Raw genomic sequence first — 144,179 nt, forward strand, 5'->3', positions numbered from 1 at the left:
ACTATACCGGGGATACGCTTATCACAATGCCTTTCTGGTCTGTGCTGAAGCAGGGCATTCTGGCAGCCAAGTGGCTTGACCTTTATTAGTGAGCCTGGTTACCCCCTCTCAGAACAACAGACTTAGAAATCGCCAGCTCATATACAGTGCATAAAATATATTTAGATATATACCCTTATACACCATTTTAATAAAAAATATCACAAAATTCTTCTACAGTAAGTCCCTCGGGAAGAGTGAATGACGCGCACGTTCATTTTCAGAGCTCCTAGACCTTCCTATAAGAAGTTAGCCAAAAAGTAGCTTCGAAAAACGCTTAGGTTAAGTTTCAGAGTTGCTTCTAATGTACCGAAGCTGGACTTAGACATAATGTCACTCTCACAACATTATGGCTGGTTGGAGACAGTCCGAACCACAAGTACCGGGTCCATGGTTCTGGGCGTATACTGGGGGGACGGGGGGGACTCCCATTAACCCCTGACTATACCGGGGATACGCTTATCACAATGCCTTTCTGGTCTGTGCTGAAGCAGGGCATTCTGGCAGCCAAGTGGCTTGACCTTTATTAGTGAGCCTGGTTACCCCCTCTCGGAACAACAGACTTAGAAATCGCCAGCTCATATACAGTGCATAAAATATATTTATATATATATACCCTTATACTGTACACCATTTTAATAAAAAATATCACAAAATTCTTCTAAGTCCCTCGGGAAGAGTGAAAGACGCGCACGTTCATTTTCAAAGCTCCTAGACCTTCCTATAAGAAGTTAGCCAAAAAGTAGCTTCGAAAAACGCTTAGGTTAAGTTTCAGAGTTGCTTCTAATGTACCAAATCTGGACTTAGACATAATTTCACTCTCACAACATTATGGCTGGTTGGAGACAGTCCGAACCACAAGTACCGGGTCCATGGTTCTGGGCGTATACTGGGGGGACGGGGACGACTCCCATTAACCCCTGACTATACGGGGGATACGCTTATCACAATGCCTTTCTGGTCTGTGCTGAAGCAGGGCATTCTGGCATCCAAGTGGCTTGACCTTTATTAGTGAGCCTGGTTACCCCCTCTCGGAACCACAGACTTAGAAATCGCCAGCTCATATACAGTGCATAAAATATATTTATATATATATACCCTTATACACCATTTTAATAAAAAATATCACAAAATTCTTCTAAGTCCCTCGGGAAGAGTGAAAGACGCGCACGTTCATTTTCAGAGCTCCTAGACCTTCCCATAAGAAGTTAGCCAAAAAGTAGCTTCGAAAAACGCTTAGGTTAAGTTTCAGAGTTGCTTCTAATGTACCGAAGCTGGACTTAACATAATTTCACTCTCACAACATTATGGCTGGTTGGAGACAGTCCGAACCACAAGTACCGGGTCCATGGTTCTCGGCGTATACTGGGGGGACGGGGACGACTCCCATTAACCCCTGACTATACCGGGGATACGCTTATCACAATGCCTTTCTGGTCTGTGCTGAAGCAGGGCATTCTGGCAGCCAAGTGGCTTGACCTTAATTAGTGAGCCTGGTTACCCCCTCTCGGAACCACAGACTTAGAAATCGCCAGCTCATATACAGTGCATAAAATATATTTATATATATACCCTTATACACCCTTTTAATAAAAAATATCACAAAATTCTTCTAAGTCCCTCGGGAAGAGTGAAAGATGCGCACGTTCATTTTCAGAGATCCTAGACCTTCCCATAAGAAGTTAGCCAAAAAGTAGCTTCGAAAAACGCTTAGGTGAAGTTTCAGAGTTGCTTCTAATGTACCAAAGCTGGACTTAGACATAATTTCACTCTCACAACATTATGGCTGGTTGGAGACAGTCCGAACCACAAGTTCCGGGTCCATGGTTCTGGGCGTATACTGGGGGGACGGGGACGACTCCCATTAACCCCTGACTATACCGGGGATACGCTTATCACAATGCCTTTCTGGTCTGTGCTGAAGCAGGGCATTCTGGCAGCCAAGTGGCTTGACCTTTATTAGTGAGCCTGGTTACCCCCTCTCGGAACAACAGACTTAGAAATCGCCAGCTCATATACAGTGCATAAAATATATTTATATATATACCCTTATACACCATTTTAATAAAAAATATCACAAAATTCTTCTAAGTCCCTCGGGAAGAGTGAAAGACGCGCACGTTCATTTTCAGAGCTCCTAGACCTTCCCATAAGAAGTTAGCCAAAAAGTAGCTTCGAAAAACGCTTAGGTTAAGTTTCAGAGTTGCTTCTAATGTACCGAAGCTGGACTTAGACATAATTTCACTCTCACAACATTATGGCTGGTTGGAGACAGTCCGAACCACAAGTACCGGGTCCATGGTTCTGGGCGTATACTGGGGGGACGGGGACGACTCCCATTAACCCCTGACTATACCGGGGATACGCTTATCACAATGCCTTTCTGGTCTGTGCTGAAGCAGGGCATTCTGGCAGCCAAGTGGCTTGACCTTTATTAGTGAGCCTGGTTACCCCCTCTCAGAACAACAGACTTAGAAATCGCCAGCTCATATACAGTGCATAAAATATATTTAGATATATACCCTTATACACCATTTTAATAAAAAATATCACAAAATTCTTCTACAGTAAGTCCCTCGGGAAGAGTGAATGACGCGCACGTTCATTTTCAGAGCTCCTAGACCTTCCTATAAGAAGTTAGCCAAAAAGTAGCTTCGAAAAACGCTTAGGTTAAGTTTCAGAGTTGCTTCTAATGTACCGAAGCTGGACTTAGACATAATGTCACTCTCACAACATTATGGCTGGTTGGAGACAGTCCGAACCACAAGTACCGGGTCCATGGTTCTGGGCGTATACTGGGGGGACGGGGGGGACTCCCATTAACCCCTGACTATACCGGGGATACGCTTATCACAATGCCTTTCTGGTCTGTGCTGAAGCAGGGCATTCTGGCAGCCAAGTGGCTTGACCTTTATTAGTGAGCCTGGTTACCCCCTCTCGGAACAACAGACTTAGAAATCGCCAGCTCATATACAGTGCATAAAATATATTTATATATATATACCCTTATACACCATTTTAATAAAAAATATCACAAAATTCTTCTAAGTCCCTCGGGAAGAGTGAAAGACGCGCACGTTCATTTTCAAAGCTCCTAGACCTTCCTATAAGAAGTTAGCCAAAAAGTAGCTTCGAAAAACGCTTAGGTTAAGTTTCAGAGTTGCTTCTAATGTACCAAATCTGGACTTAGACATAATTTCACTCTCACAACATTATGGCTGGTTGGAGACAGTCCGAACCACAAGTACCGGGTCCATGGTTCTGGGCGTATACTGGGGGGACGGGGACGACTCCCATTAACCCCTGACTATACTGGGGATACGCTTATCACAATGCCTTTCTGGTCTGTGCTGAAGCAGGGCATTCTGGCATCCAAGTGGCTTGACCTTTATTAGTGAGCCTGGTTACCCCCTCTCGGAACCACAGACTTAGAAATCGCCAGCTCATATACAGTGCATAAAATATATTTATATATATATACCCTTATACACCATTTTAATAAAAAATATCACAAAATTCTTCTAAGTCCCTCGGGAAGAGTGAAAGACGCGCACGTTCATTTTCAGAGCTCCTAGACCTTCCCATAAGAAGTTAGCCAAAAAGTAGCTTCGAAAAACGCTTAGGTTAAGTTTCAGAGTTGCTTCTAATGTACCGAAGCTGGACTTAACATAATTTCACTCTCACAACATTATGGCTGGTTGGAGACAGTCCGAACCACAAGTACCGGGTCCATGGTTCTCGGCGTATACTGGGGGGACGGGGACGACTCCCATTAACCCCTGACTATACCGGGGATACGCTTATCACAATGCCTTTCTGGTCTGTGCTGAAGCAGGGCATTCTGGCAGCCAAGTGGCTTGACCTTAATTAGTGAGCCTGGTTACCCCCTCTCGGAACCACAGACTTAGAAATCGCCAGCTCATATACAGTGCATAAAATATATTTATATATATACCCTTATACACCCTTTTAATAAAAAATATCACAAAATTCTTCTAAGTCCCTCGGGAAGAGTGAAAGATGCGCACGTTCATTTTCAGAGATCCTAGACCTTCCCATAAGAAGTTAGCCAAAAAGTAGCTTCGAAAAACGCTTAGGTGAAGTTTCAGAGTTGCTTCTAATGTACCAAAGCTGGACTTAGACATAATTTCACTCTCACAACATTATGGCTGGTTGGAGACAGTCCGAACCACAAGTACCGGGTCCATGGTTCTGGGCGTATACTGGGGGGACGGGGACGACTCCCATTAACCCCTGACTATACCGGGGATACGCTTATCACAATGCCTTTCTGGTCTGTGCTGAAGCAGGGCATTCTGGCAGCCAAGTGGCTTGACCTTTATTAGTGAGCCTGGTTACCCCCTCTCGGAACAACAGACTTAGAAATCGCCAGCTCATATACAGTGCATAAAATATATTTATATATATACCCTTATACACCATTTTAATAAAAAATATCACAAAATTCTTCTAAGTCCCTCGGGAAGAGTGAAAGACGCGCACGTTCATTTTCAGAGCTCCTAGACCTTCCTATAAGAAGTTAGCCAAAAAGTAGCTTCGAAAAACGCTTAGGTTAAGTTTCAGAGTTGCTTCTAATGTACCGAAGCTGGACTTAGACATAATTTCACTCTCACAACATTATGGCTGGTTGGAGACAGTCCGAACCACAAGTACCGGGTCCATGGTTCTGGGCGTATACTGGGGGGACGGGGGGGACTCCCATTAACCCCTGACTATACCGGGGATACGCTTATCACAATGCCTTTCTGGTCTGTGCTGAAGCAGGGCATTCTGGCAGCCAAGTGGCTTGACCTTAATTAGTGAGCCTGGTTACCCCCTCTCGGAACCACAGACTTAGAAATCGCCAGCTCATATACAGTGCATAAAATATATTTATATATATACCCTTATACACCATTTTAATAAAAAATATCACAAAATTCTTCTAAGTCCCTCGGGAAGAGTGAAAGACGCGCACGTTCATTTTCAGAGCTCCTAGACCTTCCCATAAGAAGTTAGCCAAAAAGTAGCTTCGAAAAACGCTTAGGTGAAGTTTCAGAGTTGCTTCTAATGTACCAAAGCTGGACTTAGACATAATTTCACTCTCACAACATTATGGCTGGTTGGAGACAGTCCGAACCACAAGTACCGGGTCCATGGTTCTGGGCGTATACTGGGGGGACGGGGACGACTCCCATTAACCCCTGACTATACCGGGGATACGCTTATCACAATGCCTTTCTGGTCTGTGCTGAAGCAGGGCATTCTGGCAGCCAAGTGGCTTGACCTTTATTAGTGAGCCTGGTTACCCCCTCTCGGAACAACAGACTTAGAAATCGCCAGCTCATATACAGTGCATAAAATATATTTATATATATACCCTTATACACCATTTTAATAAAAAATATCACAAAATTCTTCTAAGTCCCTCGGGAAGAGTGAAAGACGCGCACGTTCATTTTCAGAGCTCCTAGACCTTCCCATAAGAAGTTAGCCAAAAAGTAGCTTCGAAAAACGCTTAGGTTAAGTTTCAGAGTTGCTTCTAATGTACCGAAGCTGGACTTAACATAATTTCACTCTCACAACATTATGGCTGGTTGGAGACAGTCCGAACCACAAGTACCGGGTCCATGGTTCTCGGCGTATACTGGGGGGACGGGGGGGACTCCCATTAACCCCTGACTATACCGGGGATACGCTTATCACAATGCCTTTCTGGTCTGTGCTGAAGCAGGGCATTCTGGCAGCCAAGTGGCTTGACCTTAATTAGTGAGCCTGGTTACCCCCTCTCGGAACCACAGACTTAGAAATCGCCAGCTCATATACAGTGCATAAAATATATTTATATATATACCCTTATACACCATTTTAATAAAAAATATCACAAAATTCTTCTAAGTCCCTCGGGAAGAGTGAAAGATGCGCACGTTCATTTTCAGAGCTCCTAGACCTTCCCATAAGAAGTTAGCCAAAAAGTAGCTTCGAAAAACGCTTAGGTGAAGTTTCAGAGTTGCTTCTAATGTACCAAAGCTGGACTTAGACATAATTTCACTCTCACAACATTATGGCTGGTTGGAGACAGTCCGAACCACAAGTACCGGGTCCATGGTTCTGGGCGTATACTGGGGGGACGGGGACGACTCCCATTAACCCCTGACTATACCGGGGATACGCTTATCACAATGCCTTTCTGGTCTGTGCTGAAGCAGGGCATTCTGGCAGCCAAGTGGCTTGACCTTTATTAGTGAGCCTGGTTACCCCCTCTCGGAACAACAGACTTAGAAATCGCCAGCTCATATACAGTGCATAAAATATATTTATATATATACCCTTATACACCATTTTAATAAAAAATATCACAAAATTCTTCTAAGTCCCTCGGGAAGAGTGAAAGACGCGCACGTTCATTTTCAGAGCTCCTAGACCTTCCCATAAGAAGTTAGCCAAAAAGTAGCTTCGAAAAACGCTTAGGTTAAGTTTCAGAGTTGCTTCTAATGTACCGAAGCTGGACTTAACATAATTTCACTCTCACAACATTATGGCTGGTTGGAGACAGTCCGAACCACAAGTACCGGGTCCATGGTTCTCGGCGTATACTGGGGGGACGGGGGGGACTCCCATTAACCCCTGACTATACCGGGGATACGCTTATCACAATGCCTTTCTGGTCTGTGCTGAAGCAGGGCATTCTGGCAGCCAAGTGGCTTGACCTTAATTAGTGAGCCTGGTTACCCCCTCTCGGAACCACAGACTTAGAAATCGCCAGCTCATATACAGTGCATAAAATATATTTATATATATACCCTTATACACCATTTTAATAAAAAATATCACAAAATTCTTCTAAGTCCCTCGGGAAGAGTGAAAGACGCGCACGTTCATTTTCAGAGCTCCTAGACCTTCCCATAAGAAGTTAGCCAAAAAGTAGCTTCGAAAAACGCTTAGGTTAAGTTTCAGAGTTGCTTCTAATGTACCGAAGCTGGACTTAACATAATTTCACTCTCACAACATTATGGCTGGTTGGAGACAGTCCGAACCACAAGTACCGGGTCCATGGTTCTCGGCGTATACTGGGGGGACGGGGACGACTCCCATTAACCCCTGACTATACCGGGGAAACGCTTATCACAATGCCTTTCTGGTCTGTGCTGAAGCAGGGCATTCTGGCAGCCAAGTGGCTTGACCTTAATTAGTGAGCCTGGTTACCCCCTCTCGGAACCACAGACTTAGAAATCGCCAGCTCATATACAGTGCATAAAATATATTTATATATATACCCTTATACACCATTTTAATAAAAAATATCACAAAATTCTTCTAAGTCCCTCGGGAAGAGTGAAAGATGCGCACGTTCATTTTCAGAGCTCCTAGACCTTCCCATAAGAAGTTAGCCAAAAAGTAGCTTCGAAAAACGCTTAGGTGAAGTTTCAGAGTTGCTTCTAATGTACCAAAGCTGGACTTAGACATAATTTCACTCTCACAACATTATGGCTGGTTGGAGACAGTCCGAACCACAAGTACCGGGTCCATGGTTCTGGGCGTATACTGGGGGGACGGGGACGACTCCCATTAACCCCTGACTATACCGGGGATACGCTTATCACAATGCCTTTCTGGTCTGTGCTGAAGCAGGGCATTCTGGCAGCCAAGTGGCTTGACCTTTATTAGTGAGCCTGGTTACCCCCTCTCGGAACAACAGACTTAGAAATCGCCAGCTCATATACAGTGCATAAAATATATTTATATATATACCCTTATACACCATTTTAATAAAAAATATCACAAAATTCTTCTAAGTCCCTCGGGAAGAGTGAAAGACGCGCACGTTCATTTTCAGAGCTCCTAGACCTTCCCATAAGAAGTTAGCCAAAAAGTAGCTTCGAAAAACGCTTAGGTTAAGTTTCAGAGTTGCTTCTAAAGTACCGAAGCTGGACTTAACATAATTTCACTCTCACAACATTATGGCTGGTTGGAGACAGTCCGAACCACAAGTACCGGGTCCATGGTTCTCGGCGTATACTGGGGGGACGGGGGGGACTCCCATTAACCCCTGACTATACCGGGGATACGCTTATCACAATGCCTTTCTGGTCTGTGCTGAAGCAGGGCATTCTGGCAGCCAAGTGGCTTGACCTTAATTAGTGAGCCTGGTTACCCCCTCTCGGAACCACAGACTTAGAAATCGCCAGCTCATATACAGTGCATAAAATATATTTATATATATACCCTTATACACCATTTTAATAAAAAATATCACAAAATTCTTCTAAGTCCCTCGGGAAGAGTGAAAGACGCGCACGTTCATTTTCAGAGCTCCTAGACCTTCCCATAAGAAGTTAGCCAAAAAGTAGCTTCGAAAAACGCTTAGGTTAAGTTTCAGAGTTGCTTCTAATGTACCGAAGCTGGACTTAACATAATTTCACTCTCACAACATTATGGCTGGTTGGAGACAGTCCGAACCACAAGTACCGGGTCCATGGTTCTCGGCGTATACTGGGGGGACGGGGACGACTCCCATTAACCCCTGACTATACCGGGGAAACGCTTATCACAATGCCTTTCTGGTCTGTGCTGAAGCAGGGCATTCTGGCAGCCAAGTGGCTTGACCTTAATTAGTGAGCCTGGTTACCCCCTCTCGGAACCACAGACTTAGAAATCGCCAGCTCATATACAGTGCATAAAATATATTTATATATATACCCTTATACACCATTTTAATAAAAAATATCACAAAATTCTTCTAAGTCCCTCGGGAAGAGTGAAAGACGCGCACGTTCATTTTCAGAGCTCCTAGACCTTCCCATAAGAAGTTAGCCAAAAAGTAGCTTCGAAAAACGCTTAGGTTAAGTTTCAGAGTTGCTTCTAAAGTACCGAAGCTGGACTTAACATAATTTCACTCTCACAACATTATGGCTGGTTGGAGACAGTCCGAACCACAAGTACCGGGTCCATGGTTCTCGGCGTATACTGGGGGGACGGGGGGGACTCCCATTAACCCCTGACTATACCGGGGATACGCTTATCACAATGCCTTTCTGGTCTGTGCTGAAGCAGGGCATTCTGGCAGCCAAGTGGCTTGACCTTTATTAGTGAGCCTGGTTACCCCCTCTCGGAACAACAGACTTAGAAATCGCCAGCTCATATACAGTGCATAAAATATATTTATATATATACCCTTATACACCATTTTAATAAAAAATATCACAAAATTCTTCTAAGTCCCTCGGGAAGAGTGAAAGACGTGCACGTTCATTTTCAGAGCTCCTAGACCTTCCCATAAGAAGTTAGCCAAAAAGTAGCTTCGAAAAACGCTTAGGTTAAGTTTCAGAGTTGCTTCTAAAGTACCGAAGCTGGACTTAACATAATTTCACTCTCACAACATTATGGCTGGTTGGAGACAGTCCGAACCACAAGTACCGGGTCCATGATTCTCGGCGTATACTGGGGGGACGGGGGGGACTCCCATTAACCCCTGACTATACCGGGGATACGCTTATCACAATGCCTTTCTGGTCTGTGCTGAAGCAGGGCATTCTGGCAGCCAAGTGGCTTGACCTTAATTAGTGAGCCTGGTTACCCCCTCTCGGAACCACAGACTTAGAAATCGCCAGCTCATATACAGTGCATAAAATATATTTATATATATATACCCTTATACACCATTTTAATAAAAAATATCACAAAATTCTTCTAAGTCCCTCGGGAAGAGTGAAAGACGCGCACGTTCATTTTCAGAGCTCCTAGACCTTCCCATAAGAAGTTAGCCAAAAAGTAGCTTCGAAAAACGCTTAGGTTAAGTTTCAGAGTTGCTTCTAATGTACCGAAGCTGGACTTAACATAATTTCACTCTCACAACATTATGGCTGGTTGGAGACAGTCCGAACCACAAGTACCGGGTCCATGGTTCTCGGCGTATACTGGGGGGACGGGGACGACTCCCATTAACCCCTGACTATACCGGGGAAACGCTTATCACAATGCCTTTCTGGTCTGTGCTGAAGCAGGGCATTCTGGCAGCCAAGTGGCTTGACCTTAATTAGTGAGCCTGGTTACCCCCTCTCGGAACCACAGACTTAGAAATCGCCAGCTCATATACAGTGCATAAAATATATTTATATATATACCCTTATACACCATTTTAATAAAAAATATCACAAAATTCTTCTAAGTCCCTCGGGAAGAGTGAAAGACGCGCACGTTCATTTTCAGAGCTCCTAGACCTTCCCATAAGAAGTTAGCCAAAAAGTAGCTTCGAAAAACGCTTAGGTTAAGTTTCAGAGTTGCTTCTAAAGTACCGAAGCTGGACTTAACATAATTTCACTCTCACAACATTATGGCTGGTTGGAGACAGTCCGAACCACAAGTACCGGGTCCATGGTTCTCGGCGTATACTGGGGGGACGGGGGGGACTCCCATTAACCCCTGACTATACCGGGGATACGCTTATCACAATGCCTTTCTGGTCTGTGCTGAAGCAGGGCATTCTGGCAGCCAAGTGGCTTGACCTTAATTAGTGAGCCTGGTTACCCCCTCTCGGAACCACAGACTTAGAAATCGCCAGCTCATATACAGTGCATAAAATATATTTATATATATACCCTTATACACCATTTTAATAAAAAATATCACAAAATTCTTCTAAGTCCCTCGGGAAGAGTGAAAGACGCGCACGTTCATTTTCAGAGCTCCTAGACCTTCCCATAAGAAGTTAGCCAAAAAGTAGCTTCGAAAAACGCTTAGGTTAAGTTTCAGAGTTGCTTCTAATGTACCGAAGCTGGACTTAACATAATTTCACTCTCACAACATTATGGCTGGTTGGAGACAGTCCGAACCACAAGTACCGGGTCCATGGTTCTCGGCGTATACTGGGGGGACGGGGACGACTCCCATTAACCCCTGACTATACCGGGGAAACGCTTATCACAATGCCTTTCTGGTCTGTGCTGAAGCAGGGCATTCTGGCAGCCAAGTGGCTTGACCTTAATTAGTGAGCCTGGTTACCCCCTCTCGGAACCACAGACTTAGAAATCGCCAGCTCATATACAGTGCATAAAATATATTTATATATATACCCTTATACACCATTTTAATAAAAAATATCACAAAATTCTTCTAAGTCCCTCGGGAAGAGTGAAAGACGCGCACGTTCATTTTCAGAGCTCCTAGACCTTCCCATAAGAAGTTAGCCAAAAAGTAGCTTCGAAAAACGCTTAGGTTAAGTTTCAGAGTTGCTTCTAAAGTACCGAAGCTGGACTTAACATAATTTCACTCTCACAACATTATGGCTGGTTGGAGACAGTCCGAACCACAAGTACCGGGTCCATGGTTCTCGGCGTATACTGGGGGGACGGGGGGGACTCCCATTAACCCCTGACTATACCGGGGATACGCTTATCACAATGCCTTTCTGGTCTGTGCTGAAGCAGGGCATTCTGGCAGCCAAGTGGCTTGACCTTTATTAGTGAGCCTGGTTACCCCCTCTCGGAACAACAGACTTAGAAATCGCCAGCTCATATACAGTGCATAAAATATATTTATATATATACCCTTATACACCATTTTAATAAAAAATATCACAAAATTCTTCTAAGTCCCTCGGGAAGAGTGAAAGACGCGCACGTTCATTTTCAGAGCTCCTAGACCTTCCCATAAGAAGTTAGCCAAAAAGTAGCTTCGAAAAACGCTTAGGTTAAGTTTCAGAGTTGCTTCTAAAGTACCGAAGCTGGACTTAACATAATTTCACTCTCACAACATTATGGCTGGTTGGAGACAGTCCGAACCACAAGTACCGGGTCCATGATTCTCGGCGTATACTGGGGGGACGGGGGGGACTCCCATTAACCCCTGACTATACCGGGGATACGCTTATCACAATGCCTTTCTGGTCTGTGCTGAAGCAGGGCATTCTGGCAGCCAAGTGGCTTGACCTTAATTAGTGAGCCTGGTTACCCCCTCTCGGAACCACAGACTTAGAAATCGCCAGCTCATATACAGTGCATAAAATATATTTATATATATACCCTTATACACCATTTTAATAAAAAATATCACAAAATTCTTCTAAGTCCCTCGGGAAGAGTGAAAGACGCGCACGTTCATTTTCAGAGCTCCTAGACCTTCCCATAAGAAGTTAGCCAAAAAGTAGCTTCGAAAAACGCTTAGGTTAAGTTTCAGAGTTGCTTCTAATGTACCGAAGCTGGACTTAACATAATTTCACTCTCACAACATTATGGCTGGTTGGAGACAGTCCGAACCACAAGTACCGGGTCCATGGTTCTCGGCGTATACTGGGGGGACGGGGACGACTCCCATTAACCCCTGACTATACCGGGGAAACGCTTATCACAATGCCTTTCTGGTCTGTGCTGAAGCAGGGCATTCTGGCAGCCAAGTGGCTTGACCTTAATTAGTGAGCCTGGTTACCCCCTCTCGGAACCACAGACTTAGAAATCGCCAGCTCATATACAGTGCATAAAATATATTTATATATATACCCTTATACACCATTTTAATAAAAAATATCACAAAATTCTTCTAAGTCCCTCGGGAAGAGTGAAAGACGCGCACGTTCATTTTCAGAGCTCCTAGACCTTCCCATAAGAAGTTAGCCAAAAAGTAGCTTCGAAAAACGCTTAGGTTAAGTTTCAGAGTTGCTTCTAAAGTACCGAAGCTGGACTTAACATAATTTCACTCTCACAACATTATGGCTGGTTGGAGACAGTCCGAACCACAAGTACCGGGTCCATGGTTCTCGGCGTATACTGGGGGGACGGGGGGGACTCCCATTAACCCCTGACTATACCGGGGATACGCTTATCACAATGCCTTTCTGGTCTGTGCTGAAGCAGGGCATTCTGGCAGCCAAGTGGCTTGACCTTAATTAGTGAGCCTGGTTACCCCCTCTCGGAACCACAGACTTAGAAATCGCCAGCTCATATACAGTGCATAAAATATATTTATATATATACCCTTATACACCATTTTAATAAAAAATATCACAAAATTCTTCTAAGTCCCTCGGGAAGAGTGAAAGATGCGCACGTTCATTTTCAGAGCTCCTAGACCTTCCCATAAGAAGTTAGCCAAAAAGTAGCTTCGAAAAACGCTTAGGTGAAGTTTCAGAGTTGCTTCTAATGTACCAAAGCTGGACTTAGACATAATTTCACTCTCACAACATTATGGCTGGTTGGAGACAGTCCGAACCACAAGTACCGGGTCCATGGTTCTGGGCGTATACTGGGGGGACAGGGACGACTCCCATTAACCCCTGACTATACCGGGGATACGCTTATCACAATGCCTTTCTGGTCTGTGCTGAAGCAGGGCATTCTGGCAGCCAAGTACCTTGACCTTTATTAGTGAGCCTGGTTACCCCCTCTCGGAACAACAGACTTAGAAATCGCCAGCTCATATACAGTGCATAAAATATATTTATATATATACCCTTATACACCATTTTAATAATAAATATCACAAAATTCTTCTAAGTCCCTCGGGAAGAGTGAAAGACGCGCACGTTCATTTTCAGAGCTCCTAGACCTTCCTATAAGAAGTTAGCCAAAAAGTAGCTTCGAAAAACGCTTAGGTTAAGTTTCAGAGTTGCTTCTAATGTACCGAAGCTGGACTTAGACATAATTTCACTCTCACAACATTATGGCTGGTTGGAGACAGTCCGAACCACAAGTACCGGGTCCATGGTTCTGGGCGTATACTGGGGGGACGGGGGGGACTCCCATTAACCCCTGACTATACCGGGGATACGCTTATCACAATGCCTTTCTGGTCTGTGCTGAAGCAGGGCATTCTGGCAGCCAAGTGGCTTGACCTTTATTAGTGAGCCTGGTTACCCCCTCTCGGAACAACAGACTTAGAAATCGCCAGCTCATATACAGTGCATAAAATATATTTATATATATACCCTTATACACCATTTTAATAAAAAATATCACAAAATTCTTCTAAGTCCCTCGGGAAGAGTGAAAGACGCGCACGTTCATTTTCAGAGCTCCTAGACCTTCCCATAAGAAGTTAGCCAAAAAGTAGCTTCGAAAAACGCTTAGGTTAAGTTTCAGAGTTGCTTCTAAAGTACCGAAGCTGGACTTAACATAATTTCACTCTCACAACATTATGGCTGGTTGGAGACAGTCCGAACCACAAGTACCGGGTCCATGATTCTCGGCGTATACTGGAGGGACGGGGGGGACTCCCATTAACCCCTGACTATACCGGGGATACGCTTATCACAATGCCTTTCTGGTCTGTGCTGAAGCAGGGCATTCTGGCAGCCAAGTGGCTTGACCTTAATTAGTGAGCCTGGTTACCCCCTCTCGGAACCACAGACTTAGAAATCGCCAGCTCATATACAGTGCATAAAATATATTTATATATATACCCTTATACACCATTTTAATAAAAAATATCACAAAATTCTTCTAAGTCCCTCGGGAAGAGTGAAAGACGCGCACGTTCATTTTCAGAGCTCCTAGACCTTCCCATAAGAAGTTAGCCAAAAAGTAGCTTCGAAAAACGCTTAGGTTAAGTTTCAGAGTTGCTTCTAATGTACCGAAGCTGGACTTAACATAATTTCACTCTCACAACATTATGGCTGGTTGGAGACAGTCCGAACCACAAGTACCGGGTCCATGGTTCTCGGCGTATACTGGGGGGACGGGGACGACTCCCATTAACCCCTGACTATACCGGGGAAACGCTTATCACAATGCCTTTCTGGTCTGTGCTGAAGCAGGGCATTCTGGCAGCCAAGTGGCTTGACCTTAATTAGTGAGCCTGGTTACCCCCTCTCGGAACCACAGACTTAGAAATCGCCAGCTCATATACAGTGCATAAAATATATTTATATATATACCCTTATACACCATTTTAATAAAAAATATCACAAAATTCTTCTAAGTCCCTCGGGAAGAGTGAAAGACGCGCACGTTCATTTTCAGAGCTCCTAGACCTTCCCATAAGAAGTTAGCCAAAAAGTAGCTTCGAAAAACGCTTAGGTTAAGTTTCAGAGTTGCTTCTAAAGTACCGAAGCTGGACTTAACATAATTTCACTCTCACAACATTATGGCTGGTTGGAGACAGTCCGAACCACAAGTACCGGGTCCATGGTTCTCGGCGTATACTGGGGGGACGGGGGGGACTCCCATTAACCCCTGACTATACCGGGGATACGCTTATCACAATGCCTTTCTGGTCTGTGCTGAAGCAGGGCATTCTGGCAGCCAAGTGGCTTGACCTTAATTAGTGAGCCTGGTTACCCCCTCTCGGAACCACAGACTTAGAAATCGCCAGCTCATATACAGTGCATAAAATATATTTATATATATACCCTTATACACCATTTTAATAAAAAATATCACAAAATTCTTCTAAGTCCCTCGGGAAGAGTGAAAGATGCGCACGTTCATTTTCAGAGCTCCTAGACCTTCCCATAAGAAGTTAGCCAAAAAGTAGCTTCGAAAAACGCTTAGGTGAAGTTTCAGAGTTGCTTCTAATGTACCAAAGCTGGACTTAGACATAATTTCACTCTCACAACATTATGGCTGGTTGGAGACAGTCCGAACCACAAGTACCGGGTCCATGGTTCTGGGCGTATACTGGGGGGACAGGGACGACTCCCATTAACCCCTGACTATACCGGGGATACGCTTATCACAATGCCTTTCTGGTCTGTGCTGAAGCAGGGCATTCTGGCAGCCAAGTACCTTGACCTTTATTAGTGAGCCTGGTTACCCCCTCTCGGAACAACAGACTTAGAAATCGCCAGCTCATATACAGTGCATAAAATATATTTATATATATACCCTTATACACCATTTTAATAATAAATATCACAAAATTCTTCTAAGTCCCTCGGGAAGAGTGAAAGACGCGCACGTTCATTTTCAGAGCTCCTAGACCTTCCTATAAGAAGTTAGCCAAAAAGTAGCTTCGAAAAACGCTTAGGTTAAGTTTCAGAGTTGCTTCTAATGTACCGAAGCTGGACTTAGACATAATTTCACTCTCACAACATTATGGCTGGTTGGAGACAGTCCGAACCACAAGTACCGGGTCCATGGTTCTGGGCGTATACTGGGGGGACGGGGGGGACTCCCATTAACCCCTGACTATACCGGGGATACGCTTATCACAATGCCTTTCTGGTCTGTGCTGAAGCAGGGCATTCTGGCAGCCAAGTGGCTTGACCTTTATTAGTGAGCCTGGTTACCCCCTCTCGGAACAACAGACTTAGAAATCGCCAGCTCATATACAGTGCATAAAATATATTTATATATATACCCTTATACACCATTTTAATAAAAAATATCACAAAATTCTTCTAAGTCCCTCGGGAAGAGTGAAAGACGCGCACGTTCATTTTCAGAGCTCCTAGACCTTCCCATAAGAAGCTAGCCAAAAAGTAGCTTCGAAAAACGCTTAGGTTAAGTTTCAGAGTTGCTTCTAATGTACCGAAGCTGGACTTAACATAATTTCACTCTCACAACATTATGGCTGGTTGGAGACAGTCCGAACCACAAGTACCGGGTCCATGGTTCTCGGCGTATACTGGGGGGACGGGGACGACTCCCATTAACCCCTGACTATACCGGGGATACGCTTATCACAATGCCTTTCTGGTCTGTGCTGAAGCAGGGCATTCTGGCAGCCAAGTACCTTGACCTTTATTAGTGAGCCTGGTTACCCCCTCTCGGAACAACAGACTTAGAAATCGCCAGCTCATATACAGTGCATAAAATATATTTATATATATACCCTTATACACCATTTTAATAAAAAATATCACAAAATTCTTCTAAGTCCCTCGGGAAGAGTGAAAGACGCGCACGTTCATTTTCAGAGCTCCTAGACCTTCCTATAAGAAGTTAGCCAAAAAGTAGCTTCGAAAAACGCTTAGGTTAAGTTTCAGAGTTGCTTCTAATGTACCGAAGCTGGACTTAGACATAATTTCACTCTCACAACATTATGGCTGGTTGGAGACAGTCCGAACCACAAGTACCGGGTCCATGGTTCTGGGCGTATACTGGGGGGACGGGGACGACTCCCATTAACCCCTGACTATACCGGGGATACGCTTATCACAATGCCTTTCTGGTCTGTGCTGAAGCAGGGCATTCTGGCAGCCAAGTGGCTTGACCTTTATTAGTGAGCCTGGTTACCCCCTCTCGGAACAACAGACTTAGAAATCGCCAGCTCATATACAGTGCATAAAATATATTTATATATATACCCTTATACACCATTTTAATAAAAAATATCACAAAATTCTTCTAAGTCCCTCGGGAAGAGTGAAAGACGCGCACGTTCATTTTCAGAGCTCCTAGACCTTCCTATAAGAAGTTAGCCAAAAAGTAGCTTCGAAAAACGCTTAGGTTAAGTTTCAGAGTTGCTTCTAATGTACCAAAGCTGGACTTAGACATAATTTCACTCTCACAACATTATGGCTGGTTGGAGACAGTCCGAACCACAAGTACCGGGTCCATGGTTCTGGGCGTATACTGGGGGGACGGGGACGACTCCCATTAACCCCTGACTATACCGGGGATACGCTTATCACAATGCCTTTCTGGTCTGTGCTGAAGCAGGGCATTCTGGCAGCCAAGTGGCTTGACCTTTATTAGTGAGCCTGGTTACCCCCTCTCGGAACAACAGACTTAGAAATCGCCAGCTCATATACAGTGCATAAAATATATTTATATATATACCCTTATACACCATTTTAATAAAAAATATCACAAAATTCTTCTAAGTCCCTCGGGAAGAGTGAAAGACGCGCACGTTCATTTTCAGAGCTCTTAGACCTTCCCATAAGAAGTTAGCCAAAAAGTAGCTTCGAAAAACGCTTAGGTTAAGTTTCAGAGTTGCTTCTAATGTACCGAAGCTGGACTTAACATAATTTCACTCTCACAACATTATGGCTGGTTGGAGACAGTCCGAACCACAAGTACCGGGTCCATGGTTCTCGGCGTATACTGGGGGGACGGGGACGACTCCCATTAACCCCTGACTATACCGGGGAAACGCTTATCACAATGCCTTTCTGGTCTGTGCTGAAGCAGGGCATTCTGGCAGCCAAGTGGCTTGACCTTAATTAGTGAGCCTGGTTACCCCCTCTCGGAACCACAGACTTAGAAATCGCCAGCTCATATACAGTGCATAAAATATATTTATATATATACCCTTATACACCATTTTAATAAAAAATATCACAAAATTCTTCTAAGTCCCTCGGGAAGAGTGAAAGATGCGCACGTTCATTTTCAGAGCTCCTAGACCTTCCCATAAGAAGTTAGCCAAAAAGTAGCTTCGAAAAACGCTTAGGTGAAGTTTCAGAGTTGCTTCTAATGTACCAAAGCTGGACTTAGACATAATTTCACTCTCACAACATTATGGCTGGTTGGAGACAGTCCGAACCACAAGTACCGGGTCCATGGTTCTGGGCGTATACTGGGGGGACGGGGACGACTCCCATTAACCCCTGACTATACCGGGGATACGCTTATCACAATGCCTTTCTGGTCTGTGCTGAAGCAGGGCATTCTGGCAGCCAAGTGGCTTGACCTTTATTAGTGAGCCTGGTTACCCCCTCTCGGAACAACAGACTTAGAAATCGCCAGCTCATATACAGTGCATAAAATATATTTATATATATACCCTTATACACCATTTTAATAAAAAATATCACAAAATTCTTCTAAGTCCCTCGGGAAGAGTGAAAGACGCGCACGTTCATTTTCAGAGCTCCTAGACCTTCCCATAAGAAGTTAGCCAAAAAGTAGCTTCGAAAAACGCTTAGGTTAAGTTTCAGAGTTGCTTCTAATGTACCGAAGCTGGACTTAACATAATTTCACTCTCACAACATTATGGCTGGTTGGAGACAGTCCGAACCACAAGTACCGGGTCCATGGTTCTGGGCGTATACTGGGGGGACGGGGGGGACTCCCATTAACCCCTGACTATACCGGGGATACGCTTATCACAATGCCTTTCTGGTCTGTGCTGAAGCAGGGCATTCTGGCAGCCAAGTGGCTTGACCTTAATTAGTGAGCCTGGTTACCCCCTCTCGGAACCACAGACTTAGAAATCGCCAGCTCATATACAGTGCATAAAATATATTTATATATATACCCTTATACACCATTTTAATAAAAAATATCACAAAATTCTTCTAAGTCCCTCGGGAAGAGTGAAAGACGCGCACGTTCATTTTCAGAGCTCCTAGACCTTCCCATAAGAAGTTAGCCAAAAAGTAGCTTCGAAAAACGCTTAGGTTAAGTTTCAGAGTTGCTTCTAATGTACCGAAGCTGGACTTAACATAATTTCACTCTCACAACATTATGGCTGGTTGGAGACAGTCCGAACCACAAGTACCGGGTCCATGGTTCTCGGCGTATACTGGGGGGACGGGGACGACTCCCATTAACCCCTGACTATACCGGGGAAACGCTTATCACAATGCCTTTCTGGTCTGTGCTGAAGCAGGGCATTCTGGCAGCCAAGTGGCTTGACCTTAATTAGTGAGCCTGGTTACCCCCTCTCGGAACCACAGACTTAGAAATCGCCAGCTCATATACAGTGCATAAAATATATTTATATATATACCCTTATACACCATTTTAATAAAAAATATCACAAAATTCTTCTAAGTCCCTCGGGAAGAGTGAAAGATGCGCACGTTCATTTTCAGAGCTCCTAGACCTTCCCATAAGAAGTTAGCCAAAAAGTAGCTTCGAAAAACGCTTAGGTGAAGTTTCAGAGTTGCTTCTAATGTACCAAAGCTGGACTTAGACATAATTTCACTCTCACAACATTATGGCTGGTTGGAGACAGTCCGAACCACAAGTACCGGGTCCATGGTTCTGGGCGTATACTGGGGGGACGGGGACGACTCCCATTAACCCCTGACTATACCGGGGATACGCTTATCACAATGCCTTTCTGGTCTGTGCTGAAGCAGGGCATTCTGGCAGCCAAGTGGCTTGACCTTTATTAGTGAGCCTGGTTACCCCCTCTCGGAACAACAGACTTAGAAATCGCCAGCTCATATACAGTGCATAAAATATATTTATATATATACCCTTATACACCATTTTAATAAAAAATATCACAAAATTCTTCTAAGTCCCTCGGGAAGAGTGAAAGACGCGCACGTTCATTTTCAGAGCTCCTAGACCTTCCCATAAGAAGTTAGCCAAAAAGTAGCTTCGAAAAACGCTTAGGTTAAGTTTCAGAGTTGCTTCTAATGTACCGAAGCTGGACTTAACATAATTTCACTCTCACAACATTATGGCTGGTTGGAGACAGTCCGAACCACAAGTACCGGGTCCATGGTTCTCGGCGTATACTGGGGGGACGGGGGGGACTCCCATTAACCCCTGACTATACCGGGGATACGCTTATCACAATGCCTTTCTGGTCTGTGCTGAAGCAGGGCATTCTGGCAGCCAAGTGGCTTGACCTTAATTAGTGAGCCTGGTTACCCCCTCTCGGAACCACAGACTTAGAAATCGCCAGCTCATATACAGTGCATAAAATATATTTATATATATACCCTTATACACCATTTTAATAAAAAATATCACAAAATTCTTCTAAGTCCCTCGGGAAGAGTGAAAGACGCGCACGTTCATTTTCAGAGCTCCTAGACCTTCCCATAAGAAGTTAGCCAAAAAGTAGCTTCGAAAAACGCTTAGGTTAAGTTTCAGAGTTGCTTCTAATGTACCGAAGCTGGACTTAACATAATTTCACTCTCACAACATTATGGCTGGTTGGAGACAGTCCGAACCACAAGTACCGGGTCCATGGTTCTCGGCGTATACTGGGGGGACGGGGACGACTCCCATTAACCCCTGACTATACCGGGGATACGCTTATCACAATGCCTTTCTGGTCTGTGCTGAAGCAGGGCATTCTGGCAGCCAAGTGGCTTGACCTTAATTAGTGAGCCTGGTTACCCCCTCTCGGAACCACAGACTTAGAAATCGCCAGCTCATATACAGTGCATAAAATATATTTATATATATACCCTTATACACCATTTTAATAAAAAATATCACAAAATTCTTCTAAGTCCCTCGGGAAGAGTGAAAGATGCGCACGTTCATTTTCAGAGCTCCTAGACCTTCCCATAAGAAGTTAGCCAAAAAGTAGCTTCGAAAAACGCTTAGGTGAAGTTTCAGAGTTGCTTCTAATGTACCAAAGCTGGACTTAGACATAATTTCACTCTCACAACATTATGGCTGGTTGGAGACAGTCCGAACCACAAGTACCGGGTCCATGGTTCTAGGCGTATACTGGGGGGACGGGGACGACTCCCATTAACCCCTGACAATACCGGGGATACGCTTATCACAATGCCTTTCTGGTCTGTGCTGAAGCAGGGCATTCTGGCAGCCAAGTGGCTTGACCTTTATTAGTGAGCCTGGTTACCCCCTCTCGGAACAACAGACTTAGAAATCGCCAGCTCATATACAGTGCATAAAATATATTTATATATATACCCTTATACACCATTTTAATAAAAAATATCACAAAATTCTTCTAAGTCCCTCGGGAAGAGTGAAAGACGCGCACGTTCATTTTCAGAGCTCCTAGACCTTCCCATAAGAAGTTAGCCAAAAAGTAGCTTCGAAAAACGCTTAGGTTAAGTTTCAGAGTTGCTTCTAATGTACCGAAGCTGGACTTAACATAATTTCACTCTCACAACATTATGGCTGGTTGGAGACAGTCCGAACCACAAGTACCGGGTCCATGGTTCTCGGCGTATACTGGGGGGACGGGGACGACTCCCATTAACCCCTGACTATACCGGGGAAACGCTTATCACAATGCCTTTCTGGTCTGTGCTGAAGCAGGGCATTCTGGCAGCCAAGTGGCTTGACCTTAATTAGTGAGCCTGGTTACCCCCTCTCGGAACCACAGACTTAGAAATCGCCAGCTCATATACAGTGCATAAAATATATTTATATATATACCCTTATACACCATTTTAATAAAAAATATCACAAAATTCTTCTAAGTCCCTCGGGAAGAGTGAAAGATGCGCACGTTCATTTTCAGAGCTCCTAGACCTTCCCATAAGAAGTTAGCCAAAAAGTAGCTTCGAAAAACGCTTAGGTGAAGTTTCAGAGTTGCTTCTAATGTACCAAAGCTGGACTTAGACATAATTTCACTCTCACAACATTATGGCTGGTTGGAGACAGTCCGAACCACAAGTACCGGGTCCATGGTTCTGGGCGTATACTGGGGGGACGGGGACGACTCCCATTAACCCCTGACTATACCGGGGATACGCTTATCACAATGCCTTTCTGGTCTGTGCTGAAGCAGGGCATTCTGGCAGCCAAGTGGCTTGACCTTTATTAGTGAGCCTGGTTACCCCCTCTCGGAACAACAGACTTAGAAATCGCCAGCTCATATACAGTGCATAAAATATATTTATATATATACCCTTATACACCATTTTAATAAAAAATATCACAAAATTCTTCTAAGTCCCTCGGGAAGAGTGAAAGACGCGCACGTTCATTTTCAGAGCTCCTAGACCTTCCCATAAGAAGTTAGCCAAAAAGTAGCTTCGAAAAACGCTTAGGTTAAGTTTCAGAGTTGCTTCTAAAGTACCGAAGCTGGACTTAACATAATTTCACTCTCACAACATTATGGCTGGTTGGAGACAGTCCGAACCACAAGTACCGGGTCCATGGTTCTCGGCGTATACTGGGGGGACGGGGGGGACTCCCATTAACCCCTGACTATACCGGGGATACGCTTATCACAATGCCTTTCTGGTCTGTGCTGAAGCAGGGCATTCTGGCAGCCAAGTGGCTTGACCTTAATTAGTGAGCCTGGTTACCCCCTCTCGGAACCACAGACTTAGAAATCGCCAGCTCATATACAGTGCATAAAATATATTTATATATATACCCTTATACACCATTTTAATAAAAAATATCACAAAATTCTTCTAAGTCCCTCGGGAAGAGTGAAAGATGCGCACGTTCATTTTCAGAGCTCCTAGACCTTCCCATAAGAAGTTAGCCAAAAAGTAGCTTCGAAAAACGCTTAGGTGAAGTTTCAGAGTTGCTTCTAATGTACCAAAGCTGGACTTAGACATAATTTCACTCTCACAACATTATGGCTGGTTGGAGACAGTCCGAACCACAAGTACCGGGTCCATGGTTCTGGGCGTATACTGGGGGGACAGGGACGACTCCCATTAACCCCTGACAATACCGGGGATACGCTTATCACAATGCCTTTCTGGTCTGTGCTGAAGCAGGGCATTCTGGCAGCCAAGTGGCTTGACCTTTATTAGTGAGCCTGGTTACCCCCTCTCGGAACAACAGACTTAGAAATCGCCAGCTCATATACAGTGCATAAAATATATTTATATATATACCCTTATACACCATTTTAATAATAAATATCACAAAATTCTTCTAAGTCCCTCGGGAAGAGTGAAAGACGCGCACGTTCATTTTCAGAGCTCCTAGACCTTCCTATAAGAAGTTAGCCAAAAAGTAGCTTCGAAAAACGCTTAGGTTAAGTTTCAGAGTTGCTTCTAATGTACCGAAGCTGGACTTAACATAATTTCACTCTCACAACATTATGGCTGGTTGGAGACAGTCCGAACCACAAGTACCGGGTCCATGGTTCTCGGCGTATACTGGGGGGACGGGGGGGACTCCCATTAACCCCTGACTATACCGGGGATACGCTTATCACAATGCCTTTCTGGTCTGTGCTGAAGCAGGGCATTCTGGCAGCCAAGTGGCTTGACCTTAATTAGTGAGCCTGGTTACCCCCTCTCGGAACCACAGACTTAGAAATCGCCAGCTCATATACAGTGCATAAAATATATTTATATATATACCCTTATACACCATTTTAATAAAAAATATCACAAAATTCTTCTAAGTCCCTCGGGAAGAGTGAAAGACGCGCACGTTCATTTTCAGAGCTCCTAGACCTTCCTATAAGAAGTTAGCCAAAAAGTAGCTTCGAAAAACGCTTAGGTTAAGTTTCAGAGTTGCTTCTAATGTACCGAAGCTGGACTTAGACATAATTTCACTCTCACAACATTATGGCTGGTTGGAGACAGTCCGAACCACAAGTACCGGGTCCATGGTTCTGGGCGTATACTGGGGGGACGGGGGGGACTCCCATTAACCCCTGACTATACCGGGGATACGCTTATCACAATGCCTTTCTGGTCTGTGCTGAAGCAGGGCATTCTGGCAGCCAAGTGGCTTGACCTTTATTAGTGAGCCTGGTTACCCCCTCTCGGAACAACAGACTTAGAAATCGCCAGCTCATATACAGTGCATAAAATATATTTATATATATACCCTTATACACCATTTTAATAAAAAATATCACAAAATTCTTCTAAGTCCCTCGGGAAGAGTGAAAGACGCGCACGTTCATTTTCAGAGCTCCTAGACCTTCCCATAAGAAGTTAGCCAAAAAGGAACTTCGAAAAACGCTTAGGTTAAGTTTCAGAGTTGCTTCTAATGTACCGAAGCTGGACTTAACATAATTTCACTCTCACAACATTATGGCTGGTTGGAGACAGTCCGAACCACAAGTACCGGGTCCATGGTTCTCGGCGTATACTGGGGGGACGGGGACGACTCCCATTAACCCCTGACTATACCGGGGATACGCTTATCACAATGCCTTTCTGGTCTGTGCTGAAGCAGGGCATTCTGGCAGCCAAGTACCTTGACCTTTATTAGTGAGCCTGGTTACCCCCTCTCGGAACAACAGACTTAGAAATCGCCAGCTCATATACAGTGCATAAAATATATTTATATATATACCCTTATACACCATTTTAATAAAAAATATCACAAAATTCTTCTAAGTCCCTCGGGAAGAGTGAAAGACGCGCACGTTCATTTTCAGAGCTCCTAGACCTTCCTATAAGAAGTTAGCCAAAAAGTAGCTTCGAAAAACGCTTAGGTGAAGTTTCAGAGTTGCTTCTAATGTACCAAAGCTGGACTTACAGTAGACATAATTTCACTCTCACAACATTATGGCTGGTTGGAGACAGTCCGAACCACAAGTACCGGGTCCATGGATCTGGGCGTATACTGGGGGGACGGGGACGACTCCCATTAACCCCTGACTATACCGGGGATACGCTTATCACAATGCCTTTCTGGTCTGTGCTGAAGCAGGGCATTCTGGCAGCCAAGTGGCTTGACCTTAATTAGTGAGCCTGGTTACCCCCTCTCGGAACCACAGACTTAGAAATCGCCAGCTCATATACAGTGCATAAAATATATTTATATATATACCCTTATACACCATTTTAATAAAAAATATCACAAAATTCTTCTACAGTAAGTCCCTCGGGAAGAGTGAAAGACGCGCACGTTCATTTTCAGAGCTCCTAGACCTTCCTATAAGAAGTTAGCCAAAAAGTAGCTTCGAAAAACGCTTAGGTTAAGTTTCAGAGTTGCTTCTAATGTACCGAAGCTGGACTTAGACATAATTTCACTCTCACAACATTATGGCTGGTTGGAGACAGTCCGAACCACAAGTACCGGGTCCATGGTTCTGGGCGTATACTGGGGGGACGGGGGGGACTCCCATTAACCCCTGACTATACCGGGGATACGCTTATCACAATGCCTTTCTGGTCTGTGCTGAAGCAGGGCATTCTGGCAGCCAAGTGGCTTGACCTTAATTAGTGAGCCTGGTTACCCCCTCTCGGAACCACAGACTTAGAAATCGCCAGCTCATATACAGTGCATAAAATATATTTATATATATACCCTTATACACCATTTTAATAAAAAATATCACAAAATTCTTCTACAGTAAGTCCCTCGGGAAGAGTGAAAGACGCGCACGTTCATTTTCAGAGCTCCTAGACCTTCCTATAAGAAGTTAGCCAAAAAGTAGCTTCGAAAAACGCTTAGGTTAAGTTTCAGAGTTGCTTCTAATGTACCGAAGCTGGACTTAGACATAATTTCACTCTCACAACATTATGGCTGGTTGGAGACAGTCCGAACCACAAGTACCGGGTCCATGGTTCTGGGCGTATACTGGGGGGACGGGGGGGACTCCCATTAACCCCTGACTATACCGGGGATACGCTTATCACAATGCCTTTCTGGTCTGTGCTGAAGCAGGGCATTCTGGCAGCCAAGTGGCTTGACCTTAATTAGTGAGCCTGGTTATCCCCTCTCGGAACCACAGACTTAGAAATCGCCAGCTCATATACAGTGCATAAAATATATTTATATATATACCCTTATACACCATTTTAATAAAAAATATCACAAAATTCTTCTAAGTCCCTCGGGAAGAGTGAAAGACGCGCACGTTCATTTTCAGAGCTCCTAGACCTTCCTATAAGAAGTTAGCCAAAAAGTAGCTTCGAAAAACGCTTAGGTGAAGTTTCAGAGTTGCTTCTAATGTACCAAAGCTGGACTTACAGTAGACATAATTTCACTCTCACAACATTATGGCTGGTTGGAGACAGTCCGAACCACAAGTACCGGGTCCATGGATCTGGGCGTATACTGGGGGGACGGGGACGACTCCCATTAACCCCTGACTATACCGGGGATACGCTTATCACAATGCCTTTCTGGTCTGTGCTGAAGCAGGGCATTCTGGCAGCCAAGTGGCTTGACCTTAATTAGTGAGCCTGGTTACCCCCTCTCGGAACCACAGACTTAGAAATCGCCAGCTCATATACAGTGCATAAAATATATTTATATATATACCCTTATACACCATTTTAATAAAAAATATCACAAAATTCTTCTAAGTCCCTCGGGAAGAGTGAAAGACGCGCACGTTCATTTTCAGAGCTCCTAGACCTTCCTATAAGAAGTTAGCCAAAAAGTAGCTTCGAAAAACGCTTAGGTTAAGTTTCAGAGTTGCTTCTAATGTACCGAAGCTGGACTTAGACATAATTTCACTCTCACAACATTATGGCTGGTTGGAGACAGTCCGAACCACAAGTACCGGGTCCATGGTTCTGGGCGTATACTGGGGGGACGGGGACGACTCCCATTAACCCCTGACTATACCGGGGATACGCTTATCACAATGCCTTTCTGGTCTGTGCTGAAGCAGGGCATTCTGGCAGCCAAGTGGCTTGACCTTTATTAGTGAGCCTGGTTACCCCCTCTCGGAACAACAGACTTAGAAATCGCCAGCTCATATACAGTGCATAAAATATATTTATATATATATACCCTTATACACCATTTTAATAAAAAATATCACAAAATTCTTCTAAGTCCCTCGGGAAGAGTGAAAGACGCGCACGTTCATTTTCAGAGCTCCTAGACCTTCCTATAAGAAGTTAGCCAAAAAGTAGCTTCGAAAAACGCTTAGGTTAAGTTTCAGAGTTGCTTCTAATGTACCGAAGCTGGACTTAGACATAATTTCACTCTCACAACATTATGGCTGGTTGGAGACAGTCCGAACCACAAGTACCGGGTCCATGGTTCTGGGCGTATACTGGGGGGACGGGGACGACTCCCATTAACCCCTGACTATACCGGGGATACGCTTATCACAATGCCTTTCTGGTCTGTGCTGAAGCAGGGCATTCTGGCAGCCAAGTGGCTTGACCTTTATTAGTGAGCCTGGTTACCCCCTCTCGGAACAACAGACTTAGAAATCGCCAGCTCATATACAGTGCATAAAATATATTTATATATATACCCTTATACACCATTTTAATAAAAAATATCACAAAATTCTTCTAAGTCCCTCGGGAAGAGTGAAAGACGCGCACGTTCATTTTCAGAGCTCCTAGACCTTCCTATAAGAAGTTAGCCAAAAAGTAGCTTCGAAAAACGCTTAGGTTAAGTTTCAGAGTTGCTTCTAATGTACCGAAGCTGGACTTAGACATAATTTCACTCTCACAACATTATGGCTGGTTGGAGACAGTCCGAACCACAAGTACCGGGTCCATGGTTCTGGGCGTATACTGGGGGGACGGGGGGGACTCCCATTAACCCCTGACTATACCGGGGATACGCTTATCACAATGCCTTTCTGGTCTGTGCTGAAGCAGGGCATTCTGGCAGCCAAGTGGCTTGACCTTAATTAGTGAGCCTGGTTACCCCCTCTCGGAACCACAGACTTAGAAATCGCCAGCTCATATACAGTGCATAAAATATATTTATATATATACCCTTATACACCATTTTAATAAAAAATATCACAAAATTCTTCTAAGTCCCTCGGGAAGAGTGAAAGACGCGCACGTTCATTTTCAGAGCTCCTAGACCTTCCTAAAAGAAGTTAGCCAAAAAGTAGCTTCGAAAAACGCTTAGGTGAAGTTTCAGAGTTGCTTCTAATGTACCAAAGCTGGACTTAGACATAATTTCACTCTCACAACATTATGGCTGGTTGGAGACAGTCCGAACCACAAGTACCGGGTCCATGGTTCTGGGCGTATACTGGGGGGACGGGGACGACTCCCATTAACCCCTGACTATACCGGGGATACGCTTATCACAATGCCTTTCTGGTCTGTGCTGAAGCAGGGCATTCTGGCAGCCAAGTGGCTTGACCTTAATTAGTGAGCCTGGTTACCCCCTCTCGGAACCACAGACTTAGAAATCGCCAGCTCATATACAGTGCATAAAATATATTTATATATATACCCTTATACACCATTTTAATAAAAAATATCACAAAATTCTTCTAAGTCCCTCGGGAAGAGTGAAAGACGCGCACGTTCATTTTCAGAGCTCCTAGACCTTCCTATAAGAAGTTAGCCAAAAAGTAGCTTCGAAAAACGCTTAGGTTAAGTTTCAGAGTTGCTTCTAATGTACCGAAGCTGGACTTAGACATAATTTCACTCTCACAACATTATGGCTGGTTGGAGACAGTCCGAACCACAAGTACCGGGTCCATGGTTCTGGGCGTATACTGGGGGGACGGGGACGACTCCCATTAACCCCTGACTATACCGGGGATACGCTTATCACAATGCCTTTCTGGTCTGTGCTGAAGCAGGGCATTCTGGCAGCCAAGTGGCTTGACCTTAATTAGTGAGCCTGGTTACCCCCTCTCGGAACCACAGACTTAGAAATCGCCAGCTCATATACAGTGCATAAAATATATTTATATATATACCCTTAGACACCATTTTAATAAAAAAATATCACAAAATTCTTCTAAGTCCCTCGGGAAGAGTGAAAGACGCGCACGTTCATTTTCAGAGCTCCTAGACCTTCCTATAAGAAGTTAGCCAAAAAGTAGCTTCGAAAAACGCTTAGGTTAAGTTTCAGAGTTGCTTCTAATGTACCGAAGCTGGACTTAGACATAATTTCACTCTCACAACATTATGGCTGGTTGGAGACAGTCCGAACCACAAGTACCGGGTCCATGGTTCTGGGCGTATACTGGGGGGACGGGGACGACTCCCATTAACCCCTGACTATACCGGGGATACGCTTATCACAATGCCTTTCTGGTCTGTGCTGAAGCAGGGCATTCTGGCAGCCAAGTGGCTTGACCTTTATTAGTGAGCCTGGTTACCCCCTCTCGGAACAACAGACTTAGAAATCGCCAGCTCATATACAGTGCATAAAATATATTTATATATATACCCTTATACACCATTTTAATAAAAAATATCACAAAATTCTTCTAAGTCCCTCGGGAAGAGTGAAAGACGCGCACGTTCATTTTCAGAGCTCCTAGACCTTCCTATAAGAAGTTAGCCAAAAAGTAGCTTCGAAAAACGCTTAGGTTAAGTTTCAGAGTTGCTTCTAATGTACCGAAGCTGGACTTAGACATAATTTCACTCTCACAACATTATGGCTGGTTGGAGACAGTCCGAACCACAAGTACCGGGTCCATGGTTCTGGGCGTATACTGGGGGGACGGGGACGACTCCCATTAACCCCTGACTATACCGGGGATACGCTTATCACAATGCCTTTCTGGTCTGTGCTGAAGCAGGGCATTCTGGCAGCCAAGTGGCTTGACCTTTATTAGTGAGCCTGGTTACCCCCTCTCGGAACAACAGACTTAGAAATCGCCAGCTCATATACAGTGCATAAAATATATTTATATATATACCCTTATACACCATTTTAATAAAAAATATCACAAAATTCTTCTAAGTCCCTCGGGAAGAGTGAAAGACGCGCACGTTCATTTTAAGAGCTCCTAGACCTTCCTATAAGAAGTTAGCCAAAAAGTAGCTTCGAAAAACGCTTAGGTTAAGTTTCAGAGTTGCTTCTAATGTACCGAAGCTGGACTTAGACATAATTTCACTCTCACAACATTATGGCTGGTTGGAGACAGTCCGAACCACAAGTACCGGGTCCATGGTTCTGGGCGTATACTGGGGGGACGGGGACGACTCCCATTAACCCCTGACTATACCGGGGATACGCTTATCACAATGCCTTTCTGGTCTGTGCTGAAGCAGGGCATTCTGGCAGCCAAGTGGCTTGACCTTTATTAGTGAGCCTGGTTACCCCCTCTCGGAACAACAGACTTAGAAATCGCCAGCTCATATACAGTGCATAAAATATATTTATATATATACCCTTATACACCATTTTAATAAAAAATATCACAAAATTCTTCTAAGTCCCTCGGGAAGAGTGAAAGACGCGCACGTTCATTTTCAGAGCTCCTAGACCTTCCTATAAGAAGTTAGCCAAAAAGTAGCTTCGAAAAACGCTTAGGTTAAGTTTCAGAGTTGCTTCTAATGTACCGAAGCTGGACTTAGACATAATTTCACTCTCACAACATTATGGCTGGTTGGAGACAGTCCGAACCACAAGTACCGGGTCCATGGTTCTGGGCGTATACTGGGGGGACGGGGGGGACTCCCATTAACCCCTGACTATACCGGGGATACGCTTATCACAATGCCTTTCTGGTCTGTGCTGAAGCAGGGCATTCTGGCAGCCAAGTGGCTTGACCTTAATTAGTGAGCCTGGTTACCCCCTCTCGGAACCACAGACTTAGAAATCGCCAGCTCATATACAGTGCATAAAATATATTTATATATATACCCTTATACACCATTTTAATAAAAAATATCACAAAATTCTTCTAAGTCCCTCGGGAAGAGTGAAAGACGCGCACGTTCATTTTCAGAGCTCCTAGACCTTCCCATAAGAAGTTAGCCAAAAAGTAGCTTCGAAAAACGCTTAGGTTAAGTTTCAGAGTTGCTTCTAATGTACCGAAGCTGGACTTAGACATAATTTCACTCTCACAACATTATGGCTGGTTGGAGACAGTCCGAACCACAAGTACCGGGTCCATGGTTCTGGGCGTATACTGGGGGGACGGGGGGGACTCCCATTAACCCCTGACTATACCGGGGATACGCTTATCACAATGCCTTTCTGGTCTGTGCTGAAGCAGGGCATTCTGGCAGCCAAGTGGCTTGACCTTAATTAGTGAGCCTGGTTACCCCCTCTCGGAACCACAGACTTAGAAATCGCCAGCTCATATACAGTGCATAAAATATATTTATATATATACCCTTATACACCATTTTAATAAAAAATATCACAAAATTCTTCTAAGTCCCTCGGGAAGAGTGAAAGACGCGCACGTTCATTTTCAGAGCTCCTAGACCTTCCCATAAGAAGTTAGCCAAAAAGTAGCTTCGAAAAACGCTTAGGTTAAGTTTCAGAGTTGCTTCTAATGTACCGAAGCTGGACTTAACATAATTTCACTCTCACAACATTATGGCTGGTTGGAGACAGTCCGAACCACAAGTACCGGGTCCATGGTTCTCGGCGCATACTGGGGGGACGGGGACGACTCCCATTAACCCCTGACTATACCGGGGATACGCTTATCACAATGCCTTTCTGGTCTGTGCTGAAGCAGGGCATTCTGGCAGCCAAGTGGCTTGACCTTTATTAGTGAGCCTGGTTACCCCCTCTCGGAACAACAGACTTAGAAATCGCCAGCTCATATACAGTGCATAAAATATATTTATATATATACCCTTATACACCATTTTAATAAAAAATATCACAAAATTCTTCTAAGTCCCTCGGGAAGAGTGAAAGATGCGCACGTTCATTTTCAGAGCTCCTAGACCTTCCCATAAGAAGTTAGCCAAAAAGTAGCTTCGAAAAACGCTTAGGTGAAGTTTCAGAGTTGCTTCTAATGTACCAAAGCTGGACTTAGACATAATTTCACTCTCACAACATTATGGCTGGTTGGAGACAGTCCGAACCACAAGTACCGGGTCCATGGTTCTGGGCGTATACTGGGGGGACGGGGACGACTCCCATTAACCCCTGACTATACCGGGGATACGCTTATCACAATGCCTTTCTGGTCTGTGCTGAAGCAGGGCATTCTGGCAGCCAAGTGGCTTGACCTTAATTAGTGAGCCTGGTTACCCCCTCTCGGAACCACAGACTTAGAAATCGCCAGCTCATATACAGTGCATAAAATATATTTATATATATACCCTTATACACCATTTTAATAAAAAATATCACAAAATTCTTCTAAGTCCCTCGGGAAGAGTGAAAGATGCGCACGTTCATTTTCAGAGCTCCTAGACCTTCCCATAAGAAGTTAGCCAAAAAGTAGCTTCGAAAAACGCTTAGGTGAAGTTTCAGAGTTGCTTCTAATGTACCAAAGCTGGACTTAGACATAATTTCACTCTCACAACATTATGGCTGGTTGGAGACAGTCCGAACCACAAGTACCGGGTCCATGGTTCTGGGCGTATACTGGGGGGACAGGGACGACTCCCATTAACCCCTGACTATACCGGGGATACGCTTATCACAATGCCTTTCTGGTCTGTGCTGAAGCAGGGCATTCTGGCAGCCAAGTACCTTGACCTTTATTAGTGAGCCTGGTTACCCCCTCTCGGAACAACAGACTTAGAAATCGCCAGCTCATATACAGTGCATAAAATATATTTATATATATACCCTTATACACCATTTTAATAAAAAATATCACAAAATTCTTCTAAGTCCCTCGGGAAGAGTGAAAGACGCGCACGTTCATTTTCAGAGCTCCTAGACCTTCCTATAAGAAGTTAGCCAAAAAGTAGCTTCGAAAAACGCTTAGGTTAAGTTTCAGAGTTGCTTCTAATGTACCGAAGCTGGACTTAGACATAATTTCACTCTCACAACATTATGGCTGGTTGGAGACAGTCCGAACCACAAGTACCGGGTCCATGGTTCTGGGCGTATACTGGGGGGACGGGGGGGACTCCCATTAACCCCTGACTATACCGGGGATACGCTTATCACAATGCCTTTCTGGTCTGTGCTGAAGCAGGGCATTCTGGCAGCCAAGTGGCTTGACCTTAATTAGTGAGCCTGGTTACCCCCTCTCGGAACCACAGACTTAGAAATCGCCAGCTCATATACAGTGCATAAAATATATTTATATATATACCCTTATACACCATTTTAATAAAAAATATCACAAAATTCTTCTAAGTCCCTCGGGAAGAGTGAAAGACGCGCACGTTCATTTTCAGAGCTCCTAGACCTTCCTATAAGAAGTTAGCCAAAAAGTAGCTTCGAAAAACGCTTAGGTTAAGTTTCAGAGTTGCTTCTAATGTACCGAAGCTGGACTTAGACATAATTTCACTCTCACAACATTATGGCTGGTTGGAGACAGTCCGAACCACAAGTACCGGGTCCATGGTTCTGGGCGTATACTGGGGGGACGGGGGGGACTCCCATTAACCCCTGACTATACCGGGGATACGCTTATCACAATGCCTTTCTGGTCTGTGCTGAAGCAGGGCATTCTGGCAGCCAAGTGGCTTGACCTTAATTAGTGAGCCTGGTTACCCCCTCTCGGAACCACAGACTTAGAAATCGCCAGCTCATATACAGTGCATAAAATATATTTATATATATACCCTTATACACCATTTTAATAAAAAATATCACAAAATTCTTCTAAGTCCCTCGGGAAGAGTGAAAGACGCGCACGTTCATTTTCAGAGCTCCTAGACCTTCCCATAAGAAGTTAGCCAAAAAGTAGCTTCGAAAAACGCTTAGGTGAAGTTTCAGAGTTGCTTCTAATGTACCAAAGCTGGACTTAGACATAATTTCACTCTCACAACATTATGGCTGGTTGGAGACAGTCCGAACCACAAGTACCGGGTCCATGGTTCTGGGCGTATACTGGGGGGACGGGGACGACTCCCATTAACCCCTGACTATACCGGGGATACGCTTATCACAATGCCTTTCTGGTCTGTGCTGAAGCAGGGCATTCTGGCAGCCAAGTGGCTTGACCTTTATTAGTGAGCCTGGTTACCCCCTCTCGGAACAACAGACTTAGAAATCGCCAGCTCATATACAGTGCATAAAATATATTTATATATATACCCTTATACACCATTTTAATAAAAAATATCACAAAATTCTTCTAAGTCCCTCGGGAAGAGTGAAAGACGCGCACGTTCATTTTCAGAGCTCCTAGACCTTCCCATAAGAAGTTAGCCAAAAAGTAGCTTCGAAAAACGCTTAGGTTAAGTTTCAGAGTTGCTTCTAATGTACCGAAGCTGGACTTAAAATAATTTCACTCTCACAACATTATGGCTGGTTGGAGACAGTCCGAACCACAAGTACCGGGTCCATGGTTCTCGGCGTATACTGGGGGGACGGGGACGACTCCCATTAACCCCTGACTATACCGGGGATACGCTTATCACAATGCCTTTCTGGTCTGTGCTGAAGCAGGGCATTCTGGCAGCCAAGTGGCTTGACCTTAATTAGTGAGCCTGGTTACCCCCTCTCGGAACCACAGACTTAGAAATCGCCAGCTCATATACAGTGCATAAAATATATTTATATATATACCCTTATACACCATTTTAATAAAAAATATCACAAAATTCTTCTAAGTCCCTCGGGAAGAGTGAAAGACGCGCACGTTCATTTTCAGAGCTCCTAGACCTTCCCATAAGAAGTTAGCCAAAAAGTAGCTTCGAAAAACGCTTAGGTTAAGTTTCAGAGTTGCTTCTAATGTACCGAAGCTGGACTTAACATAATTTCACTCTCACAACATTATGGCTGGTTGGAGACAGTCCGAACCACAAGTACCGGGTCCATGGTTCTGGGCGTATACTGGGGGGACAGGGACGACTCCCATTAACCCCTGACTATACCGGGGATACGCTTATCACAATGCCTTTCTGGTCTGTGCTGAAGCAGGGCATTCTGGCAGCCAAGTACCTTGACCTTTATTAGTGAGCCTGGTTACCCCCTCTCGGAACAACAGACTTAGAAATCGCCAGCTCATATACAGTGCATAAAATATATTTATATATATACCCTTATACACCATTTTAATAAAAAATATCACAAAATTATTCTAAGTCCCTCGGGAAGAGTGAAAGACGCGCACGTTCATTTTCAGAGCTCCTAGACCTTCCTATAAGAAGTTAGCCAAAAAGTAGCTTCGAAAAACGCTTAGGTTAAGTTTCAGAGTTGCTTCTAATGTACCGAAGCTGGACTTAGACATAATTTCACTCTCACAACATTATGGCTGGTTGGAGACAGTCCGAACCACAAGTACCGGGTCCATGGTTCTGGGCGTATACTGGGGGGACGGGGGGGACTCCCATTAACCCCTGACTATACCGGGGATACGCTTATCACAATGCCTTTCTGGTCTGTGCTGAAGCAGGGCATTCTGGCAGCCAAGTGGCTTGACCTTAATTAGTGAGCCTGGTTACCCCCTCTCGGAACCACAGACTTAGAAATCGCCAGCTCATATACAGTGCATAAAATATATTTATATATATACCCTTATACACCATTTTAATAAAAAATATCACAAAATTCTTCTAAGTCCCTCGGGAAGAGTGAAAGACGCGCACGTTCATTTTCAGAGCTCCTAGACCTTCCTATAAGAAGTTAGCCAAAAAGTAGCTTCGAAAAACGCTTAGGTTAAGTTTCAGAGTTGCTTCTAATGTACCGAAGCTGGACTTAGACATAATTTCACTCTCACAACATTATGGCTGGTTGGAGACAGTCCGAACCACAAGTACCGGGTCCATGGTTCTGGGCGTATACTGGGGGGACGGGGGGGACTCCCATTAACCCCTGACTATACCGGGGATACGCTTATCACAATGCCTTTCTGGTCTGTGCTGAAGCAGGGCATTCTGGCAGCCAAGTGGCTTGACCTTAATTAGTGAGCCTGGTTACCCCCTCTCGGAACCACAGACTTAGAAATCGCCAGCTCATATACAGTGCATAAAATATATTTATATATATACCCTTATACACCATTTTAATAAAAAATATCACAAAATTCTTCTAAGTCCCTCGGGAAGAGTGAAAGACGCGCACGTTCATTTTCAGAGCTCCTAGACCTTCCCATAAGAAGTTAGCCAAAAAGTAGCTTCGAAAAACGCTTAGGTGAAGTTTCAGAGTTGCTTCTAATGTACCAAAGCTGGACTTAGACATAATTTCACTCTCACAACATTATGGCTGGTTGGAGACAGTCCGAACCACAAGTACCGGGTCCATGGTTCTGGGCGTATACTGGGGGGACGGGGACGACTCCCATTAACCCCTGACTATACCGGGGATACGCTTATCACAATGCCTTTCTGGTCTGTGCTGAAGCAGGGCATTCTGGCAGCCAAGTGGCTTGACCTTTATTAGTGAGCCTGGTTACCCCCTCTCGGAACAACAGACTTAGAAATCGCCAGCTCATATACAGTGCATAAAATATATTTATATATATACCCTTATACACCATTTTAATAAAAAATATCACAAAATTCTTCTAAGTCCCTCGGGAAGAGTGAAAGACGCGCACGTTCATTTTCAGAGCTCCTAGACCTTCCCATAAGAAGTTAGCCAAAAAGTAGCTTCGAAAAACGCTTAGGTTAAGTTTCAGAGTTGCTTCTAATGTACCGAAGCTGGACTTAAAATAATTTCACTCTCACAACATTATGGCTGGTTGGAGACAGTCCGAACCACAAGTACCGGGTCCATGGTTCTCGGCGTATACTGGGGGGACGGGGACGACTCCCATTAACCCCTGACTATACCGGGGATACGCTTATCACAATGCCTTTCTGGTCTGTGCTGAAGCAGGGCATTCTGGCAGCCAAGTGGCTTGACCTTAATTAGTGAGCCTGGTTACCCCCTCTCGGAACCACAGACTTAGAAATCGCCAGCTCATATACAGTGCATAAAATATATTTATATATATACCCTTATACACCATTTTAATAAAAAATATCACAAAATTCTTCTAAGTCCCTCGGGAAGAGTGAAAGACGCGCACGTTCATTTTCAGAGCTCCTAGACCTTCCCATAAGAAGTTAGCCAAAAAGTAGCTTCGAAAAACGCTTAGGTTAAGTTTCAGAGTTGCTTCTAATGTACCGAAGCTGGACTTAACATAATTTCACTCTCACAACATTATGGCTGGTTGGAGACAGTCCGAACCACAAGTACCGGGTCCATGGTTCTCGGCGTATACTGGGGGGACGGGGACGACTCCCATTAACCCCTGACTATACCGGGGATACGCTTATCACAATGCCTTTCTGGTCTGTGCTGAAGCAGGGCATTCTGGCAGCCAAGTGGCTTGACCTTAATTAGTGAGCCTGGTTACCCCCTCTCGGAACCACAGACTTAGAAATCGCCAGCTCATATACAGTGCATAAAATATATTTATATATATACCCTTATACACCATTTTAATAAAAAATATCACAAAATTCTTCTAAGTCCCTCGGGAAGAGTGAAAGATGCGCACGTTCATTTTCAGAGCTCCTAGACCTTCCTATAAGAAGTTAGCCAAAAAGTAGCTTCGAAAAACGCTTAGGTTAAGTTTCAGAGTTGCTTCTAATGTACCGAAGCTGGACTTAGACATAATTTCACTCTCACAACATTATGGCTGGTTGGAGACAGTCCGAACCACAAGTACCGGGTCCATGGTTCTCGGCGTATACTGGGGGGACGGGGACGACTCCCATTAACCCCTGACTATACCGGGGATACGCTTATCACAATGCCTTTCTGGTCTGTGCTGAAGCAGGGCATTCTGGCAGCCAAGTGGCTTGACCTTAATTAGTGAGCCTGGTTACCCCCTCTCGGAACCACAGACTTAGAAATCGCCAGCTCATATACAGTGCATAAAATATATTTATATATATACCCTTATACACCATTTTAATAAAAAATATCACAAAATTCTTCTAAGTCCCTCGGGAAGAGTGAAAGATGCGCACGTTCATTTTCAGAGCTCCTAGACCTTCCTATAAGAAGTTAGCCAAAAAGTAGCTTCGAAAAACGCTTAGGTTAAGTTTCAGAGTTGCTTCTAATGTACCGAAGCTGGACTTAGACATAATTTCACTCTCACAACATTATGGCTGGTTGGAGACAGTCCGAACCACAAGTACCGGGTCCATGGTTCTGGGCGTATACTGGGGGGACGGGGGGGACTCCCATTAACCCCTGACTATACCGGGGATACGCTTATCACAATGCCTTTCTGGTCTGTGCTGAAGCAGGGCATTCTGGCAGCCAAGTGGCTTGACCTTAATTAGTGAGCCTGGTTACCCCCTCTCGGAACCACAGACTTAGAAATCGCCAGCTCATATACAGTGCATAAAATATATTTATATATATACCCTTATACACCATTTTAATAAAAAATATCACAAAATTCTTCTAAGTCCCTCGGGAAGAGTGAAAGACGCGCACGTTCATTTTCAGAGCTCCTAGACCTTCCCATAAGAAGTTAGCCAAAAAGTAGCTTCGAAAAACGCTTAGGTGAAGTTTCAGAGTTGCTTCTAATGTACCAAAGCTGGACTTAGACATAATTTCACTCTCACAACATTATGGCTGGTTGGAGACAGTCCGAACCACAAGTACCGGGTCCATGGTTCTGGGCGTATACTGGGGGGACGGGGACGACTCCCATTAACCCCTGACTATACCGGGGATACGCTTATCACAATGCCTTTCTGGTCTGTGCTGAAGCAGGGCATTCTGGCAGCCAAGTGGCTTGACCTTTATTAGTGAGCCTGGTTACCCCCTCTCGGAACAACAGACTTAGAAATCGCCAGCTCATATACAGTGCATAAAATATATTTATATATATACCCTTATACACCATTTTAATAAAAAATATCACAAAATTCTTCTAAGTCCCTCGGGAAGAGTGAAAGACGCGCACGTTCATTTTCAGAGCTCCTAGACCTTCCCATAAGAAGTTAGCCAAAAAGTAGCTTCGAAAAACGCTTAGGTTAAGTTTCAGAGTTGCTTCTAATGTACCGAAGCTGGACTTAAAATAATTTCACTCTCACAACATTATGGCTGGTTGGAGACAGTCCGAACCACAAGTACCGGGTCCATGGTTCTCGGCGTATACTGGGGGGACGGGGACGACTCCCATTAACCCCTGACTATACCGGGGATACGCTTATCACAATGCCTTTCTGGTCTGTGCTGAAGCAGGGCATTCTGGCAGCCAAGTGGCTTGACCTTAATTAGTGAGCCTGGTTACCCCCTCTCGGAACCACAGACTTAGAAATCGCCAGCTCATATACAGTGCATAAAATATATTTATATATATACCCTTATACACCATTTTAATAAAAAATATCACAAAATTCTTCTAAGTCCCTCGGGAAGAGTGAAAGATGCGCACGTTCATTTTCAGAGCTCCTAGACCTTCCTATAAGAAGTTAGCCAAAAAGTAGCTTCGAAAAACGCTTAGGTTAAGTTTCAGAGTTGCTTCTAATGTACCGAAGCTGGACTTAGACATAATTTCACTCTCACAACATTATGGCTGGTTGGAGACAGTCCGAACCACAAGTACCGGGTCCATGGTTCTGGGCGTATACTGGGGGGACGGGGGGGACTCCCATTAACCCCTGACTATACCGGGGATACGCTTATCACAATGCCTTTCTGGTCTGTGCTGAAGCAGGGCATTCTGGCAGCCAAGTGGCTTGACCTTAATTAGTGAGCCTGGTTACCCCCTCTCGGAACCACAGACTTAGAAATCGCCAGCTCATATACAGTGCATAAAATATATTTATATATATACCCTTATACACCATTTTAATAAAAAATATCACAAAATTCTTCTAAGTCCCTCGGGAAGAGTGAAAGACGCGCACGTTCATTTTCAGAGCTCCTAGACCTTCCCATAAGAAGTTAGCCAAAAAGTAGCTTCGAAAAACGCTTAGGTGAAGTTTCAGAGTTGCTTCTAATGTACCAAAGCTGGACTTAGACATAATTTCACTCTCACAACATTATGGCTGGTTGGAGACAGTCCGAACCACAAGTACCGGGTCCATGGTTCTGGGCGTATACTGGGGGGACGGGGACGACTCCCATTAACCCCTGACTATACCGGGGATACGCTTATCACAATGCCTTTCTGGTCTGTGCTGAAGCAGGGCATTCTGGCAGCCAAGTGGCTTGACCTTTATTAGTGAGCCTGGTTACCCCCTCTCGGAACAACAGACTTAGAAATCGCCAGCTCATATACAGTGCATAAAATATATTTATATATATACCCTTATACACCATTTTAATAAAAAATATCACAAAATTCTTCTAAGTCCCTCGGGAAGAGTGAAAGACGCGCACGTTCATTTTCAGAGCTCCTAGACCTTCCCATAAGAAGTTAGCCAAAAAGTAGCTTCGAAAAACGCTTAGGTTAAGTTTCAGAGTTGCTTCTAATGTACCGAAGCTGGACTTAAAATAATTTCACTCTCACAACATTATGGCTGGTTGGAGACAGTCCGAACCACAAGTACCGGGTCCATGGTTCTCGGCGTATACTGGGGGGACGGGGACGACTCCCATTAACCCCTGACTATACCGGGGATACGCTTATCACAATGCCTTTCTGGTCTGTGCTGAAGCAGGGCATTCTGGCAGCCAAGTGGCTTGACCTTAATTAGTGAGCCTGGTTACCCCCTCTCGGAACCACAGACTTAGAAATCGCCAGCTCATATACAGTGCATAAAATATATTTATATATATACCCTTATACACCATTTTAATAAAAAATATCACAAAATTCTTCTAAGTCCCTCGGGAAGAGTGAAAGACGCGCACGTTCATTTTCAGAGCTCCTAGACCTTCCCATAAGAAGTTAGCCAAAAAGTAGCTTCGAAAAACGCTTAGGTTAAGTTTCAGAGTTGCTTCTAATGTACCGAAGCTGGACTTAACATAATTTCACTCTCACAACATTATGGCTGGTTGGAGACAGTCCGAACCACAAGTACCGGGTCCATGGTTCTCGGCGTATACTGGGGGGACGGGGACGACTCCCATTAACCCCTGACTATACCGGGGATACGCTTATCACAATGCCTTTCTGGTCTGTGCTGAAGCAGGGCATTCTGGCAGCCAAGTGGCTTGACCTTAATTAGTGAGCCTGGTTACCCCCTCTCGGAACCACAGACTTAGAAATCGCCAGCTCATATACAGTGCATAAAATATATTTATATATATACCCTTATACACCATTTTAATAAAAAATATCACAAAATTCTTCTAAGTCCCTCGGGAAGAGTGAAAGATGCGCACGTTCATTTTCAGAGCTCCTAGACCTTCCCATAAGAAGTTAGCCAAAAAGTAGCTTCGAAAAACGCTTAGGTGAAGTTTCAGAGTTGCTTCTAATGTACCAAAGCTGGACTTAGACATAATTTCACTCTCACAACATTATGGCTGGTTGGAGACAGTCCGAACCACAAGTACCGGGTCCATGGTTCTGGGCGTATACTGGGGGGACGGGGACGACTCCCATTAACCCCTGACTATACCGGGGATACGCTTATCACAATGCCTTTCTGGTCTGTGCTGAAGCAGGGCATTCTGGCAGCCAAGTGGCTTGACCTTTATTAGTGAGCCTGGTTACCCCCTCTCGGAACAACAGACTTAGAAATCGCCAGCTCATATACAGTGCATAAAATATATTTATATATATACCCTTATACACCATTTTTATAAAAAATATCACAAAATTCTTCTAAGTCCCTCGGGAAGAGTGAAAGACGCGCACGTTCATTTTCAGAGCTCCTAGACCTTCCCATAAGAAGTTAGCCAAAAAGTAGCTTCGAAAAACGCTTAGGTTAAGTTTCAGAGTTGCTTCTAATGTACCGAAGCTGGACTTAACATAATTTCACTCTCACAACATTATGGCTGGTTGGAGACAGTCCGAACCACAAGTACCGGGTCCATGGTTCTCGGCGTATACTGGGGGGACGGGGACGACTCCCATTAACCCCTGACTATACCGGGGAAACGCTTATCACAATGCCTTTCTGGTCTGTGCTGAAGCAGGGCATTCTGGCAGCCAAGTGGCTTGACCTTTATTAGTGAGCCTGGTTACCCCCTCTCGGAACAACAGACTTAGAAATCGCCAGCTCATATACAGTGCATAAAATATATTTATATATATACCCTTATACACCATTTTAATAAAAAATATCACAAAATTCTTCTAAGTCCCTCGGGAAGAGTGAAAGACGCGCACGTTCATTTTCAGAGCTCCTAGACCTTCCTATAAGAAGTTAGCCAAAAAGTAGCTTCGAAAAACGCTTAGGTTAAGTTTCAGAGTTGCTTCTAATGTACCGAAGCTGGACTTAGACATAATTTCACTCTCACAACATTATGGCTGGTTGGAGACAGTCCGAACCACAAGTACCGGGTCCATGGTTCTGGGCGTATACTGGGGGGACGGGGACGACTCCCATTAACCCCTGACTATACCGGGGATACGCTTATCACAATGCCTTTCTGGTCTGTGCTGAAGCAGGGCATTCTGGCAGCCAAGTGGCTTGACCTTTATTAGTGAGCCTGGTTACCCCCTCTCGGAACAACAGACTTAGAAATCGCCAGCTCATATACAGTGCATAAAATATATTTATATATATACCCTTATACACCATTTTTATAAAAAATATCACAAAATTCTTCTAAGTCCCTCGAGAAGAGTGAAAGACGCGCACGTTCATTTTCAGAGCTCCTAGACCTTCCCATAAGAAGTTAGCCAAAAAGTAGCTTCGAAAAACGCTTAGGTTAAGTTTCAGAGTTGCTTCTAATGTACCGAAGCTGGACTTAACATAATTTCACTCTCACAACATTATGGCTGGTTGGAGACAGTCCGAACCACAAGTACCGGGTCCATGGTTCTCGGCGTATACTGGGGGGACGGGGACGACTCCCATTAACCCCTGACTATACCGGGGAAACGCTTATCACAATGCCTTTCTGGTCTGTGCTGAAGCAGGGCATTCTGGCAGCCAAGTGGCTTGACCTTTATTAGTGAGCCTGGTTACCCCCTCTCGGAACAACAGACTTAGAAATCGCCAGCTCATATACAGTGCATAAAATATATTTATATATATACCCTTATACACCATTTTAATAAAAAATATCACAAAATTCTTCTAAGTCCCTCGGGAAGAGTGAAAGACGCGCACGTTCATTTTCAGAGCTCCTAGACCTTCCTATAAGAAGTTAGCCAAAAAGTAGCTTCGAAAAACGCTTAGGTTAAGTTTCAGAGTTGCTTCTAATGTACCGAAGCTGGACTTAGACATAATTTCACTCTCACAACATTATGGCTGGTTGGAGACAGTCCGAACCACAAGTACCGGGTCCATGGTTCTCGGCGTATACTGGGGGGACGGGGACGACTCCCATTAACCCCTGACTATACCGGGGATACGCTTATCACAATGCCTTTCTGGTCTGTGCTGAAGCAGGGCATTCTGGCAGCCAAGTGGCTTGACCTTAATTAGTGAGCCTGGTTACCCCCTCTCGGAACCACAGACTTAGAAATCGCCAGCTCATATACAGTGCATAAAATATATTTATATATATACCCTTATACACCATTTTAATAAAAAATATCACAAAATTCTTCTAAGTCCCTCGGGAAGAGTGAAAGATGCGCACGTTCATTTTCAGAGCTCCTAGACCTTCCTATAAGAAGTTAGCCAAAAAGTAGCTTCGAAAAACGCTTAGGTTAAGTTTCAGAGTTGCTTCTAATGTACCGAAGCTGGACTTAACATAATTTCACTCTCACAACATTATGGCTGGTTGGAGACAGTCCGAACCACAAGTACCGGGTCCATGGTTCTCGGCGTATACTGGGGGGACGGGGACGACTCCCATTAACCCCTGACTATACCGGGGAAACGCTTATCACAATGCCTTTCTGGTCTGTGCTGAAGCAGGGCATTCTGGCAGCCAAGTGGCTTGACCTTTATTAGTGAGCCTGGTTACCCCCTCTCGGAACAACAGACTTAGAAATCGCCAGCTCATATACAGTGCATAAAATATATTTATATATATACCCTTATACACCATTTTAATAAAAAATATCACAAAATTCTTCTAAGTCCCTCGGGAAGAGTGAAAGACGCGCACGTTCATTTTCAGAGCTCCTAGACCTTCCTATAAGAAGTTAGCCAAAAAGTAGCTTCGAAAAACGCTTAGGTTAAGTTTCAGAGTTGCTTCTAATGTACCGAAGCTGGACTTAGACATAATTTCACTCTCACAACATTATGGCTGGTTGGAGACAGTCCGAACCACAAGTACCGGGTCCATGGTTCTCGGCGTATACTGGGGGGACGGGGACGACTCCCATTAACCCCTGACTATACCGGGGATACGCTTATCACAATGCCTTTCTGGTCTGTGCTGAAGCAGGGCATTCTGGCAGCCAAGTGGCTTGACCTTAATTAGTGAGCCTGGTTACCCCCTCTCGGAACCACAGACTTAGAAATCGCCAGCTCATATACAGTGCATAAAATATATTTATATATATACCCTTATACACCATTTTAATAAAAAATATCACAAAATTCTTCTAAGTCCCTCGGGAAGAGTGAAAGATGCGCACGTTCATTTTCAGAGCTCCTAGACCTTCCCATAAGAAGTTAGCCAAAAAGTAGCTTCGAAAAACGCTTAGGTGAAGTTTCAGAGTTGCTTCTAATGTACCAAAGCTGGACTTAGACATAATTTCACTCTCACAACATTATGGCTGGTTGGAGACAGTCCGAACCACAAGTACCGGGTCCATGGTTCTGGGCGTATACTGGGGGGACGGGGACGACTCCCATTAACCCCTGACTATACCGGGGATACGCTTATAACAATGCCTTTCTGGTCTGTGCTGAAGCAGGGCATTCTGGCAGCCAAGTGGCTTGACCTTTATTAGTGAGCCTGGTTACCCCCTCTCGGAACAACAGACTTAGAAATCGCCAGCTCATATACAGTGTATAAAATATATTTATATATATACCCTTATACACCATTTTTATAAAAAATATCACAAAATTCTTCTAAGTCCCTCGGGAAGAGTGAAAGACGCGCACGTTCATTTTCAGAGCTCCTAGACCTTCCCATAAGAAGTTAGCCAAAAAGTAGCTTCGAAAAACGCTTAGGTTAAGTTTCAGAGTTGCTTCTAATGTACCGAAGCTGGACTTAACATAATTTCACTCTCACAACATTAAGGCAGGTTGGAGACAGTCCGAACCACAAGTACCGGGTCCATGGTTCTCGGCGTATACTGGGGGGACGGGGACGACTCCCATTAACCCCTGACTATACCGGGGAAACGCTTATCACAATGCCTTTCTGGTCTGTGCTGAAGCAGGGCATTCTGGCAGCCAAGTGGCTTGACCTTTATTAGTGAGCCTGGTTACCCCCTCTCGGAACAACAGACTTAGAAATCGCCAGCTCATATACAGTGCATAAAATATATTTATATATATACCCTTATACACCATTTTAATAAAAAATATCACAAAATTCTTCTAAGTCCCTCGGGAAGAGTGAAAGACGCGCACGTTCATTTTCAGAGCTCCTAGACCTTCCTATAAGAAGTTAGCCAAAAAGTAGCTTCGAAAAACGCTTAGGTTAAGTTTCAGAGTTGCTTCTAATGTACCGAAGCTGGACTTAGACATAATTTCACTCTCACAACATTATGGCTGGTTGGAGACAGTCCGAACCACAAGTACCGGGTCCATGGTTCTGGGCGTATACTGGGGGGACGGGGACGACTCCCATTAACCCCTGACTATACCGGGGATACGCTTATCACAATGCCTTTCTGGTCTGTGCTGAAGCAGGGCATTCTGGCAGCCAAGTGGCTTGACCTTTATTAGTGAGCCTGGTTACCCCCTCTCGGAACAACAGACTTAGAAATCGCCAGCTCATATACAGTGCATAAAATATATTTATATATATACCCTTATACACCATTTTAATAAAAAATATCACAAAATTCTTCTAAGTCCCTCGGGAAGAGTGAAAGACGCGCACGTTCATTTTCAGAGCTCCTAGACCTTCCCATAAGAAGTTAGCCAAAAAGTAGCTTCGAAAAACGCTTAGGTGAAGTTTCAGAGTTGCTTCTAATGTACCAAAGCTGGACTTAGACATAATTTCACTCTCACAACATTATGGCTGGTTGGAGACAGTCCGAACCACAAGTACCGGGTCCATGGTTCTGGGCGTATACTGGGGGGACGGGGACGACTCCCATTAACCCCTGACTATACCGGGGATACGCTTATCACAATGCCTTTCTGGTCTGTGCTGAAGCAGGGCATTCTGGCAGCCAAGTGGCTTGACCTTTATTAGTGAGCCTGGTTACCCCCTCTCGGAACAACAGACTTAGAAATCGCCAGCTCATATACAGTGCATAAAATATATTTATATATATACCCTTATACACCATTTTTATAAAAAATATCACAAAATTCTTCTAAGTCCCTCGGGAAGAGTGAAAGACGCGCACGTTCATTTTCAGAGCTCCTAGACCTTCCCATAAGAAGTTAGCCAAAAAGTAGCTTCGAAAAACGCTTAGGTTAAGTTTCAGAGTTGCTTCTAATGTACCGAAGCTGGACTTAACATAATTTCACTCTCACAACATTATGGCTGGTTGGAGACAGTCCGAACCACAAGTACCGGGTCCATGGTTCTCGGCGTATACTGGGGGGACGGGGACGACTCCCATTAACCCCTGACTATACCGGGGAAACGCTTATCACAATGCCTTTCTGGTCTGTGCTGAAGCAGGGCATTCTGGCAGCCAAGTGGCTTGACCTTTATTAGTGAGCCTGGTTACCCCCTCTCGGAACAACAGACTTAGAAATCGCCAGCTCATATACAGTGCATAAAATATATTTATATATATACCCTTATACACCATTTTAATAAAAAATATCACAAAATTCTTCTAAGTCCCTCGGGAAGAGTGAAAGACGCGCACGTTCATTTTCAGAGCTCCTAGACCTTCCTATAAGAAGTTAGCCAAAAAGTAGCTTCGAAAAACGCTTAGGTTAAGTTTCAGAGTTGCTTCTAATGTACCGAAGCTGGACTTAGACATAATTTCACTCTCACAACATTATGGCTGGTTGGAGACAGTCCGAACCACAAGTACCGGGTCCATGGTTCTCGGCGTATACTGGGGGGACGGGGACGACTCCCATTAACCCCTGACTATACCGGGGATACGCTTATCACAATGCCTTTCTGGTCTGTGCTGAAGCAGGGCATTCTGGCAGCCAAGTGGCTTGACCTTAATTAGTGAGCCTGGTTACCCCCTCTCGGAACCACAGACTTAGAAATCGCCAGCTCATATACAGTGCATAAAATATATTTATATATATACCCTTATACACCATTTTAATAAAAAATATCACAAAATTCTTCTAAGTCCCTCGGGAAGAGTGAAAGATGCGCACGTTCATTTTCAGAGCTCCTAGACCTTCCCATAAGAAGTTAGCCAAAAAGTAGCTTCGAAAAACGCTTAGGTGAAGTTTCAGAGTTGCTTCTAATGTACCAAAGCTGGACTTAGACATAATTTCACTCTCACAACATTATGGCTGGTTGGAGACAGTCCGAACCACAAGTACCGGGTCCATGGTTCTGGGCGTATACTGGGGGGACGGGGACGACTCCCATTAACCCCTGACTATACCGGGGATACGCTTATCACAATGCCTTTCTGGTCTGTGCTGAAGCAGGGCATTCTGGCAGCCAAGTGGCTTGACCTTTATTAGTGAGCCTGGTTACCCCCTCTCGGAACAACAGACTTAGAAATCGCCAGCTCATATACAGTGCATAAAATATATTTATATATATACCCTTATACACCATTTTTATAAAAAATATCACAAAATTCTTCTAAGTCCCTCGGGAAGAGTGAAAGACGCGCACGTTCATTTTCAGAGCTCCTAGACCTTCCCATAAGAAGTTAGCCAAAAAGTAGCTTCGAAAAACGCTTAGGTTAAGTTTCAGAGTTGCTTCTAATGTACCGAAGCTGGACTTAACATAATTTCACTCTCACAACATTATGGCAGGTTGGAGACAGTCCGAACCACAAGTACCGGGTCCATGGTTCTCGGCGTATACTGGGGGGACGGGGACGACTCCCATTAACCCCTGACTATACCGGGGAAACGCTTATCACAATGCCTTTCTGGTCTGTGCTGAAGCAGGGCATTCTGGCAGCCAAGTGGCTTGACCTTTATTAGTGAGCCTGGTTACCCCCTCTCGGAACAACAGACTTAGAAATCGCCAGCTCATATACAGTGCATAAAATATATTTATATATATACCCTTATACACCATTTTAATAAAAAATATCACAAAATTCTTCTAAGTCCCTCGGGAAGAGTGAAAGACGCGCACGTTCATTTTCAGAGCTCCTAGACCTTCCTATAAGAAGTTAGCCAAAAAGTAGCTTCGAAAAACGCTTAGGTTAAGTTTCAGAGTTGCTTCTAATGTACCGAAGCTGGACTTAGACATAATTTCACTCTCACAACATTATGGCTGGTTGGAGACAGTCCGAACCACAAGTACCGGGTCCATGGTTCTGGGCGTATACTGGGGGGACGGGGACGACTCCCATTAACCCCTGACTATACCGGGGATACGCTTATCACAATGCCTTTCTGGTCTGTGCTGAAGCAGGGCATTCTGGCAGCCAAGTGGCTTGACCTTTATTAGTGAGCCTGGTTACCCCCTCTCGGAACAACAGACTTAGAAATCGCCAGCTCATATACAGTGCATAAAATATATTTATATATATACCCTTATACACCATTTTTATAAAAAATATCACAAAATTCTTCTAAGTCCCTCGGGAAGAGTGAAAGACGCGCACGTTCATTTTCAGAGCTCCTAGACCTTCCCATAAGAAGTTAGCCAAAAAGTAGCTTCGAAAAACGCTTAGGTTAAGTTTCAGAGTTGCTTCTAATGTACCGAAGCTGGACTTAACATAATTTCACTCTCACAACATTATGGCTGGTTGGAGACAGTCCGAACCACAAGTACCGGGTCCATGGTTCTCGGCGTATACTGGGGGGACGGGGACGACTCCCATTAACCCCTGACTATACCGGGGAAACGCTTATCACAATGCCTTTCTGGTCTGTGCTGAAGCAGGGCATTCTGGCAGCCAAGTGGCTTGACCTTTATTAGTGAGCCTGGTTACCCCCTCTCGGAACAACAGACTTAGAAATCGCCAGCTCATATACAGTGCATAAAATATATTTATATATATACCCTTATACACCATTTTAATAAAAAATATCACAAAATTCTTCTAAGTCCCTCGGGAAGAGTGAAAGACGCGCACGTTCATTTTCAGAGCTCCTAGACCTTCCTATAAGAAGTTAGCCAAAAAGTAGCTTCGAAAAACGCTTAGGTTAAGTTTCAGAGTTGCTTCTAATGTACCGAAGCTGGACTTAGACATAATTTCACTCTCACAACATTATGGCTGGTTGGAGACAGTCCGAACCACAAGTACCGGGTCCATGGTTCTCGGCGTATACTGGGGGGACGGGGACGACTCCCATTAACCCCTGACTATACCGGGGATACGCTTATCACAATGCCTTTCTGGTCTGTGCTGAAGCAGGGCATTCTGGCAGCCAAGTGGCTTGACCTTAATTAGTGAGCCTGGTTACCCCCTCTCGGAACCACAGACTTAGAAATCGCCAGCTCATATACAGTGCATAAAATATATTTATATATATACCCTTATACACCATTTTAATAAAAAATATCACAAAATTCTTCTAAGTCCCTCGGGAAGAGTGAAAGATGCGCACGTTCATTTTCAGAGCTCCTAGACCTTCCCATAAGAAGTTAGCCAAAAAGTAGCTTCGAAAAACGCTTAGGTGAAGTTTCAGAGTTGCTTCTAATGTACCAAAGCTGGACTTAGACATAATTTCACTCTCACAACATTATGGCTGGTTGGAGACAGTCCGAACCACAAGTACCGGGTCCATGGTTCTGGGCGTATACTGGGGGGACGGGGACGACTCCCATTAACCCCTGACTATACCGGGGATACGCTTATCACAATGCCTTTCTGGTCTGTGCTGAAGCAGGGCATTCTGGCAGCCAAGTGGCTTGACCTTTATTAGTGAGCCTGGTTACCCCCTCTCGGAACAACAGACTTAGAAATCGCCAGCTCATATACAGTGCATAAAATATATTTATATACAGTATATACCCTTATACACCATTTTTATAAAAAATATCACAAAATTCTTCTAAGTCCCTCGGGAAGAGTGAAAGACGCGCACGTTCATTTTCAGAGCTCCTAGACCTTCCCATAAGAAGTTAGCCAAAAAGTAGCTTCGAAAAACGCTTAGGTGAAGTTTCAGAGTTGCTTCTAATGTACCAAAGCTGGACTTAGACATAATTTCACTCTCACAACATTATGGCTGGTTGGAGACAGTCCGAACCACAAGTACCGGGTCCATGGTTCTGGGCGTATACTGGGGGGACGGGGACGACTCCCATTAACCCCTGACTATACCGGGGATACGCTTATCACAATGCCTTTCTGGTCTGTGCTGAAGCAGGGCATTCTGGCAGCCAAGTGGCTTGACCTTTATTAGTGAGCCTGGTTACCCCCTCTCGGAACAACAGACTTAGAAATCGCCAGCTCATATACAGTGCATAAAATATATTTATATATATACCCTTATACACCATTTTTATAAAAAATATCACAAAATTCTTCTAAGTCCCTCGGGAAGAGTGAAAGACGCGCACGTTCATTTTCAGAGCTCCTAGACCTTCCCATAAGAAGTTAGCCAAAAAGTAGCTTCGAAAAACGCTTAGGTTAAGTTTCAGAGTTGCTTCTAATGTACCGAAGCTGGACTTAACATAATTTCACTCTCACAACATTATGGCTGGTTGGAGACAGTCCGAACCACAAGTACCGGGTCCATGGTTCTCGGCGTATACTGGGGGGACGGGGACGACTCCCATTAACCCCTGACTATACCGGGGAAACGCTTATCACAATGCCTTTCTGGTCTGTGCTGAAGCAGGGCATTCTGGCAGCCAAGTGGCTTGACCTTTATTAGTGAGCCTGGTTACCCCCTCTCGGAACAACAGACTTAGAAATCGCCAGCTCATATACAGTGCATAAAATATATTTATATATATACCCTTATACACCATTTTAATAAAAAATATCACAAAATTCTTCTAAGTCCCTCGGGAAGAGTGAAAGACGCGCACGTTCATTTTCAGAGCTCCTAGACCTTCCTATAAGAAGTTAGCCAAAAAGTAGCTTCGAAAAACGCTTAGGTTAAGTTTCAGAGTTGCTTCTAATGTACCGAAGCTGGACTTAGACATAATTTCACTCTCACAACATTATGGCTGGTTGGAGACAGTCCGAACCACAAGTACCGGGTCCATGGTTCTGGGCGTATACTGGGGGGACGGGGACGACTCCCATTAACCCCTGACTATACCGGGGATACGCTTATCACAATGCCTTTCTGGTCTGTGCTGAAGCAGGGCATTCTGGCAGCCAAGTGGCTTGACCTTTATTAGTGAGCCTGGTTACCCCCTCTCGGAACAACAGACTTAGAAATCGCCAGCTCATATACAGTGCATAAAATATATTTATATACAGTATATACCCTTATACACCATTTTTATAAAAAATATCACAAAATTCTTCTAAGTCCCTCGGGAAGAGTGAAAGACGCGCACGTTCATTTTCAGAGCTCCTAGACCTTCCCATAAGAAGTTAGCCAAAAAGTAGCTTCGAAAAACGCTTAGGTGAAGTTTCAGAGTTGCTTCTAATGTACCAAAGCTGGACTTAGACATAATTTCACTCTCACAACATTATGGCTGGTTGGAGACAGTCCGAACCACAAGTACCGGGTCCATGGTTCTGGGCGTATACTGGGGGGACGGGGACGACTCCCATTAACCCCTGACTATACCGGGGATACGCTTATCACAATGCCTTTCTGGTCTGTGCTGAAGCAGGGCATTCTGGCAGCCAAGTGGCTTGACCTTTATTAGTGAGCCTGGTTACCCCCTCTCGGAACAACAGACTTAGAAATCGCCAGCTCATATACAGTGCATAAAATATATTTATATATATACCCTTATACACCATTTTTATAAAAAATATCACAAAATTCTTCTAAGTCCCTCGGGAAGAGTGAAAGACGCGCACGTTCATTTTCAGAGCTCCTAGACCTTCCCATAAGAAGTTAGCCAAAAAGTAGCTTCGAAAAACGCTTAGGTTAAGTTTCAGAGTTGCTTCTAATGTACCGAAGCTGGACTTAACATAATTTCACTCTCACAACATTATGGCTGGTTGGAGACAGTCCGAACCACAAGTACCGGGTCCATGGTTCTCGGCGTATACTGGGGGGACGGGGACGACTCCCATTAACCCCTGACTATACCGGGGAAACGCTTATCACAATGCCTTTCTGGTCTGTGCTGAAGCAGGGCATTCTGGCAGCCAAGTGGCTTGACCTTTATTAGTGAGCCTGGTTACCCCCTCTCGGAACAACAGACTTAGAAATCGCCAGCTCATATACAGTGCATAAAATATATTTATATATATACCCTTATACACCATTTTAATAAAAAATATCACAAAATTCTTCTAAGTCCCTCGGGAAGAGTGAAAGACGCGCACGTTCATTTTCAGAGCTCCTAGACCTTCCTATAAGAAGTTAGCCAAAAAGTAGCTTCGAAAAACGCTTAGGTTAAGTTTCAGAGTTGCTTCTAATGTACCGAAGCTGGACTTAGACATAATTTCACTCTCACAACATTATGGCTGGTTGGAGACAGTCCGAACCACAAGTACCGGGTCCATGGTTCTGGGCGTATACTGGGGGGACGGGGACGACTCCCATTAACCCCTGACTATACCGGGGATACGCTTATCACAATGCCTTTCTGGTCTGTGCTGAAGCAGGGCATTCTGGCAGCCAAGTGGCTTGACCTTTATTAGTGAGCCTGGTTACCCCCTCTCGGAACAACAGACTTAGAAATCGCCAGCTCATATACAGTGCATAAAATATATTTATATATATACCCTTATACACCATTTTTATAAAAAATATCACAAAATTCTTCTAAGTCCCTCGGGAAGAGTGAAAGACGCGCACGTTCATTTTCAGAGCTCCTAGACCTTCCCATAAGAAGTTAGCCAAAAAGTAGCTTCGAAAAACGCTTAGGTTAAGTTTCAGAGTTGCTTCTAATGTACCGAAGCTGGACTTAACATAATTTCACTCTCACAACATTATGGCTGGTTGGAGACAGTCCGAACCACAAGTACCGGGTCCATGGTTCTCGGCGTATACTGGGGGGACGGGGACGACTCCCATTAACCCCTGACTATACCGGGGAAACGCTTATCACAATGCCTTTCTGGTCTGTGCTGAAGCAGGGCATTCTGGCAGCCAAGTGGCTTGACCTTTATTAGTGAGCCTGGTTACCCCCTCTCGGAACAACAGACTTAGAAATCGCCAGCTCATATACAGTGCATAAAATATATTTATATATATACCCTTATACACCATTTTAATAAAAAATATCACAAAATTCTTCTAAGTCCCTCGGGAAGAGTGAAAGGCGCGCACGTTCATTTTCAGAGCTCCTAGACCTTCCTATAAGAAGTTAGCCAAAAAGTAGCTTCGAAAAACGCTTAGGTTAAGTTTCAGAGTTGCTTCTAATGTACCGAAGCTGGACTTAGACATAATTTCACTCTCACAACATTATGGCTGGTTGGAGACAGTCCGAACCACAAGTACCGGGTCCATGGTTCTCGGCGTATACTGGGGGGACGGGGACGACTCCCATTAACCCCTGACTATACCGGGGATACGCTTATCACAATGCCTTTCTGGTCTGTGCTGAAGCAGGGCATTCTGGCAGCCAAGTGGCTTGACCTTAATTAGTGAGCCTGGTTACCCCCTCTCGGAACCACAGACTTAGAAATCGCCAGCTCATATACAGTGCATAAAATATATTTATATATATACCCTTATACACCATTTTAATAAAAAATATCACAAAATTCTTCTAAGTCCCTCGGGAAGAGTGAAAGATGCGCACGTTCATTTTCAGAGCTCCTAGACCTTCCCATAAGAAGTTAGCCAAAAAGTAGCTTCGAAAAACGCTTAGGTGAAGTTTCAGAGTTGCTTCTAATGTACCAAAGCTGGACTTAGACATAATTTCACTCTCACAACATTATGGCTGGTTGGAGACAGTCCGAACCACAAGTACCGGGTCCATGGTTCTGGGCGTATACTGGGGGGACGGGGACGACTCCCATTAACCCCTGACTATACCGGGGATACGCTTATCACAATGCCTTTCTGGTCTGTGCTGAAGCAGGGCATTCTGGCAGCCAAGTGGCTTGACCTTTATTAGTGAGCCTGGTTACCCCCTCTCGGAACAACAGACTTAGAAATCGCCAGCTCATATACAGTGCATAAAATATATTTATATACAGTATATACCCTTATACACCATTTTTATAAAAAATATCACAAAATTCTTCTAAGTCCCTCGGGAAGAGTGAAAGACGCGCACGTTCATTTTCAGAGCTCCTAGACCTTCCCATAAGAAGTTAGCCAAAAAGTAGCTTCGAAAAACGCTTAGGTGAAGTTTCAGAGTTGCTTCTAATGTACCAAAGCTGGACTTAGACATAATTTCACTCTCACAACATTATGGCTGGTTGGAGACAGTCCGAACCACAAGTACCGGGTCCATGGTTCTGGGCGTATACTGGGGGGACGGGGACGACTCCCATTAACCCCTGACTATACCGGGGATACGCTTATCACAATGCCTTTCTGGTCTGTGCTGAAGCAGGGCATTCTGGCAGCCAAGTGGCTTGACCTTTATTAGTGAGCCTGGTTACCCCCTCTCGGAACAACAGACTTAGAAATCGCCAGCTCATATACAGTGCATAAAATATATTTATATATATACCCTTATACACCATTTTTATAAAAAATATCACAAAATTCTTCTAAGTCCCTCGGGAAGAGTGAAAGACGCGCACGTTCATTTTCAGAGCTCCTAGACCTTCCCATAAGAAGTTAGCCAAAAAGTAGCTTCGAAAAACGCTTAGGTTAAGTTTCAGAGTTGCTTCTAATGTACCGAAGCTGGACTTAACATAATTTCACTCTCACAACATTATGGCTGCTTGGAGACAGTCCGAACCACAAGTACCGGGTCCATGGTTCTCGGCGTATACTGGGGGGACGGGGACGACTCCCATTAACCCCTGACTATACCGGGGAAACGCTTATCACAATGCCTTTCTGGTCTGTGCTGAAGCAGGGCATTCTGGCAGCCAAGTGGCTTGACCTTTATTAGTGAGCCTGGTTACCCCCTCTCGGAACAACAGACTTAGAAATCGCCAGCTCATATACAGTGCATAAAATATATTTATATATATACCCTTATACACCATTTTAATAAAAAATATCACAAAATTCTTCTAAGTCCCTCGGGAAGAGTGAAAGACGCGCACGTTCATTTTCAGAGCTCCTAGACCTTCCTATAAGAAGTTAGCCAAAAAGTAGCTTCGAAAAACGCTTAGGTTAAGTTTCAGAGTTGCTTCTAATGTACCGAAGCTGGACTTAGACATAATTTCACTCTCACAACATTATGGCTGGTTGGAGACAGTCCGAACCACAAGTACCGGGTCCATGGTTCTCGGCGTATACTGGGGGGACGGGGACGACTCCCATTAACCCCTGACTATACCGGGGATACGCTTATCACAATGCCTTTCTGGTCTGTGCTGAAGCAGGGCATTCTGGCAGCCAAGTGGCTTGACCTTAATTAGTGAGCCTGGTTACCCCCTCTCGGAACCACAGACTTAGAAATCGCCAGCTCATATACAGTGCATAAAATATATTTATATATATACCCTTATACACCATTTTAATAAAAAATATCACAAAATTCTTCTAAGTCCCTCGGGAAGAGTGAAAGATGCGCACGTTCATTTTCAGAGCTCCTAGACCTTCCCATAAGAAGTTAGCCAAAAAGTAGCTTCGAAAAACGCTTAGGTGAAGTTTCAGAGTTGCTTCTAATGTACCAAAGCTGGACTTAGACATAATTTCACTCTCACAACATTATGGCTGGTTGGAGACAGTCCGAACCACAAGTACCGGGTCCATGGTTCTGGGCGTATACTGGGGGGACGGGGACGACTCCCATTAACCCCTGACTATACCGGGGATACGCTTATCACAATGCCTTTCTGGTCTGTGCTGAAGCAGGGCATTCTGGCAGCCAAGTGGCTTGACCTTTATTAGTGAGCCTGGTTACCCCCTCTCGGAACAACAGACTTAGAAATCGCCAGCTCATATACAGTGCATAAAATATATTTATATATATACCCTTATACACCATTTTTATAAAAAATATCACAAAATTCTTCTAAGTCCCTCGGGAAGAGTGAAAGACGCGCACGTTCATTTTCAGAGCTCCTAGACCTTCCCATAAGAAGTTAGCCAAAAAGTAGCTTCGAAAAACGCTTAGGTTAAGTTTCAGAGTTGCTTCTAATGTACCGAAGCTGGACTTAACATAATTTCACTCTCACAACATTATGGCAGGTTGGAGACAGTCCGAACCACAAGTACCGGGTCCATGGTTCTCGGCGTATACTGGGGGGACGGGGACGACTCCCATTAACCCCTGACTATACCGGGGAAACGCTTATCACAATGCCTTTCTGGTCTGTGCTGAAGCAGGGCATTCTGGCAGCCAAGTGGCTTGACCTTTATTAGTGAGCCTGGTTACCCCCTCTCGGAACAACAGACTTAGAAATCGCCAGCTCATATACAGTGCATAAAATATATTTATATATATACCCTTATACACCATTTTAATAAAAAATATCACAAAATTCTTCTAAGTCCCTCGGGAAGAGTGAAAGACGCGCACGTTCATTTTCAGAGCTCCTAGACCTTCCTATAAGAAGTTAGCCAAAAAGTAGCTTCGAAAAACGCTTAGGTTAAGTTTCAGAGTTGCTTCTAATGTACCGAAGCTGGACTTAGACATAATTTCACTCTCACAACATTATGGCTGGTTGGAGACAGTCCGAACCACAAGTACCGGGTCCATGGTTCTGGGCGTATACTGGGGGGACGGGGACGACTCCCATTAACCCCTGACTATACCGGGGATACGCTTATCACAATGCCTTTCTGGTCTGTGCTGAAGCAGGGCATTCTGGCAGCCAAGTGGCTTGACCTTTATTAGTGAGCCTGGTTACCCCCTCTCGGAACAACAGACTTAGAAATCGCCAGCTCATATACAGTGCATAAAATATATTTATATATATACCCTTATACACCATTTTTATAAAAAATATCACAAAATTCTTCTAAGTCCCTCGGGAAGAGTGAAAGACGCGCACGTTCATTTTCAGAGCTCCTAGACCTTCCCATAAGAAGTTAGCCAAAAAGTAGCTTCGAAAAACGCTTAGGTTAAGTTTCAGAGTTGCTTCTAATGTACCGAAGCTGGACTTAACATAATTTCACTCTCACAACATTATGGCTGGTTGGAGACAGTCCGAACCACAAGTACCGGGTCCATGGTTCTCGGCGTATACTGGGGGGACGGGGACGACTCCCATTAACCCCTGACTATACCGGGGAAACGCTTATCACAATGCCTTTCTGGTCTGTGCTGAAGCAGGGCATTCTGGCAGCCAAGTGGCTTGACCTTTATTAGTGAGCCTGGTTACCCCCTCTCGGAACAACAGACTTAGAAATCGCCAGCTCATATACAGTGCATAAAATATATTTATATATATACCCTTATACACCATTTTAATAAAAAATATCACAAAATTCTTCTAAGTCCCTCGGGAAGAGTGAAAGACGCGCACGTTCATTTTCAGAGCTCCTAGACCTTCCTATAAGAAGTTAGCCAAAAAGTAGCTTCGAAAAACGCTTAGGTTAAGTTTCAGAGTTGCTTCTAATGTACCGAAGCTGGACTTAGACATAATTTCACTCTCACAACATTATGGCTGGTTGGAGACAGTCCGAACCACAAGTACCGGGTCCATGGTTCTCGGCGTATACTGGGGGGACGGGGACGACTCCCATTAACCCCTGACTATACCGGGGATACGCTTATCACAATGCCTTTCTGGTCTGTGCTGAAGCAGGGCATTCTGGCAGCCAAGTGGCTTGACCTTAATTAGTGAGCCTGGTTACCCCCTCTCGGAACCACAGACTTAGAAATCGCCAGCTCATATACAGTGCATAAAATATATTTATATATATACCCTTATACACCATTTTAATAAAAAATATCACAAAATTCTTCTAAGTCCCTCGGGAAGAGTGAAAGATGCGCACGTTCATTTTCAGAGCTCCTAGACCTTCCCATAAGAAGTTAGCCAAAAAGTAGCTTCGAAAAACGCTTAGGTGAAGTTTCAGAGTTGCTTCTAATGTACCAAAGCTGGACTTAGACATAATTTCACTCTCACAACATTATGGCTGGTTGGAGACAGTCCGAACCACAAGTACCGGGTCCATGGTTCTGGGCGTATACTGGGGGGACGGGGACGACTCCCATTAACCCCTGACTATACCGGGGATACGCTTATCACAATGCCTTTCTGGTCTGTGCTGAAGCAGGGCATTCTGGCAGCCAAGTGGCTTGACCTTTATTAGTGAGCCTGGTTACCCCCTCTCGGAACAACAGACTTAGAAATCGCCAGCTCATATACAGTGCATAAAATATATTTATATACAGTATATACCCTTATACACCATTTTTATAAAAAATATCACAAAATTCTTCTAAGTCCCTCGGGAAGAGTGAAAGACGCGCACGTTCATTTTCAGAGCTCCTAGACCTTCCCATAAGAAGTTAGCCAAAAAGTAGCTTCGAAAAACGCTTAGGTTAAGTTTCAGAGTTGCTTCTAATGTACCGAAGCTGGACTTAACATAATTTCACTCTCACAACATTATGGCAGGTTGGAGACAGTCCGAACCACAAGTACCGGGTCCATGGTTCTCGGCGTATACTGGGGGGACGGGGACGACTCCCATTAACCCCTGACTATACCGGGGAAACGCTTATCACAATGCCTTTCTGGTCTGTGCTGAAGCAGGGCATTCTGGCAGCCAAGTGGCTTGACCTTTATTAGTGAGCCTGGTTACCCCCTCTCGGAACAACAGACTTAGAAATCGCCAGCTCATATACAGTGCATAAAATATATTTATATATATACCCTTATACACCATTTTAATAAAAAATATCACAAAATTCTTCTAAGTCCCTCGGGAAGAGTGAAAGACACGCACGTTCATTTTCAGAGCTCCTAGACCTTCCTATAAGAAGTTAGCCAAAAAGTAGCTTCGAAAAACGCTTAGGTTAAGTTTCAGAGTTGCTTCTAATGTACCGAAGCTGGACTTAGACATAATTTCACTCTCACAACATTATGGCTGGTTGGAGACAGTCCGAACCACAAGTACCGGGTCCATGGTTCTCGGCGTATACTGGGGGGACGGGGACGACTCCCATTAACCCCTGACTATACCGGGGAAACGCTTATCACAATGCCTTTCTGGTCTGTGCTGAAGCAGGGCATTCTGGCAGCCAAGTGGCTTGACCTTTATTAGTGAGCCTGGTTACCCCCTCTCGGAACAACAGACTTAGAAATCGCCAGCTCATATACAGTGCATAAAATATATTTATATATATACCCTTATACACCATTTTAATAAAAAATATCACAAAATTCTTCTAAGTCCCTCGGGAAGAGTGAAAGACGCGCACGTTCATTTTCAGAGCTCCTAGACCTTCCTATAAGAAGTTAGCCAAAAAGTAGCTTCGAAAAACGCTTAGGTTAAGTTTCAGAGTTGCTTCTAATGTACCGAAGCTGGACTTAGACATAATTTCACTCTCACAACATTATGGCTGGTTGGAGACAGTCCGAACCACAAGTACCGGGTCCATGGTTCTCGGCGTATACTGGGGGGACGGGGACGACTCCCATTAACCCCTGACTATACCGGGGATACGCTTATCACAATGCCTTTCTGGTCTGTGCTGAAGCAGGGCATTCTGGCAGCCAAGTGGCTTGACCTTAATTAGTGAGCCTGGTTACCCCCTCTCGGAACCACAGACTTAGAAATCGCCAGCTCATATACAGTGCATAAAATATATTTATATATATACCCTTATACACCATTTTAATAAAAAATATCACAAAATTCTTCTAAGTCCCTCGGGAAGAGTGAAAGATGCGCACGTTCATTTTCAGAGCTCCTAGACCTTCCCATAAGAAGTTAGCCAAAAAGTAGCTTCGAAAAACGCTTAGGTGAAGTTTCAGAGTTGCTTCTAATGTACCAAAGCTGGACTTAGACATAATTTCACTCTCACAACATTATGGCTGGTTGGAGACAGTCCGAACCACAAGTACCGGGTCCATGGTTCTGGGCGTATACTGGGGGGACGGGGACGACTCCCATTAACCCCTGACTATACCGGGGATACGCTTATCACAATGCCTTTCTGGTCTGTGCTGAAGCAGGGCATTCTGGCAGCCAAGTGGCTTGACCTTTATTAGTGAGCCTGGTTACCCCCTCTCGGAACAACAGACTTAGAAATCGCCAGCTCATATACAGTGCATAAAATATATTTATATATATACCCTTATACACCATTTTTATAAAAAATATCACAAAATTCTTCTAAGTCCCTCGGGAAGAGTGAAAGACGCGCACGTTCATTTTCAGAGCTCCTAGACCTTCCCATAAGAAGTTAGCCAAAAAGTAGCTTCGAAAAACGCTTAGGTTAAGTTTCAGAGTTGCTTCTAATGTACCGAAGCTGGACTTAACATAATTTCACTCTCACAACATTATGGCTGGTTGGAGACAGTCCGAACCACAAGTACCGGGTCCATGGTTCTCGGCGTATACTGGGGGGACGGGGACGACTCCCATTAACCCCTGACTATACCGGGGAAACGCTTATCACAATGCCTTTCTGGTCTGTGCTGAAGCAGGGCATTCTGGCAGCCAAGTGGCTTGACCTTTATTAGTGAGCCTGGTTACCCCCTCTCGGAACAACAGACTTAGAAATCGCCAGCTCATATACAGTGCATAAAATATATTTATATATATACCCTTATACACCATTTTAATAAAAAATATCACAAAATTCTTCTAAGTCCCTCGGGAAGAGTGAAAGACGCGCACGTTCATTTTCAGAGCTCCTAGACCTTCCTATAAGAAGTTAGCCAAAAAGTAGCTTCGAAAAACGCTTAGGTTAAGTTTCAGAGTTGCTTCTAATGTACCGAAGCTGGACTTAGACATAATTTCACTCTCACAACATTATGGCTGGTTGGAGACAGTCCGAACCACAAGTACCGGGTCCATGGTTCTCGGCGTATACTGGGGGGACGGGGACGACTCCCATTAACCCCTGACTATACCGGGGATACGCTTATCACAATGCCTTTCTGGTCTGTGCTGAAGCAGGGCATTCTGGCAGCCAAGTGGCTTGACCTTAATTAGTGAGCCTGGTTACCCCCTCTCGGAACCACAGACTTAGAAATCGCCAGCTCATATACAGTGCATAAAATATATTTATATATATACCCTTATACACCATTTTAATAAAAAATATCACAAAATTCTTCTAAGTCCCTCGGGAAGAGTGAAAGATGCGCACGTTCATTTTCAGAGCTCCTAGACCTTCCCATAAGAAGTTAGCCAAAAAGTAGCTTCGAAAAACGCTTAGGTGAAGTTTCAGAGTTGCTTCTAATGTACCAAAGCTGGACTTAGACATAATTTCACTCTCACAACATTATGGCTGGTTGGAGACAGTCCGAACCACAAGTACCGGGTCCATGGTTCTGGGCGTATACTGGGGGGACGGGGACGACTCCCATTAACCCCTGACTATACCGGGGATACGCTTATCACAATGCCTTTCTGGTCTGTGCTGAAGCAGGGCATTCTGGCAGCCAAGTGGCTTGACCTTTATTAGTGAGCCTGGTTACCCCCTCTCGGAACAACAGACTTAGAAATCGCCAGCTCATATACAGTGCATAAAATATATTTATATACAGTATATACCCTTATACACCATTTTTATAAAAAATATCACAAAATTCTTCTAAGTCCCTCGGGAAGAGTGAAAGACGCGCACGTTCATTTTCAGAGCTCCTAGACCTTCCCATAAGAAGTTAGCCAAAAAGTAGCTTCGAAAAACGCTTAGGTGAAGTTTCAGAGTTGCTTCTAATGTACCAAAGCTGGACTTAGACATAATTTCACTCTCACAACATTATGGCTGGTTGGAGACAGTCCGAACCACAAGTACCGGGTCCATGGTTCTGGGCGTATACTGGGGGGACGGGGACGACTCCCATTAACCCCTGACTATACCGGGGATACGCTTATCACAATGCCTTTCTGGTCTGTGCTGAAGCAGGGCATTCTGGCAGCCAAGTGGCTTGACCTTTATTAGTGAGCCTGGTTACCCCCTCTCGGAACAACAGACTTAGAAATCGCCAGCTCATATACAGTGCATAAAATATATTTATATATATACCCTTATACACCATTTTTATAAAAAATATCACAAAATTCTTCTAAGTCCCTCGGGAAGAGTGAAAGACGCGCACGTTCATTTTCAGAGCTCCTAGACCTTCCCATAAGAAGTTAGCCAAAAAGTAGCTTCGAAAAACGCTTAGGTTAAGTTTCAGAGTTGCTTCTAATGTACCGAAGCTGGACTTAACATAATTTCACTCTCACAACATTATGGCTGGTTGGAGACAGTCCGAACCACAAGTACCGGGTCCATGGTTCTCGGCGTATACTGGGGGGACGGGGACGACTCCCATTAACCCCTGACTATACCGGGGAAACGCTTATCACAATGCCTTTCTGGTCTGTGCTGAAGCAGGGCATTCTGGCAGCCAAGTGGCTTGACCTTTATTAGTGAGCCTGGTTACCCCCTCTCGGAACAACAGACTTAGAAATCGCCAGCTCATATACAGTGCATAAAATATATTTATATATATACCCTTATACACCATTTTAATAAAAAATATCACAAAATTCTTCTAAGTCCCTCGGGAAGAGTGAAAGACGCGCACGTTCATTTTCAGAGCTCCTAGACCTTCCTATAAGAAGTTAGCCAAAAAGTAGCTTCGAAAAACGCTTAGGTTAAGTTTCAGAGTTGCTTCTAATGTACCGAAGCTGGACTTAGACATAATTTCACTCTCACAACATTATGGCTGGTTGGAGACAGTCCGAACCACAAGTACCGGGTCCATGGTTCTCGGCGTATACTGGGGGGACGGGGACGACTCCCATTAACCCCTGACTATACCGGGGATACGCTTATCACAATGCCTTTCTGGTCTGTGCTGAAGCAGGGCATTCTGGCAGCCAAGTGGCTTGACCTTAATTAGTGAGCCTGGTTACCCCCTCTCGGAACCACAGACTTAGAAATCGCCAGCTCATATACAGTGCATAAAATATATTTATATATATACCCTTATACACCATTTTAATAAAAAATATCACAAAATTCTTCTAAGTCCCTCGGGAAGAGTGAAAGATGCGCACGTTCATTTTCAGAGCTCCTAGACCTTCCCATAAGAAGTTAGCCAAAAAGTAGCTTCGAAAAACGCTTAGGTGAAGTTTCAGAGTTGCTTCTAATGTACCAAAGCTGGACTTAGACATAATTTCACTCTCACAACATTATGGCTGGTTGGAGACAGTCCGAACCACAAGTACCGGGTCCATGGTTCTGGGCGTATACTGGGGGGACGGGGACGACTCCCATTAACCCCTGACTATACCGGGGATACGCTTATCACAATGCCTTTCTGGTCTGTGCTGAAGCAGGGCATTCTGGCAGCCAAGTGGCTTGACCTTTATTAGTGAGCCTGGTTACCCCCTCTCGGAACAACAGACTTAGAAATCGCCAGCTCATATACAGTGCATAAAATATATTTATATATATACCCTTATACACCATTTTTATAAAAAATATCACAAAATTCTTCTAAGTCCCTCGGGAAGAGTGAAAGACGCGCACGTTCATTTTCAGAGCTCCTAGACCTTCCCATAAGAAGTTAGCCAAAAAGTAGCTTCGAAAAACGCTTAGGTTAAGTTTCAGAGTTGCTTCTAATGTACCGAAGCTGGACTTAACATAATTTCACTCTCACAACATTATGGCAGGTTGGAGACAGTCCGAACCACAAGTACCGGGTCCATGGTTCTCGGCGTATACTGGGGGGACGGGGACGACTCCCATTAACCCCTGACTATACCGGGGAAACGCTTATCACAATGCCTTTCTGGTCTGTGCTGAAGCAGGGCATTCTGGCAGCCAAGTGGCTTGACCTTTATTAGTGAGCCTGGTTACCCCCTCTCGGAACAACAGACTTAGAAATCGCCAGCTCATATACAGTGCATAAAATATATTTATATATATACCCTTATACACCATTTTAATAAAAAATATCACAAAATTCTTCTAAGTCCCTCGGGAAGAGTGAAAGACGCGCACGTTCATTTTCAGAGCTCCTAGACCTTCCTATAAGAAGTTAGCCAAAAAGTAGCTTCGAAAAACGCTTAGGTTAAGTTTCAGAGTTGCTTCTAATGTACCGAAGCTGGACTTAGACATAATTTCACTCTCACAACATTATGGCTGGTTGGAGACAGTCCGAACCACAAGTACCGGGTCCATGGTTCTGGGCGTATACTGGGGGGACGGGGACGACTCCCATTAACCCCTGACTATACCGGGGATACGCTTATCACAATGCCTTTCTGGTCTGTGCTGAAGCAGGGCATTCTGGCAGCCAAGTGGCTTGACCTTTATTAGTGAGCCTGGTTACCCCCTCTCGGAACAACAGACTTAGAAATCGCCAGCTCATATACAGTGCATAAAATATATTTATATATATACCCTTATACACCATTTTTATAAAAAATATCACAAAATTCTTCTAAGTCCCTCGGGAAGAGTGAAAGACGCGCACGTTCATTTTCAGAGCTCCTAGACCTTCCCATAAGAAGTTAGCCAAAAAGTAGCTTCGAAAAACGCTTAGGTTAAGTTTCAGAGTTGCTTCTAATGTACCGAAGCTGGACTTAACATAATTTCACTCTCACAACATTATGGCTGGTTGGAGACAGTCCGAACCACAAGTACCGGGTCCATGGTTCTCGGCGTATACTGGGGGGACGGGGACGACTCCCATTAACCCCTGACTATACCGGGGAAACGCTTATCACAATGCCTTTCTGGTCTGTGCTGAAGCAGGGCATTCTGGCAGCCAAGTGGCTTGACCTTTATTAGTGAGCCTGGTTACCCCCTCTCGGAACAACAGACTTAGAAATCGCCAGCTCATATACAGTGCATAAAATATATTTATATATATACCCTTATACACCATTTTAATAAAAAATATCACAAAATTCTTCTAAGTCCCTCGGGAAGAGTGAAAGACGCGCACGTTCATTTTCAGAGCTCCTAGACCTTCCTATAAGAAGTTAGCCAAAAAGTAGCTTCGAAAAACGCTTAGGTTAAGTTTCAGAGTTGCTTCTAATGTACCGAAGCTGGACTTAGACATAATTTCACTCTCACAACATTATGGCTGGTTGGAGACAGTCCGAACCACAAGTACCGGGTCCATGGTTCTCGGCGTATACTGGGGGGACGGGGACGACTCCCATTAACCCCTGACTATACCGGGGATACGCTTATCACAATGCCTTTCTGGTCTGTGCTGAAGCAGGGCATTCTGGCAGCCAAGTGGCTTGACCTTAATTAGTGAGCCTGGTTACCCCCTCTCGGAACCACAGACTTAGAAATCGCCAGCTCATATACAGTGCATAAAATATATTTATATATATACCCTTATACACCATTTTAATAAAAAATATCACAAAATTCTTCTAAGTCCCTCGGGAAGAGTGAAAGATGCGCACGTTCATTTTCAGAGCTCCTAGACCTTCCCATAAGAAGTTAGCCAAAAAGTAGCTTCGAAAAACGCTTAGGTGAAGTTTCAGAGTTGCTTCTAATGTACCAAAGCTGGACTTAGACATAATTTCACTCTCACAACATTATGGCTGGTTGGAGACAGTCCGAACCACAAGTACCGGGTCCATGGTTCTGGGCGTATACTGGGGGGACGGGGACGACTCCCATTAACCCCTGACTATACCGGGGATACGCTTATCACAATGCCTTTCTGGTCTGTGCTGAAGCAGGGCATTCTGGCAGCCAAGTGGCTTGACCTTTATTAGTGAGCCTGGTTACCCCCTCTCGGAACAACAGACTTAGAAATCGCCAGCTCATATACAGTGCATAAAATATATTTATATACAGTATATACCCTTATACACCATTTTTATAAAAAATATCACAAAATTCTTCTAAGTCCCTCGGGAAGAGTGAAAGACGCGCACGTTCATTTTCAGAGCTCCTAGACCTTCCCATAAGAAGTTAGCCAAAAAGTAGCTTCGAAAAACGCTTAGGTTAAGTTTCAGAGTTGCTTCTAATGTACCGAAGCTGGACTTAACATAATTTCACTCTCACAACATTATGGCAGGTTGGAGACAGTCCGAACCACAAGTACCGGGTCCATGGTTCTCGGCGTATACTGGGGGGACGGGGACGACTCCCATTAACCCCTGACTATACCGGGGAAACGCTTATCACAATGCCTTTCTGGTCTGTGCTGAAGCAGGGCATTCTGGCAGCCAAGTGGCTTGACCTTTATTAGTGAGCCTGGTTACCCCCTCTCGGAACAACAGACTTAGAAATCGCCAGCTCATATACAGTGCATAAAATATATTTATATATATACCCTTATACACCATTTTAATAAAAAATATCACAAAATTCTTCTAAGTCCCTCGGGAAGAGTGAAAGACGCGCACGTTCATTTTCAGAGCTCCTAGACCTTCCTATAAGAAGTTAGCCAAAAAGTAGCTTCGAAAAACGCTTAGGTTAAGTTTCAGAGTTGCTTCTAATGTACCGAAGCTGGACTTAGACATAATTTCACTCTCACAACATTATGGCTGGTTGGAGACAGTCCGAACCACAAGTACCGGGTCCATGGTTCTCGGCGTATACTGGGGGGACGGGGACGACTCCCATTAACCCCTGACTATACCGGGGAAACGCTTATCACAATGCCTTTCTGGTCTGTGCTGAAGCAGGGCATTCTGGCAGCCAAGTGGCTTGACCTTTATTAGTGAGCCTGGTTACCCCCTCTCGGAACAACAGACTTAGAAATCGCCAGCTCATATACAGTGCATAAAATATATTTATATATATACCCTTATACACCATTTTAATAAAAAATATCACAAAATTCTTCTAAGTCCCTCGGGAAGAGTGAAAGACGCGCACGTTCATTTTCAGAGCTCCTAGACCTTCCTATAAGAAGTTAGCCAAAAAGTAGCTTCGAAAAACGCTTAGGTTAAGTTTCAGAGTTGCTTCTAATGTACCGAAGCTGGACTTAGACATAATTTCACTCTCACAACATTATGGCTGGTTGGAGACAGTCCGAACCACAAGTACCGGGTCCATGGTTCTCGGCGTATACTGGGGGGACGGGGACGACTCCCATTAACCCCTGACTATACCGGGGATACGCTTATCACAATGCCTTTCTGGTCTGTGCTGAAGCAGGGCATTCTGGCAGCCAAGTGGCTTGACCTTAATTAGTGAGCCTGGTTACCCCCTCTCGGAACCACAGACTTAGAAATCGCCAGCTCATATACAGTGCATAAAATATATTTATATATATACCCTTATACACCATTTTAATAAAAAATATCACAAAATTCTTCTAAGTCCCTCGGGAAGAGTGAAAGATGCGCACGTTCATTTTCAGAGCTCCTAGACCTTCCCATAAGAAGTTAGCCAAAAAGTAGCTTCGAAAAACGCTTAGGTGAAGTTTCAGAGTTGCTTCTAATGTACCAAAGCTGGACTTAGACATAATTTCACTCTCACAACATTATGGCTGGTTGGAGACAGTCCGAACCACAAGTACCGGGTCCATGGTTCTGGGCGTATACTGGGGGGACGGGGACGACTCCCATTAACCCCTGACTATACCGGGGATACGCTTATCACAATGCCTTTCTGGTCTGTGCTGAAGCAGGGCATTCTGGCAGCCAAGTGGCTTGACCTTTATTAGTGAGCCTGGTTACCCCCTCTCGGAACAACAGACTTAGAAATCGCCAGCTCATATACAGTGCATAAAATATATTTATATACAGTATATACCCTTATACACCATTTTTATAAAAAATATCACAAAATTCTTCTAAGTCCCTCGGGAAGAGTGAAAGACGCGCACGTTCATTTTCAGAGCTCCTAGACCTTCCCATAAGAAGTTAGCCAAAAAGTAGCTTCGAAAAACGCTTAGGTTAAGTTTCAGAGTTGCTTCTAATGTACCGAAGCTGGACTTAACATAATTTCACTCTCACAACATTATGGCAGGTTGGAGACAGTCCGAACCACAAGTACCGGGTCCATGGTTCTCGGCGTATACTGGGGGGACGGGGACGACTCCCATTAACCCCTGACTATACCGGGGAAACGCTTATCACAATGCCTTTCTGGTCTGTGCTGAAGCAGGGCATTCTGGCAGCCAAGTGGCTTGACCTTTATTAGTGAGCCTGGTTACCCCCTCTCGGAACAACAGACTTAGAAATCGCCAGCTCATATACAGTGCATAAAATATATTTATATATATACCCTTATACACCATTTTAATAAAAAATATCACAAAATTCTTCTAAGTCCCTCGGGAAGAGTGAAAGACGCGCACGTTCATTTTCAGAGCTCCTAGACCTTCCTATAAGAAGTTAGCCAAAAAGTAGCTTCGAAAAACGCTTAGGTTAAGTTTCAGAGTTGCTTCTAATGTACCGAAGCTGGACTTAGACATAATTTCACTCTCACAACATTATGGCTGGTTGGAGACAGTCCGAACCACAAGTACCGGGTCCATGGTTCTGGGCGTATACTGGGGGGACGGGGACGACTCCCATTAACCCCTGACTATACCGGGGATACGCTTATCACAATGCCTTTCTGGTCTGTGCTGAAGCAGGGCATTCTGGCAGCCAAGTGGCTTGACCTTTATTAGTGAGCCTGGTTACCCCCTCTCGGAACAACAGACTTAGAAATCGCCAGCTCATATACAGTGCATAAAATATATTTATATATATACCCTTATACACCATTTTAATAAAAAATATCACAAAATTCTTCTAAGTCCCTCGGGAAGAGTGAAAGACGCGCACGTTCATTTTCAGAGCTCCTAGACCTTCCTATAAGAAGTTAGCCAAAAAGTAGCTTCGAAAAACGCTTAGGTTAAGTTTCAGAGTTGCTTCTAATGTACCGAAGCTGGACTTAGACATAATTTCACTCTCACAACATTATGGCTGGTTGGAGACAGTCCGAACCACAAGTACCGGGTCCATGGTTCTGGCCGTATACTGGGGAGACGGGGGGGACTCCCATTAACCCCTGACTATACCGGGGATACGCTTATCACAATGCCTTTCTGGTCTGTGCTGAAGCAGGGCATTCTGGCAGCCAAGTGGCTTGACCTTTATTAGTGAGCCTGGTTACCCCCTCTCGGAACAACAGACTTAGAAATCGCCAGCTCATATACAGTGCATAAAATATATTTATATATATACCCTTATACACCATTTTAATAAAAAATATCACAAAATTCTTCTAAGTCCCTCGGGAAGAGTGAAAGACGCGCACGTTCATTTTCAGAGCTCCTAGACCTTCCTATAAGAAGTTAGCCAAAAAGTAGCTTCGAAAAAAGCTTAGGTTAAGTTTCAGAGTTGCTTCTAATGTACCGAAGCTGGACTTAGACATAATTTCACTCTCACAACATTATGGCTGGTTGGAGACAGTCCGAACCACAAGTACCGGGTCCATGGTTCTGGGCGTATACTGGGGAGACGGGGGGGACTCCCATTAACCCCTGACTATACCGGGGATACGCTTATCACAATGCCTTTCTGGTCTGTGCTGAAGCAGGGCATTCTGGCAGCCAAGTGGCTTGACCTTAATTAGTGAGCCTGGTTACCCCCTCTCGGAACCACAGACTTAGAAATCGCCAGCTCATATACAGTGCATAAAATATATTTATATATATACCCTTATACACCATTTTAATAAAAAATATCACAAAATTCTTCTAAGTCCCTCGGGAAGAGTGAAAGACGCGCACGTTCATTTTCAGAGCTCCTAGACCTTCCCATAAGAAGTTAGCCAAAAAGTAGCTTCGAAAAACGCTTAGGTGAAGTTTCAGAGTTGCTTCTAATGTACCAAAGCTGGACTTAGACATAATTTCACTCTCACAACATTATGGCTGGTTGGAGACAGTCCGAACCACAAGTACCGGGTCCATGGTTCTGGGCGTATACTGGGGGGACGGGGACGACTCCCATTAACCCCTGACTATACCGGGGATACGCTTATCACAATGCCTTTCTGGTCTGTGCTGAAGCAGGGCATTCTGGCAGCCAAGTGGCTTGACCTTTATTAGTGAGCCTGGTTACCCCCTCTCGGAACAACAGACTTAGAAATCGCCAGCTCATATACAGTGCATAAAATATATTTATATATATACCCTTATACACCATTTTAATAAAAAATATCACAAAATTCTTCTAAGTCCCTCGGGAAGAGTGAAAGACGCGCACGTTCATTTTCAGAGCTCCTAGACCTTCCCATAAGAAGTTAGCCAAAAAGTAGCTTCGAAAAACGCTTAGGTTACGTTTCAGAGTTGCTTCTAATGTACCGAAGCTGGACTTAAAATAATTTCACTCTCACAACATTATGGCTGGTTGGAGACAGTCCGAACCACAAGTACCGGGTCCATGGTTCTCGGCGTATACTGGGGGGACGGGGACGACTCCCATTAACCCCTGACTATACCGGGGATACGCTTATCACAATGCCTTTCTGGTCTGTGCTGAAGCAGGGCATTCTGGCAGCCAAGTGGCTTGACCTTAATTAGTGAGCCTGGTTACCCCCTCTCGGAACCACAGACTTAGAAATCGCCAGCTCATATACAGTGCATAAAATATATTTATATATATACCCTTATACACCATTTTAATAAAAAATATCACAAAATTCTTCTAAGTCCCTCGGGAAGAGTGAAAGACGCGCACGTTCATTTTCAGAGCTCCTAGACCTTCCCATAAGAAGTTAGCCAAAAAGTAGCTTCGAAAAACGCTTAGGTTAAGTTTCAGAGTTGCTTCTAATGTACCGAAGCTGGACTTAACATAATTTCACTCTCACAACATTATGGCTGGTTGGAGACAGTCCGAACCACAAGTACCGGGTCCATGGTTCTCGGCGTATACTGGGGGGACGGGGACGACTCCCATTAACCCCTGACTATACCGGGGATACGCTTATCACAATGCCTTTCTGGTCTGTGCTGAAGCAGGGCATTCTGGCAGCCAAGTGGCTTGACCTTAATTAGTGAGCCTGGTTACCCCCTCTCGGAACCACAGACTTAGAAATCGCCAGCTCATATACAGTGCATAAAATATATTTATATATATACCCTTATACACCATTTTAATAAAAAATATCACAAAATTCTTCTAAGTCCCTCGGGAAGAGTGAAAGATGCGCACGTTCATTTTCAGAGCTCCTAGACCTTCCCATAAGAAGTTAGCCAAAAAGTAGCTTCGAAAAACGCTTAGGTGAAGTTTCAGAGTTGCTTCTAATGTACCAAAGCTGGACTTAGACATAATTTCACTCTCACAACATTATGGCTGGTTGGAGACAGTCCGAACCACAAGTACCGGGTCCATGGTTCTGGGCGTATACTGGGGGGACGGGGACGACTCCCATTAACCCCTGACTATACCGGGGATACGCTTATCACAATGCCTTTCTGGTCTGTGCTGAAGCAGGGCATTCTGGCAGCCAAGTGGCTTGACCTTTATTAGTGAGCCTGGTTACCCCCTCTCGGAACAACAGACTTAGAAATCGCCAGCTCATATACAGTGCATAAAATATATTTATATATATACCCTTATACACCATTTTTATAAAAAATATCACAAAATTCTTCTAAGTCCCTCGGGAAGAGTGAAAGACGCGCACGTTCATTTTCAGAGCTCCTAGACCTTCCCATAAGAAGTTAGCCAAAAAGTAGCTTCGAAAAACGCTTAGGTTAAGTTTCAGAGTTGCTTCTAATGTACCGAAGCTGGACTTAACATAATTTCACTCTCACAACATTATGGCTGGTTGGAGACAGTCCGAACCACAAGTACCGGGTCCATGGTTCTCGGCGTATACTGGGGGGACGGGGACGACTCCCATTAACCCCTGACTATACCGGGGAAACGCTTATCACAATGCCTTTCTGGTCTGTGCTGAAGCAGGGCATTCTGGCAGCCAAGTGGCTTGACCTTTATTAGTGAGCCTGGTTACCCCCTCTCGGAACAACAGACTTAGAAATCGCCAGCTCATATACAGTGCATAAAATATATTTATATATATACCCTTATACACCATTTTAATAAAAAATATCACAAAATTCTTCTAAGTCCCTCGGGAAGAGTGAAAGACGCGCACGTTCATTTTCAGAGCTCCTAGACCTTCCTATAAGAAGTTAGCCAAAAAGTAGCTTCGAAAAACGCTTAGGTTAAGTTTCAGAGTTGCTTCTAATGTACCGAAGCTGGACTTAGACATAATTTCACTCTCACAACATTATGGCTGGTTGGAGACAGTCCGAACCACAAGTACCGGGTCCATGGTTCTCGGCGTATACTGGGGGGACGGGGACGACTCCCATTAACCCCTGACTATACCGGGGATACGCTTATCACAATGCCTTTCTGGTCTGTGCTGAAGCAGGGCATTCTGGCAGCCAAGTGGCTTGACCTTAATTAGTGAGCCTGGTTACCCCCTCTCGGAACCACAGACTTAGAAATCGCCAGCTCATATACAGTGCATAAAATATATTTATATATATACCCTTATACACCATTTTAATAAAAAATATCACAAAATTCTTCTAAGTCCCTCGGGAAGAGTGAAAGATGCGCACATTCATTTTCAGAGCTCCTAGACCTTCCCATAAGAAGTTATCCAAAAAGTAGCTTCGAAAAACGCTTAGGTGAAGTTTCAGAGTTGCTTCTAATGTACCAAAGCTGGACTTAGACATAATTTCACTCTCACAACATTATGGCTGGTTGGAGACAGTCCGAACCACAAGTACCGGGTCCATGGTTCTCGGCGTATACTGGGGGGACGGGGACGACTCCCATTAACCCCTGACTATACCGGGGAAACGCTTATCACAATGCCTTTCTGGTCTGTGCTGAAGCAGGGCATTCTGGCAGCCAAGTGGCTTGACCTTTATTAGTGAGCCTGGTTACCCCCTCTCGGAACAACAGACTTAGAAATCGCCAGCTCATATACAGTGCATAAAATATATTTATATATATACCCTTATACACCATTTTAATAAAAAATATCACAAAATTCTTCTAAGTCCCTCGGGAAGAGTGAAAGACGCGCACGTTCATTTTCAGAGCTCCTAGACCTTCCTATAAGAGGTTAGCCAAAAAGTAGCTTCGAAAAACGCTTAGGTTAAGTTTCAGAGTTGCTTCTAATGTACCGAAGCTGGACTTAGACATAATTTCACTCTCACAACATTATGGCTGGTTGGAGACAGTCCGAACCACAAGTACCGGGTCCATGGTTCTCGGCGTATACTGGGGGGACGGGGACGACTCCCATTAACCCCTGACTATACCGGGGATACGCTTATCACAATGCCTTTCTGGTCTGTGCTGAAGCAGGGCATTCTGGCAGCCAAGTGGCTTGACCTTAATTAGTGAGCCTGGTTACCCCCTCTCGGAACCACAGACTTAGAAATCGCCAGCTCATATACAGTGCATAAAATATATTTATATATATATACCCTTATACACCATTTTAATAAAAAATATCACAAAATTCTTCTAAGTCCCTCGGGAAGAGTGAAAGACGCGCACGTTCATTTTCAGAGCTCCTAGACCTTCCCATAAGAAGTTAGCCAAAAAGTAGCTTCGAAAAACGCTTAGGTTAAGTTTCAGAGTTGCTTCTAATGTACCGAAGCTGGACTTAACATAATTTCACTCTCAAAACATTATGGCTGGTTGGAGACAGTCCGAACCACAAGTACCGGGTCCATGGTTCTCGGCGTATACTGGGGGGACGGGGACGACTCCCATTAACCCCTGACTATACCGGGGATACGCTTATCACAATGCCTTTCTGGTCTGTGCTGAAGCAGGGCATTCTGGCAGACAAGTGGCTTGACCTTAATTAGTGAGCCTGGTTACCCCCTCTCGGAACCACAGACTTAGAAATCGCCAGCTCATATACAGTGCATAAAATATATTTATATATATACCCTTATACACCATTTTAATAAAAAATATCACAAAATTCTTCTAAGTCCCTCGGGAAGAGTGAAAGATGCGCACGTTCATTTTCAGAGCTCCTAGACCTTCCCATAAGAAGTTAGCCAAAAAGTAGCTTCGAAAAACGCTTAGGTGAAGTTTCAGAGTTGCTTCTAATGTACCAAAGCTGGACTTAGACATAATTTCACTCTCACAACATTATGGCTGGTTGGAGACAGTCCGAACCACAAGTACCGGGTCCATGGTTCTGGGCGTATACTGGGGGGACGGGGACGACTCCCATTAACCCCTGACTATACCGGGGATACGCTTATCACAATGCCTTTCTGGTCTGTGCTGAAGCAGGGCATTCTGGCAGCCAAGTGGCTTGACCTTTATTAGTGAGCCTGGTTACCCCCTCTCGGAACAACAGACTTAGAAATCGCCAGCTCATATACAGTGCATAAAATATATTTATATATATACCCTTATACACCATTTTTATAAAAAATATCACAAAATTCTTCTAAGTCCCTCGGGAAGAGTGAAAGACGCGCACGTTCATTTTCAGAGCTCCTAGACCTTCCCATAAGAAGTTAGCCAAAAAGTAGCTTCGAAAAACGCTTAGGTTAAGTTTCAGAGTTGCTTCTAATGTACCGAAGCTGGACTTAACATAATTTCACTCTCACAACATTATGGCTGGTTGGAGACAGTCCGAACCACAAGTACCGGGTCCATGGTTCTCGGCGTATACTGGGGGGACGGGGACGACTCCCATTAACCCCTGACTATACCGGGGATACGCTTATCACAATGCCTTTCTGGTCTGTGCTGAAGCAGGGCATTCTGGCAGCCAAGTGGCTTGACCTTTATTAGTGAGCCTGGTTACCCCCTCTCGGAACAACAGACTTAGAAATCGCCAGCTCATATACAGTGCATAAAATATATTTATATATATACCCTTATACACCATTTTAATAAAAAATATCACAAAATTCTTCTAAGTCCCTCGGAAAGAGTGAAAGACGCGCACGTTCATTTTCAGAGCTCCTAGACCTTCCTATAAGAAGTTAGCCAAAAAGTAGCTTCGAAAAACGCTTAGGTTAAGTTTCAGAGTTGCTTCTAATGTACCGAAGCTGGACTTAGACATAATTTCACTCTCACAACATTATGGCTGGTTGGAGACAGTCCGAACCACAAGTACCGGGTCCATGGTTCTCGGCGTATACTGGGGGGACGGGGACGACTCCCATTAACCCCTGACTATACCGGGGATACGCTTATCACAATGCCTTTCTGGTCTGTGCTGAAGCAGGGCATTCTGGCAGCCAAGTGGCTTGACCTTAATTAGTGAGCCTGGTTACCCCCTCTCGGAACCACAGACTTAGAAATCGCCAGCTCATATACAGTGCATAAAATATATTTATATATATACCCTTATACACCATTTTAATAAAAAATATCACAAAATTCTTCTAAGTCCCTCGGGAAGAGTGAAAGATGCGCACGTTCATTTTCAGAGCTCCTAGACCTTCCCATAAGAAGTTAGCCAAAAAGTAGCTTCGAAAAACGCTTAGGTGAAGTTTCAGAGTTGCTTCTAATGTACCAAAGCTGGACTTAGACATAATTTCACTCTCACAACATTATGGCTGGTTGGAGACAGTCCGAACCACAAGTACCGAGTCCATGGTTCTGGGCGTATACTGGGGGGACGGGGACGACTCCCATTAACCCCTGACTATACCGGGGATACGCTTATCACAATGCCTTTCTGGTCTGTGCTGAAGCAGGGCATTCTGGCAGCCAAGTGGCTTGACCTTTATTAGTGAGCCTGGTTACCCCCTCTCGGAACAACAGACTTAGAAATCGCCAGCTCATATACAGTGCATAAAATATATTTATATATATACCCTTATACACCATTTTTATAAAAAATATCACAAAATTCTTCTAAGTCCCTCGGGAAGAGTGAAAGACGCGCACGTTCATTTTCAGAGCTCCTAGACCTTCCCATAAGAAGTTAGCCAAAAAGTAGCTTCGAATAACGCTTAGGTTAAGTTTCAGAGTTGCTTCTAATGTACCGAAGCTGGACTTAACATAATTTCACTCTCACAACATTATGGCTGGTTGGAGACAGTCCGAACCACAAGTACCGGGTCCATGGTTCTCGGCGTATACTGGGGGGACGGGGACGACTCCCATTAACCCCTGACTATACCGGGGAAACGCTTATCACAATGCCTTTCTGGTCTGTGCTGAAGCAGGGCATTCTGGCAGCCAAGTGGCTTGACCTTAATTAGTGAGCCTGGTTACCCCCTCTCGGAACCACAGACTTAGAAATCGCCAGCTCATATACAGTGCATAAAATATATTTATATATATACCCTTATACACCATTTTAATAAAAAATATCACAAAATTCTTCTAAGTCCCTCGGGAAGAGTGAAAGATGCGCACGTTCATTTTCAGAGCTCCTAGACCTTCCCATAAGAAGTTAGCCAAAAAGTAGCTTCGAAAAACGCTTAGGTGAAGTTTCAGAGTTGCTTCTAATGTACCAAAGCTGGACTTAGACATAATTTCACTCTCACAACATTATGGCTGGTTGGAGACAGTCCGAACCACAAGTACCGGGTCCATGGTTCTGGGCGTATACTGGGGGGACGGGGACGACTCCCATTAACCCCTGACTATACCGGGGATACGCTTATCACAATGCCTTTCTGGTCTGTGCTGAAGCAGGGCATTCTGGCAGCCAAGTGGCTTGACCTTTATTAGTGAGCCTGGTTACCCCCTCTCGGAACAACAGACTTAGAAATCGCCAGCTCATATACAGTGCATAAAATATATTTATATATATACCCTTATACACCATTTTTATAAAAAATATCACAAAATTCTTCTAAGTCCCTCGGGAAGAGTGAAAGACGCGCACGTTCATTTTCAGAGCTCCTAGACCTTCCTATAAGAGGTTAGCCAAAAAGTAGCTTCGAAAAACGCTTAGGTTAAGTTTCAGAGTTGCTTCTAATGTACCGAAGCTGGACTTAGACATAATTTCACTCTCACAACATTATGGCTGGTTGGAGACAGTCCGAACCACAAGAACCGGGTCCATGGTTCTCGGCGTATACTGGGGGGACGGGGACGACTCCCATTAACCCCTGACTATACCGGGGAAACGCTTATCACAATGCCTTTCTGGTCTGTGCTGAAGCAGGGCATTCTGGCAGCCAAGTGGCTTGACCTTTATTAGTGAGCCTGGTTACCCCCTCTCGGAACAACAGACTTAGAAATCGCCAGCTCATATACAGTGCATAAAATATATTTATATATATACCCTTATACACCATTTTAATAAAAAATATCACAAAATTCTTCTAAGTCCCTCGGGAAGAGTGAAAGACGCGCACGTTCATTTTCAGAGCTCCTAGACCTTCCTATAAGAAGTTAGCCAAAAAGTAGCTTCGAAAAACGCTTAGGTTAAGTTTCAGAGTTGCTTCTAATGTACCGAAGCTGGACTTAGACATAATTTCACTCTCACAACATTATGGCTGGTTGGAGACAGTCCGAACCAAAAGTACCGGGTCCATGGTTCTCGGCGCATACTGGGGGGACGGGGACGACTCCCATTAACCCCTGACTATACCGGGGATACGCTTATCACAATGCCTTTCTGGTCTGTGCTGAAGCAGGGCATTCTGGCAGCCAAGTGGCTTGACCTTAATTAGTGAGCCTGGTTACCCCCTCTCGGAACCACAGACTTAGAAATCGCCAGCTCATATACAGTGCATAAAATATATTTATATATATACCCTTATACACCATTTTAATAAAAAATATCACAAAATTCTTCTAAGTCCCTCGGGAAGAGTGAAAGATGCGCACATTCATTTTCAGAGCTCCTAAACCTTCCCATAAGAAGTTAGCCAAAAAGTAGCTTCGAAAAACGCTTAGGTGAAGTTTCAGAGTTGCTTCTAATGTACCAAAGCTGGACTTAGACATAATTTCACTCTCACAACATTATGGCTGGTTGGAGACAGTCCGAACCACAAGTACCGGGTCCATGGTTCTCGGCGTATACTGGGGGGACGGGGACGACTCCCATTAACCCCTGACTATACCGGGGAAACGCTTATCACAATGCCTTTCTGGTCTGTGCTGAAGCAGGGCATTCTGGCAGCCAAGTGGCTTGACCTTTATTAGTGAGCCTGGTTACCCCCTCTCGGAACAACAGACTTAGAAATCGCCAGCTCATATACAGTGCATAAAATATATTTATATATATACCCTTATACACCATTTTAATAAAAAATATCACAAAATTCTTCTAAGTCCCTCGGGAAGAGTGAAAGACGCGCACGTTCATTTTCAGAGCTCCTAGACCTTCCTATAAGAGGTTAGCCAAAAAGTAGCTTCGAAAAACGCTTAGGTTAAGTTTCAGAGTTGCTTCTAATGTACCGAAGCTGGACTTAGACATAATTTCACTCTCACAACATTATGGCTGGTTGGAGACAGTCCGAACCACAAGTACCGGGTCCATGGTTCTCGGCGTATACTGGGGGGACGGGGACGACTCCCATTAACCCCTGACTATACCGGGGATACGCTTATCACAATGCCTTTCTGGTCTGTGCTGAAGCAGGGCATTCTGGCAGCCAAGTGGCTTGACCTTAATTAGTGAGCCTGGTTACCCCCTCTCGGAACCACAGACTTAGAAATCGCCAGCTCATATACAGTGCATAAAATATATTTATATATATATACCCTTATACACCATTTTAATAAAAAATATCACAAAATTCTTCTAAGTCCCTCGGGAAGAGTGAAAGACGCGCACGTTCATTTTCAGAGCTCCTAGACCTTCCCATAAGAAGTTAGCCAAAAAGTAGCTTCGAAAAACGCTTAGGTTAAGTTTCAGAGTTGCTTCTAATGTACCGAAGCTGGACTTAACATAATTTCACTCTCAAAACATTATGGCTGGTTGGAGACAGTCCGAACCACAAGTACCGGGTCCATGGTTCTCGGCGTATACTGGGGGGACGGGGACGACTCCCATTAACCCCTGACTATACCGGGGATACGCTTATCACAATGCCTTTCTGGTCTGTGCTGAAGCAGGGCATTCTGGCAGACAAGTGGCTTGACCTTAATTAGTGAGCCTGGTTACCCCCTCTCGGAACCACAGACTTAGAAATCGCCAGCTCATATACAGTGCATAAAATATATTTATATATATACCCTTATACACCATTTTAATAAAAAATATCACAAAATTCTTCTAAGTCCCTCGGGAAGAGTGAAAGATGCGCACGTTCATTTTCAGAGCTCCTAGACCTTCCCATAAGAAGTTAGCCAAAAAGTAGCTTCGAAAAACGCTTAGGTGAAGTTTCAGAGTTGCTTCTAATGTACCAAAGCTGGACTTAGACATAATTTCACTCTCACAACATTATGGCTGGTTGGAGACAGTCCGAACCACAAGTACCGGGTCCATGGTTCTGGGCGTATACTGGGGGGACGGGGACGACTCCCATTAACCCCTGACTATACCGGGGAAACGCTTATCACAATGCCTTTCTGGTCTGTGCTGAAGCAGGGCATTCTGGCAGCCAAGTGGCTTGACCTTTATTAGTGAGCCTGGTTACCCCCTCTCGGAACAACAGACTTAGAAATCGCCAGCTCATATACAGTGCATAAAATATATTTATATATATACCCTTATACACCATTTTAATAAAAAATATCACAAAATTCTTCTAAGTCCCTCGGGAAGAGTGAAAGACGCGCACGTTCATTTTCAGAGCTCCTAGACCTTCCTATAAGAAGTTAGCCAAAAAGTAGCTTCGAAAAACGCTTAGGTTAAGTTTCAGAGTTGCTTCTAATGTACCGAAGCTGGACTTAGACATAATTTCACTCTCACAACATTATGGCTGGTTGGAGACAGTCCGTACCACAAGTACCGGGTCCATGGTTCTCGGCGTATACTGGGGGGACGGGGACGACTCCCATTAACCCCTGACTATACCGGGGATACGCTTATCACAATGCCTTTCTGGTCTGTGCTGAAGCAGGGCATTCTGGCAGCCAAGTGGCTTGACCTTAATTAGTGAGCCTGGTTACCCCCTCTCGGAACCACAGACTTAGAAATCGCCAGCTCATATACAGTGCATAAAATATATTTATATATATACCCTTATACACCATTTTAATAAAAAATATCACAAAATTCTTCTAAGTCCCTCGGGAAGAGTGAAAGATGCGCACATTCATTTTCAGAGCTCCTAGACCTTCCCATAAGAAGTTAGCCAAAAAGTAGCTTCGAAAAACGCTTAGGTGAAGTTTCAGAGTTGCTTCTAATGTACCAAAGCTGGACTTAGACATAATTTCACTCTCACAACATTATGGCTGGTTGGAGACAGTCCGAACCACAAGTACCGGGTCCATGGTTCTCGGCGTATACTGGGGGGACGGGGACGACTCCCATTAACCCCTGACTATACCGGGGAAACGCTTATCACAATGCCTTTCTGGTCTGTGCTGAAGCAGGGCATTCTGGCAGCCAAGTGGCTTGACCTTTATTAGTGAGCCTGGTTACCCCCTCTCGGAACAACAGACTTAGAAATCGCCAGCTCATATACAGTGCATAAAATATATTTATATATATACCCTTATACACCATTTTAATAAAAAATATCACAAAATTCTTCTAAGTCCCTCGGGAAGAGTGAAAGACGCGCACGTTCATTTTCAGAGCTCCTAGACCTTCCTATAAGAGGTTAGCCAAAAAGTAGCTTCGAAAAACGCTTAGGTTAAGTTTCAGAGTTGCTTCTAATGTACCGAAGCTGGACTTAGACATAATTTCACTCTCACAACATTATGGCTGGTTGGAGACAGTCCGAACCACAAGTACCGGGTCCATGGTTCTCGGCGTATACTGGGGGGACGGGGACGACTCCCATTAACCCCTGACTATACCGGGGATACGCTTATCACAATGCCTTTCTGGTCTGTGCTGAAGCAGGGCATTCTGGCAGCCAAGTGGCTTGACCTTAATTAGTGAGCCTGGTTACCCCCTCTCGGAACCACAGACTTAGAAATCGCCAGCTCATATACAGTGCATAAAATATATTTATATATATATACCCTTATACACCATTTTAATAAAAAATATCACAAAATTCTTCTAAGTCCCTCGGGAAGAGTGAAAGACGCGCACGTTCATTTTCAGAGCTCCTAGACCTTCCCATAAGAAGTTAGCCAAAAAGTAGCTTCGAAAAACGCTTAGGTTAAGTTTCAGAGTTGCTTCTAATGTACCGAAGCTGGACTTAACATAATTTCACTCTCAAAACATTATGGCTGGTTGGAGACAGTCCGAACCACAAGTACCGGGTCCATGGTTCTCGGCGTATACTGGGGGGACGGGGACGACTCCCATTAACCCCTGACTATACCGGGGATACGCTTATCACAATGCCTTTCTGGTCTGTGCTGAAGCAGGGCATTCTGGCAGACAAGTGGCTTGACCTTAATTAGTGAGCCTGGTTACCCCCTCTCGGAACCACAGACTTAGAAATCGCCAGCTCATATACAGTGCATAAAATATATTTATATATATACCCTTATACACCATTTTAATAAAAAATATCACAAAATTCTTCTAAGTCCCTCGGGAAGAGTGAAAGATGCGCACGTTCATTTTCAGAGCTCCTAGACCTTCCCATAAGAAGTTAGCCAAAAAGTAGCTTCGAAAAACGCTTAGGTGAAGTTTCAGAGTTGCTTCTAATGTACCAAAGCTGGACTTAGACATAATTTCACTCTCACAACATTATGGCTGGTTGGAGACAGTCCGAACCACAAGTACCGGGTCCATGGTTCTGGGCGTATACTGGGGGGACGGGGACGACTCCCATTAACCCCTGACTATACCGGGGATACGCTTATCACAATGCCTTTCTGGTCTGTGCTGAAGCAGGGCATTCTGGCAGCCAAGTGGCTTGACCTTTATTAGTGAGCCTGGTTACCCCCTCTCGGAACAACAGACTTAGAAATCGCCAGCTCATATACAGTGCATAAAATATATTTATATATATACCCTTATACACCATTTTTATAAAAAATATCACAAAATTCTTCTAAGTCCCTCGGGAAGAGTGAAAGACGCGCACGTTCATTTTCAGAGCTCCTAGACCTTCCCATAAGAAGTTAGCCAAAAAGTAGCTTCGAAAAACGCTTAGGTTAAGTTTCAGAGTTGCTTCTAATGTACCGAAGCTGGACTTAACATAATTTCACTCTCACAACATTATGGCTGGTTGGAGACAGTCCGAACCACAAGTACCGGGTCCATGGTTCTCGGCGTATACTGGGGGGACGGGGACGACTCCCATTAACCCCTGACTATACCGGGGATACGCTTATCACAATGCCTTTCTGGTCTGTGCTGAAGCAGGGCATTCTGGCAGCCAAGTGGCTTGACCTTTATTAGTGAGCCTGGTTACCCCCTCTCGGAACAACAGACTTAGAAATCGCCAGCTCATATACAGTGCATAAAATATATTTATATATATACCCTTATACACCATTTTAATAAAAAATATCACAAAATTCTTCTAAGTCCCTCGGAAAGAGTGAAAGACGCGCACGTTCATTTTCAGAGCTCCTAGACCTTCCTATAAGAAGTTAGCCAAAAAGTAGCTTCGAAAAACGCTTAGGTTAAGTTTCAGAGTTGCTTCTAATGTACCGAAGCTGGACTTAGACATAATTTCACTCTCACAACATTATGGCTGGTTGGAGACAGTCCGAACCACAAGTACCGGGTCCATGGTTCTCGGCGTATACTGGGGGGACGGGGACGACTCCCATTAACCCCTGACTATACCGGGGATACGCTTATCACAATGCCTTTCTGGTCTGTGCTGAAGCAGGGCATTCTGGCAGCCAAGTGGCTTGACCTTAATTAGTGAGCCTGGTTACCCCCTCTCGGAACCACAGACTTAGAAATCGCCAGCTCATATACAGTGCATAAAATATATTTATATATATACCCTTATACACCATTTTAATAAAAAATATCACAAAATTCTTCTAAGTCCCTCGGGAAGAGTGAAAGATGCGCACGTTCATTTTCAGAGCTCCTAGACCTTCCCATAAGAAGTTAGCCAAAAAGTAGCTTCGAAAAACGCTTAGGTGAAGTTTCAGAGTTGCTTCTAATGTACCAAAGCTGGACTTAGACATAATTTCACTCTCACAACATTATGGCTGGTTGGAGACAGTCCGAACCACAAGTACCGAGTCCATGGTTCTGGGCGTATACTGGGGGGACGGGGACGACTCCCATTAACCCCTGACTATACCGGGGATACGCTTATCACAATGCCTTTCTGGTCTGTGCTGAAGCAGGGCATTCTGGCAGCCAAGTGGCTTGACCTTTATTAGTGAGCCTGGTTACCCCCTCTCGGAACAACAGACTTAGAAATCGCCAGCTCATATACAGTGCATAAAATATATTTATATATATACCCTTATACACCATTTTTATAAAAAATATCACAAAATTCTTCTAAGTCCCTCGGGAAGAGTGAAAGACGCGCACGTTCATTTTCAGAGCTCCTAGACCTTCCCATAAGAAGTTAGCCAAAAAGTAGCTTCGAAAAACGCTTAGGTTAAGTTTCAGAGTTGCTTCTAATGTACCGAAGCTGGACTTAACATAATTTCACTCTCACAACATTATGGCTGGTTGGAGACAGTCCGAACCACAAGTACCGGGTCCATGGTTCTCGGCGTATACTGGGGGGACGGGGACGACTCCCATTAACCCCTGACTATACCGGGGATACGCTTATCACAATGCCTTTCTGGTCTGTGCTGAAGCAGGGCATTCTGGCAGCCAAGTGGCTTGACCTTAATTAGTGAGCCTGGTTACCCCCTCTCGGAACCACAGACTTAGAAATCGCCAGCTCATATACAGTGCATAAAATATATTTATATATATATACCCTTATACACCATTTTAATAAAAAATATCACAAAATTCTTCTAAGTCCCTCGGGAAGAGTGAAAGACGCGCACGTTCATTTTCAGAGCTCCTAGACCTTCCCATAAGAAGTTAGCCAAAAAGTAGCTTCGAAAAACGCTTAGGTTAAGTTTCAGAGTTGCTTCTAATGTACCGAAGCTGGACTTAACATAATTTCACTCTCAAAACATTATGGCTGGTTGGAGACAGTCCGAACCACAAGTACCGGGTCCATGGTTCTCGGCGTATACTGGGGGGACGGGGACGACTCCCATTAACCCCTGACTATACCGGGGATACGCTTATCACAATGCCTTTCTGGTCTGTGCTGAAGCAGGGCATTCTGGCAGACAAGTGGCTTGACCTTAATTAGTGAGCCTGGTTACCCCCTCTCGGAACCACAGACTTAGAAATCGCCAGCTCATATACAGTGCATAAAATATATTTATATATATACCCTTATACACCATTTTAATAAAAAATATCACAAAATTCTTCTAAGTCCCTCGGGAAGAGTGAAAGATGCGCACGTTCATTTTCAGAGCTCCTAGACCTTCCCATAAGAAGTTAGCCAAAAAGTAGCTTCGAAAAACGCTTAGGTGAAGTTTCAGAGTTGCTTCTAATGTACCAAAGCTGGACTTAGACATAATTTCACTCTCACAACATTATGGCTGGTTGGAGACAGTCCGAACCACAAGTACCGGGTCCATGGTTCTGGGCGTATACTGGGGGGACGGGGACGACTCCCATTAACCCCTGACTATACCGGGGATACGCTTATCACAATGCCTTTCTGGTCTGTGCTGAAGCAGGGCATTCTGGCAGCCAAGTGGCTTGACCTTTATTAGTGAGCCTGGTTACCCCCTCTCGGAACAACAGACTTAGAAATCGCCAGCTCATATACAGTGCATAAAATATATTTATACTGTATATATACCCTTATACACCATTTTTATAAAAAATATCACAAAATTCTTCTAAGTCCCTCGGGAAGAGTGAAAGACGCGCACGTTCATTTTCAGAGCTCCTAGACCTTCCCATAAGAAGTTAGCCAAAAAGTAGCTTCGAAAAACGCTTAGGTTAAGTTTCAGAGTTGCTTCTAATGTACCGAAGCTGGACTTAACATAATTTCACTCTCACAACATTATGGCTGGTTGGAGACAGTCCGAACCACAAGTACCGGGTCCATGGTTCTCGGCGTATACTGGGGGGACGGGGACGACTCCCATTAACCCCTGACTATACCGGGGATACGCTTATCACAATGCCTTTCTGGTCTGTGCTGAAGCAGGGCATTCTGGCAGCCAAGTGGCTTGACCTTTATTAGTGAGCCTGGTTACCCCCTCTCGGAACAACAGACTTAGAAATCGCCAGCTCATATACAGTGCATAAAATATATTTATATATATACCCTTATACACCATTTTAATAAAAAATATCACAAAATTCTTCTAAGTCCCTCGGAAAGAGTGAAAGACGCGCACGTTCATTTTCAGAGCTCCTAGACCTTCCTATAAGAAGTTAGCCAAAAAGTAGCTTCGAAAAACGCTTAGGTTAAGTTTCAGAGTTGCTTCTAATGTACCGAAGCTGGACTTAGACATAATTTCACTCTCACAACATTATGGCTGGTTGGAGACAGTCCGAACCACAAGTACCGGGTCCATGGTTCTCGGCGTATACTGGGGGGACGGGGACGACTCCCATTAACCCCTGACTATACCGGGGATACGCTTATCACAATGCCTTTCTGGTCTGTGCTGAAGCAGGGCATTCTGGCAGCCAAGTGGCTTGACCTTAATTAGTGAGCCTGGTTACCCCCTCTCGGAACCACAGACTTAGAAATCGCCAGCTCATATACAGTGCATAAAATATATTTATATATATACCCTTATACACCATTTTAATAAAAAATATCACAAAATTCTTCTAAGTCCCTCGGGAAGAGTGAAAGATGCGCACGTTCATTTTCAGAGCTCCTAGACCTTCCCATAAGAAGTTAGCCAAAAAGTAGCTTCGAAAAACGCTTAGGTGAAGTTTCAGAGTTGCTTCTAATGTACCAAAGCTGGACTTAGACATAATTTCACTCTCACAACATTATGGCTGGTTGGAGACAGTCCGAACCACAAGTACCGAGTCCATGGTTCTGGGCGTATACTGGGGGGACGGGGACGACTCCCATTAACCCCTGACTATACCGGGGATACGCTTATCACAATGCCTTTCTGGTCTGTGCTGAAGCAGGGCATTCTGGCAGCCAAGTGGCTTGACCTTTATTAGTGAGCCTGGTTACCCCCTCTCGGAACAACAGACTTAGAAATCGCCAGCTCATATACAGTGCATAAAATATATTTATATATATACCCTTATACACCATTTTTATAAAAAATATCACAAAATTCTTCTAAGTCCCTCGGGAAGAGTGAAAGACACGCACGTTCATTTTCAGAGCTCCTAGACCTTCCCATAAGAAGTTAGCCAAAAAGTAGCTTCGAAAAACGCTTAGGTTAAGTTTCAGAGTTGCTTCTAATGTACCGAAGCTGGACTTAACATAATTTCACTCTCACAACATTATGGCTGGTTGGAGACAGTCCGAACCACAAGTACCGGGTCCATGGTTCTCGGCGTATACTGGGGGGACGGGGACGACTCCCATTAACCCCTGACTATACCGGGGAAACGCTTATCACAATGCCTTTCTGGTCTGTGCTGAAGCAGGGCATTCTGGCAGCCAAGTGGCTTGACCTTTATTAGTGAGCCTGGTTACCCCCTCTCGGAACAACAGACTTAGAAATCGCCAGCTCATATACAGTGCATAAAATATATTTATATATATACCCTTATACACCATTTTAATAAAAAATATCACAAAATTCTTCTAAGTCCCTCGGGAAGAGTGAAAGACGCGCACGTTCATTTTCAGAGCTCCTAGACCTTCCTATAAGAGGTTAGCCAAAAAGTAGCTTCGAAAAACGCTTAGGTTAAGTTTCAGAGTTGCTTCTAATGTACCGAAGCTGGACTTAGACATAATTTCACTCTCACAACATTATGGCTGGTTGGAGACAGTCCGAACCACAAGTACCGGGTCCATGGTTCTCGGCGTATACTGGGGGGACGGGGACGACTCCCATTAACCCCTGACTATACCGGGGATACGCTTATCACAATGCCTTTCTGGTCTGTGCTGAAGCAGGGCATTCTGGCAGCCAAGTGGCTTGACCTTAATTAGTGAGCCTGGTTACCCCCTCTCGGAACCACAGACTTAGAAATCGCCAGCTCATATACAGTGCATAAAATATATTTATATATATATACCCTTATACACCATTTTAATAAAAAATATCACAAAATTCTTCTAAGTCCCTCGGGAAGAGTGAAAGACGCGCACGTTCATTTTCAGAGCTCCTAGACCTTCCCATAAGAAGTTAGCCAAAAAGTAGCTTCGAAAAACGCTTAGGTTAAGTTTCAGAGTTGCTTCTAATGTACCGAAGCTGGACTTAACATAATTTCACTCTCAAAACATTATGGCTGGTTGGAGACAGTCCGAACCACAAGTACCGGGTCCATGGTTCTCGGCGTATACTGGGGGGACGGGGACGACTCCCATTAACCCCTGACTATACCGGGGATACGCTTATCACAATGCCTTTCTGGTCTGTGCTGAAGCAGGGCATTCTGGCAGACAAGTGGCTTGACCTTAATTAGTGAGCCTGGTTACCCCCTCTCGGAACCACAGACTTAGAAATCGCCAGCTCATATACAGTGCATAAAATATATTTATATATATACCCTTATACACCATTTTAATAAAAAATATCACAAAATTCTTCTAAGTCCCTCGGGAAGAGTGAAAGATGCGCACGTTCATTTTCAGAGCTCCTAGACCTTCCCATAAGAAGTTAGCCAAAAAGTAGCTTCGAAAAACGCTTAGGTGAAGTTTCAGAGTTGCTTCTAATGTACCAAAGCTGGACTTAGACATAATTTCACTCTCACAACATTATGGCTGGTTGGAGACAGTCCGAACCACAAGTACCGGGTCCATGGTTCTGGGCGTATACTGGGGGGACGGGGACGACTCCCATTAACCCCTGACTATATCGGGGAAACGCTTATCACAATGCCTTTCTGGTCTGTGCTGAAGCAGGGCATTCTGGCAGCCAAGTGGCTTGACCTTTATTAGTGAGCCTGGTTACCCCCTCTCGGAACAACAGACTTAGAAATCGCCAGCTCATATACAGTGCATAAAATATATTTATATATATACCCTTATACACCATTTTAATAAAAAATATCACAAAATTCTTCTAAGTCCCTCGGGAAGAGGGAAAGACGCGCACGTTCATTTTCAGAGCTCCTAGACCTTCCTATAAGAAGTTAGCCAAAAAGTAGCTTCGAAAAACGCTTAGGTTAAGTTTCAGAGTTGCTTCTAATGTACCGAAGCTGGACTTAGACATAATTTCACTCTCACAACATTATGGCTGGTTGGAGACAGTCCGAACCACAAGTACCGGGTCCATGGTTCTCGGCGTATACTGGGGGGACGGGGACGACTCCCATTAACCCCTGACTATACCGGGGATACGCTTATCACAATGCCTTTCTGGTCTGTGCTGAAGCAGGGCATTCTGGCAGCCAAGTGGCTTGACCTTAATTAGTGAGCCTGGTTACCCCCTCTCGGAACCACAGACTTAGAAATCGCCAGCTCATATACAGTGCATAAAATATATTTATATATATACCCTTATACACCATTTTAATAAAAAATATCACAAAATTCTTCTAAGTCCCTCGGGAAGAGTGAAAGATGCGCACATTCATTTTCAGAGCTCCTAGACCTTCCCATAAGAAGTTAGCCAAAAAGTAGCTTCGAAAAACGCTTAGGTGAAGTTTCAGAGTTGCTTCTAATGTACCAAAGCTGGACTTAGACATAATTTCACTCTCACAACATTATGGCTGGTTGGAGACAGTCCGAACCACAAGTACCGGGTCCATGGTTCTCGGCGTATACTGGGGGGACGGGGACGACTCCCATTAACCCCTGACTATACCGGGGAAACGCTTATCACAATGCCTTTCTGGTCTGTGCTGAAGCAGGGCATTCTGGCAGCCAAGTGGCTTGACCTTTATTAGTGAGCCTGGTTACCCCCTCTCGGAACAACAGACTTAGAAATCGCCAGCTCATATACAGTGCATAAAATATATTTATATATATACCCTTATACACCATTTTAATAAAAAATATCACAAAATTCTTCTAAGTCCCTCGGGAAGAGTGAAAGACGCGCACGTTCATTTTCAGAGCTCCTAGACCTTCCTATAAGAGGTTAGCCAAAAAGTAGCTTCGAAAAACGCTTAGGTTAAGTTTCAGAGTTGCTTCTAATGTACCGAAGCTGGACTTAGACATAATTTCACTCTCACAACATTATGGCTGGTTGGAGACAGTCCGAACCACAAGTACCGGGTCCATGGTTCTCGGCGTATACTGGGGGGACGGGGACGACTCCCATTAACCCCTGACTATACCGGGGATACGCTTATCACAATGCCTTTCTGGTCTGTGCTGAAGCAGGGCATTCTGGCAGCCAAGTGGCTTGACCTTAATTAGTGAGCCTGGTTACCCCCTCTCGGAACCACAGACTTAGAAATCGCCAGCTCATATACAGTGCATAAAATATATTTATATATATATACCCTTATACACCATTTTAATAAAAAATATCACAAAATTCTTCTAAGTCCCTCGGGAAGAGTGAAAGACGCGCACGTTCATTTTCAGAGCTCCTAGACCTTCCCATAAGAAGTTAGCCAAAAAGTAGCTTCGAAAAACGCTTAGGTTAAGTTTCAGAGTTGCTTCTAATGTACCGAAGCTGGACTTAACATAATTTCACTCTCAAAACATTATGGCTGGTTGGAGACAGTCCGAACCACAAGTACCGGGTCCATGGTTCTCGGCGTATACTGGGGGGACGGGGACGACTCCCATTAACCCCTGACTATACCGGGGATACGCTTATCACAATGCCTTTCTGGTCTGTGCTGAAGCAGGGCATTCTGGCAGACAAGTGGCTTGACCTTAATTAGTGAGCCTGGTTACCCCCTCTCGGAACCACAGACTTAGAAATCGCCAGCTCATATACAGTGCATAAAATATATTTATATATATACCCTTATACACCATTTTAATAAAAAATATCACAAAATTCTTCTAAGTCCCTCGGGAAGAGTGAAAGATGCGCACGTTCATTTTCAGAGCTCCTAGACCTTCCCATAAGAAGTTAGCCAAAAAGTAGCTTCGAAAAACGCTTAGGTGAAGTTTCAGAGTTGCTTCTAATGTACCAAAGCTGGACTTAGACATAATTTCACTCTCACAACATTATGGCTGGTTGGAGACAGTCCGAACCACAAGTACCGGGTCCATGGTTCTGGGCGTATACTGGGGGGACGGGGACGACTCCCATTAACCCCTGACTATACCGGGGATACGCTTATCCCAATGCCTTTCTGGTCTGTGCTGAAGCAGGGCATTCTGGCAGCCAAGTGGCTTGACATTTATTAGTGAGCCTGGTTACCCCCTCTCGGAACAACAGACTTAGAAATCGCCAGCTCATATACAGTGCATAAAATATATTTATATATATACCCTTATACACCATTTTTATAAAAAATATCACAAAATTCTTCTAAGTCCCTCGGGAAGAGTGAAAGACGCGCACGTTCATTTTCAGAGCTCCTAGACCTTCCCATAAGAAGTTAGCCAAAAAGTAGCTTCGAAAAACGCTTAGGTTAAGTTTCAGAGTTGCTTCTAATGTACCGAAGCTGGACTTAACATAATTTCACTCTCACAACATTATGGCTGGTTGGAGACAGTCCGAACCACAAGTACCGGGTCCATGGTTCTCGGCGTATACTGGGGGGACGGGGACGACTCCCATTAACCCCTGACTATACCGGGGATACGCTTATCACAATGCCTTTCTGGTCTGTGCTGAAGCAGGGCATTCTGGCAGCCAAGTGGCTTGACCTTTATTAGTGAGCCTGGTTACCCCCTCTCGGAACAACAGACTTAGAAATCGCCAGCTCATATACAGTGCATAAAATATATTTATATATATACCCTTATACACCATTTTAATAAAAAATATCACAAAATTCTTCTAAGTCCCTCGGGAAGAGTGAAAGACGCGCACGTTCATTTTCAGAGCTCCTAGACCTTCCTATAAGAGGTTAGCCAAAAAGTAGCTTCGAAAAACGCTTAGGTTAAGTTTCAGAGTTGCTTCTAATGTACCGAAGCTGGACTTAGACATAATTTCACTCTCACAACATTATGGCTGGTTGGAGACAGTCCGAACCACAAGTACCGGGTCCATGGTTCTCGGCGTATACTGGGGGGACGGGGACGACTCCCATTAACCCCTGACTATACCGGGGATACGCTTATCACAATGCCTTTCTGGTCTGTGCTGAAGCAGGGCATTCTGGCAGCCAAGTGGCTTGACCTTAATTAGTGAGCCTGGTTACCCCCTCTCGGAACCACAGACTTAGAAATCGCCAGCTCATATACAGTGCATAAAATATATTTATATATATATACCCTTATACACCATTTTAATAAAAAATATCACAAAATTCTTCTAAGTCCCTCGGGAAGAGTGAAAGACGCGCACGTTCATTTTCAGAGCTCCTAGACCTTCCCATAAGAAGTTAGCCAAAAAGTAGCTTCGAAAAACGCTTAGGTTAAGTTTCAGAGTTGCTTCTAATGTACCGAAGCTGGACTTAACATAATTTCACTCTCAAAACATTATGGCTGGTTGGAGACAGTCCGAACCACAAGTACCGGGTCCATGGTTCTCGGCGTATACTGGGGGGACGGGGACGACTCCCATTAACCCCTGACTATACCGGGGATACGCTTATCACAATGCCTTTCTGGTCTGTGCTGAAGCAGGGCATTCTGGCAGACAAGTGGCTTGACCTTAATTAGTGAGCCTGGTTACCCCCTCTCGGAACCACAGACTTAGAAATCGCCAGCTCATATACAGTGCATAAAATATATTTATATATATACCCTTATACACCATTTTAATAAAAAATATCACAAAATTCTTCTAAGTCCCTCGGGAAGAGTGAAAGATGCGCACGTTCATTTTCAGAGCTCCTAGACCTTCCCATAAGAAGTTAGCCAAAAAGTAGCTTCGAAAAACGCTTAGGTGAAGTTTCAGAGTTGCTTCTAATGTACCAAAGCTGGACTTAGACATAATTTCACTCTCACAACATTATGGCTGGTTGGAGACAGTCCGAACCACAAGTACCGGGTCCATGGTTCTGGGCGTATACTGGGGGGACGGGGACGACTCCCATTAACCCCTGACTATATCGGGGAAACGCTTATCACAATGCCTTTCTGGTCTGTGCTGAAGCAGGGCATTCTGGCAGCCAAGTGGCTTGACCTTTATTAGTGAGCCTGGTTACCCCCTCTCGGAACAACAGACTTAGAAATCGCCAGCTCATATACAGTGCATAAAATATATTTATATATATACCCTTATACACCATTTTAATAAAAAATATCACAAAATTCTTCTAAGTCCCTCGGGAAGAGGGAAAGACGCGCACGTTCATTTTCAGAGCTCCTAGACCTTCCTATAAGAAGTTAGCCAAAAAGTAGCTTCGAAAAACGCTTAGGTTAAGTTTCAGAGTTGCTTCTAATGTACCGAAGCTGGACTTAGACATAATTTCACTCTCACAACATTATGGCTGGTTGGAGACAGTCCGAACCACAAGTACCGGGTCCATGGTTCTCGGCGTATACTGGGGGGACGGGGACGACTCCCATTAACCCCTGACTATACCGGGGATACGCTTATCACAATGCCTTTCTGGTCTGTGCTGAAGCAGGGCATTCTGGCAGCCAAGTGGCTTGACCTTAATTAGTGAGCCTGGTTACCCCCTCTCGGAACCACAGACTTAGAAATCGCCAGCTCATATACAGTGCATAAAATATATTTATATATATACCCTTATACACCATTTTAATAAAAAATATCACAAAATTCTTCTAAGTCCCTCGGGAAGAGTGAAAGATGCGCACATTCATTTTCAGAGCTCCTAGACCTTCCCATAAGAAGTTAGCCAAAAAGTAGCTTCGAAAAACGCTTAGGTGAAGTTTCAGAGTTGCTTCTAATGTACCAAAGCTGGACTTAGACATAATTTCACTCTCACAACATTATGGCTGGTTGGAGACAGTCCGAACCACAAGTACCGGGTCCATGGTTCTCGGCGTATACTGGGGGGACGGGGACGACTCCCATTAACCCCTGACTATACCGGGGAAACGCTTATCACAATGCCTTTCTGGTCTGTGCTGAAGCAGGGCATTCTGGCAGCCAAGTGGCTTGACCTTTATTAGTGAGCCTGGTTACCCCCTCTCGGAACAACAGACTTAGAAATCGCCAGCTCATATACAGTGCATAAAATATATTTATATATATACCCTTATACACCATTTTAATAAAAAATATCACAAAATTCTTCTAAGTCCCTCGGGAAGAGTGAAAGACGCGCACGTTCATTTTCAGAGCTCCTAGACCTTCCTATAAGAGGTTAGCCAAAAAGTAGCTTCGAAAAACGCTTAGGTTAAGTTTCAGAGTTGCTTCTAATGTACCGAAGCTGGACTTAGACATAATTTCACTCTCACAACATTATGGCTGGTTGGAGACAGTCCGAACCACAAGTACCGGGTCCATGGTTCTCGGCGTATACTGGGGGGACGGGGACGACTCCCATTAACCCCTGACTATACCGGGGATACGCTTATCACAATGCCTTTCTGGTCTGTGCTGAAGCAGGGCATTCTGGCAGCCAAGTGGCTTGACCTTAATTAGTGAGCCTGGTTACCCCCTCTCGGAACCACAGACTTAGAAATCGCCAGCTCATATACAGTGCATAAAATATATTTATATATATATACCCTTATACACCATTTTAATAAAAAATATCACAAAATTCTTCTAAGTCCCTCGGGAAGAGTGAAAGACGCGCACGTTCACTTTCAGAGCTCCTAGACCTTCCCATAAGAAGTTAGCCAAAAAGTAGCTTCGAAAAACGCTTAGGTTAAGTTTCAGAGTTGCTTCTAATGTACCGAAGCTGGACTTAACATAATTTCACTCTCAAAACATTATGGCTGGTTGGAGACAGTCCGAACCACAAGTACCGGGTCCATGGTTCTCGGCGTATACTGGGGGGACGGGGACGACTCCCATTAACCCCTGACTATACCGGGGATACGCTTATCACAATGCCTTTCTGGTCTGTGCTGAAGCAGGGCATTCTGGCAGACAAGTGGCTTGACCTTAATTAGTGAGCCTGGTTACCCCCTCTCGGAACCACAGACTTAGAAATCGCCAGCTCATATACAGTGCATAAAATATATTTATATATATACCCTTATACACCATTTTAATAAAAAATATCACAAAATTCTTCTAAGTCCCTCGGGAAGAGTGAAAGATGCGCACGTTCATTTTCAGAGCTCCTAGACCTTCCCATAAGAAGTTAGCCAAAAAGTAGCTTCGAAAAACGCTTAGGTGAAGTTTCAGAGTTGCTTCTAATGTACCAAAGCTGGACTTAGACATAATTTCACTCTCACAACATTATGGCTGGTTGGAGACAGTCCGAACCACAAGTACCGGGTCCATGGTTCTGGGCGTATACTGGGGGGACGGGGACGACTCCCATTAACCCCTGACTATACCGGGGATACGCTTATCCCAATGCCTTTCTGGTCTGTGCTGAAGCAGGGCATTCTGGCAGCCAAGTGGCTTGACATTTATTAGTGAGCCTGGTTACCCCCTCTCGGAACAACAGACTTAGAAATCGCCAGCTCATATACAGTGCATAAAATATATTTATATATATACCCTTATACACCATTTTTATAAAAAATATCACAAAATTCTTCTAAGTCCCTCGGGAAGAGTGAAAGACGCGCACGTTCATTTTCAGAGCTCCTAGACCTTCCCATAAGAAGTTAGCCAAAAAGTAGCTTCGAAAAACGCTTAGGTTAAGTTTCAGAGTTGCTTCTAATGTACCGAAGCTGGACTTAACATAATTTCACTCTCACAACATTATGGCTGGTTGGAGACAGTCCGAACCACAAGTACCGGGTCCATGGTTCTCGGCGTATACTGGGGGGACGGGGACGACTCCCATTAACCCCTGACTATACCGGGGATACGCTTATCACAATGCCTTTCTGGTCTGTGCTGAAGCAGGGCATTCTGGCAGCCAAGTGGCTTGACCTTTATTAGTGAGCCTGGTTACCCCCTCTCGGAACAACAGACTTAGAAATCGCCAGCTCATATACAGTGCATAAAATATATTTATATATATACCCTTATACACCATTTTAATAAAAAATATCACAAAATTCTTCTAAGTCCCTCGGAAAGAGTGAAAGACGCGCACGTTCATTTTCAGAGCTCCTACACCTTCCTATAAGAAGTTAGCCAAAAAGTAGCTTCGAAAAACGCTTAGGTTAAGTTTCAGAGTTGCTTCTAATGTACCGAAGCTGGACTTAGACATAATTTCACTCTCACAACATTATGGCTGGTTGGAGACAGTCCGAACCACAAGTACCGGGTCCATGGTTCTCGGCGTATACTGGGGGGACGGGGACGACTCCCATTAACCCCTGACTATACCGGGGATACGCTTATCACAATGCCTTTCTGGTCTGTGCTGAAGCAGGGCATTCTGGCAGCCAAGTGGCTTGACCTTAATTAGTGAGCCTGGTTACCCCCTCTCGGAACCACAGACTTAGAAATCGCCAGCTCATATACAGTGCATAAAATATATTTATATATATACCCTTCTTCACCATTTTAATAAAAAATATCACAAAATTCTTCTAAGTCCCTCGGGAAGAGTGAAAGATGCGCACGTTCATTTTCAGAGCTCCTAGACCTTCCCATAAGAAGTTAGCCAAAAAGTAGCTTCGAAAAACGCTTAGGTGAAGTTTCAGAGTTGCTTCTAATGTACCAAAGCTGGACTTAGACATAATTTCACTCTCACAACATTATGGCTGGTTGGAGACAGTCCGAACCACAAGTACCGGGTCCATGGTTCTGGGCGTATACTGGGGGGACGGGGACGACTCCCATTAACCCCTGACTATACCGGGGATACGCTTATCACAATGCCTTTCTGGTCTGTGCTGAAGCAGGGCATTCTGGCAGCCAAGTGGCTTGACCTTTATTAGTGAGCCTGGTTACCCCCTCTCGGAACAACAGACTTAGAAATCGCCAGCTCATATACAGTGCATAAAATATATTTATATATATACCCTTATACACCATTTTTATAAAAAATATCACAAAATTCTTCTAAGTCCCTCGGGAAGAGTGAAAGACGCGCACGTTCATTTTCAGAGCTCCTAGACCTTCCTATAAGAAGTTAGCCAAAAAGTAGCTTCGAAAAACGCTTAGGTTAAGTTTCAGAGTTGCTTCTAATGTACCGAAGCTGGACTTAGACATAATTTCACTCTCACAACATTATGGCTGGTTGGAGACAGTCCGAACCACAAGTACCGGGTCCATGGTTCTCGGCGTATACTGGGGGGACGGGGACGACTCCCATTAACCCCTGACTATACCGGGGATACGCTTATCACAATGCCTTTCTGGTCTGTGCTGAAGCAGGGCATTCTGGCAGACAAGTGGCTTGACCTTAATTAGTGAGCCTGGTTACCCCCTCTCGGAACCACAGACTTAGAAATCGCCAGCTCATATACAGTGCATAAAATATATTTATATATATACCCTTATACACCATTTTAATAAAAAATATCACAAAATTCTTCTAAGTCCCTCGGGAAGAGTGAAAGATGCGCACGTTCATTTTCAGAGCTCCTAGACCTTCCCATAAGAAGTTAGCCAAAAAGTAGCTTCGAAAAACGCTTAGGTGAAGTTTCAGAGTTGCTTCTAATGTACCAAAGCTGGACTTAGACATAATTTCACTCTCACAACATTATGGCTGGTTGGAGACAGTCCGAACCACAAGTACCGGGTCCATGGTTCTGGGCGTATACTGGGGGGACGGGGACGACTCCCATTAACCCCTGACTATATCGGGGAAACGCTTATCACAATGCCTTTCTGGTCTGTGCTGAAGCAGGGCATTCTGGCAGCCAAGTGGCTTGACCTTTATTAGTGAGCCTGGTTACCCCCTCTCGGAACAACAGACTTAGAAATCGCCAGCTCATATACAGTGCATAAAATATATTTATATATATACCCTTATACACCATTTTAATAAAAAATATCACAAAATTCTTCTAAGTCCCTCGGGAAGAGGGAAAGACGCGCACGTTCATTTTCAGAGCTCCTAGACCTTCCTATAAGAAGTTAGCCAAAAAGTAGCTTCGAAAAACGCTTAGGTTAAGTTTCAGAGTTGCTTCTAATGTACCGAAGCTGGACTTAGACATAATTTCACTCTCACAACATTATGGCTGGTTGGAGACAGTCCGAACCACAAGTACCGGGTCCATGGTTCTCGGCGTATACTGGGGGGACGGGGACGACTCCCATTAACCCCTGACTATACCGGGGATACGCTTATCACAATGCCTTTCTGGTCTGTGCTGAAGCAGGGCATTCTGGCAGCCAAGTGGCTTGACCTTAATTAGTGAGCCTGGTTACCCCCTCTCGGAACCACAGACTTAGAAATCGCCAGCTCATATACAGTGCATAAAATATATTTATATATATACCCTTATACACCATTTTAATAAAAAATATCACAAAATTCTTCTAAGTCCCTCGGGAAGAGTGAAAGATGCGCACATTCATTTTCAGAGCTCCTAGACCTTCCCATAAGAAGTTAGCCAAAAAGTAGCTTCGAAAAACGCTTAGGTGAAGTTTCAGAGTTGCTTCTAATGTACCAAAGCTGGACTTAGACATAATTTCACTCTCACAACATTATGGCTGGTTGGAGACAGTCCGAACCACAAGTACCGGGTCCATGGTTCTCGGCGTATACTGGGGGGACGGGGACGACTCCCATTAACCCCTGACTATACCGGGGAAACGCTTATCACAATGCCTTTCTGGTCTGTGCTGAAGCAGGGCATTCTGGCAGCCAAGTGGCTTGACCTTTATTAGTGAGCCTGGTTACCCCCTCTCGGAACAACAGACTTAGAAATCGCCAGCTCATATACAGTGCATAAAATATATTTATATATATACCCTTATACACCATTTTAATAAAAAATATCACAAAATTCTTCTAAGTCCCTCGGGAAGAGTGAAAGACGCGCACGTTCATTTTCAGAGCTCCTAGACCTTCCTATAAGAGGTTAGCCAAAAAGTAGCTTCGAAAAACGCTTAGGTTAAGTTTCAGAGTTGCTTCTAATGTACCGAAGCTGGACTTAGACATAATTTCACTCTCACAACATTATGGCTGGTTGGAGACAGTCCGAACCACAAGTACCGGGTCCATGGTTCTCGGCGTATACTGGGGGGACGGGGACGACTCCCATTAACCCCTGACTATACCGGGGATACGCTTATCACAATGCCTTTCTGGTCTGTGCTGAAGCAGGGCATTCTGGCAGCCAAGTGGCTTGACCTTAATTAGTGAGCCTGGTTACCCCCTCTCGGAACCACAGACTTAGAAATCGCCAGCTCATATACAGTGCATAAAATATATTTATATATATATACCCTTATACACCATTTTAATAAAAAATATCACAAAATTCTTCTAAGTCCCTCGGGAAGAGTGAAAGACGCGCACGTTCACTTTCAGAGCTCCTAGACCTTCCCATAAGAAGTTAGCCAAAAAGTAGCTTCGAAAAACGCTTAGGTTAAGTTTCAGAGTTGCTTCTAATGTACCGAAGCTGGACTTAACATAATTTCACTCTCAAAACATTATGGCTGGTTGGAGACAGTCCGAACCACAAGTACCGGGTCCATGGTTCTCGGCGTATACTGGGGGGACGGGGACGACTCCCATTAACCCCTGACTATACCGGGGATACGCTTATCACAATGCCTTTCTGGTCTGTGCTGAAGCAGGGCATTCTGGCAGACAAGTGGCTTGACCTTAATTAGTGAGCCTGGTTACCCCCTCTCGGAACCACAGACTTAGAAATCGCCAGCTCATATACAGTGCATAAAATATATTTATATATATACCCTTATACACCATTTTAATAAAAAATATCACAAAATTCTTCTAAGTCCCTCGGGAAGAGTGAAAGATGCGCACGTTCATTTTCAGAGCTCCTAGACCTTCCCATAAGAAGTTAGCCAAAAAGTAGCTTCGAAAAACGCTTAGGTGAAGTTTCAGAGTTGCTTCTAATGTACCAAAGCTGGACTTAGACATAATTTCACTCTCACAACATTATGGCTGGTTGGAGACAGTCCGAACCACAAGTACCGGGTCCATGGTTCTGGGCGTATACTGGGGGGACGGGGACGACTCCCATTAACCCCTGACTATACCGGGGATACGCTTATCCCAATGCCTTTCTGGTCTGTGCTGAAGCAGGGCATTCTGGCAGCCAAGTGGCTTGACATTTATTAGTGAGCCTGGTTACCCCCTCTCGGAACAACAGACTTAGAAATCGCCAGCTCATATACAGTGCATAAAATATATTTATATATATACCCTTATACACCATTTTTATAAAAAATATCACAAAATTCTTCTAAGTCCCTCGGGAAGAGTGAAAGACGCGCACGTTCATTTTCAGAGCTCCTAGACCTTCCCATAAGAAGTTAGCCAAAAAGTAGCTTCGAAAAACGCTTAGGTTAAGTTTCAGAGTTGCTTCTAATGTACCGAAGCTGGACTTAACATAATTTCACTCTCACAACATTATGGCTGGTTGGAGACAGTCCGAACCACAAGTACCGGGTCCATGGTTCTCGGCGTATACTGGGGGGACGGGGACGACTCCCATTAACCCCTGACTATACCGGGGATACGCTTATCACAATGCCTTTCTGGTCTGTGCTGAAGCAGGGCATTCTGGCAGCCAAGTGGCTTGACCTTTATTAGTGAGCCTGGTTACCCCCTCTCGGAACAACAGACTTAGAAATCGCCAGCTCATATACAGTGCATAAAATATATTTATATATATACCCTTATACACCATTTTAATAAAAAATATCACAAAATTCTTCTAAGTCCCTCGGAAAGAGTGAAAGACGCGCACGTTCATTTTCAGAGCTCCTACACCTTCCTATAAGAAGTTAGCCAAAAAGTAGCTTCGAAAAACGCTTAGGTTAAGTTTCAGAGTTGCTTCTAATGTACCGAAGCTGGACTTAGACATAATTTCACTCTCACAACATTATGGCTGGTTGGAGACAGTCCGAACCACAAGTACCGGGTCCATGGTTCTCGGCGTATACTGGGGGGACGGGGACGACTCCCATTAACCCCTGACTATACCGGGGATACGCTTATCACAATGCCTTTCTGGTCTGTGCTGAAGCAGGGCATTCTGGCAGCCAAGTGGCTTGACCTTAATTAGTGAGCCTGGTTACCCCCTCTCGGAACCACAGACTTAGAAATCGCCAGCTCATATACAGTGCATAAAATATATTTATATATATACCCTTCTTCACCATTTTAATAAAAAATATCACAAAATTCTTCTAAGTCCCTCGGGAAGAGTGAAAGATGCGCACGTTCATTTTCAGAGCTCCTAGACCTTCCCATAAGAAGTTAGCCAAAAAGTAGCTTCGAAAAACGCTTAGGTGAAGTTTCAGAGTTGCTTCTAATGTACCAAAGCTGGACTTAGACATAATTTCACTCTCACAACATTATGGCTGGTTGGAGACAGTCCGAACCACAAGTACCGGGTCCATGGTTCTGGGCGTATACTGGGGGGACGGGGACGACTCCCATTAACCCCTGACTATACCGGGGATACGCTTATCACAATGCCTTTCTGGTCTGTGCTGAAGCAGGGCATTCTGGCAGCCAAGTGGCTTGACCTTTATTAGTGAGCCTGGTTACCCCCTCTCGGAACAACAGACTTAGAAATCGCCAGCTCATATACAGTGCATAAAATATATTTATATATATACCCTTATACACCATTTTTATAAAAAATATCACAAAATTCTTCTAAGTCCCTCGGGAAGAGTGAAAGACGCGCACGTTCATTTTCAGAGCTCCTAGACCTTCCTATAAGAAGTTAGCCAAAAAGTAGCTTCGAAAAACGCTTAGGTTAAGTTTCAGAGTTGCTTCTAATGTACCGAAGCTGGACTTAGACATAATTTCACTCTCACAACATTATGGCTGGTTGGAGACAGTCCGAACCACAAGTACCGGGTCCATGGTTCTCGGCGTATACTGGGGGGACGGGGACGACTCCCATTAACCCCTGACTATACCGGGGATACGCTTATCACAATGCCTTTCTGGTCTGTGCTGAAGCAGGGCATTCTGGCAGCCAAGTGGCTTGACCTTAATTAGTGAGCCTGGTTACCCCCTCTCGGAACCACAGACTTAGAAATCGCCAGCTCATATACAGTGCATAAAATATATTTATATATATACCCTTATACACCATTTTAATAAAAAATATCACAAAATTCTTCTAAGTCCCTCGGGAAGAGTGAAAGATGCGCACGTTCATTTTCAGAGCTCCTAGACCTTCCCATAAGAAGTTAGCCAAAAAGTAGCTTCGAAAAACGCTTAGGTGAAGTTTCAGAGTTGCTTCTAATGTACCAAAGCTGGACTTAGACATAATTTCACTCTCACAACATTATGGCTGGTTGGAGACAGTCCGAACCACAAGTACCGAGTCCATGGTTCTGGGCGTATACTGGGGGGACGGGGACGACTCCCATTAACCCCTGACTATACCGGGGATACGCTTATCACAATGCCTTTCTGGTCTGTGCTGAAGCAGGGCATTCTGGCAGCCAAGTGGCTTGACCTTAATTAGTGAGCCTGGTTACCCCCTCTCGGAACCACAGACTTAGAAATCGCCAGCTCATATACAGTGCATAAAATATATTTATATATATACCCTTATACACCATTTTAATAAAAAATATCACAAAATTCTTCTAAGTCCCTCGGGAAGAGTGAAAGACGCGCACGTTCATTTTCAGAGCTCCTAGACCTTCCTATAAGAGGTTAGCCAAAAAGTAGCTTCGAAAAACGCTTAGGTTAAGTTTCAGAGTTGCTTCTAATGTACCGAAGCTGGACTTAGACATAATTTCACTCTCACAACATTATGGCTGGTTGGAGACAGTCCGAACCACAAGTACCGGGTCCATGGTTCTCGGCGTATACTGGGGGGACGGGGACGACTCCCATTAACCCCTGACTATACCGGGGATACGCTTATCACAATGCCTTTCTGGTCTGTGCTGAAGCAGGGCATTCTGGCAGCCAAGTGGCTTGACCTTAATTAGTGAGCCTGGTTACCCCCTCTCGGAACCACAGACTTAGAAATCGCCAGCTCATATACAGTGCATAAAATATATTTATATATATACCCTTATACACCATTTTAATAAAAAATATCACAAAATTCTTCTAAGTCCCTCGGGAAGAGTGAAAGATGCGCACATTCATTTTCAGAGCTCCTAGACCTTCCCATAAGAAGTTAGCCAAAAAGTAGCTTCGAAAAACGCTTAGGTGAAGTTTCAGAGTTGCTTCTAATGTACCAAAGCTGGACTTAGACATAATTTCACTCTCACAACATTATGGCTGGTTGGAGACAGTCCGAACCACAAGTACCGGGTCCATGGTTCTCGGCGTATACTGGGGGGACGGGGACGACTCCCATTAACCCCTGACTATACCGGGGAAACGCTTATCACAATGCCTTTCTGGTCTGTGCTGAAGCAGGGCATTCTGGCAGCCAAGTGGCTTGACCTTTATTAGTGAGCCTGGTTACCCCCTCTCGGAACAACAGACTTAGAAATCGCCAGCTCATATACAGTGCATAAAATATATTTATATATATACCCTTATACACCATTTTAATAAAAAATATCACAAAATTCTTCTAAGTCCCTCGGGAAGAGTGAAAGACGCGCACGTTCATTTTCAGAGCTCCTAGACCTTCCTATAAGAGGTTAGCCAAAAAGTAGCTTCGAAAAACGCTTAGGTTAAGTTTCAGAGTTGCTTCTAATGTACCGAAGCTGGACTTAGACATAATTTCACTCTCACAACATTATGGCTGGTTGGAGACAGTCCGAACCACAAGTACCGGGTCCATGGTTCTCGGCGTATACTGGGGGGACGGGGACGACTCCCATTAACCCCTGACTATACCGGGGATACGCTTATCACAATGCCTTTCTGGTCTGTGCTGAAGCAGGGCATTCTGGCAGCCAAGTGGCTTGACCTTAATTAGTGAGCCTGGTTACCCCCTCTCGGAACCACAGACTTAGAAATCGCCAGCTCATATACAGTGCATAAAATATATTTATATATATATACCCTTATACACCATTTTAATAAAAAATATCACAAAATTCTTCTAAGTCCCTCGGGAAGAGTGAAAGACGCGCACGTTCACTTTCAGAGCTCCTAGACCTTCCCATAAGAAGTTAGCCAAAAAGTAGCTTCGAAAAACGCTTAGGTTAAGTTTCAGAGTTGCTTCTAATGTACCGAAGCTGGACTTAACATAATTTCACTCTCAAAACATTATGGCTGGTTGGAGACAGTCCGAACCACAAGTACCGGGTCCATGGTTCTCGGCGTATACTGGGGGGACGGGGACGACTCCCATTAACCCCTGACTATACCGGGGATACGCTTATCACAATGCCTTTCTGGTCTGTGCTGAAGCAGGGCATTCTGGCAGACAAGTGGCTTGACCTTAATTAGTGAGCCTGGTTACCCCCTCTCGGAACCACAGACTTAGAAATCGCCAGCTCATATACAGTGCATAAAATATATTTATATATATACCCTTATACACCATTTTAATAAAAAATATCACAAAATTCTTCTAAGTCCCTCGGGAAGAGTGAAAGATGCGCACGTTCATTTTCAGAGCTCCTAGACCTTCCCATAAGAAGTTAGCCAAAAAGTAGCTTCGAAAAACGCTTAGGTGAAGTTTCAGAGTTGCTTCTAATGTACCAAAGCTGGACTTAGACATAATTTCACTCTCACAACATTATGGCTGGTTGGAGACAGTCCGAACCACAAGTACCGGGTCCATGGTTCTGGGCGTATACTGGGGGGACGGGGACGACTCCCATTAACCCCTGACTATACCGGGGATACGCTTATCCCAATGCCTTTCTGGTCTGTGCTGAAGCAGGGCATTCTGGCAGCCAAGTGGCTTGACATTTATTAGTGAGCCTGGTTACCCCCTCTCGGAACAACAGACTTAGAAATCGCCAGCTCATATACAGTGCATAAAATATATTTATATATATACCCTTATACACCATTTTTATAAAAAATATCACAAAATTCTTCTAAGTCCCTCGGGAAGAGTGAAAGACGCGCACGTTCATTTTCAGAGCTCCTAGACCTTCCCATAAGAAGTTAGCCAAAAAGTAGCTTCGAAAAACGCTTAGGTTAAGTTTCAGAGTTGCTTCTAATGTACCGAAGCTGGACTTAACATAATTTCACTCTCACAACATTATGGCTGGTTGGAGACAGTCCGAACCACAAGTACCGGGTCCATGGTTCTCGGCGTATACTGGGGGGACGGGGACGACTCCCATTAACCCCTGACTATACCGGGGATACGCTTATCACAATGCCTTTCTGGTCTGTGCTGAAGCAGGGCATTCTGGCAGCCAAGTGGCTTGACCTTTATTAGTGAGCCTGGTTACCCCCTCTCGGAACAACAGACTTAGAAATCGCCAGCTCATATACAGTGCATAAAATATATTTATATATATACCCTTATACACCATTTTAATAAAAAATATCACAAAATTCTTCTAAGTCCCTCGGAAAGAGTGAAAGACGCGCACGTTCATTTTCAGAGCTCCTACACCTTCCTATAAGAAGTTAGCCAAAAAGTAGCTTCGAAAAACGCTTAGGTTAAGTTTCAGAGTTGCTTCTAATGTACCGAAGCTGGACTTAGACATAATTTCACTCTCACAACATTATGGCTGGTTGGAGACAGTCCGAACCACAAGTACCGGGTCCATGGTTCTCGGCGTATACTGGGGGGACGGGGACGACTCCCATTAACCCCTGACTATACCGGGGATACGCTTATCACAATGCCTTTCTGGTCTGTGCTGAAGCAGGGCATTCTGGCAGCCAAGTGGCTTGACCTTAATTAGTGAGCCTGGTTACCCCCTCTCGGAACCACAGACTTAGAAATCGCCAGCTCATATACAGTGCATAAAATATATTTATATATATACCCTTCTTCACCATTTTAATAAAAAATATCACAAAATTCTTCTAAGTCCCTCGGGAAGAGTGAAAGATGCGCACGTTCATTTTCAGAGCTCCTAGACCTTCCCATAAGAAGTTAGCCAAAAAGTAGCTTCGAAAAACGCTTAGGTGAAGTTTCAGAGTTGCTTCTAATGTACCAAAGCTGGACTTAGACATAATTTCACTCTCACAACATTATGGCTGGTTGGAGACAGTCCGAACCACAAGTACCGGGTCCATGGTTCTGGGCGTATACTGGGGGGACGGGGACGACTCCCATTAACCCCTGACTATACCGGGGATACGCTTATCACAATGCCTTTCTGGTCTGTGCTGAAGCAGGGCATTCTGGCAGCCAAGTGGCTTGACCTTTATTAGTGAGCCTGGTTACCCCCTCTCGGAACAACAGACTTAGAAATCGCCAGCTCATATACAGTGCATAAAATATATTTATATATATACCCTTATACACCATTTTTATAAAAAATATCACAAAATTCTTCTAAGTCCCTCGGGAAGAGTGAAAGACGCGCACGTTCATTTTCAGAGCTCCTAGACCTTCCTATAAGAAGTTAGCCAAAAAGTAGCTTCGAAAAACGCTTAGGTTAAGTTTCAGAGTTGCTTCTAATGTACCGAAGCTGGACTTAGACATAATTTCACTCTCACAACATTATGGCTGGTTGGAGACAGTCCGAACCACAAGTACCGGGTCCATGGTTCTCGGCGTATACTGGGGGGACGGGGACGACTCCCATTAACCCCTGACTATACCGGGGATACGCTTATCACAATGCCTTTCTGGTCTGTGCTGAAGCAGGGCATTCTGGCAGCCAAGTGGCTTGACCTTAATTAGTGAGCCTGGTTACCCCCTCTCGGAACCACAGACTTAGAAATCGCCAGCTCATATACAGTGCATAAAATATATTTATATATATACCCTTATACACCATTTTAATAAAAAATATCACAAAATTCTTCTAAGTCCCTCGGGAAGAGTGAAAGATGCGCACGTTCATTTTCAGAGCTCCTAGACCTTCCCATAAGAAGTTAGCCAAAAAGTAGCTTCGAAAAACGCTTAGGTGAAGTTTCAGAGTTGCTTCTAATGTACCAAAGCTGGACTTAGACATAATTTCACTCTCACAACATTATGGCTGGTTGGAGACAGTCCGAACCACAAGTACCGAGTCCATGGTTCTGGGCGTATACTGGGGGGACGGGGACGACTCCCATTAACCCCTGACTATACCGGGGATACGCTTATCACAATGCCTTTCTGGTCTGTGCTGAAGCAGGGCATTCTGGCAGCCAAGTGGCTTGACCTTTATTAGTGAGCCTGGTTACCCCCTCTCGGAACAACAGACTTAGAAATCGCCAGCTCATATACAGTGCATAAAATATATTTATATATATACCCTTATACACCATTTTTATAAAAAATATCACAAAATTCTTCTAAGTCCCTCGGGAAGAGTGAAAGACACGCACGTTCATTTTCAGAGCTCCTAGACCTTCCCATAAGAAGTTAGCCAAAAAGTAGCTTCGAAAAACGCTTAGGTTAAGTTTCAGAGTTGCTTCTAATGTACCGAAGCTGGACTTAACATAATTTCACTCTCACAACATTATGGCTGGTTGGAGACAGTCCGAACCACAAGTACCGGGTCCATGGTTCTCGGCGTATACTGGGGGGACGGGGACGACTCCCATTAACCCCTGACTATACCGGGGAAACGCTTATCACAATGCCTTTCTGGTCTGTGCTGAAGCAGGGCATTCTGGCAGCCAAGTGGCTTGACCTTTATTAGTGAGCCTGGTTACCCCCTCTCGGAACAACAGACTTAGAAATCGCCAGCTCATATACAGTGCATAAAATATATTTATATATATACCCTTATACACCATTTTAATAAAAAATATCACAAAATTCTTCTAAGTCCCTCGGGAAGAGTGAAAGACGCGCACGTTCATTTTCAGAGCTCCTAGACCTTCCTATAAGAGGTTAGCCAAAAAGTAGCTTCGAAAAACGCTTAGGTTAAGTTTCAGAGTTGCTTCTAATGTACCGAAGCTGGACTTAGACATAATTTCACTCTCACAACATTATGGCTGGTTGGAGACAGTCCGAACCACAAGTACCGGGTCCATGGTTCTCGGCGTATACTGGGGGGACGGGGACGACTCCCATTAACCCCTGACTATACCGGGGATACGCTTATCACAATGCCTTTCTGGTCTGTGCTGAAGCAGGGCATTCTGGCAGCCAAGTGGCTTGACCTTAATTAGTGAGCCTGGTTACCCCCTCTCGGAACCACAGACTTAGAAATCGCCAGCTCATATACAGTGCATAAAATATATTTATATATATATACCCTTATACACCATTTTAATAAAAAATATCACAAAATTCTTCTAAGTCCCTCGGGAAGAGTGAAAGACGCGCACGTTCATTTTCAGAGCTCCTAGACCTTCCCATAAGAAGTTAGCCAAAAAGTAGCTTCGAAAAACGCTTAGGTTAAGTTTCAGAGTTGCTTCTAATGTACCGAAGCTGGACTTAACATAATTTCACTCTCAAAACATTATGGCTGGTTGGAGACAGTCCGAACCACAAGTACCGGGTCCATGGTTCTCGGCGTATACTGGGGGGACGGGGACGACTCCCATTAACCCCTGACTATACCGGGGATACGCTTATCACAATGCCTTTCTGGTCTGTGCTGAAGCAGGGCATTCTGGCAGACAAGTGGCTTGACCTTAATTAGTGAGCCTGGTTACCCCCTCTCGGAACCACAGACTTAGAAATCGCCAGCTCATATACAGTGCATAAAATATATTTATATATATACCCTTATACACCATTTTAATAAAAAATATCACAAAATTCTTCTAAGTCCCTCGGGAAGAGTGAAAGATGCGCACGTTCATTTTCAGAGCTCCTAGACCTTCCCATAAGAAGTTAGCCAAAAAGTAGCTTCGAAAAACGCTTAGGTGAAGTTTCAGAGTTGCTTCTAATGTACCAAAGCTGGACTTAGACATAATTTCACTCTCACAACATTATGGCTGGTTGGAGACAGTCCGAACCACAAGTACCGGGTCCATGGTTCTGGGCGTATACTGGGGGGACGGGGACGACTCCCATTAACCCCTGACTATATCGGGGAAACGCTTATCACAATGCCTTTCTGGTCTGTGCTGAAGCAGGGCATTCTGGCAGCCAAGTGGCTTGACCTTTATTAGTGAGCCTGGTTACCCCCTCTCGGAACAACAGACTTAGAAATCGCCAGCTCATATACAGTGCATAAAATATATTTATATATATACCCTTATACACCATTTTAATAAAAAATATCACAAAATTCTTCTAAGTCCCTCGGGAAGAGTGAAAGACGCGCACGTTCATTTTCAGAGCTCCTAGACCTTCCTATAAGAAGTTAGCCAAAAAGTAGCTTCGAAAAACGCTTAGGTTAAGTTTCAGAGTTGCTTCTAATGTACCGAAGCTGGACTTAGACATAATTTCACTCTCACAACATTATGGCTGGTTGGAGACAGTCCGAACCACAAGTACCGGGTCCATGGTTCTCGGCGTATACTGGGGGGACGGGGACGACTCCCATTAACCCCTGACTATACCGGGGATACGCTTATCACAATGCCTTTCTGGTCTGTGCTGAAGCAGGGCATTCTGGCAGCCAAGTGGCTTGACCTTAATTAGTGAGCCTGGTTACCCCCTCTCGGAACCACAGACTTAGAAATCGCCAGCTCATATACAGTGCATAAAATATATTTATATATATACCCTTATACACCATTTTAATAAAAAATATCACAAAATTCTTCTAAGTCCCTCGGGAAGAGTGAAAGATGCGCACATTCATTTTCAGAGCTCCTAGACCTTCCCATAAGAAGTTAGCCAAAAAGTAGCTTCGAAAAACGCTTAGGTGAAGTTTCAGAGTTGCTTCTAATGTACCAAAGCTGGACTTAGACATAATTTCACTCTCACAACATTATGGCTGGTTGGAGACAGTCCGAACCACAAGTACCGGGTCCATGGTTCTCGGCGTATACTGGGGGGACGGGGACGACTCCCATTAACCCCTGACTATACCGGGGAAACGCTTATCACAATGCCTTTCTGGTCTGTGCTGAAGCAGGGCATTCTGGCAGCCAAGTGGCTTGACCTTTATTAGTGAGCCTGGTTACCCCCTCTCGGAACAACAGACTTAGAAATCGCCAGCTCATATACAGTGCATAAAATATATTTATATATATACCCTTATACACCATTTTAATAAAAAATATCACAAAATTCTTCTAAGTCCCTCGGGAAGAGTGAAAGACGCGCACGTTCATTTTCAGAGCTCCTAGACCTTCCTATAAGAGGTTAGCCAAAAAGTAGCTTCGAAAAACGCTTAGGTTAAGTTTCAGAGTTGCTTCTAATGTACCGAAGCTGGACTTAGACATAATTTCACTCTCACAACATTATGGCTGGTTGGAGACAGTCCGAACCACAAGTACCGGGTCCATGGTTCTCGGCGTATACTGGGGGGACGGGGACGACTCCCATTAACCCCTGACTATACCGGGGATACGCTTATCACAATGCCTTTCTGGTCTGTGCTGAAGCAGGGCATTCTGGCAGCCAAGTGGCTTGACCTTAATTAGTGAGCCTGGTTACCCCCTCTCGGAACCACAGACTTAGAAATCGCCAGCTCATATACAGTGCATAAAATATATTTATATATATATACCCTTATACACCATTTTAATAAAAAATATCACAAAATTCTTCTAAGTCCCTCGGGAAGAGTGAAAGACGCGCACGTTCATTTTCAGAGCTCCTAGACCTTCCCATAAGAAGTTAGCCAAAAAGTAGCTTCGAAAAACGCTTAGGTTAAGTTTCAGAGTTGCTTCTAATGTACCGAAGCTGGACTTAACATAATTTCACTCTCAAAACATTATGGCTGGTTGGAGACAGTCCGAACCACAAGTACCGGGTCCATGGTTCTCGGCGTATACTGGGGGGACGGGGACGACTCCCATTAACCCCTGACTATACCGGGGATACGCTTATCACAATGCCTTTCTGGTCTGTGCTGAAGCAGGGCATTCTGGCAGACAAGTGGCTTGACCTTAATTAGTGAGCCTGGTTACCCCCTCTCGGAACCACAGACTTAGAAATCGCCAGCTCATATACAGTGCATAAAATATATTTATATATATACCCTTATACACCATTTTAATAAAAAATATCACAAAATTCTTCTAAGTCCCTCGGGAAGAGTGAAAGATGCGCACGTTCATTTTCAGAGCTCCTAGACCTTCCCATAAGAAGTTAGCCAAAAAGTAGCTTCGAAAAACGCTTAGGTGAAGTTTCAGAGTTGCTTCTAATGTACCAAAGCTGGACTTAGACATAATTTCACTCTCACAACATTATGGCTGGTTGGAGACAGTCCGAACCACAAGTACCGGGTCCATGGTTCTGGGCGTATACTGGGGGGACGGGGACGACTCCCATTAACCCCTGACTATACCGGGGATACGCTTATCCCAATGCCTTTCTGGTCTGTGCTGAAGCAGGGCATTCTGGCAGCCAAGTGGCTTGACCTTTATTAGTGAGCCTGGTTACCCCCTCTCGGAACAACAGACTTAGAAATCGCCAGCTCATATACAGTGCATAAAATATATTTATATATATACCCTTATACACCATTTTTATAAAAAATATCACAAAATTCTTCTAAGTCCCTCGGGAAGAGTGAAAGACGCGCACGTTCATTTTCAGAGCTCCTAGACCTTCCCATAAGAAGTTAGCCAAAAAGTAGCTTCGAAAAACGCTTAGGTTAAGTTTCAGAGTTGCTTCTAATGTACCGAAGCTGGACTTAACATAATTTCACTCTCACAACATTATGGCTGGTTGGAGACAGTCCGAACCACAAGTACCGGGTCCATGGTTCTCGGCGTATACTGGGGGGACGGGGACGACTCCCATTAACCCCTGACTATACCGGGGATACGCTTATCACAATGCCTTTCTGGTCTGTGCTGAAGCAGGGCATTCTGGCAGCCAAGTGGCTTGACCTTTATTAGTGAGCCTGGTTACCCCCTCTCGGAACAACAGACTTAGAAATCGCCAGCTCATATACAGTGCATAAAATATATTTATATATATACCCTTATACACCATTTTAATAAAAAATATCACAAAATTCTTCTAAGTCCCTCGGAAAGAGTGAAAGACGCGCACGTTCATTTTCAGAGCTCCTACACCTTCCTATAAGAAGTTAGCCAAAAAGTAGCTTCGAAAAACGCTTAGGTTAAGTTTCAGAGTTGCTTCTAATGTACCGAAGCTGGACTTAGACATAATTTCACTCTCACAACATTATGGCTGGTTGGAGACAGTCCGAACCACAAGTACCGGGTCCATGGTTCTCGGCGTATACTGGGGGGACGGGGACGACTCCCATTAACCCCTGACTATACCGGGGATACGCTTATCACAATGCCTTTCTGGTCTGTGCTGAAGCAGGGCATTCTGGCAGCCAAGTGGCTTGACCTTAATTAGTGAGCCTGGTTACCCCCTCTCGGAACCACAGACTTAGAAATCGCCAGCTCATATACAGTGCATAAAATATATTTATATATATACCCTTCTTCACCATTTTAATAAAAAATATCACAAAATTCTTCTAAGTCCCTCGGGAAGAGTGAAAGATGCGCACGTTCATTTTCAGAGCTCCTAGACCTTCCCATAAGAAGTTAGCCAAAAAGTAGCTTCGAAAAACGCTTAGGTGAAGTTTCAGAGTTGCTTCTAATGTACCAAAGCTGGACTTAGACATAATTTCACTCTCACAACATTATGGCTGGTTGGAGACAGTCCGAACCACAAGTACCGGGTCCATGGTTCTGGGCGTATACTGGGGGGACGGGGACGACTCCCATTAACCCCTGACTATACCGGGGATACGCTTATCACAATGCCTTTCTGGTCTGTGCTGAAGCAGGGCATTCTGGCAGCCAAGTGGCTTGACCTTTATTAGTGAGCCTGGTTACCCCCTCTCGGAACAACAGACTTAGAAATCGCCAGCTCATATACAGTGCATAAAATATATTTATATATATACCCTTATACACCATTTTTATAAAAAATATCACAAAATTCTTCTAAGTCCCTCGGGAAGAGTGAAAGACGCGCACGTTCATTTTCAGAGCTCCTAGACCTTCCCATAAGAAGTTAGCCAAAAAGTAGCTTCGAAAAACGCTTAGGTTAAGTTTCAGAGTTGCTTCTAATGTACCGAAGCTGGACTTAACATAATTTCACTCTCACAACATTATGGCTGGTTGGAGACAGTCCGAACCACAAGTACCGGGTCCATGGTTCTCGGCGTATACTGGGGGGACGGGGACGACTCCCATTAACCCCTGACTATACCGGGGATACGCTTATCACAATGCCTTTCTGGTCTGTGCTGAAGCAGGGCATTCTGGCAGCCAAGTGGCTTGACCTTTATTAGTGAGCCTGGTTACCCCCTCTCGGAACAACAGACTTAGAAATCGCCAGCTCATATACAGTGCATAAAATATATTTATATATATACCCTTATACACCATTTTAATAAAAAATATCACAAAATTCTTCTAAGTCCCTCGGAAAGAGTGAAAGACGCGCACGTTCATTTTCAGAGCTCCTAGACCTTCCTATAAGAAGTTAGCCAAAAAGTAGCTTCGAAAAACGCTTAGGTTAAGTTTCAGAGTTGCTTCTAATGTACCGAAGCTGGACTTAGACATAATTTCACTCTCACAACATTATGGCTGGTTGGAGACAGTCCGAACCACAAGTACCGGGTCCATGGTTCTCGGCGTATACTGGGGGGACGGGGACGACTCCCATTAACCCCTGACTATACCGGGGAAACGCTTATCACAATGCCTTTCTGGTCTGTGCTGAAGCAGGGCATTCTGGCAGCCAAGTGGCTTGACCTTAATTAGTGAGCCTGGTTACCCCCTCTCGGAACCACAGACTTAGAAATCGCCAGCTCATATACAGTGCATAAAATATATTTATATATATACCCTTATACACCATTTTAATAAAAAATATCACAAAATTCTTCTAAGTCCCTCGGGAAGAGTGAAAGATGCGCACGTTCATTTTCAGAGCTCCTAGACCTTCCCATAAGAAGTTAGCCAAAAAGTAGCTTCGAAAAACGCTTAGGTGAAGTTTCAGAGTTGCTTCTAATGTACCAAAGCTGGACTTAGACATAATTTCACTCTCACAACATTATGGCTGGTTGGAGACAGTCCGAACCACAAGTACCGGGTCCATGGTTCTGGGCGTATACTGGGGGGACGGGGACGACTCCCATTAACCCCTGACTATACCGGGGATACGCTTATCACAATGCCTTTCTGGTCTGTGCTGAAGCAGGGCATTCTGGCAGCCAAGTGGCTTGACCTTTATTAGTGAGCCTGGTTACCCCCTCTCGGAACAACAGACTTAGAAATCGCCAGCTCATATACAGTGCATAAAATATATTTATATATATACCCTTATACACCATTTTTATAAAAAATATCACAAAATTCTTCTAAGTCCCTCGGGAAGAGTGAAAGACGCGCACGTTCATTTTCAGAGCTCCTAGACCTTCCTATAAGAGGTTAGCCAAAAAGTAGCTTCGAAAAACGCTTAGGTTAAGTTTCAGAGTTGCTTCTAATGTACCGAAGCTGGACTTAGACATAATTTCACTCTCACAACATTATGGCTGGTTGGAGACAGTCCGAACCACAAGTACCGGGTCCATGGTTCTCGGCGTATACTGGGGGGACGGGGACGACTCCCATTAACCCCTGACTATACCGGGGATACGCTTATCACAATGCCTTTCTGGTCTGTGCTGAAGCAGGGCATTCTGGCAGCCAAGTGGCTTGACCTTAATTAGTGAGCCTGGTTACCCCCTCTCGGAACCACAGACTTAGAAATCGCCAGCTCATATACAGTGCATAAAATATATTTATATATATATCCCCTTATACACCATTTTTATAAAAAATATCACAAAATTCTTCTAAGTCCCTCGGGAAGAGTGAAAGACGCGCACGTTCATTTTCAGAGCTCCTAGACCTTCCCATAAGAAGTTAGCCAAAAAGTAGCTTCGAAAAACGCTTAGGTTAAGTTTCAGAGTTGCTTCTAATGTACCGAAGCTGGACTTAACATAATTTCACTCTCAAAACATTATGGCTGGTTGGAGACAGTCCGAACCACAAGTACCGGGTCCATGGTTCTCGGCGTATACTGGGGGGACGGGGACGACTCCCATTAACCCCTGACTATACCGGGGATACGCTTATCACAATGCCTTTCTGGTCTGTGCTGAAGCAGGGCATTCTGGCAGACAAGTGGCTTGACCTTAATTAGTGAGCCTGGTTACCCCCTCTCGGAACCACAGACTTAGAAATCGCCAGCTCATATACAGTGCATAAAATATATTTATATATATACCCTTATACACCATTTTAATAAAAAATATCACAAAATTCTTCTAAGTCCCTCGGGAAGAGTGAAAGATGCGCACGTTCATTTTCAGAGCTCCTAGACCTTCCCATAAGAAGTTAGCCAAAAAGTAGCTTCGAAAAACGCTTAGGTGAAGTTTCAGAGTTGCTTCTAATGTACCAAAGCTGGACTTAGACATAATTTCACTCTCACAACATTATGGCTGGTTGGAGACAGTCCGAACCACAAGTACCGGGTCCATGGTTCTGGGCGTATACTGGGGGGACGGGGACGACTCCCATTAACCCCTGACTATACCGGGGATACGCTTATCACAATGCCTTTCTGGTCTGTGCTGAAGCAGGGCATTCTGGCAGCCAAGTGGCTTGACCTTTATTAGTGAGCCTGGTTACCCCCTCTCGGAACAACAGACTTAGAAATCGCCAGCTCATATACAGTGCATAAAATATATTTATATATATACCCTTATACACCATTTTTATAAAAAATATCACAAAATTCTTCTAAGTCCCTCGGGAAGAGTGAAAGACGCGCACGTTCATTTTCAGAGCTCCTAGACCTTCCCATAAGAAGTTAGCCAAAAAGTAGCTTCGAAAAACGCTTAGGTTAAGTTTCAGAGTTGCTTCTAATGTACCGAAGCTGGACTTAACATAATTTCACTCTCACAACATTATGGCTGGTTGGAGACAGTCCGAACCACAAGTACCGGGTCCATGGTTCTCGGCGTATACTGGGGGGACGGGGACGACTCCCATTAACCCCTGACTATACCGGGGATACGCTTATCACAATGCCTTTCTGGTCTGTGCTGAAGCAGGGCATTCTGGCAGCCAAGTGGCTTGACCTTTATTAGTGAGCCTGGTTACCCCCTCTCGGAACAACAGACTTAGAAATCGCCAGCTCATATACAGTGCATAAAATATATTTATATATATACCCTTATACACCATTTTAATAAAAAATATCACAAAATTCTTCTAAGTCCCTCGGAAAGAGTGAAAGACGCGCACGTTCATTTTCAGAGCTCCTAGACCTTCCTATAAGAAGTTAGCCAAAAAGTAGCTTCGAAAAACGCTTAGGTTAAGTTTCAGAGTTGCTTCTAATGTACCGAAGCTGGACTTAGACATAATTTCACTCTCACAACATTATGGCTGGTTGGAGACAGTCCGAACCACAAGTACCGGGTCCATGGTTCTCGGCGTATACTGGGGGGACGGGGACGACTCCCATTAACCCCTGACTATACCGGGGATACGCTTATCACAATGCCTTTCTGGTCTGTGCTGAAGCAGGGCATTCTGGCAGCCAAGTGGCTTGACCTTAATTAGTGAGCCTGGTTACCCCCTCTCGGAACCACAGACTTAGAAATCGCCAGCTCATATACAGTGCATAAAATATATTTATATATATACCCTTATACACCATTTTAATAAAAAATATCACAAAATTCTTCTAAGTCCCTCGGGAAGAGTGAAAGATGCGCACGTTCATTTTCAGAGCTCCTAGACCTTCCCATAAGAAGTTAGCCAAAAAGTAGCTTCGAAAAACGCTTAGGTGAAGTTTCAGAGTTGCTTCTAATGTACCAAAGCTGGACTTAGACATAATTTCACTCTCACAACATTATGGCTGGTTGGAGACAGTCCGAACCACAAGTACCGAGTCCATGGTTCTGGGCGTATACTGGGGGGACGGGGACGACTCCCATTAACCCCTGACTATACCGGGGATACGCTTATCACAATGCCTTTCTGGTCTGTGCTGAAGCAGGGCATTCTGGCAGCCAAGTGGCTTGACCTTTATTAGTGAGCCTGGTTACCCCCTCTCGGAACAACAGACTTAGAAATCGCCAGCTCATATACAGTGCATAAAATATATTTATATATATACCCTTATACACCATTTTTATAAAAAATATCACAAAATTCTTCTAAGTCCCTCGGGAAGAGTGAAAGACGCGCACGTTCATTTTCAGAGCTCCTAGACCTTCCCATAAGAAGTTAGCCAAAAAGTAGCTTCGAAAAACGCTTAGGTTAAGTTTCAGAGTTGCTTCTAATGTACCGAAGCTGGACTTAACATAATTTCACTCTCACAACATTATGGCTGGTTGGAGACAGTCCGAACCACAAGTACCGGGTCCATGGTTCTCGGCGTATACTGGGGGGACGGGGACGACTCCCATTAACCCCTGACTATACCGGGGAAACGCTTATCACAATGCCTTTCTGGTCTGTGCTGAAGCAGGGCATTCTGGCAGCCAAGTGGCTTGACCTTAATTAGTGAGCCTGGTTACCCCCTCTCGGAACCACAGACTTAGAAATCGCCAGCTCATATACAGTGCATAAAATATATTTATATATATACCCTTATACACCATTTTAATAAAAAATATCACAAAATTCTTCTAAGTCCCTCGGGAAGAGTGAAAGATGCGCACGTTCATTTTCAGAGCTCCTAGACCTTCCCATAAGAAGTTAGCCAAAAAGTAGCTTCGAAAAACGCTTAGGTGAAGTTTCAGAGTTGCTTCTAATGTACCAAAGCTGGACTTAGACATAATTTCACTCTCACAACATTATGGCTGGTTGGAGACAGTCCGAACCACAAGTACCGGGTCCATGGTTCTGGGCGTATACTGGGGGGACGGGGACGACTCCCATTAACCCCTGACTATACCGGGGATACGCTTATCACAATGCCTTTCTGGTCTGTGCTGAAGCAGGGCATTCTGGCAGCCAAGTGGCTTGACCTTTATTAGTGAGCCTGGTTACCCCCTCTCGGAACAACAGACTTAGAAATCGCCAGCTCATATACAGTGCATAAAATATATTTATATATATACCCTTATACACCATTTTTATAAAAAATATCACAAAATTCTTCTAAGTCCCTCGGGAAGAGTGAAAGACGCGCACGTTCATTTTCAGAGCTCCTAGACCTTCCCATAAGAAGTTAGCCAAAAAGTAGCTTCGAAAAACGCTTAGGTTAAGTTTCAGAGTTGCTTCTAATGTACCGAAGCTGGACTTAACATAATTTCACTCTCACAACATTATGGCTGGTTGGAGACAGTCCGAACCACAAGTACCGGGTCCATGGTTCTCGGCGTATACTGGGGGGACGGGGACGACTCCCATTAACCCCTGACTATACCGGGGAAACGCTTATCACAATGCCTTTCTGGTCTGTGCTGAAGCAGGGCATTCTGGCAGCCAAGTGGCTTGACCTTTATTAGTGAGCCTGGTTACCCCCTCTCGGAACAACAGACTTAGAAATCGCCAGCTCATATACAGTGCATAAAATATATTTATATATATACCCTTATACACCATTTTAATAAAAAATATCACAAAATTCTTCTAAGTCCCTCGGGAAGAGTGAAAGACGCGCACGTTCATTTTCAGAGCTCCTAGACCTTCCTATAAGAAGTTAGCCAAAAAGTAGCTTCGAAAAACGCTTAGGTTAAGTTTCAGAGTTGCTTCTAATGTACCGAAGCTGGACTTAGACATAATTTCACTCTCACAACATTATGGCTGGTTGGAGACAGTCCGAACCACAAGTACCGGGTCCATGGTTCTCGGCGTATACTGGGGGGACGGGGACGACTCCCATTAACCCCTGACTATACCGGGGATACGCTTATCACAATGCCTTTCTGGTCTGTGCTGAAGCAGGGCATTCTGGCAGCCAAGTGGCTTGACCTTAATTAGTGAGCCTGGTTACCCCCTCTCGGAACCACAGACTTAGAAATCGCCAGCTCATATACAGTGCATAAAATATATTTATATATATACCCTTATACACCATTTTAATAAAAAATATCACAAAATTCTTCTAAGTCCCTCGGGAAGAGTGAAAGATGCGCACGTTCATTTTCAGAGCTCCTAGACCTTCCCATAAGAAGTTAGCCAAAAAGTAGCTTCGAAAAACGCTTAGGTGAAGTTTCAGAGTTGCTTCTAATGTACCAAAGCTGGACTTAGACATAATTTCACTCTCACAACATTATGGCTGGTTGGAGACAGTCCGAACCACAAGTACCGGGTCCATGGTTCTGGGCGTATACTGGGGGGACGGGGACGACTCCCATTAACCCCTGACTATACCGGGGATACGCTTATCACAATGCCTTTCTGGTCTGTGCTGAAGCAGGGCATTCTGGCAGCCAAGTGGCTTGACCTTTATTAGTGAGCCTGGTTACCCCCTCTCGGAACAACAGACTTAGAAATCGCCAGCTCATATACAGTGCATAAAATATATTTATATATATACCCTTATACACCATTTTAATAAAAAATATCACAAAATTCTTCTAAGTCCCTCGGGAAGAGTGAAAGACGCGCACGTTCATTTTCAGAGCTCCTAGACCTTCCTATAAGAAGTTAGCCAAAAAGTAGCTTCGAAAAACGCTTAGGTTAAGTTTCAGAGTTGCTTCTAATGTACCGAAGCTGGACTTAGACATAATGTCACTCTCACATCATTATGGCTGGTTGGAGACAGTCCGAACCACAAGTACCGGGTCCATGGTTCTCGGCGTATACTGGGGGGACGGGGACGACTCCCATTAACCCCTGACTATACCGGGGATACGCTTATCACAATGCCTTTCTGGTCTGTGCTGAAGCAGGGCATTCTGGCAGCCAAGTGGCTTGACCTTAATTAGTGAGCCTGGTTACCCCCTCTCGGAACCACAGACTTAGAAATCGCCAGCTCATATACAGTGCATAAAATATATTTATATATATACCCTTATACACCATTTTTATAAAAAATATCACAAAATTCTTCTAAGTCCCTCGGGAAGAGTGAAAGACGCGCACGTTCATTTTCAGAGCTCCTAGACCTTCCCATAAGAAGTTAGCCAAAAAGTAGCTTCGAAAAACGCTTAGGTTAAGTTTCAGAGTTGCTTCTAATGTACCGAAGCTGGACTTAGACATAATTTCACTCTCACAACATTATGGCTGGTTGGAGACAGTCCGAACCACAAGTACCGGGTCCATGGTTCTGGGCGTATACTGGGGGGACGGGGGGGACTCCCATTAACCCCTGACTATACCGGGGATACGCTTATCACAATGCCTTTCTGGTCTGTGCTGAAGCAGGGCATTCTGGCAGCCAAGTGGCTTGACCTTTATTAGTGAGCCTGGTTACCCCCTCTCGGAACAACAGACTTAGAAATCGCCAGCTCATATACAGTGCATAAAATAAATTTATATATATACCCTTATACACCATTTTAATAAAAAATATCACAAAATTCTTCTAAGTCCCTCGGAAAGAGTGAAAGACGCGCACGTTCATTTTCAGAGCTCCTAGACCTTCCTATAAGAAGTTAGCCAAAAAGTAGCTTCGAAAAACGCTTAGGTTAAGTTTCAGAGTTGCTTCTAATGTACCGAAGCTGGACTTAGACATAATTTCACTCTCACAACATTATGGCTGGTTGGAGACAGTCCGAACCACAAGTACCGGGTCCATGGTTCTCGGCGTATACTGGGGGGACGGGGACGACTCCCATTAACCCCTGACTATACCGGGGATACGCTTATCACAATGCCTTTCTGGTCTGTGCTGAAGCAGGGCATTCTGGCAGCCAAGTGGCTTGACCTTTATTAGTGAGCCTGGTTACCCCCTCTCGGAACAACAGACTTAGAAATCGCCAGCTCATATACAGTGCATAAAATATATTTATATATATACCCTTATACACCATTTTAATAAAAAATATCACAAAATTCTTCTAAGTCCCTCGGAAAGAGTGAAAGACGCGCACGTTCATTTTCAGAGCTCCTAGACCTTCCTATAAGAAGTTAGCCAAAAAGTAGCTTCGAAAAACGCTTAGGTTAAGTTTCAGAGTTGCTTCTAATGTACCGAAGCTGGACTTAGACATAATTTCACTCTCACAACATTATGGCTGGTTGGAGACAGTCCGAACCACAAGTACCGGGTCCATGGTTCTCGGCGTATACTGGGGGGACGGGGACGACTCCCATTAACCCCTGACTATACCGGGGATACGCTTATCACAATGCCTTTCTGGTCTGTGCTGAAGCAGGGCATTCTGGCAGCCAAGTGGCTTGACCTTAATTAGTGAGCCTGGTTACCCCCTCTCGGAACCACAGACTTAGAAATCGCCAGCTCATATACAGTGCATAAAATATATTTATATATATACCCTTATACACCATTTTAATAAAAAATATCACAAAATTCTTCTAAGTCCCTCGGGAAGAGTGAAAGATGCGCACGTTCATTTTCAGAGCTCCTAGACCTTCCCATAAGAAGTTAGCCAAAAAGTAGCTTCGAAAAACGCTTAGGTGAAGTTTCAGAGTTGCTTCTAATGTACCAAAGCTGGACTTAGACATAATTTCACTCTCACAACATTATGGCTGGTTGGAGACAGTCCGAACCACAAGTACCGAGTCCATGGTTCTGGGCGTATACTGGGGGGACGGGGACGACTCCCATTAACCCCTGACTATACCGGGGATACGCTTATCACAATGCCTTTCTGGTCTGTGCTGAAGCAGGGCATTCTGGCAGCCAAGTGGCTTGACCTTTATTAGTGAGCCTGGTTACCCCCTCTCGGAACAACAGACTTAGAAATCGCCAGCTCATATACAGTGCATAAAATATATTTATATATATACCCTTATACACCATTTTTATAAAAAATATCACAAAATTCTTCTAAGTCCCTCGGGAAGAGTGAAAGACGCGCACGTTCATTTTCAGAGCTCCTAGACCTTCCCATAAGAAGTTAGCCAAAAAGTAGCTTCGAAAAACGCTTAGGTTAAGTTTCAGAGTTGCTTCTAATGTACCGAAGCTGGACTTAACATAATTTCACTCTCACAACATTATGGCTGGTTGGAGACAGTCCGAACCACAAGTACCGGGTCCATGGTTCTCGGCGTATACTGGGGGGACGGGGACGACTCCCATTAACCCCTGACTATACCGGGGAAACGCTTATCACAATGCCTTTCTGGTCTGTGCTGAAGCAGGGCATTCTGGCAGCCAAGTGGCTTGACCTTAATTAGTGAGCCTGGTTACCCCCTCTCGGAACCACAGACTTAGAAATCGCCAGCTCATATACAGTGCATAAAATATATTTATATATATACCCTTATACACCATTTTAATAAAAAATATCACAAAATTCTTCTAAGTCCCTCGGGAAGAGTGAAAGATGCGCACGTTCATTTTCAGAGCTCCTAGACCTTCCCATAAGAAGTTAGCCAAAAAGTAGCTTCGAAAAACGCTTAGGTGAAGTTTCAGAGTTGCTTCTAATGTACCAAAGCTGGACTTAGACATAATTTCACTCTCACAACATTATGGCTGGTTGGAGACAGTCCGAACCACAAGTACCGGGTCCATGGTTCTGGGCGTATACTGGGGGGACGGGGACGACTCCCATTAACCCCTGACTATACCGGGGATACGCTTATCACAATGCCTTTCTGGTCTGTGCTGAAGCAGGGCATTCTGGCAGCCAAGTGGCTTGACCTTTATTAGTGAGCCTGGTTACCCCCTCTCGGAACAACAGACTTAGAAATCGCCAGCTCATATACAGTGCATAAAATATATTTATATATATACCCTTATACACCATTTTTATAAAAAATATCACAAAATTCTTCTAAGTCCCTCGGGAAGAGTGAAAGACGCGCACGTTCATTTTCAGAGCTCCTAGACCTTCCCATAAGAAGTTAGCCAAAAAGTAGCTTCGAAAAACGCTTAGGTGAAGTTTCAGAGTTGCTTCTAATGTACCAAAGCTGGACTTAGACATAATTTCACTCTCACAACATTATGGCTGGTTGGAGACAGTCCGAACCACAAGTACCGAGTCCATGGTTCTGGGCGTATACTGGGGGGACGGGGACGACTCCCATTAACCCCTGACTATACCGGGGATACGCTTATCACAATGCCTTTCTGGTCTGTGCTGAAGCAGGGCATTCTGGCAGCCAAGTGGCTTGACCTTTATTAGTGAGCCTGGTTACCCCCTCTCGGAACAACAGACTTAGAAATCGCCAGCTCATATACAGTGCATAAAATATATTTATATATATACCCTTATACACCATTTTTATAAAAAATATCACAAAATTCTTCTAAGTCCCTCGGGAAGAGTGAAAGACGCGCACGTTCATTTTCAGAGCTCCTAGACCTTCCCATAAGAAGTTAGCCAAAAAGTAGCTTCGAAAAACGCTTAGGTTAAGTTTCAGAGTTGCTTCTAATGTACCGAAGCTGGACTTAACATAATTTCACTCTCACAACATTATGGCTGGTTGGAGACAGTCCGAACCACAAGTACCGGGTCCATGGTTCTCGGCGTATACTGGGGGGACGGGGACGACTCCCATTAACCCCTGACTATACCGGGGAAACGCTTATCACAATGCCTTTCTGGTCTGTGCTGAAGCAGGGCATTCTGGCAGCCAAGTGGCTTGACCTTAATTAGTGAGCCTGGTTACCCCCTCTCGGAACCACAGACTTAGAAATCGCCAGCTCATATACAGTGCATAAAATATATTTATATATATACCCTTATACACCATTTTAATAAAAAATATCACAAAATTCTTCTAAGTCCCTCGGGAAGAGTGAAAGATGCGCACGTTCATTTTCAGAGCTCCTAGACCTTCCCATAAGAAGTTAGCCAAAAAGTAGCTTCGAAAAACGCTTAGGTGAAGTTTCAGAGTTGCTTCTAATGTACCAAAGCTGGACTTAGACATAATTTCACTCTCACAACATTATGGCTGGTTGGAGACAGTCCGAACCACAAGTACCGGGTCCATGGTTCTGGGCGTATACTGGGGGGACGGGGACGACTCCCATTAACCCCTGACTATACCGGGGATACGCTTATCACAATGCCTTTCTGGTCTGTGCTGAAGCAGGGCATTCTGGCAGCCAAGTGGCTTGACCTTTATTAGTGAGCCTGGTTACCCCCTCTCGGAACAACAGACTTAGAAATCGCCAGCTCATATACAGTGCATAAAATATATTTATATATATACCCTTATACACCATTTTTATAAAAAATATCACAAAATTCTTCTAAGTCCCTCGGGAAGAGTGAAAGACGCGCACGTTCATTTTCAGAGCTCCTAGACCTTCCCATAAGAAGTTAGCCAAAAAGTAGCTTCGAAAAACGCTTAGGTTAAGTTTCAGAGTTGCTTCTAATGTACCGAAGCTGGACTTAACATAATTTCACTCTCACAACATTATGGCTGGTTGGAGACAGTCCGAACCACAAGTACCGGGTCCATGGTTCTCGGCGTATACTGGGGGGACGGGGACGACTCCCATTAACCCCTGACTATACCGGGGAAACGCTTATCACAATGCCTTTCTGGTCTGTGCTGAAGCAGGGCATTCTGGCAGCCAAGTGGCTTGACCTTTATTAGTGAGCCTGGTTACCCCCTCTCGGAACAACAGACTTAGAAATCGCCAGCTCATATACAGTGCATAAAATATATTTATATATATACCCTTATACACCATTTTAATAAAAAATATCACAAAATTCTTCTAAGTCCCTCGGAAAGAGTGAAAGACGCGCACGTTCATTTTCAGAGCTCCTAGACCTTCCTATAAGAAGTTAGCCAAAAAGTAGCTTCGAAAAACGCTTAGGTTAAGTTTCAGAGTTGCTTCTAATGTACCGAAGCTGGACTTAGACATAATTTCACTCTCACAACATTATGGCTGGTTGGAGACAGTCCGAACCACAAGTACCGGGTCCATGGTTCTCGGCGTATACTGGGGGGACGGGGACGACTCCCATTAACCCCTGACTATACCGGGGATACGCTTATCACAATGCCTTTCTGGTCTGTGCTGAAGCAGGGCATTCTGGCAGCCAAGTGGCTTGACCTTAATTAGTGAGCCTGGTTACCCCCTCTCGGAACCACAGACTTAGAAATCGCCAGCTCATATACAGTGCATAAAATATATTTATATATATACCCTTATACACCATTTTAATAAAAAATATCACAAAATTCTTCTAAGTCCCTCGGGAAGAGTGAAAGATGCGCACGTTCATTTTCAGAGCTCCTAGACCTTCCCATAAGAAGTTAGCCAAAAAGTAGCTTCGAAAAACGCTTAGGTGAAGTTTCAGAGTTGCTTCTACAGTAATGTACCAAAGCTGGACTTAGACATAATTTCACTCTCACAACATTATGGCTGGTTGGAGACAGTCCGAACCACAAGTACCGAGTCCATGGTTCTGGGCGTATACTGGGGGGACGGGGACGACTCCCATTAACCCCTGACTATACCGGGGATACGCTTATCACAATGCCTTTCTGGTCTGTGCTGAAGCAGGGCATTCTGGCAGCCAAGTGGCTTGACCTTTATTAGTGAGCCTGGTTACCCCCTCTCGGAACAACAGACTTAGAAATCGCCAGCTCATATACAGTGCATAAAATATATTTATATATATACCCTTATACACCATTTTTATAAAAAATATCACAAAATTCTTCTAAGTCCCTCGGGAAGAGTGAAAGACGCGCACGTTCATTTTCAGAGCTCCTAGACCTTCCCATAAGAAGTTAGCCAAAAAGTAGCTTCGAAAAACGCTTAGGTTAAGTTTCAGAGTTGCTTCTAATGTACCGAAGCTGGACTTAACATAATTTCACTCTCACAACATTATGGCTGGTTGGAGACAGTCCGAACCACAAGTACCGGGTCCATGGTTCTCGGCGTATACTGGGGGGACGGGGACGACTCCCATTAACCCCTGACTATACCGGGGAAACGCTTATCACAATGCCTTTCTGGTCTGTGCTGAAGCAGGGCATTCTGGCAGCCAAGTGGCTTGACCTTAATTAGTGAGCCTGGTTACCCCCTCTCGGAACCACAGACTTAGAAATCGCCAGCTCATATACAGTGCATAAAATATATTTATATATATACCCTTATACACCATTTTAATAAAAAATATCACAAAATTCTTCTAAGTCCCTCGGGAAGAGTGAAAGATGCGCACGTTCATTTTCAGAGCTCCTAGACCTTCCCATAAGAAGTTAGCCAAAAAGTAGCTTCGAAAAACGCTTAGGTGAAGTTTCAGAGTTGCTTCTAATGTACCAAAGCTGGACTTAGACATAATTTCACTCTCACAACATTATGGCTGGTTGGAGACAGTCCGAACCACAAGTACCGGGTCCATGGTTCTGGGCGTATACTGGGGGGACGGGGACGACTCCCATTAACCCCTGACTATACCGGGGATACGCTTATCACAATGCCTTTCTGGTCTGTGCTGAAGCAGGGCATTCTGGCAGCCAAGTGGCTTGACCTTTATTAGTGAGCCTGGTTACCCCCTCTCGGAACAACAGACTTAGAAATCGCCAGCTCATATACAGTGCATAAAATATATTTATATATATACCCTTATACACCATTTTTATAAAAAATATCACAAAATTCTTCTAAGTCCCTCGGGAAGAGTGAAAGACGCGCACGTTCATTTTCAGAGCTCCTAGACCTTCCCATAAGAAGTTAGCCAAAAAGTAGCTTCGAAAAACGCTTAGGTGAAGTTTCAGAGTTGCTTCTAATGTACCAAAGCTGGACTTAGACATAATTTCACTCTCACAACATTATGGCTGGTTGGAGACAGTCCGAACCACAAGTACCGAGTCCATGGTTCTGGGCGTATACTGGGGGGACGGGGACGACTCCCATTAACCCCTGACTATACCGGGGATACGCTTATCACAATGCCTTTCTGGTCTGTGCTGAAGCAGGGCATTCTGGCAGCCAAGTGGCTTGACCTTTATTAGTGAGCCTGGTTACCCCCTCTCGGAACAACAGACTTAGAAATCGCCAGCTCATATACAGTGCATAAAATATATTTATATATATACCCTTATACACCATTTTTATAAAAAATATCACAAAATTCTTCTAAGTCCCTCGGGAAGAGTGAAAGACGCGCACGTTCATTTTCAGAGCTCCTAGACCTTCCCATAAGAAGTTAGCCAAAAAGTAGCTTCGAAAAACGCTTAGGTTAAGTTTCAGAGTTGCTTCTAATGTACCGAAGCTGGACTTAACATAATTTCACTCTCACAACATTATGGCTGGTTGGAGACAGTCCGAACCACAAGTACCGGGTCCATGGTTCTCGGCGTATACTGGGGGGACGGGGACGACTCCCATTAACCCCTGACTATACCGGGGAAACGCTTATCACAATGCCTTTCTGGTCTGTGCTGAAGCAGGGCATTCTGGCAGCCAAGTGGCTTGACCTTAATTAGTGAGCCTGGTTACCCCCTCTCGGAACCACAGACTTAGAAATCGCCAGCTCATATACAGTGCATAAAATATATTTATATATATACCCTTATACACCATTTTAATAAAAAATATCACAAAATTCTTCTAAGTCCCTCGGGAAGAGTGAAAGATGCGCACGTTCATTTTCAGAGCTCCTAGACCTTCCCATAAGAAGTTAGCCAAAAAGTAGCTTCGAAAAACGCTTAGGTGAAGTTTCAGAGTTGCTTCTAATGTACCAAAGCTGGACTTAGACATAATTTCACTCTCACAACATTATGGCTGGTTGGAGACAGTCCGAACCACAAGTACCGGGTCCATGGTTCTGGGCGTATACTGGGGGGACGGGGACGACTCCCATTAACCCCTGACTATACCGGGGATACGCTTATCACAATGCCTTTCTGGTCTGTGCTGAAGCAGGGCATTCTGGCAGCCAAGTGGCTTGACCTTTATTAGTGAGCCTGGTTACCCCCTCTCGGAACAACAGACTTAGAAATCGCCAGCTCATATACAGTGCATAAAATATATTTATATATATACCCTTATACACCATTTTTATAAAAAATATCACAAAATTCTTCTAAGTCCCTCGGGAAGAGTGAAAGACGCGCACGTTCATTTTCAGAGCTCCTAGACCTTCCCATAAGAAGTTAGCCAAAAAGTAGCTTCGAAAAACGCTTAGGTTAAGTTTCAGAGTTGCTTCTAATGTACCGAAGCTGGACTTAACATAATTTCACTCTCACAACATTATGGCTGGTTGGAGACAGTCCGAACCACAAGTACCGGGTCCATGGTTCTCGGCGTATACTGGGGGGACGGGGACGACTCCCATTAACCCCTGACTATACCGGGGAAACGCTTATCACAATGCCTTTCTGGTCTGTGCTGAAGCAGGGCATTCTGGCAGCCAAGTGGCTTGACCTTAATTAGTGAGCCTGGTTACCCCCTCTCGGAACCACAGACTTAGAAATCGCCAGCTCATATACAGTGCATAAAATATATTTATATATATACCCTTATACACCATTTTAATAAAAAATATCACAAAATTCTTCTAAGTCCCTCGGGAAGAGTGAAAGATGCGCACGTTCATTTTCAGAGCTCCTAGACCTTCCCATAAGAAGTTAGCCAAAAAGTAGCTTCGAAAAACGCTTAGGTGAAGTTTCAGAGTTGCTTCTAATGTACCAAAGCTGGACTTAGACATAATTTCACTCTCACAACATTATGGCTGGTTGGAGACAGTCCGAACCACAAGTACCGGGTCCATGGTTCTGGGCGTATACTGGGGGGACGGGGACGACTCCCATTAACCCCTGACTATACCGGGGATACGCTTATCACAATGCCTTTCTGGTCTGTGCTGAAGCAGGGCATTCTGGCAGCCAAGTGGCTTGACCTTTATTAGTGAGCCTGGTTACCCCCTCTCGGAACAACAGACTTAGAAATCGCCAGCTCATATACAGTGCATAAAATATATTTATATATATACCCTTATACACCATTTTTATAAAAAATATCACAAAATTCTTCTAAGTCCCTCGGGAAGAGTGAAAGACGCGCACGTTCATTTTCAGAGCTCCTAGACCTTCCCATAAGAAGTTAGCCAAAAAGTAGCTTCGAAAAACGCTTAGGTTAAGTTTCAGAGTTGCTTCTAATGTACCGAAGCTGGACTTAACATAATTTCACTCTCACAACATTATGGCTGGTTGGAGACAGTCCGAACCACAAGTACCGGGTCCATGGTTCTCGGCGTATACTGGGGGGACGGGGACGACTCCCATTAACCCCTGACTATACCGGGGAAACGCTTATCACAATGCCTTTCTGGTCTGTGCTGAAGCAGGGCATTCTGGCAGCCAAGTGGCTTGACCTTTATTAGTGAGCCTGGTTACCCCCTCTCGGAACAACAGACTTAGAAATCGCCAGCTCATATACAGTGCATAAAATATATTTATATATATACCCTTATACACCATTTTAATAAAAAATATCACAAAATTCTTCTAAGTCCCTCGGAAAGAGTGAAAGACGCGCACGTTCATTTTCAGAGCTCCTAGACCTTCCTATAAGAAGTTAGCCAAAAAGTAGCTTCGAAAAACGCTTAGGTTAAGTTTCAGAGTTGCTTCTAATGTACCGAAGCTGGACTTAGACATAATTTCACTCTCACAACATTATGGCTGGTTGGAGACAGTCCGAACCACAAGTACCGGGTCCATGGTTCTCGGCGTATACTGGGGGGACGGGGACGACTCCCATTAACCCCTGACTATACCGGGGATACGCTTATCACAATGCCTTTCTGGTCTGTGCTGAAGCAGGGCATTCTGGCAGCCAAGTGGCTTGACCTTAATTAGTGAGCCTGGTTACCCCCTCTCGGAACCACAGACTTAGAAATCGCCAGCTCATATACAGTGCATAAAATATATTTATATATATACCCTTATACACCATTTTAATAAAAAATATCACAAAATTCTTCTAAGTCCCTCGGGAAGAGTGAAAGATGCGCACGTTCATTTTCAGAGCTCCTAGACCTTCCCATAAGAAGTTAGCCAAAAAGTAGCTTCGAAAAACGCTTAGGTGAAGTTTCAGAGTTGCTTCTAATGTACCAAAGCTGGACTTAGACATAATTTCACTCTCACAACATTATGGCTGGTTGGAGACAGTCCGAACCACAAGTACCGAGTCCATGGTTCTGGGCGTATACTGGGGGGACGGGGACGACTCCCATTAACCCCTGACTATACCGGGGATACGCTTATCACAATGCCTTTCTGGTCTGTGCTGAAGCAGGGCATTCTGGCAGCCAAGTGGCTTGACCTTTATTAGTGAGCCTGGTTACCCCCTCTCGGAACAACAGACTTAGAAATCGCCAGCTCATATACAGTGCATAAAATATATTTATATATATACCCTTATACACCATTTTTATAAAAAATATCACAAAATTCTTCTAAGTCCCTCGGGAAGAGTGAAAGACGCGCACGTTCATTTTCAGAGCTCCTAGACCTTCCCATAAGAAGTTAGCCAAAAAGTAGCTTCGAAAAACGCTTAGGTTAAGTTTCAGAGTTGCTTCTAATGTACCGAAGCTGGACTTAACATAATTTCACTCTCACAACATTATGGCTGGTTGGAGACAGTCCGAACCACAAGTACCGGGTCCATGGTTCTCGGCGTATACTGGGGGGACGGGGACGACTCCCATTAACCCCTGACTATACCGGGGAAACGCTTATCACAATGCCTTTCTGGTCTGTGCTGAAGCAGGGCATTCTGGCAGCCAAGTGGCTTGACCTTAATTAGTGAGCCTGGTTACCCCCTCTCGGAACCACAGACTTAGAAATCGCCAGCTCATATACAGTGCATAAAATATATTTATATATATACCCTTATACACCATTTTAATAAAAAATATCACAAAATTCTTCTAAGTCCCTCGGGAAGAGTGAAAGATGCGCACGTTCATTTTCAGAGCTCCTAGACCTTCCCATAAGAAGTTAGCCAAAAAGTAGCTTCGAAAAACGCTTAGGTGAAGTTTCAGAGTTGCTTCTAATGTACCAAAGCTGGACTTAGACATAATTTCACTCTCACAACATTATGGCTGGTTGGAGACAGTCCGAACCACAAGTACCGGGTCCATGGTTCTGGGCGTATACTGGGGGGACGGGGACGACTCCCATTAACCCCTGACTATACCGGGGATACGCTTATCACAATGCCTTTCTGGTCTGTGCTGAAGCAGGGCATTCTGGCAGCCAAGTGGCTTGACCTTTATTAGTGAGCCTGGTTACCCCCTCTCGGAACAACAGACTTAGAAATCGCCAGCTCATATACAGTGCATAAAATATATTTATATATATACCCTTATACACCATTTTTATAAAAAATATCACAAAATTCTTCTACAGTAAGTCCCTCGGGAAGAGTGAAAGACGCGCACGTTCATTTTCAGAGCTCCTAGACCTTCCCATAAGAAGTTAGCCAAAAAGTAGCTTCGAAAAACGCTTAGGTGAAGTTTCAGAGTTGCTTCTAATGTACCAAAGCTGGACTTAGACATAATTTCACTCTCACAACATTATGGCTGGTTGGAGACAGTCCGAACCACAAGTACCGAGTCCATGGTTCTGGGCGTATACTGGGGGGACGGGGACGACTCCCATTAACCCCTGACTATACCGGGGATACGCTTATCACAATGCCTTTCTGGTCTGTGCTGAAGCAGGGCATTCTGGCAGCCAAGTGGCTTGACCTTTATTAGTGAGCCTGGTTACCCCCTCTCGGAACAACAGACTTAGAAATCGCCAGCTCATATACAGTGCATAAAATATATTTATATATATACCCTTATACACCATTTTTATAAAAAATATCACAAAATTCTTCTAAGTCCCTCGGGAAGAGTGAAAGACGCGCACGTTCATTTTCAGAGCTCCTAGACCTTCCCATAAGAAGTTAGCCAAAAAGTAGCTTCGAAAAACGCTTAGGTTAAGTTTCAGAGTTGCTTCTAATGTACCGAAGCTGGACTTAACATAATTTCACTCTCACAACATTATGGCTGGTTGGAGACAGTCCGAACCACAAGTACCGGGTCCATGGTTCTCGGCGTATACTGGGGGGACGGGGACGACTCCCATTAACCCCTGACTATACCGGGGAAACGCTTATCACAATGCCTTTCTGGTCTGTGCTGAAGCAGGGCATTCTGGCAGCCAAGTGGCTTGACCTTAATTAGTGAGCCTGGTTACCCCCTCTCGGAACCACAGACTTAGAAATCGCCAGCTCATATACAGTGCATAAAATATATTTATATATATACCCTTATACACCATTTTAATAAAAAATATCACAAAATTCTTCTAAGTCCCTCGGGAAGAGTGAAAGATGCGCACGTTCATTTTCAGAGCTCCTAGACCTTCCCATAAGAAGTTAGCCAAAAAGTAGCTTCGAAAAACGCTTAGGTGAAGTTTCAGAGTTGCTTCTAATGTACCAAAGCTGGACTTAGACATAATTTCACTCTCACAACATTATGGCTGGTTGGAGACAGTCCGAACCACAAGTACCGGGTCCATGGTTCTGGGCGTATACTGGGGGGACGGGGACGACTCCCATTAACCCCTGACTATACCGGGGATACGCTTATCACAATGCCTTTCTGGTCTGTGCTGAAGCAGGGCATTCTGGCAGCCAAGTGGCTTGACCTTTATTAGTGAGCCTGGTTACCCCCTCTCGGAACAACAGACTTAGAAATCGCCAGCTCATATACAGTGCATAAAATATATTTATATATATACCCTTATACACCATTTTTATAAAAAATATCACAAAATTCTTCTAAGTCCCTCGGGAAGAGTGAAAGACGCGCACGTTCATTTTCAGAGCTCCTAGACCTTCCCATAAGAAGTTAGCCAAAAAGTAGCTTCGAAAAACGCTTAGGTTAAGTTTCAGAGTTGCTTCTAATGTACCGAAGCTGGACTTAACATAATTTCACTCTCACAACATTATGGCTGGTTGGAGACAGTCCGAACCACAAGTACCGGGTCCATGGTTCTCGGCGTATACTGGGGGGACGGGGACGACTCCCATTAACCCCTGACTATACCGGGGAAACGCTTATCACAATGCCTTTCTGGTCTGTGCTGAAGCAGGGCATTCTGGCAGCCAAGTGGCTTGACCTTTATTAGTGAGCCTGGTTACCCCCTCTCGGAACAACAGACTTAGAAATCGCCAGCTCATATACAGTGCATAAAATATATTTATATATATACCCTTATACACCATTTTAATAAAAAATATCACAAAATTCTTCTAAGTCCCTCGGGAAGAGTGAAAGACGCGCACGTTCATTTTCAGAGCTCCTAGACCTTCCTATAAGAAGTTAGCCAAAAAGTAGCTTCGAAAAACGCTTAGGTTAAGTTTCAGAGTTGCTTCTAATGTACCGAAGCTGGACTTAGACATAATTTCACTCTCACAACATTATGGCTGGTTGGAGACAGTCCGAACCACAAGTACCGGGTCCATGGTTCTCGGCGTATACTGGGGGGACGGGGACGACTCCCATTAACCCCTGACTATACCGGGGATACGCTTATCACAATGCCTTTCTGGTCTGTGCTGAAGCAGGGCATTCTGGCAGCCAAGTGGCTTGACCTTAATTAGTGAGCCTGGTTACCCCCTCTCGGAACCACAGACTTAGAAATCGCCAGCTCATATACAGTGCATAAAATATATTTATATATATACCCTTATACACCATTTTAATAAAAAATATCACAAAATTCTTCTAAGTCCCTCGGGAAGAGTGAAAGATGCGCACGTTCATTTTCAGAGCTCCTAGACCTTCCCATAAGAAGTTAGCCAAAAAGTAGCTTCGAAAAACGCTTAGGTGAAGTTTCAGAGTTGCTTCTAATGTACCAAAGCTGGACTTAGACATAATTTCACTCTCACAACATTATGGCTGGTTGGAGACAGTCCGAACCACAAGTACCGGGTCCATGGTTCTGGGCGTATACTGGGGGGACGGGGACGACTCCCATTAACCCCTGACTATACCGGGGATACGCTTATCACAATGCCTTTCTGGTCTGTGCTGAAGCAGGGCATTCTGGCAGCCAAGTGGCTTGACCTTTATTAGTGAGCCTGGTTACCCCCTCTCGGAACAACAGACTTAGAAATCGCCAGCTCATATACAGTGCATAAAATATATTTATATATATACCCTTATACACCATTTTTATAAAAAATATCACAAAATTCTTCTAAGTCCCTCGGGAAGAGTGAAAGACGCGCACGTTCATTTTCAGAGCTCCTAGACCTTCCCATAAGAAGTTAGCCAAAAAGTAGCTTCGAAAAACGCTTAGGTTAAGTTTCAGAGTTGCTTCTAATGTACCGAAGCTGGACTTAACATAATTTCACTCTCACAACATTATGGCTGGTTGGAGACAGTCCGAACCACAAGTACCGGGTCCATGGTTCTCGGCGTATACTGGGGGGACGGGGACGACTCCCATTAACCCCTGACTATACCGGGGATACGCTTATCACAATGCCTTTCTGGTCTGTGCTGAAGCAGGGCATTCTGGCAGCCAAGTGGCTTGACCTTAATTAGTGAGCCTGGTTACCCCCTCTCGGAACCACAGACTTAGAAATCGCCAGCTCATATACAGTGCATAAAATATATTTATATATATACCCTTATACACCATTTTAATAAAAAATATCACAAAATTCTTCTAAGTCCCTCGGGAAGAGTGAAAGATGCGCACGTTCATTTTCAGAGCTCCTAGACCTTCCCATAAGAAGTTAGCCAAAAAGTAGCTTCGAAAAACGCTTAGGTGAAGTTTCAGAGTTGCTTCTAATGTACCAAAGCTGGACTTAGACATAATTTCACTCTCACAACATTATGGCTGGTTGGAGACAGTCCGAACCACAAGTACCGAGTCCATGGTTCTGGGCGTATACTGGGGGGACGGGGACGACTCCCATTAACCCCTGACTATACCGGGGATACGCTTATCACAATGCCTTTCTGGTCTGTGCTGAAGCAGGGCATTCTGGCAGCCAAGTGGCTTGACCTTTATTAGTGAGCCTGGTTACCCCCTCTCGGAACAACAGACTTAGAAATCGCCAGCTCATATACAGTGCATAAAATATATTTATATATATACCCTTATACACCATTTTTATAAAAAATATCACAAAATTCTTCTAAGTCCCTCGGGAAGAGTGAAAGACGCGCACGTTCATTTTCAGAGCTCCTAGACCTTCCCATAAGAAGTTAGCCAAAAAGTAGCTTCGAAAAACGCTTAGGTTAAGTTTCAGAGTTGCTTCTAATGTACCGAAGCTGGACTTAACATAATTTCACTCTCACAACATTATGGCTGGTTGGAGACAGTCCGAACCACAAGTACCGGGTCCATGGTTCTCGGCGTATACTGGGGGGACGGGGACGACTCCCATTAACCCCTGACTATACCGGGGAAACGCTTATCACAATGCCTTTCTGGTCTGTGCTGAAGCAGGGCATTCTGGCAGCCAAGTGGCTTGACCTTAATTAGTGAGCCTGGTTACCCCCTCTCGGAACCACAGACTTAGAAATCGCCAGCTCATATACAGTGCATAAAATATATTTATATATATACCCTTATACACCATTTTAATAAAAAATATCACAAAATTCTTCTAAGTCCCTCGGGAAGAGTGAAAGATGCGCACGTTCATTTTCAGAGCTCCTAGACCTTCCCATAAGAAGTTAGCCAAAAAGTAGCTTCGAAAAACGCTTAGGTGAAGTTTCAGAGTTGCTTCTAATGTACCAAAGCTGGACTTAGACATAATTTCACTCTCACAACATTATGGCTGGTTGGAGACAGTCCGAACCACAAGTACCGGGTCCATGGTTCTGGGCGTATACTGGGGGGACGGGGACGACTCCCATTAACCCCTGACTATACCGGGGATACGCTTATCACAATGCCTTTCTGGTCTGTGCTGAAGCAGGGCATTCTGGCAGCCAAGTGGCTTGACCTTTATTAGTGAGCCTGGTTACCCCCTCTCGGAACAACAGACTTAGAAATCGCCAGCTCATATACAGTGCATAAAATATATTTATATATATACCCTTATACACCATTTTTATAAAAAATATCACAAAATTCTTCTAAGTCCCTCGGGAAGAGTGAAAGACGCGCACGTTCATTTTCAGAGCTCCTAGACCTTCCCATAAGAAGTTAGCCAAAAAGTAGCTTCGAAAAACGCTTAGGTGAAGTTTCAGAGTTGCTTCTAATGTACCAAAGCTGGACTTAGACATAATTTCACTCTCACAACATTATGGCTGGTTGGAGACAGTCCGAACCACAAGTACCGAGTCCATGGTTCTGGGCGTATACTGGGGGGACGGGGACGACTCCCATTAACCCCTGACTATACCGGGGATACGCTTATCACAATGCCTTTCTGGTCTGTGCTGAAGCAGGGCATTCTGGCAGCCAAGTGGCTTGACCTTTATTAGTGAGCCTGGTTACCCCCTCTCGGAACAACAGACTTAGAAATCGCCAGCTCATATACAGTGCATAAAATATATTTATATATATACCCTTATACACCATTTTTATAAAAAATATCACAAAATTCTTCTAAGTCCCTCGGGAAGAGTGAAAGACGCGCACGTTCATTTTCAGAGCTCCTAGACCTTCCCATAAGAAGTTAGCCAAAAAGTAGCTTCGAAAAACGCTTAGGTTAAGTTTCAGAGTTGCTTCTAATGTACCGAAGCTGGACTTAACATAATTTCACTCTCACAACATTATGGCTGGTTGGAGACAGTCCGAACCACAAGTACCGGGTCCATGGTTCTCGGCGTATACTGGGGGGACGGGGACGACTCCCATTAACCCCTGACTATACCGGGGAAACGCTTATCACAATGCCTTTCTGGTCTGTGCTGAAGCAGGGCATTCTGGCAGCCAAGTGGCTTGACCTTAATTAGTGAGCCTGGTTACCCCCTCTCGGAACCACAGACTTAGAAATCGCCAGCTCATATACAGTGCATAAAATATATTTATATATATACCCTTATACACCATTTTAATAAAAAATATCACAAAATTCTTCTAAGTCCCTCGGGAAGAGTGAAAGATGCGCACGTTCATTTTCAGAGCTCCTAGACCTTCCCATAAGAAGTTAGCCAAAAAGTAGCTTCGAAAAACGCTTAGGTGAAGTTTCAGAGTTGCTTCTAATGTACCAAAGCTGGACTTAGACATAATTTCACTCTCACAACATTATGGCTGGTTGGAGACAGTCCGAACCACAAGTACCGGGTCCATGGTTCTGGGCGTATACTGGGGGGACGGGGACGACTCCCATTAACCCCTGACTATACCGGGGATACGCTTATCACAATGCCTTTCTGGTCTGTGCTGAAGCAGGGCATTCTGGCAGCCAAGTGGCTTGACCTTTATTAGTGAGCCTGGTTACCCCCTCTCGGAACAACAGACTTAGAAATCGCCAGCTCATATACAGTGCATAAAATATATTTATATATATACCCTTATACACCATTTTTATAAAAAATATCACAAAATTCTTCTAAGTCCCTCGGGAAGAGTGAAAGACGCGCACGTTCATTTTCAGAGCTCCTAGACCTTCCCATAAGAAGTTAGCCAAAAAGTAGCTTCGAAAAACGCTTAGGTTAAGTTTCAGAGTTGCTTCTAATGTACCGAAGCTGGACTTAACATAATTTCACTCTCACAACATTATGGCTGGTTGGAGACAGTCCGAACCACAAGTACCGGGTCCATGGTTCTCGGCGTATACTGGGGGGACGGGGACGACTCCCATTAACCCCTGACTATACCGGGGAAACGCTTATCACAATGCCTTTCTGGTCTGTGCTGAAGCAGGGCATTCTGGCAGCCAAGTGGCTTGACCTTTATTAGTGAGCCTGGTTACCCCCTCTCGGAACAACAGACTTAGAAATCGCCAGCTCATATACAGTGCATAAAATATATTTATATATATACCCTTATACACCATTTTAATAAAAAATATCACAAAATTCTTCTAAGTCCCTCGGGAAGAGTGAAAGACGCGCACGTTCATTTTCAGAGCTCCTAGACCTTCCTATAAGAAGTTAGCCAAAAAGTAGCTTCGAAAAACGCTTAGGTTAAGTTTCAGAGTTGCTTCTAATGTACCGAAGCTGGACTTAGACATAATTTCACTCTCACAACATTATGGCTGGTTGGAGACAGTCCGAACCACAAGTACCGGGTCCATGGTTCTCGGCGTATACTGGGGGGACGGGGACGACTCCCATTAACCCCTGACTATACCGGGGATACGCTTATCACAATGCCTTTCTGGTCTGTGCTGAAGCAGGGCATTCTGGCAGCCAAGTGGCTTGACCTTAATTAGTGAGCCTGGTTACCCCCTCTCGGAACCACAGACTTAGAAATCGCCAGCTCATATACAGTGCATAAAATATATTTATATATATACCCTTATACACCATTTTAATAAAAAATATCACAAAATTCTTCTAAGTCCCTCGGGAAGAGTGAAAGATGCGCACGTTCATTTTCAGAGCTCCTAGACCTTCCCATAAGAAGTTAGCCAAAAAGTAGCTTCGAAAAACGCTTAGGTGAAGTTTCAGAGTTGCTTCTAATGTACCAAAGCTGGACTTAGACATAATTTCACTCTCACAACATTATGGCTGGTTGGAGACAGTCCGAACCACAAGTACCGGGTCCATGGTTCTGGGCGTATACTGGGGGGACGGGGACGACTCCCATTAACCCCTGACTATACCGGGGATACGCTTATCACAATGCCTTTCTGGTCTGTGCTGAAGCAGGGCATTCTGGCAGCCAAGTGGCTTGACCTTTATTAGTGAGCCTGGTTACCCCCTCTCGGAACAACAGACTTAGAAATCGCCAGCTCATATACAGTGCATAAAATATATTTATATATATACCCTTATACACCATTTTTATAAAAAATATCACAAAATTCTTCTAAGTCCCTCGGGAAGAGTGAAAGACGCGCACGTTCATTTTCAGAGCTCCTAGACCTTCCCATAAGAAGTTAGCCAAAAAGTAGCTTCGAAAAACGCTTAGGTTAAGTTTCAGAGTTGCTTCTAATGTACCGAAGCTGGACTTAACATAATTTCACTCTCACAACATTATGGCTGGTTGGAGACAGTCCGAACCACAAGTACCGGGTCCATGGTTCTCGGCGTATACTGGGGGGACGGGGACGACTCCCATTAACCCCTGACTATACCGGGGAAACGCTTATCACAATGCCTTTCTGGTCTGTGCTGAAGCAGGGCATTCTGGCAGCCAAGTGGCTTGACCTTTATTAGTGAGCCTGGTTACCCCCTCTCGGAACAACAGACTTAGAAATCGCCAGCTCATATACAGTGCATAAAATATATTTATATATATACCCTTATACACCATTTTAATAAAAAATATCACAAAATTCTTCTAAGTCCCTCGGGAAGAGTGAAAGACGCGCACGTTCATTTTCAGAGCTCCTAGACCTTCCTATAAGAAGTTAGCCAAAAAGTAGCTTCGAAAAACGCTTAGGTTAAGTTTCAGAGTTGCTTCTAATGTACCGAAGCTGGACTTAGACATAATTTCACTCTCACAACATTATGGCTGGTTGGAGACAGTCCGAACCACAAGTACCGGGTCCATGGTTCTCGGCGTATACTGGGGGGACGGGGACGACTCCCATTAACCCCTGACTATACCGGGGATACGCTTATCACAATGCCTTTCTGGTCTGTGCTGAAGCAGGGCATTCTGGCAGCCAAGTGGCTTGACCTTAATTAGTGAGCCTGGTTACCCCCTCTCGGAACCACAGACTTAGAAATCGCCAGCTCATATACAGTGCATAAAATATATTTATATATATACCCTTATACACCATTTTAATAAAAAATATCACAAAATTCTTCTAAGTCCCTCGGGAAGAGTGAAAGATGCGCACGTTCATTTTCAGAGCTCCTAGACCTTCCCATAAGAAGTTAGCCAAAAAGTAGCTTCGAAAAACGCTTAGGTGAAGTTTCAGAGTTGCTTCTAATGTACCAAAGCTGGACTTAGACATAATTTCACTCTCACAACATTATGGCTGGTTGGAGACAGTCCGAACCACAAGTACCGGGTCCATGGTTCTGGGCGTATACTGGGGGGACGGGGACGACTCCCATTAACCCCTGACTATACCGGGGATACGCTTATCACAATGCCTTTCTGGTCTGTGCTGAAGCAGGGCATTCTGGCAGCCAAGTGGCTTGACCTTTATTAGTGAGCCTGGTTACCCCCTCTCGGAACAACAGACTTAGAAATCGCCAGCTCATATACAGTGCATAAAATATATTTATATATATACCCTTATACACCATTTTAATAAAAAATATCACAAAATTCTTCTAAGTCCCTCGGGAAGAGTAAAAGACGCGCACGTTCATTTTCAGAGCTCCTAGACCTTCCTATAAGAAGTTAGCCAAAAAGTAGCTTCGAAAAACGCTTAGGTTAAGTTTCAGAGTTGCTTCTAATGTACCGAAGCTGGACTTAGACATAATTTCACTCTCACAACATTATGGCTGGTTGGAGACAGTCCGAACCACAAGTACCGGGTCCATGGTTCTCGGCGTATACTGGGGGGACGGGGACGACTCCCATTAACCCCTGACTATACCGGGGATACGCTTATCACAATGCCTTTCTGGTCTGTGCTGAAGCAGGGCATTCTGGCAGCCAAGTGGCTTGACCTTAATTAGTGAGCCTGGTTACCCCCTCTCGGAACCACAGACTTAGAAATCGCCAGCTCATATACAGTGCATAAAATATATTTATATATATACCCTTATACACCATTTTTATAAAAAATATCACAAAATTCTTCTAAGTCCCTCGGGAAGAGTGAAAGACGCGCACGTTCATTTTCAGAGCTCCTAGACCTTCCCATAAGAAGTTAGCCAAAAAGTAGCTTCGAAAAACGCTTAGGTTAAGTTTCAGAGTTGCTTCTAATGTACCGAAGCTGGACTTAACATAATTTCACTCTCACAACATTATGGCTGGTTGGAGACAGTCCGAACCACAAGTACCGGGTCCATGGTTCTCGGCGTATACTGGGGGGACGGGGACGACTCCCATTAACCCCTGACTATACCGGGGAAACGCTTATCACAATGCCTTTCTGGTCTGTGCTGAAGCAGGGCATTCTGGCAGCCAAGTGGCTTGACCTTAATTAGTGAGCCTGGTTACCCCCTCTCGGAACCACAGACTTAGAAATCGCCAGCTCATATACAGTGCATAAAATATATTTATATATATACCCTTATACACCATTTTAATAAAAAATATCACAAAATTCTTCTAAGTCCCTCGGGAAGAGTGAAAGATGCGCACGTTCATTTTCAGAGCTCCTAGACCTTCCCATAAGAAGTTAGCCAAAAAGTAGCTTCGAAAAACGCTTAGGTGAAGTTTCAGAGTTGCTTCTAATGTACCGAAGCTGGACTTAACATAATTTCACTCTCACAACATTATGGCTGGTTGGAGACAGTCCGAACCACAAGTACCGGGTCCATGGTTCTCGGCGTATACTGGGGGGACGGGGACGACTCCCATTAACCCCTGACTATACCGGGGATACGCTTATCACAATGCCTTTCTGGTCTGTGCTGAAGCAGGGCATTCTGGCAGCCAAGTGGCTTGACCTTTATTAGTGAGCCTGGTAACCCCCTCTCGGAACAACAGACTTAGAAATCGCCAGCTCATATACAGTGCATAAAATATATTTATATATATACCCTTATACACCATTTTAATAAAAAATATCACAAAATTCTTCTAAGTCCCTCGGGAAGAGTGAAAGACGCGCACGTTCATTTTCAGAGCTCCTAGACCTTCCTATAAGAAGTTAGCCAAAAAGTAGCTTCGAAAAACGCTTAGGTTAAGTTTCAGAGTTGCTTCTAATGTACCGAAGCTGGACTTAGACATAATTTCACTCTCACAACATTATGGCTGGTTGGAGACAGTCCGAACCACAAGTACCGGGTCCATGGTTCTGGGCGTATACTGGGGAGACGGGGGGGACTCCCATTAACCCCTGACTATACCGGGGATACGCTTATCACAATGCCTTTCTGGTCTGTGCTGAAGCAGGGCATTCTGGCAGCCAAGTGGCTTGACCTTAATTAGTGAGCCTGGTTACCCCCTCTCGGAACCACAGACTTAGAAATCGCCAGCTCATATACAGTGCATAAAATATATTTATATATATACCCTTATACACCATTTTAATAAAAAATATCACAAAATTCTTCTAAGTCCCTCGGGAAGAGTGAAAGACGCGCACGTTCATTTTCAGAGCTCCTAGACCTTCCCATAAGAAGTTAGCCAAAAAGTAGCTTCGAAAAACGCTTAGGTGAAGTTTCAGAGTTGCTTCTAATGTACCAAAGCTGGACTTAGACATAATTTCACTCTCACAACATTATGGCTGGTTGGAGACAGTCCGAACCACAAGTACCGGGTCCATGGTTCTGGGCGTATACTGGGGGGACGGGGACGACTCCCATTAACCCCTGACTATACCGGGGATACGCTTATCACAATGCCTTTCTGGTCTGTGCTGAAGCAGGGCATTCTGGCAGCCAAGTGGCTTGACCTTTATTAGTGAGCCTGGTTACCCCCTCTCGGAACAACAGACTTAGAAATCGCCAGCTCATATACAGTGCATAAAATATATTTATATATATACCCTTATACACCATTTTAATAAAAAATATCACAAAAATCTTCTAAGTCCCTCGGGAAGAGTGAAAGATGCGCACGTTCATTTTCAGAGCTCCTAGACCTTCCCATAAGAAGTTAGCCAAAAAGTAGCTTCGAAAAACGCTTAGGTGAAGTTTCAGAGTTGCTTCTAATGTACCAAAGCTGGACTTAGACATAATTTCACTCTCACAACATTATGGCTGGTTGGAGACAGTCCGAACCTCAAGTACCGGGTCCATGGTTCTGGGCGTATACTGGGGGGACGGGGACGACTCCCATTAACCCCTGACTATACCGGGGATACGCTTATCACAATGCCTTTCTGGTCTGTGCTGAAGCAGGGCATTCTGGCAGCCAAGTGGCTTGACCTTAATTAGTGAGCCTGGTTACCCCCTCTCGGAACCACAGACTTAGAAATCGCCAGCTCGTATACAGTGCATAAAATATATTTATATATATACCCTTATACACCATTTTAATAAAAAATATCACAAAATTCTTCTAAGTCCCTCGGGAAGAGGGAAAGACGCGCACGTTCATTTTCAGAGCTCCTAGACCTTCCTATAAGAAGTTAGCCAAAAAGTAGCTTCGAAAAACGCTTAGGTTAAGTTTCAGAGTTGCTTCTAATGTACCGAAGCTGGACTTAGACATAATTTCACTCTCACAACATTATGGCTGGTTGGAGACAGTCCGAACAACAAGTACCGGGTCCATGGTTCTCGGCGTATACTGGGGGGACGGGGACAACTCCCATTAACCCCTGACTATACCGGGGATACGCTTATCACAATGCCTTTCTGGTCTGTGCTGAAGCAGGGCATTCTGGCAGCCAAGTGGCTTGACCTTAATTAGTGAGCCTGGTTACCCCCTCTCGGAACCACAGACTTAGAAATCGCGAGCTCATATACAGTGCATAAAATATATTTATATATATACCCTTATACACCATTTTAATAAAAAATATCACAAAATTCTTCTAAGTCCCTCGGGAAGAGTGAA

The sequence above is a fragment of the Ascaphus truei genome, chromosome 4, assembly GCF_040206685.1.
Source record: "Ascaphus truei isolate aAscTru1 chromosome 4, aAscTru1.hap1, whole genome shotgun sequence".
NCBI lineage: Eukaryota > Metazoa > Chordata > Amphibia > Anura > Ascaphidae > Ascaphus > Ascaphus truei.